General features: G+C 33.0%; 4 protein-coding genes and 1 long non-coding RNA gene across 8 annotated transcripts; 3 read left to right on the top strand and 2 right to left on the bottom strand.

The window, feature by feature from the left end:
• The first annotated feature begins 22219 nt into the window (after nucleotides 1-22219).
• Cox17 (Cytochrome c oxidase copper chaperone COX17) lies at nucleotides 22220-23021 on the top strand. The gene is made up of 2 exons (XM_076765135.1): nucleotides 22220-22451; nucleotides 22696-23021. Exons 1-2 carry the CDS (start codon nucleotides 22330-22332, stop codon nucleotides 22778-22780), a joined length of 207 nt encoding a protein of 68 aa, XP_076621250.1. The 5' UTR covers nucleotides 22220-22329; the 3' UTR covers nucleotides 22781-23021.
• Nucleotides 23022-24292: 1271 nt separating this feature from the next.
• On the bottom strand, nucleotides 24293-29401 carry LOC143341841 (zinc finger-containing ubiquitin peptidase 1). 3 transcript variants are annotated; one of them, XM_076765132.1, is made up of 9 exons: nucleotides 29208-29401; nucleotides 27977-28212; nucleotides 26648-26895; nucleotides 26272-26575; nucleotides 25749-26176; nucleotides 25270-25672; nucleotides 25075-25202; nucleotides 24761-24984; nucleotides 24293-24667 (listed from the first exon to the last, which is right to left on the bottom strand). In XM_076765132.1, exons 2-9 carry the CDS (start codon nucleotides 28180-28182, stop codon nucleotides 24623-24625), a joined length of 1986 nt encoding a protein of 661 aa, XP_076621247.1. In that variant the 5' UTR covers nucleotides 28183-28212; nucleotides 29208-29401; the 3' UTR covers nucleotides 24293-24622. The 3 variants fall into 3 exon arrangements, with proteins under 3 accessions (XP_076621247.1, XP_076621249.1, XP_076621248.1); XM_076765134.1 differs by lacking the exon at nucleotides 29208-29401 and adding an exon at nucleotides 28819-29162; XM_076765133.1 differs by lacking the exon at nucleotides 29208-29401 and adding an exon at nucleotides 28292-28764.
• A 1427-nt stretch (nucleotides 29402-30828) lies between these two features.
• Nucleotides 30829-34861, top strand: LOC143342021 (uncharacterized). The gene is made up of 6 exons (XR_013079713.1): nucleotides 30829-30894; nucleotides 32979-33055; nucleotides 33351-33476; nucleotides 33617-33642; nucleotides 33727-33871; nucleotides 34033-34861. It is a non-coding gene; the product is annotated as an uncharacterized LOC143342021 (long non-coding RNA).
• An 82-nt stretch (nucleotides 34862-34943) lies between these two features.
• Nucleotides 34944-136479, top strand: Reck (reversion-inducing-cysteine-rich protein with kazal motifs). Of its 2 annotated transcripts, none has more exons than XM_076765688.1 (8): nucleotides 34944-35007; nucleotides 107036-107088; nucleotides 119138-119221; nucleotides 119470-119506; nucleotides 119581-119928; nucleotides 129243-129675; nucleotides 134627-136004; nucleotides 136082-136479. In XM_076765688.1, the coding sequence occupies exons 2-8, from the start codon at nucleotides 107038-107040 to the stop codon at nucleotides 136463-136465; spliced, it is 2715 nt and encodes a 904-aa protein (XP_076621803.1). In that variant the 5' UTR covers nucleotides 34944-35007; nucleotides 107036-107037; the 3' UTR covers nucleotides 136466-136479. The 2 variants fall into 2 exon arrangements, with proteins under 2 accessions (XP_076621803.1, XP_076621802.1); XM_076765687.1 differs by lacking the exon at nucleotides 34944-35007 and adding an exon at nucleotides 65164-65431.
• A 572-nt stretch (nucleotides 136480-137051) lies between these two features.
• Prp5 (pre-mRNA processing factor 5) lies at nucleotides 137052-143711 on the bottom strand. The gene is made up of 7 exons (XM_076765677.1): nucleotides 143546-143711; nucleotides 143190-143402; nucleotides 142826-142973; nucleotides 142434-142751; nucleotides 142032-142359; nucleotides 140834-141956; nucleotides 137052-138102 (listed from the first exon to the last, which is right to left on the bottom strand). The coding sequence occupies exons 1-7, from the start codon at nucleotides 143563-143565 to the stop codon at nucleotides 137148-137150; spliced, it is 3105 nt and encodes a 1034-aa protein (XP_076621792.1). The 5' UTR covers nucleotides 143566-143711; the 3' UTR covers nucleotides 137052-137147.
• Between the last annotated feature and the right edge of the window lie 468 nt (nucleotides 143712-144179).

The raw sequence follows: 144179 nt of genomic DNA, 5'->3' as shown, positions 1-144179 counted from the left end.
AAATTATTTTCGTTTGCAGCGGTCAATTACAATCATTTTTGGTGAATACACATATCCCTGAAATCCTACCCACTTTCGAGAAAAAAATTCGAGTAGATACTGAAATTTTCAGACGAAATTAAAAAATTTCAAATCATGCTAAAAAAATTATATTTAGTTACAAGGGTTAATTACAATCATTTTTGGTCATTACACATACCCCCGAAATTCTACGCACTTTCGAGAAAAAAATTCTTTACCAAAAATCTAATTAAATGCCTAAATTTTTCGACGAAAAAAAAAAAATTTTAAATCGTTCTGGAAAAATTATTTTCGGTTGTGGAGATCAATTACAATCATTTTTGGTGAATAGATATACCCCCGAAATCCTACCCACTTTCTAGAAAAAAATTCGAGAAGGTGTGAAATTTTTCGACGGGAAAAAAAAATTTCAAATCGTTTTGGAAAAATTATTTTCAGTTGCAGGGCTCAATTACAATCATTTTTGGTGAATAGACATACCCCCGAAATCTTGCGCATTTTCGAGAAAAAAATTCAGTACGGACGGAACTTTAAAAGTTAATAACTTTTTAATGAAGCCTTCATCAACAAATTGTTATTTTTGATTTTTGTCTTATTTTGGCCTCTAGAATCCCCCATTAAAATTTTTCCCAGGGGTGGCCGAACACCCTGTATATAAATATTTTAAATAGATTTTCATTCTTATATAGTTGAAAATTGAAAAAATATATAATTAATAAAGTAAAAAAAAGATAATTGATTTAAACGGGGCGCGAACCAGAGTCAACAAGTTTGTAGCGTATCCACCGTCAAGTATCTTACTGCACCATCGCATTTCTTGGAAATACTGCTGATACTTCTGAATATAACGCTCATAGCATCTTTAATTTGGTGATCTATTTTTGTTTTTCTATCCTATACACCGTTCTATTCAACATAAAATTGTTTAAAACCATAGAATATAGTTATCCATTAAAGGGAATACAAAAATTCAAAGTATAAGTTGATTTTTCACGTGAAAAACGCCGAAAATATCTAAAAAAATTTAGGGATATAACCAATGACAATATGCATTTACAGTAATTATATAAATCTAGTGTCTCGAAAACTTCGATACGAAATCGGTATTTTTCTGCGTTTTTAATTTTTCACGCCTAGGATTTGGAATCGAAAAATGGGAAAAAATTCTCAAACACGTATCTCGATAACCACAATGCACCAGATTTTTTTCATAATTTTCGTACTCGATTAAATAGGGGAAATAGGCACTCATTCGCTAATCTGGATTGTCCCTATAACTACCCTTCCGAACAAGATAGAGGGTTGAAATTTGGCACAGAACGTTTTTTTCTAATGCTCTATCGATGGATCCATCGTATGTCAAATTTGATTCAAGGGCACATTTGACCCCCTTATTCGACTATACCCTTTATTGGAGTTTATTTTTCACATTCAATTACAAAATGGTGACATGACATACTGTGTAAAATTGCCGGCCAACAATGTGTTAATATTCGGCCAATTCTGTAGACAACAGATTTTTTTTTAATATTACCCACACATTCTCAAGTTTTGTATTTTTCATTTCTTTCAGTATTGTTTTGTAAATGCGAGTCCAGCGTGGGAGTTTCACCTGCTATCAATTTGGCACGCAAGCGTTCGAATACTTTCGTGCGCAACTGTACATGTTTAAATATGTTGAAATATTCCTAATTTATTTTTGTAGAATTAGATAAGATGAGAGCTTAAAAACAACAGATATGCCCTCGAACAGAGCATTAATAATGTTGATATTTGTTTAAATATCGCGTTAACCCGAGGATATAAGCCCAGCCGCGAATTCCGTTGTCTATTTGCGTACGTGATATTCCAGTGGTTACTCTGTGTAGAAGTGTCTTTAAATGCCTACCGAGTTATCTATAGCCGTCCGAGTCCCGTGCAGCGTGATCTCAGTCGATCCTCACAGTCTGTCGAAATAGCGCGCTTAACTTTTAAATATTTATGCAACAATACGTCTGATCACTTTGCTAGCCACATCGAAACAAGTGAAAACAAGCGTGAATCCGTTATTTGTTACCAGCAAACATAAATTCAGAGAAACGCTATTGCATGTGTCGACACAAAATAAGAAAAGTGTTATCTCGCGCCACTTGGCTCTATACGAAATAAGTTCAGACAAGCGCCATTGCGCTGTTCGGTATTTCTCGACAGTGTTTTTTCAATGACCCCTGTGACTCAAAACAGTTAATATTGTAATATTTCGTATATTTGGGTGAGTTTTTAATAGTTAATATTTATAATTAAATTGTATACAAAAAAATGGCAGCGTTCCGGGAACCCCCAAAAAAGGTGAAATATAGCTTTCGGTCTGTTTGGATGAACGATCCAAATTTAAAGTCATGGTTACGCGAAGTACCAGAGGACAATACTGTTTTTTATTGTTCTATTTGTAAAAAAACTTTCAAGTGTCGATCCTCGAACGTCAAGAGGCATTTAGAATCTGCGAGACATAAATTTTTATCTTCAAAACAAAATTTAATAAATAATAACACAGCGGAAAGTCCGAAACAGGCTGCCATGCCTCATTGGCTTAACATTAAAAAATTTAAACCGTGGTTGCGCGAAGTCGACGACGTTCCGACCTCTTGTTATTGTTCGGTATGCCAAATAAAATTAAAACCACGTTTGTACACTTTAAATCGCCATGCAGATTCTAAATACCACCTTGAGAACTGTGCAGAAAATGGAATAGACGCGAGTAAATCGAACGATTTCAATACGCGATCCGAAGGACCGGCTCTGTCGTTCGACGAACAGCGACAGATCGCGGAGATTCGATTTGCAGCTTTAATAGCTACACTGAATGTTCCGTTTCGAGTCGCGGGCCGGATCCTTAAGTACTTTCAAACCGTGCCAAAATCGATTTTGGACAGCATGACGATAGGTCGAACGAAGTGTTCCAATATCGTGACGAAGGTTCTGTACCCTTGTGAAACGGATCGCCTATCCAGTGTACTGCGGAACAATAAATTTTCAATTTTTATCGACGAGACTTCGGATTCGACGAATGAGAAGTGGATGACGTTACTAGCTCGTTACGTCGATCCCGCGACTCTGGATGTACGATCGGAATTGTTAAAATTAATTAATCTCGACGCGAAGGATTGCAGCTCCGAAAAGATATTTGCAGCGTTCAGACGCGAAATGTGGAAAAAAGAAATTCCGATCGAAAACATCCTTGCCTTATCGTGCGACAACGCGTCCGTCATGGTAGGGCAATATTGCTCGTTTAAGGCTGCTCTTGCGAAAATTCTCGGCGAAAAGTTTTTAACTTTGAGGTGTCCTTGCCATTCCTCTGCGTTGGTAGTGCGCGCAGCGTGCAATACCTTTCCAGACGAATGCGAGGAAGTCTTGCACCAGGTTGTAGGTTTTATATATTCCAGCCCTAAACGGTCCGCAATATTCCGCGAGTTCCAAGAATGTTACCAAATTAAGAGCCGAAAAATTTCGAAATTGTGCACTACGCGTTGGCTTTCCCACCACGCGGCTGTAGTTTCGTTATTAGATAATTGGGACTGTGTTATATCGTATCTTCGAGAATTGGACTTGAACGAGAAGACAAAGTTTGGGGAACGTATTCTTATCTTATTAGAAAATCCAGAAATAAAGGCATACCTCTATTTCTTGAAATATGCTCTTGGCTTTTTCATTAAATTTAACATATTCTTCCAGAGCCAAGAAACTAGGATCCATTTGCTTCAACAATCTTCAATGTCACTGTTGCACAGCATGCTGCAAAACTTTTTGAAACCAGAGTTGTTGAAGCAAACAGATACAGTAATTAATGTGGATTTTTCGAGTCACGGAAATCAAATCGAGCTTGATAGAATATGCGTTGGTGCGGAATGCGACAGCTTCCTCAATGAATTGATCGAGGAAGGCAAATCCGATATTGTTAAAATCGTTCGGGAACGTTGTTTGCATTTTTACGTTACGGCTGCAAATGAAATTCGCCATCGATTACCGATCAACGACAAATTCCTCAGCAGTCTGCGCATTTTCAGCCATTATTGGGCTTTAATGGATACAAACAGAAACAATTCCTTCAGAGCTGTTCTCTTTGTTGCAAACAAATTCGACGGTTTTGACGTAAAGGGTTTGCAAAAAGAATGGTTTAAATTACATCTGGATTTTGTTGATAAAGAAAAGGAGATGCTTTCCACTATGAAATTCGACGGCTTATGGAAAATGATTTTATCAACACGGAATGAACAAAATGAGTTTAAATACCCACATTTGGGTAAGTTAGTTAATTCAATTAGATCTTTGCCAAATTCCAATGCCGAGGCCGAAAGATTATTCTCAATGTTGACGGACGTAAAAACTAGAAAGCGTAACAGACTTTGTTCGACCTCCGTCAGTGCTGTTTGCGTGCTGAAGTCGTCGTTAAGGACGTCAGCGGGAAAATATCGAACCATAGAGGTAGATCAAAAACATCTATCTCTAATGAGTTCCGAAAAATTATATGCTACATCTGTTAAGAAAAAAAAAGGTGCGTCATACAACGACGATGATCTTCCTGTGTCATATGACGTTGATATTCAATCTAAGGAGGATCTCTACGTCAGACAGTCTGTTTGATAAGAGCGTGAACGCGATATGTTCGAAACTTGGTACCTAATAAGAAGGAAATTGTGTTAATTTAAACACTTGTAGTTTCCTTCGATACGCATTCACTCGAGACCTTCATTTTCAATCGTGTCAATACGATATACAGCTATTATCGAATATGACTGCCATATACAGGGTGTTCGACCACTCCTGGGAAAAATTTTAATGGCAGATTCTAGAGGCCAAAATAAGACGAAAATCAAGAATACCAATTTGTTGATTGAGGCTTCATTGAAAAGTTATTAAAGTTTAAAGTTCCACCAGTACTGAATTTTTTTCTCGAAAATGCGCAAGATTTCTGAGGTATGTCTATTCACAAAAAATGATTGTAATTTACCCGCGTAACCGAAAATAATTTTTCCAAAACGAATTGAAATTTTATTTTCGTCGTAAAATTTCACACATTATCGAATTTTTTTCTAGAAAGTGGGTAGGATTTCGGGGGTATGTCTATTGACCAAAAATTATTGTAATTGACCCCTGCAACCGAAAATAATTTTTCCAGAACGATTTGAAATCTTTTTTTTTCGCTAAAAATTTTGACACCTACCCTCGTCGATTTTTCTTAAAAATGAGTTTTTGATTTTTAGTAATTTCGTTTTACATCCTACAGAAAAGTTATTTAATACTTTTTTGTAGGTACCCATGGGCTCTGCTTCAGAAAAAAATTTCAATGAGACACATTTACTATTGTAGGAGTTATGGCCGTTTAAAAATTGGACCACTTTTATGGGGTTTTTCACATTTTACGGGATCAAGGAGCAACATTTCCAATATTTTCAAAATTTCTACATATTCTCTACTAAAATACACGTAGATTGTTTTTTTAAACATTAAAATCCTTCAATCCGTTCAGAAGTTATAACATTTTAAAGATAATCATGAAATTTCAGGGAAGCATTTCTGGCCTCACATTAGATTTTCGGCATAGAATTTTTTTCTAGAAAGGGGGTATGATTCCGGGAAAATGTCTATTGACCAAAAATGATTATAATTGACCCCTGCAACCGAAAACAATTTTTTTAGAACGATTTGAAATTTTTTAATTTTGCCGAAAAATTTCACACCTTCTCGACTTTTTTTCTAGAAAGTGGGTACGATTTCGTGGGTATGTCTATTGACCAAAAATGATTATAATTGACCCCCGCAACCGAAAATAATTTTTTTAGAACGATTTGAGAAAATTGTTTTTGCCAAAAAATTTCAGCACCTACCCCCTTGTCGATTTTTCTTAAAAATTCCTTTTTCATTTTTAGTAATTTTGTTTGACGCCCTACAGAAAAGTTGTCTAATACTTTTTTGTAGGTGCCCATGAGCTCTACTTCAGAAAAAAGTTTAACTGAAATATATTTACAATTGTAGGAGTTATGGCTGTTTGAAAATTGGACCATTTTTATGGGGTTTTTCTCATTTTGCGGGGTCAAGGACTAACTTTTCGAATATTTTTGCAATTTGTACATATTTTCCATCAAAATACGCGTAGTTTGCCTTTTTAAACATTAAAATCGTCCAATCCGTTCAGAAGTTATGACATTTTAAAGATTCGCATGAAATTTTCGAGTGACATTACTGGCTAGAAATTATATTTTCGGTAAGGAATTTTTTTCTCGAAACTGAGTAGGATTTCGGGGGTATGTCTGTTCACCAAAAATGATTGTAATTGACCCCTGCAACCGAAAATAATTTTTCCAGAACGATTTGAAATTTTTGAATTTAATTGTTAATAACTTTTTAACGAAGCCTCCATCAACAAATTGGTGTTCTTGATCTTCGTCTTATTTTGGCTTCTGGAATCCCCCATTAAAATTTTTCTCAGGGGTGGCCGAACATCCTGTATAAACGATTTGGAGCGATCTTTTTGTGCTGTCACCGACAAGAGCCAAAAATAAGTGTTAGAAATACATCAAAATATATGCACAAGTCTCGTGAATTTGTTAATAACTAGGTATAACAATATGAAGACATTAAGAATATCGATAACCTCTCTGATCGAGGATCAAAGAGGGCAACTACTGAAAAGGAAAACTAAGCGACCGTCCGTCTCTTTTCCAAGAATCTGTTGCTTTCTTTGTGTAAGGGGTAAATTGTTTATAAATCGTTTATAAACAAATAATGTTGCACAGCAAAGCACAATTGTCAAACCGTTGCTTGCAATAAAGCACGTCAAAAAACGACTAACGTGGACACACGAGAATCTTGACTGCGATTGGAGCGACGTCGTGTTGAACGATGAGTCCTTTTTCAGAAAATGTTTGGTCTTTAATGAAATATAAACTCGAAGGAGAACGCTGTTTGACACTCAAATCATTAAGTAGAAAAATTCGTAATATATGGAAATCTTACAGAGTAAAATAATGCCCTTATAAGGTATCAATTGTGAAATTGAAATAGTAGTCTTCGAGACTGTATGTCTGTGGTAACGATATAATCTGTTTGATAAGAGCGTGGACGCGATATTTGTAAACCTTGATACCTAATGAGAGGGAGATTATGTTAGTTTAAACACTTCCAGTGCGTTTCGATACGCGTTCACTCGAGTCCTTCAGTTTCAATCGTGTCAACGCGATATACAGCCGTTATCGAATATGAGTGCCGTAAATAAACGATTTGGAACGGTCTTCTTGTACTGTCATACACAAAAGCCAGAAATAAGTGATAGAAATGCAACAAAATACAGGGTGTTCGGCCACCCCCGGAGAAAATTTTAATGGGAGATTCTAGAGGCCAAAATAAGACGAAAATCAAAAATACCAATTTGTTGATGGAGGCTTCGTTGAAAAGTTATTAAAGTTTAAAGTTCCACCAGTACTGAATTTTTTTCTCGAAAATGCACAGGATTTTTGGGGTATGTCTATTCACCAAACATGATTGTAATTGATCCCCGCAACCGAAAATAATTTTTCCAGAACGATTTGAAATTTTTTTTTTCGAAGTAGAATATTCCTGATCAGACATATTTTCATTAACGAATTTTTTTCTCGAAACTGACTAGGATTTCGGGAGTGTGACTGTTGACCAAAAATGGTTGCAATTGACCCACGCAATCGAAAACAATTTTTTCGGGAATAGTTAGAAACTTTTCAATTTCGCCAAAAAATTTAGGCAACACTCCCCTGTCGATTTTTCTTAAAAATTCGTATTTCATTTTTAATAAAATTGTTTGACGCTGTACAGAAAAGTTGTCTAATACTTTTTTGTAAGTACCTATGAGCTCTACTTCAAAAAAAAGTTTAATTGAAATATATTCACTATTATAAGAGTTATGGCTGTTTGAAAATTGGACCATTTTTATGGGGTTTTTCTAACTTTACGGAGTTAAGAAACAACTTTTTCAATATTGTTAGAATTTCTACATATTCTTCACCAAACTACGCGCTGTTTGCCATTTGAAACATTAAAATTCTCCAATCCGTTAAGAAGTGATAATGGTTTAAAGATTCGCATGAAAATTCGGGCAGACATTTCTGGCCAGAAATTATATTTTCGATAAGGAATTTTTTTCTCTAAAGTGAGTAGGATTTCTGTGGTACGTCTGTTGACCAAAAATGCTTGTAATTGACTCCTGCAATTAACAATAATTTTTCCAAGACGATTCAAAATTCTTTCTTTCACCCAAAACTTTTAGCACTTACTCGAATTTTTTTCTCGAAACTGCGTAGGATTTCGGGGGTATGTCTGTTCATCAAAAATGATTGTAATTTAGCCCCACAACCAGAAATAATTTTTTCTGAATGATTTGAAATTTTCTTTTCACGGAAAAATTTAGGGACCTCGCTGTCGATGTTTCTTAAAAATTCGTATTTCATTTTTAATAAAATTGTTTGACGCTGTACAGAAAAGTTGTTTAATATTTTTTTGTAGGTAACCATGAGTTCTACTTCAGAAAAAAGTTTCATTGAAATATATTCACTATCGTGGAAGTTATGGCTGTTTGACAATTAGGCCATTTTTGTGGGGTTTTTTTAAGTTTACGGGGACAAGGAACAACTTTTTCAATATTTTTAGAATTTCTACATACGCGTTGATTGCTTTTTAAACATTAAAATCCTTCAATCCGTTCAGAAGTTATGACATTTTAATGATATTCATGAAATTTCAGGGAAGCATTTCTGGCCCCACATTAGATTTTCGGTAAAGAATTTTTTTCCCGAAACTGAGTAGGATTTCGGGGGTATGTTTATTCACCAAAAATGACTGTAATTGACCCCCGCAACTAAAAATAATTTTTTCAGAATGATTTGCAATCTTTTAATAACTTTTTAACAAAACCTCAGACAACAAATTAATATTCTTGATTTTCGTCTTATTTTGGCCTCTAGAATCTCCCATTAAAATTTTTCCCAGAGCTGGCCAAACACCCTGTATACTAAAATTGTCCGACCATGTGTTGATTATTCGACCACGTGTTGGTTGTTCGTGCACGAGTTGGTTGGTTTTTCGATCGGATCGTAAGCTGACGCTTACAATAGTGAACTTAGAACAATAGACAATATAAGACACAGATTATCTAGGCATTTGGTTTTATTTAATCGAGGTCGAATTCGCCGCTTCGGGAACTCGCAACGACGATGCTAAATACAACTCAACGTTCCTCGTCGTCTTGTTGAAGTCATATCTTGTCTAAGTCTAGTATTGTCGGCATGTTGATTGTATTGATACGTGAAAATATGTCAGCGGCTACGTTATCTTCACCTTTTACATAAACTATGTCTGTTGTAAACTGTGAAATGTAGTTAACGGAGTTGTCTAACCGGACTTTAAAATGAGAACATAAAATTCGAATGTAAAGTTTCATTAAAATTCATTTAGCACCTTATATGAAATCATATTAATAATATACATATCCATTGCTCATTCATACGAATAGTAAAAAAATTTCTTTTTTTCAACAGTTAAATAATAATCACGGGGTCTAAAAACGTGTATATCCACAACAAAAAATTGTAATAAAATAATTAATTTACGTAGAATATTGTCTTTGAAAAGTCTTGGAACTAATTATATTTCCAATCAATCCTAGGGACCTGCTAGAAAAAATGACTCAGAACTAGGGGAGGTAGACCTCTCACATAAAAACTTGATGTTTATAGTGTTCCACGACGCACATGAACTATTCCGCCTCAAAAATCTCTGAAACAAACCATAGGTCTCCGTGCAACAAGGTTTTCAACACGATTGTAAAGAATGGTTATTTCTTAGCTAGAATACAAGAATATTGGAGAGCAATATTTTTAGAATTTTTACCTTTTCTGCACTCGATTGCCAAATGACATAAACTCGGCAATTCCGAAGGATAATTTAGAGGCAGATATGACACATGGCTTTCTGACCTAAAGGAATACTATGATCCTCGAGAAAAACTGAAATCCTTATGTCGCTCAAGTACCGCCCCTATTTCTTCAAAGCGAAGGTGTGTCTAGGACATATATGAGAGTACTTACGGTACTCAGTGCTGGAGTTCAACGATGTGAACTGTGTCTTATGAACAACGCATTACTGCTAGTAACATTTATATACAGGGTGTTCGGCCACCCCTGGGAAAAATTTTAATGGGATATTCTAAAGACCAATATAAGACGAAAATCAAGAATACCAATTTGTTGAATGAGGCTTCTTTAAAAAATTATTAATATTTAAAGTTCCATCCGTAATGAATTTTTTTCTCGAAAATGCGGAAGATTTCGGGGGTATGTCTATTCACCAAAAATGATTGTAATTGACCTCCGCAACCGAAAATAATTTTTACAAAATGATTTGAAATTTTTTTTGTCCGTCGAAAAATTTCACAGATTTTCAAATTTTTTTCTAAAAAGTGGGTAAGATTTCGAGGGTATGTATAATGACCAAAAATGATTGTAATTAATCCCCGCAACCGAAAATAATTTTTACAAAACGATTTGAAATTTTTTTTTCCGTCGAAAAATTTCACAGATTTTCAAATTTTTTTCTAAAAAGTGGGTAGGATTTCGAGGGTATGTATAATGACCAAAAATGATTGTAATTAACCCCCGCAACCCAAAATAATTTTTTTAGAACGATTTAAAAAATTTTTTTTCGCCGAAAAATTTCAGCACCTAACCGATTTTTTTTCTTGAAATTGTGTAGGATTTCGGTGGTATGTGTATTCACCAAAAATGATTGTAATTGACCCTCGCAATCGAAAATAATTTTTCCAGAACGATTTGAAATTTTTGAATTTAATTGTTAATAACCTTTTAACGAAGTCTCCATCAACAAATTGGTATTCTTGATTTTCGTCTTATTTTGGCCTCTAGAATCCCCTGTATACAGGGTGTTCGGCCATCCCTGGGAAAAATTTTAATGGGATATTCTAAAAGCCAAAATAAGACGAAAATCAAGAATACCAATTTATTGACTGAGGCTTCGTTAAAAAGTTATTAACGTTTAAAGTTCCGCCTGAGGAATGGCAATCTGCGAACAGCTGCGTGCACGCGATAGTGGTTCTCACTCAGCATGAGAAACTCTACTCATTGACGTATCGACAGCCTTACAGTTTTCTGAGTGAGAACCACTAGCAGCTGTTCGCAGATTGCCGTTCTACAGGCGAAACTTGAAACGTTAATAACTTTTTAACGAAGCCTCAATCAACAAATTAGTATTCTTGATTTTCGTCTTATTTTGGTCTCTAGAATCTTTCACTAAAATTTTTCCCAGGGGTAGCCGAATACCCTGTATACATTTGTTGTATGTTCACTTACTTCCGTTTCCTTTCAAGAAAAATGACTAAAAAGCATAAGCACGTGTATCTTATTTTTCACCAAGTTTTCTGTATCATTTGCGCTAAAGTATAAGCCATTCTTACAATAGAATAAAGCGGTAAAATAAAGAAACTTGAAAATGAGTCACAGCGAGAGAAGAATAAATCTAAACTTCTTAGATAGATTACGACAAAAAATTTCTTCGAGCAATATTAATGATGTATGCCTGAAGAAAGCAATCGCACACAGAGGTTGTAATTTTATTTTTACATTTATTTTAATGTAATTATTTTCCTCGAGAACAACTTATACAAAGAAGGAACGTCGGTTGTGTTTAATAATGTTTAATAATTACACTTTGCCCTCGTTATATAATAAAATGCGCATTATTCTCAAGTTTCATCTTCCAAATTCGGTCACAATCATTTGTTGGTTCGGTAAAATCGACATTTGGCCTCAAATTTATCCAAATCTACTTAATGTTTTAGCGATTAAAATGGCCAACGACCTTTTGCTATTTGATGAAATAGCAATTAAAAAATGTTCTAGTTTCCACTCAAATAAACAAATCATTGCGGGTTTCGAAGATTTAGGTTTCTTGAGTAGAAGCGCAGCAATATGGACGTAATACTTGTTTTCATAGTAAAAAGTTTGTTCACTAATTGGAAACAACCGATTGCGTTCCTTGTTTCAAGAAATTAAGTCAAATGTATACGATTATTAGGTGTTCTATACAGTATTGATTTGATAGTCAAAGCTGTTATTTCTGATGAAACAGCAAACAACCAAAGCATAGCAAGAGAAAGAGTAAAAATAGAAAATCCTTATTTTAATCGAAATGGTCAAAATATTTATCTTTTATTTGATTATTTGAATTTATTTAAGAGCATCAAGTGTAATTCATTAGAACATAGTTTTTTAATTAATGGTAATATGTCATCTCACGTTTCTTCTCTTAATATAGTGAATAGACTTATGTCGCGTCCACAGTGGAGAGAACAGCAATGTGGACGCGGCATTATGATCGTATATCGTATAATAAAAATTGATACTGAAATGTATGTTACGAAAAAGGTTTTTCATTACAAATGTATCATACTATCAATAAATTAACAACACTTAGGATTCCGCTGATTGGAAAATTGAAATTTTTACTATGACCTGACCAATCAGTGGACACCTGAAATTTTCGAAAACGAAGCGAAAACTTTTCATCTACTTGGACAGTTATACAAATAATATATTCCGAGTGTTCAGCGAAGTAACAGAGCAGCGGCATATAAAACGAAAAGTGAAAATTCGATTCAAAAATGCAAACTGGAGAAGAAAAATTATTTCTACTCAATCATGACGAAAGTCAAATTATTGAAAAATTAAGAATGTTATTTTACAAGATCCGTAAAGTGAAATTAAGCGTCCATTCAAATGCTTCTTTAGTTGTAAAAGAAGTTGAAATTTTGGGGGGAAAAGCACGAATTCCAACAAGAAAAACATTGCGTTTCTGAAAAATTTGAATCTTTATATATTGAATGGAGGATGTTGCAAAAATCTTCTAAATGCCGAAATCAATTTCAAGAAAATCGAGAGCAAGGATTCCTTGATAAGTTAAATGATCTATTCGATATTGCACACGCCGATGCATTACAATTGATCAATATCGAAGATAAGTTATTTCTTCAGAATCAAAGAAAAAAAGAAGACTGGTTCTATGATTGGGGGAGGGGATCGCGAACTGTCTGAAAAAGAACACAAACAAACAATTCGAAAGAAGCAAAAAGAATTTGAAATGAGTGTTGCTGAAGGTATCTATTTTTTTCATATATTTAATTTATGTATAGTAAAATATTGTTTTTTTTATCATTTTTCTTAATATTTTTATATCTTTTCAAGCATCGTTCCAAGCATCATCAATATCATCATCCTTTACCGAAGATGAAAGCTAATTCAATGTCGATGAAGATATTGAATTCCAAAATCCAGTAGATATACCTGGTCCGAGTAATCTAGAAAGAAGACGGGCTCAGAAACAGGTTATAACAGCAAAACTACGAGGATGGTCCCAGAAGTACCCGACCTAACAAAAAAAACACAAGAAATTTGGGAACTAATATCTTTATTTTTCAACATAATCTCGTTTTAGCTGGGTGCACTTTTCCCAGTGGTGTTCAATAGCTTCGATACCCTATTTATAATGAGAACCATCGAGCTCCTCAAAATAGCCATTAATCGTAGACTCCACCTCTTCATTATTGGAAAATCTTTTACCACCAAGCCATTTTTTCAAGTTTAGAAAAAGAAAATAATCCGAGAGGGCTAAATCTGGCGAATAGGGTGCGTGAGGAAGCAATTCGAACTTTAATTCCTGGATTTTGGCCATCGCGATAACGGATGTGTGAACTGGTGCATTGTTTTGATGAAACAACACTTTCTTTTTCGCCAAATGCGGCATAATACTCGCCGTTGATCATTTTTCCTTTTTCAAGATAATCAATGAAAATTATACCACACGCATCTTAAAAAACTGACGCCATGACCGTGCCAGCAGATGAAACTGTCTTCGCATTCTTTGGAGCTGGTTCTCCTTTTATAGTCCACTGTTTCGACTGTTCCTTCGACTCACAAGGAACCTTCGCGAACGGTCCGGGCTTCGATTTTGATGAAACTTCGTACACTTATGAAGCAGCTAAAACTAATCGACACGTATTTTTTTTTAGCTGCGGTAACTCGAGTTTAAGGGGTGAAATCACCCCTTCAAGTTTTGGCTCGAAACGGCTATCTCGTTAAAAAGTTATTAACGTTTAAAGTTCCGCACGTACTGAATTTTTTTCTCGAAAATGCGCGGGATTTCGTGGGTATGTGTATTCACCAAAAATGATTGTCATTGATTCCCGCAACCGAAAATAATTTTTCCAAAACGATTTGAAATTTTTTAATTTTGTCGAAAAATTTCACACTTTCGATCATAGTCATTTTTTTTTAAACAATAACCGCCATCTATACCTCAGGTCGAGTACTTCTGGGACCACCCTTGTAGTAATGACGTTGGATAGATGTAAACTAACAATAAGTGATCGCGATATTGCTCATTTTATTGCTACTGTTGCAGAAGCTCCTGGCCATAACTTATAAAAATGATCTATCGATCAGAACTCCGAATAAAACTTGCACAGAAATTGCGTGCAACATTTAGTGACTACGACCACCATCGATTTTCAAATTCGATACGGCTTGTTTTCCCATTGTACGATTAATTTCACATTTTGCATAGGTTATTTTTTCATCCAATGGCATAATTCTGGGAGGCGCCTTGAAAATAATTCGATGGTCGAAAAATAAAGCTCACCCTAATGTACAGTTGCGAGGTGCGTAACGTTGAATCCATGAGTTTATTCTTTTTTTTTCTATTTTGTAGATTTCTTCTGCCAACTAGAAGTTCACTCAGAAGTTATCGCAAATATATTCATCCATACAGATTCGATATTCGTATGTTTATGATAGGGCAATCAGTGTAAAACACAAGTGAAGGATTTAAAAATCCTGTATCGGTCTTTAGAATCCCGTTTTCTTTTTAATTACAGTTTATTAAGATAATCTTACAAAAAAAAACGTTTCTAAAAAAAACAACAACGTGTCAGGAGACTGTCATAAACTGAATTATCAAATCTCTTTAAATTTCAACTGTTTATTATGCATTGCAACAGTTTAACAATACGTATCGTATTTTGGAGTTATTTTCAAATGATGTGGAGATAAGAAAATACTCCAACGCAAAAATCGCTTCAAAATTATTTCTACACATGTTTAAGATCAAAATATTTTTTAAATACTTTTAGAACATTTATAAGTAAATATAGATCATTATTTATAATTAACACTTGAAAAAAAATAGTTAAGTCCGAAAGAGAAACTCGAAACTATAGAAAAAAAGATTAAGCAATTCCACAGTCGGACACTTTAAAAAAATTTTAGAACAATTTTAATGGGAGATTCTACACGCCAAAATAAGACGAAAATCAAGAATAAAAATTTGTTGATGAAGGCTTCGTTAAAAAGTTATTAACAATTAAATTCAAAAATTTCAAATTGTAGGAATATACATATACATGTAAGCTTGTCACATGCACATGCGGTTAGAGTATGGGTCGTCCGAGAGGTGGTGCCACCAGTGGGGGACGATGAGCAGAGAGAGGGCAGAGTGATAGACTCTGAGGAATAAGAAGGAAGAACGTATGGTATATTACTAGTAGAATAATACAGTGAAGAAAATAAGCATAGTGCAAAATTAAGAATTGTTAAACGAGTCCGGCGTGTTAAAAGTAGAAGAATAAACATTTAATTGTTGATTCCCTTATTTTTAGACGAATCACGTTGTGTTTATTGCTTCGGTAACCTCCATATTATATACATATGTATTATTATATATTAATAGATGTAATATAAGTCAGAGGGCAGCACAGGAGTAAAGTGTAGACGTGCATCGGTACAACACACAGAAATCAACGGGCATTCAAAGTCGAACGGTCGTTGTGCCATACAGAGAACCATCATAAAGTTATTGTATATGTATACATATTCACCTAAAAGTGTTACCATTATCGTTTACCAAAAACATCATATCTACAGTTTATAATCATACATTTTTATATTACTTTTGTTCACTGTTTATTTCTAATACAGGGTGTTCGGCCACCCCTGGGAAAAATTTTAATGGACCATTCTAGAGACCAAAATAAGACGAAAATCAAGAATATCAATTTCTTGACTGAGGCTTCGTTAAAAAGTTATTAACGTTTCAAGTTTCACCAGTATTGAATTTTCTTCTCGAAAATGCGCAGGATTTCGGGGGTATGTCTATTCACCAAAAATGATTGTAATTGACCCTCACAACCGAACATAATTTTTCCAAAACGATTTGAAATTTTTTTTCCGTCGAAAAATTTAGGCACCTACCTCCCGTCGATTTTTCTTAAAAATTAGTTTTTCATTTTTGATAATTTTATTTGACGCCCTACAGAAAAGTTGTCTAATACTTTTTTGTAGGTACCCATGAGCTCTACTTCAGAAAAAAGTTTCATTGAATTATATTCACTATTGTAGAAGTTATGGCTGTTTGAAAATTGGACCATTTTTATGGGGTTTTTCTCATTTTAGGGGGTCAAGAAACAACTTTTCGTATATTTTTAGAATTTCTACATATTCTACACTAAAATGCGCGTCGTTTGCTTTTTTAAACATTAAAATCGTCCAATCCGTTCAGAAGTTATGGTGTTTTAAAGATTCGCATGAAATTTACGGGAAGCATTTCTGGTCTAAAATTATATTTTCGGTAAGGAATTTTGAATTCTTGGAATTCAAAAATGATTATAATTGGTCCCTGCAATCAAAAATAATTTTTTTAGAACGATTTAAAATTTTTTAATTTTGTTGAAAAATTTCACACCTTCTCCAATTTTTTTCTTGAAAGTGGGTAGGATTTCGTAGGTATGTGTATTCACCAAAAATGATTGTAATTGACCCCCGCAACCGAAAATAATTTTTCCAGAACGATTTGAAATTTTTGAATTTAATTGTTAATAACTTTTTAATGAAGCCTCCATCAACAAATAGTATTCTTGATTTTCGTCTTATTTTGGCCTCTAGAATCCGCTATTAAAATTTTTCCCAGGGGTGGTTGAACACCTTGTATACATAGTAGAGGAATAGAACAATAGTTACATTGAAATCAAACAGTCGAATTCCTTCGCTTTATTCGTCAACTATTTAGTATCGAAGTCACTGCTGGATGGATGTGGCTATGACTTCTTTGTTTGTGTAAAATATAGTCCGTTACATTTACCGAAGAATAGTCGAGGTAAATATGCCAGTTATTCGGACATTCCGGATAATCAAGTGCTGGATAATCGAAACTTAACTGTATACGCTCCTCGACCGATTAACCAATATCCCGGCACCTAAGTCAAGGCCTGCTAGGAAGCCTTACTGTTGAGTCCACTAGCAGGCCCCAGACAAAACGCTACCCTCTCATTTCCTTTTCTACCTTCCTACCATCTCCTACCATTCCGCGATTATCAAGAAAACGTCAATAATACAGTCCGCTAACCTACCTGCGCTGAACAAAAGCTGAGTTTCCCCCTCTGCAGTGCACGACTATCGTTGGCAGGAGCGTGAGGATATCAGCTGATCATCATCGTACTTTTTGTTACAGGAGACCACAAGGCCTCGTTCTGGCATCACTGATTCGATGGTGTCTTGATATCTTCTTGGTTAGTGGGCAACAGATTCGCATCATCCATCCATTTTCCACTTGGATCTACCACTATGAGACTAGTTATATCACTTCTGTTCCGTGTAGTTACCCTTTATTAAACGCTTAATTTAAATATCTTTGCCAAATTTGATTCCATTATTGAATTGTGGTATCTTTAACTTTTAAAAATGTTTCTGCACACAGTTACACAAAGGAGGGTGATAAAAAAATGGTTATTTTTGGCCCTGCCTGGAAATGAAAAATTCTTACAAGATCATTTATAATGACATTCAAGGGCTAAAAAACGTCCTTATCACTTTGCCAAGAAACAATGGGAAAGTTATCAAAACCAGATGCAAACATGTGAGTGTGACAATGATCAAACTGACCTAAATATTAGGCTTCGCTTTAATCTTTTTCAATTACTGAACAATCTTTAAAATAATTTATAAGGAAATTTGTAAATTAAGCGAGGATTGATATCAAGTATATGTAATGGAAAGAATGGTATCAAATTTTTTTCTTATTATTCAAATGGTTTTCTTATATAAAATTATCTAGGTCGTTATAAGATAAGTACTTAGGACACAACGCTGAAAGAAAAACAGGAGATTTCATTTCTTTTACTGTAATCTAAACAATAAGAATTCTCCATCGCAGCATTCTCTCTGTTATAGCTCTGATTATTATTATAAGATCCTCTGTTGCGAGTGGAGAAATATTTATTCATTGTGTCATATATCACAGTTTGTGGTAAGATCCTCTTTCTTTTCAAACATTGTTTAATAAAGAATTATTTTAGAACTGCCAAATATGGATGTTAATATAAAGTACATTTTTTTTAAATTCAGCAAATGAGAATGGTTATTTTGAACTATTAAACTGTTGAATTGTTCAACTTATTTCTTGCAAAAGCATTATTACACTTAATATAATATAAATGTAATGCAAGTGTGCACTTAATGTAAGTGTAGTACAAATGTAATACAAGTGAATTATAAGTGTAATATAACATAATTAGTGTAGTATAAATATGATAGTAATCAGACAGTAATCAAACAGAAAGATCAAGAAGATTTGCACAACCTCAGATAAACAAAAGTAAATTAGGTATAGAAGCAATTTATGCACACATGAATGCAAAGTTGGTCAACGCATGGTTGGTTACTGTTACCACATAGCAATTGTTGAACCTTATGGTACTTTGGTTTTGTTTGATATCAATTCTCACTCAATTTACCTGTTGATTTCCTCATGAACTACTTCGAAGATGGATCAACATCTGAAAATTTAAGTAAGCTCAATCATTGTCATACTCACATGATTGCATCCAGTTTCGACAATTTTTGACATCGTTTCTCAGCAAAGTGATAAGAACATTTTTTATTCCCTGGATATGACTATAAATGGTCCTGTAAGAACTTTTCTCTTCTTTCCAATAGGTACTAAGCAAAATTTAAACGATAACAGTTTTCCCCTTTTTATTTTCCGATCACGACTAACTTGCACAAAACTATTCTTTATTTCCTAATTCACGCGCATTACTTTTTCATTGCAACTACAGACACGTGGTTTCATTTTATACTGACTCTTACGCGGATTATTCCACTTGTCATATAATTTGAACAGGATAGTTATTAATTACGCGCACACAAATTAACGTAACAATTATTAACACCTTTATTAACCGAAATATATGACGCACGATTCTGACACGTGCCCGCGCTTTCTTTTCGTCGTTCGATCTGATGCCTCTTTTTTTACGCGCTCATTCTGTTTCCGCGTTCGTTCATCGTCGTCCATTTTCGGACATCCCCGTTCGTTTGTTTATATCCTACAATTCCTACACGTGGTTAATAAATTGCAGTTGTTAGACGATTAAGTGGAAATGATAAATACTGAATTTTAAAAAAGTTACGGTAAATTTTAGGTTTAGGAGAGGCAGCTTCATTGACCTTGACCTTGACATATGTTGTCAAGGTCGCCCTCCTGAGTAACATCCAAGAGGTGTTAGCCGTCGCTCGTTTTTTATTAAAAGGTTATTAGCATATAAAAATCATATAATATCTATTATATTATATAACATATTTATTTAAATAAAATGAGTATATTAAATTATATTTTATTAAAAATGGGTGTCGGTATTAGTGTAGTTTTTAGGGGGGTCTGGAGGGCGCAGTCTCTCAGTCAGCAAAACAAATTTAATATGATACTGTTCAATTTGTGGGGCATGTTTTATTTTGTGCTCCGCAGGGCTCATGAAACGAAATTCCATATTCTTGTTTTTTGTTTTCGGTAATTTTTATATACTAATAACTTTTTAATAAAAAACGAGAGGTAGCCATAACTTTTTGGGGGATGCTCAAGAGTGTGACCTTCATAAACTGTGTGAACGTCAAGGTCACATTGAGTATACGTATACGCAGATTCTAATGTAATACTAATAATACATTTTTATTAATAACTTTTCAATAAAAAACGAGCGACGGCTAAAACTTTCTGAGGGTCATTCAGCAGAGTGACCTTGATAACATATATCAAGGTCAAGGTCATCGGAGCTGCCTCCCCTAAACGTAAGGTTTATCAAAGTTACTATAATTATACTATAAAAGATAATAGTAATAATAATAACGAACCAGCCGTTTTATTCGAATAGGAAAGTATCATTCTTACAACGGAAGAAAGCGGTAAAATAAAGAAGCTTGAAAATGAGTCAAAATATTTATCTTTTATTTGATTATTTGCATTTATTTAAGAGCATCAAGTATAATTCATTAGAATATAGTTTTTTAATTAACGGTAATATGTCATCTTATGTTTCTTCTCCTCTTAACATAGAGAATAGACCCGTCTTAATGCTCGACTTATGTCGCGTCCACATTGGAGAGAACAGCAATGTGGACGCGGCATTATGATAGTATTTCATATAACGAAATTTGATAGTGAAATGTATGCTATGGAAAGAAGTAACATTTATTATGTTGCGACCCCGTGGTCGGTGGGTTAGGGAAATAAGGTCGTGGGACGGTGCCCGTGGAGCGCTGAACCGCTCTGCTCGGCGAGACGCGCGGAAATCAAACTACTCGATACGGTAAAAATACTTCAACAACTTTATTCAGTACTGTTCCTTAGATATTTCTAAATAGCGATTGGGAAACGTTCTCTAGTGCAGGACGATAGCTCGTATAGACAGAGAGAGCCGGCCAAGCGGGGCTCGGTCTTGTATATCCAGCGTCCCGATCGGCGTTTGTTCCTTTCTTTTGCCGGTTGCCAAGTTCTCGGCGCGTGCCATGGAATATTCCCGATCCTTCGAGCGAGAACCGGCGACATGGCCAACCGATCGATTCTTACACACACACACATATGCGCGCCACAAGCATACAGCCTACCTCTAACGGTCAAAACTACATTGTATACACAAAGTATCGGTAACGGTCTACAAATGCTCGGTTTTCGCCTAGATTTCCTCGCGTTGAATTTCCTACAATAATAATACGCATTACAATACGCGAGTTCGTTTGAATCTCGCTCGCTCAAATCGCAGCCTCGATGGTAATAAAACCAGTTCCAGTAAATTCCCGCCGCGCCGCTGTATGTACATCGACCCTACGTCACGCGAATGCGTAACAATTAATAAAGTTATATTCTGAAAAAATTGTTAAATAATAGTTAAATTCTATTGAAACTTTGTTACAGTTTTCTAAACAAACGAGTCATTTTTTCTCCTTGCAGTTTCTTCTCCTCGCAATAAGTAGAATATAATAAAACAGAAAAAAAGTTTGACCTTGAGAATCATACTCAAGGACAATTTTGCGGTTTTTTTTAACAAATCTCCATCGAACCGAAGACTTAGAATACGTCTATGACACTCAGGACGAAATATTTTTATATACTCTATACATTGGAACTTGTTTTTCTTTATTTATCCTAATTATAACGCATAAAATTAAGTGAATACCATATAAATTAACTGAAAAGAAGATAATAGAAAAATAAAATAAGAATTGTAGAGTATCTTTAGAATATAAATCATTTGTAGTTCAAGCAAAACTGTGTATATGTATGTATATTTCAAAAGATCAAAACATAACAGGCATTGTCAAACTATTTATACTTATTATTAATCCTGCAAGAGATCTTTATACTAATTCTGTGATCTATACTGCAAAAATGTACATATACATACATAGCTCACGATCAATTTGGTTCACTTTAATATATTTTCGATACAAATCGAAAGCCTAAAGGCTACCATACATGAGCAAGCCATCCAATTTACCAGAGTTGAGTTTTGAGAGATTGACAGTAGACAACGGTGAAATCGGATTGTCGTGTGACACCAACTTTTATCCTATATCTCGTATGTGCTATTATATTCTTTTAATAAAACATATTTTTCGAGGTTAAATCTCGATTTGCAATTTGTAAATAGATTGATGTTATAGATACCTTAATTATTAGACATAATCATAGATGTGTAAATGTATTAATTTGCATCCTAACTGTTCACGCCAACTGCAATAGATTAGTTTATGAATTATACATGTATATCATTATTTTGCCGGTACTTTGAATTTCGCAAAAATTCACCTCTTGGTGGCGCTCGAGTCAACCAGAAATATCTGTACACATGTGAGATTTTGAAGATATTATTACGCAATTTATAAAAATTTTAATTCTCATAAAATAATAATGGGAATCGTGAACGATAAACCAAGCCAAGTAAATGCAGAACCAATGGCAGAACAAAAAAGTGAGAAACCTCTTAAACCTTGCTGTGCTTGTCCTGAAACGAAAAAGATAAGGGACGAGTGGTACGTAGTTTATTCAAATTCTTTAGTGGCGTTTTTTATGTAAAATACTTTGGAAAGATTCATGGCATGCGATAGTAATAATGAAACAAATTTTGTAGTGAAGTTCTACGAAAAATTAAATACGTACATTGTTGATTCAATTGATTCTCATATATTTTAATATATAACCTCTTCTTTAAAAACATATATGTTGATTTGAATATTAATTGTTATTTCTAATTATATTAAACATTTAATTTTTCAGCATTATCTCTAAAGGCGAAGAAAACTGCCGTCATTTAATAGAAGCACATAAAACTTGTATGCGAACGTTAGGATTTAATATATAAATGTAAAGTATATCGTATTTTAAAGAATATTAATAAATGTTCAAATTGTAAAGATTTACGAAGGCATTTCAATTATATTGTTTACTACATTAATTTATTATTAAATGTAACTAATAGGTTAAGTATTTCTGCAACTTTACATACGAAGAAGTTATTAATTATGTATCAAATGTATTATTAATTTTAAATGTCCGATAAAAACATGTAGTATACAAAAATAAATATTTAATTTAAAGTTTAATCTTTGGAAGTAATATATATGACGTAAGTAGTACAAAACAACCACTCATGAATTGGGAATTCTAACAAAGCATATATTTTCATTTGATGTGTGGTTAATACGAAGTTCTTTTTACACTTGCGTAACAATTCCACAGCTTAATTTACCTGAACACTCCAAAATGATTAACATATTCTTAATTTGCATACAGCAAAAATTCAATACAAGTAATAAATTATCTTATATCTTCGCTGTCAGTCATAATTATTGCATCTGGTCCTAATGAGCAGAAAGACAATTTTCATCTGATTAGTGCATAAGTTATAAAAACTATAAAACAATAATACATCTTCATAATAATGAACATCGAATTTTTTAAATAATCTCAAATATTTTTAACTATAATAAATACATCCTATATATCAGTATAATTCATGATATAATAATAATAATAATAATAATAATAATAATAATAATAATTTGCTAAATCATGTAATGTTTTTAAGTGTATAATATAAATAACAAGTAAATGGACTGTAGTTACTTCCTTTTCTTCCTTTCGGTCACAGCGTTGCATTGAACTTACAAGCTAAGGTATGAGTAGCCTTAAATTAATTGAATAATTAAATAGAATATTTGTAATTAGTATGAAAGTAGTTGTACTTTATATATGAGTGAGTGAAATATAATGTAACAAAGAGTGCGCAAGTGTGTGTATACGTATATAGAATATATGGAAATACATCATTTATTCTTGTAGACACTCCAAAATTATGTAAATCAACAATAATGAAAATATATTAGAGAATAACTGATGTAATTGTATAGAAAATTTTATCATACTATATTTCGTATTATTATTGGTAGTTTTATTGACTAAAAATTGACAACATTTTGACAACAAAGTTTATTAAAAATGTAGATTACAGGTGAGACAAGGTAAGCGCAAACAATGTTGCTTTTCTGTATTGTTTCGACCGTATGGAGTGCCTTCAAAAATATTTATAATCGGTGATTGATTAGCGTTAAATCGATAACAGCATCACAGCTACGAAAGAGTCTTGCTTTCCAAGCTCTGCCATGGCTTTTTCGCTGATGCAACCGACCGGCATAGGACGATTGGTCGACTAAAAATTAGCACAGCCTGTTCGGTGCGACGAAAATTGAGCAGAACATTGTGGACAAGAAATGGCGATTGAATTAGTTCTATTCTTTAGATTCTTCATCTCTGAAACTTTCATTCCCAAGCACACATCGTAATATAGTATTTCGAGAGCTGATTATTGATTTAAAAAAAAAAAAAGATTAATACGCGCGACATATAGACACTTTTTAGAAATTACTTTTGTGATTTTTTATAAATTAATTTCAGCTCCAAAATGTTCAACTGCGACGCAGGCTTAGGATATACACGATTCGAAGAGCCAGTCAATTTATGACGGCTAAAAGATGCAAGAATATATTGTTAAATAATATTTTTGCAACTACTACGGTGGAGCAAATCTCCTAATGATAAAACCTAGAACATTGCGGTCAGGTAACTTTAAGGGTACTGACAAAATTGGTTTGAGGCAGTCTATCGTCTTTCCACAAGATTTGACTCCTTTATGGGTCAGCAAATCTCACCTATCTTGGGGTACACGTATCAAACGTAATACTTTGCTTTGCTGAAAAACGTCCAAGTTCGATTGTTTTACATTACGTGAAATGTCTTCATACGCATTTAGTTAATAAATAAGAAACGTGCAAAAGTTTCTTACTTGATACTCTAATTCGGTTTCCATGATACCGGTAACTGCAACAACTTGATACTGCCTTGCTTTCATTGCTGCGATCGATTTTCGTACCAAACGCATTGCTCCAAGTGCACTACTTGTGCTATTAAATTGTGCCATTTGTGCTGGACTATGACTTGGATCAAGTACTAACATAGTTATCGAACCATCTCTTAATTGTTCTACTCCTATTATTGTTCTACTATGACCTATAAATAAGAGTAGAATTTAATGCTTAAATTTTATTTCTACCTTTTTATTTTATTCTATCTTCCTATTTACAACTTCCAAATATTTACCTTGATGCTGTAGATAAAGGGGTGGCTTAAAATCGTCACATCGTTGAAAATATTGTAAAACCCAATTAAACATTTCGGGATGCCCGCCGTCGGAATTAGTTGGCCTATAAAAGTCTACCAGCTGACATCTGCAAAATAATAAAAATTACGTATAAGACGATTGTAAGAAACAAGCGTGAAAATTGTAGAACGTACTTTATTCTCAAACTAGACAATAGTATGACTACTTCTGTAGGGCCAATCCATTTTCTAGTATTCACCAATTTCCCACCTAACTGTTCTGCTCCTTGAGTATCAAAACCCTGAGCCCAAGCCCATTCTATCATTTTTTGAAGTCTAGAGATCGACGGTATAGAACTTCGAAGTGGATTTTTGGTAGAACTACCACTACCGAGGCCAGAACTCCACGCTTTATAAACTAACTCATTGTACCCTGTATGTTGCAAAAGCGATGAAATTAACATTTGTAAATTTCTATAGCCACATCCCCAGCCTTTGTCTCCGTAAGTAGTGGCATAATGATCTACAGTGGAACACATCCAGGTGCTCAACACATTACTACATGCTTGGCTGACAGCTCGTATCTTAGAAACGAGACCTGTAGAAAATTGTAACAGTAACATACAGCACTTTTTAATATCTCAGAGAGCGATTTACGAAAATAAAATTATTACCCCGTGTACAAGAGCTGCCATCATCTATGCCACTACTCTCTGCTACTCTGAGTTCACTTTGTCTTTCATAATAATCAGCAATTGTCATTTCACCAGAATACACAGCCCGCTGCATATTAGTGACACTCTGTTCTCTAAAATTGCCCTGATTGTCCATTCCATATTGTGCTCTTAGCATTTCAAATTCTCGTTGTTCACGCAATTTTCTAACTTCTTTCTCGCGCCTTTCCATATCCTTTGCCAACAATCTGTCGGTAGACAAATCTGGAGTTATCGGAGACAGAGTACCCTTTTTGCTGAAATGTTCTTCGATGTGTGCAGTTAAGTCATCATTGGTTTTAAACGAAGTACTAAAACAAACTGGACATACTGTAGTATCGCTGCCAATAGTTGCTAGATCAGACTGCGAAGCTGCGCCATTTGCAGGGCTATATGAAAAAGAGAAAGTAATATATAATAAAAACAATAATTTGTAATACAATTCATTATTACTAGTGCAATGTATTGATAAATTTAGTTTTACCTTAATATATCTTTGTGCTCTATATTAACATGTAGCTCAAGATCAGAAGAATTAGGGAAAGATGTAACGCACAAGGGGCAGTTAAAGATACCATCGCGCGATGGTGGAGATTCAGGTGGAAAGGACGGCGAAGTGAGATCAAAATGTTGTCTATTGATATGTTCTTCTAGCTTTAATGGACTGTCAGAACTATATGGGCACATAGGACACTCTTGTACTGGAAGTTTTGGCGAAGCATGGGAACGTAATTGTAGATTTAGGCCTGAACGCAGTGGAGAACCATGACCAGCTGCTCCTTCTATTACTGAAATAAAATGTTTGATCATTTCATGCATTCTAAATTATGAAATTAATGTTCTATTAAACTTCTCGATACCATTATTAACATTTCCAGTGTTGTTATTATTATTGTTATTATTCACATTAGAACTAGAATTCTGTGGCTCTGACTTTGGTAGTTCTTGTTGTTGTTTAACACGAAGACTAGATGAACTGCTCCATCCATTTTGTAGAAGAGGTGGGCGTAGAGACATAGATGGAGAAGGACCACGACATTCATCGTGCCTACGATCATCTGTCAATGAATCATCGTCGATGAATGCCATCATGTCATTTTCTGGGGTACTACAATAATTAGAAGAAATAAATATTATTATACGAAAAATGTTTGAAAAATCCAATATTTATTTGTAAATTCAAATAACATAAAGGTTTAATACTTTTCATTGAGAAGAGTTAATTCACATTTTGCTTTTCAGTTTCTTAACATTTATCATCTTTTATGTAATAAATTCGTGTTAAGTAAGCTACAAACAATTAATTATATTTAGCATATCCACGAGACATGTATGGTATATGAGATTTTTATCGATTTTCAATCCTTCATTCAATAAATAAAACGAAATTTCTTTAAATCTAGGAAATCTTTGACATTAACCCTCGCAGTCCGAATACTGAATCTCTTTGACTATTTACTATATACCCGTAGACTATTTGCCAGTCAGCTGACTAGCGACTTATTATTTGAGAGAACAAAACAATGCCGACTCTACCGCGACAATAAATATTCACTGAATCAATACATATTCGATATTCACTAGAGATATAGTGAGACACAGTCAGAAGTTTAGTGAATATAATTCATAATGTGTGCAGAAGCATAGTGGATACAAGCACGTGTATATGTACATTATACATATTTCTTTTTGTTACTGTTCACTAAGCAGTTAAAAAATTAAATAATGAAGGATATTAATAAAATAATCGCGCCAAAATTTATCACAAAATCATCCTTCAAAATGTATATACATGTATATCTGAATTTTCTTTATGGGGTAAAGTGACCCGGCATTCGGACTCCGCATTACTGCTTAACCATTTGGACTTTGAAGGGTTAATTGACAATAGCCTTCAAATAAGAAATACGAGAAACGTAAAGATAAAGAATATTTCTTTTTTATACTTGAATTTTCACTCATTACTGCACTTTCAATTGCACCCAGCCGATACATTCAGTCAAAAAGTGCTGTTATTACGGCAAATTACTTTTTAAGAATCACAAACTCTGTAACGTACAAAAATAGCGACATCTATGGCTATCCTTTGCCGCCATTTACCACGCGGTAGAAATTATTTAAACACCTTATGCTTCACTTGAAGGATACAAACACATCATACAATAAATTGAATGCACACTGAAATATACCTTGGCGTTAAGTAATCCAGGTGAGCACTGTTAACGTGGACTAACATTTCCGTTGGCGAAATTTCCCCTAAATCGCAAAACGGACAAGTTGCTGCTCCTTGAAGATGATAGAACACCATGTGAGATCTCATCTCCTCGTCGTTGAAGCCTTCCAGGCCGCAAATTTCGCACGTGTAATTCATTTCAGGTGGTTTGCTGGCCGCCATTTTTATTAGATACAATCAACACTTGCCCACCTTTAACCAAGACGGAAATGTACATTATTAAATTTACACATGTCACTAACCGAGATACGATAATGCAATTAAGACAAACCCAATATGTTTCACAAAGACAGAATTTTTTAAAATATAAAGAACAGAATGAAAATAGTGAACTTTTAGATGATGCAATTAATGCCTCGTGTGTCCGTAAGTATTGCAATTATATCCAGGCATCGTGTTATGTTTCCTCTGTTGGGGAGGACGCATAGAAAGAGCCAACTGGTCTGGGCGATGTGATTCGTGCAAATGCATCGAAAACGCACCGTCGAGTATTTTCTTCGGAAAATCGATAATTGAATTCAGGGTCGCGTACAAGTGTTTGCGATCACACCCGTTAGACTTCTCACGATTCGCATTTCGCGAGCGCGAGATCGTCTGGTAGCGCGTCTCGGATATATCAACACGAACGAAATAAACGCGTGAACGAATCGTTTCCGTATGCATTGTGCCGCGACTCGAGCGTTTGATTTATCGCACTTCTGGCTTGTCCGACCATTACCAGGAATGGAAGACGTCCCAACGCGGCTGGCCACGTTCGTGGCTTCGCGTGTACGAGGAAATGCAACCGCGACCTCTCACCTCCGTAACTTTGACGACCATGTTCCGATAAGCTACCGCGACTCGTGAGTCAATTAATGAATTCCCGTGGCCGACGACGGAGGATTTCGTTATTTGTTTTCTCGAACGGAGACGTCGATTGTAAAACCGCGACGACGATGGCGACGTCGGTCACGACGAACAGAGCCAGGAGGTGAACGCGTGTGCACTTCCGATATCGTTTTTGTCGAAAATAAGGCCGCGTGTCTTTTCACTCGGCCCTCGAGGAAACTAGGCCAACCAGTAATTCACAGAGTAAAAAGGAGTGCACACACATCAGGTTGCTGGGTTGGGTTGACCCATTTAAAAGGCCGTGCACTCTTGATTCGCGTTTGAAACTCGACCGTGAGTTCGGGTACCTCGACACTCACCGGATTAATCAGGATCTATCTATCGTGAGATGCGCCCTATTTGGCGACACTTTTATCCCGCGACACAGCAAGGCGTCCGTGCAGGCCGTAGTGCCTAACACGGCGCCTCGTTTGCCTCCATATGGACAGCGCCAATCCACCCCAACACTTTCGCGGAAAGAGTTTCTCGTCCCGCCACCCCACCGTGTCGATTCTCCACCACTCGTCTCTCCGGAGGGTTGCGCTTGTACATTGGACGTTACCGAAGGCGCTACCGTCGCAACTACCTTCGTAATCCTCGCTGCACGCAGTTGGTAAAGCTTTCAGAACTGTTGTATCACAGACGAGGAATACGAGTAGACCTTTCTCCTTATGGACTTTCGTGGCCCAATCTCACTGCCATACCGATCTGAAAATTCGGAGGTGATTTTAGCGTCCTCTTCTCATTGATGGCGGTCAGTTGAGAAACTATTCACTGAATTAGCATTTATGGACAGCAGCTGTAGTGTATGCGTAAATACACGTGAGTTGACTATGGAACGGATTAAAAAATGCAATTTTCAAACGACCATAACACCTACAATAGTGAATATATTTCAATGAAACGGTTTTCAGAAGTAGAGCTCATAGGTACCTACAAAAAAGTATTAGGTAATTTTTCTGTAGGGTGTCAAACAAAATTACTAAAAATCAAAAATGAATTTTTAAGACGAAATTGAAAAGTTTCAAATCACTCTGAAAAAATTATTTTCGGTTGCAGGGGTCAATTACAATAATTTTTGATGAATACACATACCCTCGAAATCCTACGCGTTTTCGAGAAAAAAATTCGAGAAAGTGTGAAATTTGTTGACAAAATTAAAAAATTTCAAATCGTCTGGTAAAATTATTTTCGGTTGCGGGGGTCAATTGCAATAATTTTTGGTGATTAGACATACCCCTAAAATCCTACCCACTTTCGAGAAAAAAATTCGAGTAGGTACTGAAATTTTTAGACGAAATTGAAAAGTTTCAAATCACTCTGAAAAAATTATATTCGGTTGCAGGGGTCAATTACAATAATTTTTGATGAATACACATACCCTCGAAATCCTATGCGTTTTCGAGAAAAAAAATTTTCGTTGAGGTTATCCTAGGTAGGAATCGCGATTGTAAAAGAAATACAATAAACATTCCAAGCTACCGGAAATTTATTTGAAAATCAAACGCGAAAAAATAATCGTAACACTAAAGACAATCGTGATCAAATTTATATTATTTACAACTTGTAACGCGATTAATATTCGTATTTCGCAACGCTACTGCAAATCGAAATTAATATTTACACGCAACTCTACTCTGGAAAAACAAATGCGAAAATTGTCATTATTCGCAACTCTAAATGGAACTATACAATTAATAAAACTTATTTTCAACTTTAACTAGACAAAGAAACGCGAATAATTTATACTTCGCGACGCTAATAACAAACCGCTATCTGTTCTTAAATGCAACACTACTTTGAAAAAAAATACGAAAAATATTAATTGTTTGCAACTCTAACAGTAATCATGATATATTGATATTAATCGCAACGCTATCCTACAAGCAAACGCGATTAATATTCATATTTCGCGACACTAATAAAATCGCGTATTAAATAATGCGCAACGCTAATTTTATTAATGAGGACAGCCGTTTCAGGCTGGATGAATTGATGCTGAAGCAGGTAAGTAAGTACCTGTGTTATACAGGGTGTTCGGCCACCCCTGGGAAAAATTTTAATGGGAGATTCTAGAGGCCAAAATAAGACGAAAATCAAGAATATCAATTTCTTCACTGAGGCCTCATTAAAAAGTTAACAATTAAATTAAAAAATTTCAAATCGTTCTAAAAATTAGTTTTGGTTGCAGAGGTCAATTACAATCATTTTTGGTGAATACATATACCTCCGAAATCCTATCCATTTTCGAGAAAAAAAATCGGGTAGGTGCTGAAATTTTTCGGCGAAAAAAAATTTTTCAAATCGTTCTAAAAAAATTATTTTCGATTGCAGAGGTCAATTACAATCATTTTTGGTCATTACACATACCCCTGAAATTCTACCCACTTTCTAAAGAAAAATTCGAGAAGGTGTGAAATTTTTCGATGGAAAAAAAAAAATTTCAAATTGTTCTGGAAAAATTATTTTCGGTTGCGGGGGTCAATTACAATCATTTTTGGTGAATAGACATACCCCCGAAATCCTGTGCATTTTCGAGAAAAAAATTCAGTACGGGTGAAACTTTAAACGTTAATAACTTTTTAACGAAGCCTCAGTCAACAAATTGCTGTTCTTGATTTTCGTCTTATTTTGGCTTCTAGAATCCCCCATTAAAATTTTTCCCAGGGGTGGCCGAACACCCTGTATTTGAGGCATTCTCTACATCACAACTCTACATTAAAACAAACGCGATCAGTGATTATTTGCAACGCTACACCAAAAGCAATCGCGAGGAATATAATCAATCGCAACTCTAAAAGTAATCAAAATCGGGATATTTGCAACGCGATAATAGCTATATTTTGCAGTACTAATGCAATCCGAGATCGGTTTTCGTACGCAACACTACTCTGTACGAAAACGCGAAAAATTCTCATCGTTCGCAACTCTAAAGTTAACTATAAAACTAATTGTTTGCAGAAATAACTATGGCTGTAAAATAAATATAAAAAGATATCAGAGAAACAATTAATTACTTCATGATGTATTATCGTTATTTTCTTGTGACGTCATAATGCAAGCTTCTCATTGGCTCTGCTTGAACATCGATACATTCGATAAATTCGATAGTGTCTCTTAAAAATTACATATCGATGTATTATACTATTCATGGGTAATTAAGTCGATCGAAATATCAACTTAATAACATGCAAATATATTAATGTTTGATCGAAAAATTAATCAATGCTTTTCATGTAAATTTTGTAGTTTATGTATAGAATACACAAAAACATTAATATTCACAATGTTTTACTAAATAAGTGTTCTAATCTATTAATCGTCTGTACCTATTTCTTGTGTATTCTAAAATATTTCTTAAAAGTAATTTTATTCCTACTATTGCTAGCATTCGTAAATCAGGGTCAGTGATTCGAGAAACTTGTGCTTTGGAAACTCGATCGGTTCGTGTTTATATCTTTAATCGCCGGCCTCTCGACTTCACCTTGGAGTTGGGCGCATGATTTCTTAGTCGCGTGGCACGGGAAACTGTTTTTTACACGTCTACACGATGCATTGCCTGTGTCGTTAATCCGTGTGTCGCGAAAAAATTATTGCTGCTGACATCTGCCTGCACAAAAGATTACCCAATGGTATCGTCACAGAATCACGATAGGCTTTTATGTAGATCTAGTGAAAATTGAGATAAATAACTTTAGAAAATATACTATACACAAAAGGAACATTTATATAAGAAACTGATTGAAATTTAGATTGAAAACTAATATTAACACATTATATGTTTCTATGATTAGAATTAATATATTTGAATCGATCTAGTAACTTGTGCATCCAATAACAGGTCGATATTCAATGTTCAAGCAGAGCCAATGAGCGGCTTGCATTCTGACGTCACAAGAGTATAACGTCAATTAAGTAATTAATTGTTTGTTTGGTATCTTTTTGTGTTTATTTTATTTATTTTTCATATCTACTTCATTTATTTTCAGTTATTTGAAATATAAGGTGTAACTTTTCCTTCGAAGTATATATCAAGAATCGAGACGGGGTACGTGACTCCCTCACCCCACTCCCCACTCCTCGCGCGGTAGACGTGTCCGATCCTGTTCGTCATTCTTCGTTTGGAAAGTGGGGTGATAAGTGCGTTGACAGTTTTGCGTCTAATTAGGTACGTAATTTTTAATTATTGTCATCTGAATGTCCTGAATCGTTCGTAGTACTCTCCGTTAATCTTTGTTGGTGCTTTCATGTAATATTAACACGTATTTACTAGAAATTCTGCGGAATCGCGAAAAAACTCGAGTCAATTTCTTGCATTTTCTTACATATCCAATCGACATCAATTGTGATATCTGCAAACGTAATTATCAATTCATTTTCGGGTTCAGTCGATCTTTAATTAAGGTGTGGATGCATTTATTTTAACGTATCGGATCGTAATTTTTGTTTTATTTCTGTTACAGACTTTGCTGCAATTCGGCTGGAAGGGACGCTACCGGCATGCAATGGATGGACGCCATGATGCTTGGAAATCGCAAATCCAGGGAATACGAAATTCAATATTGGTAAACTCAACTTCGTTATAACAAGTGAGTATGTACCTATATATGTTTACTAATTTTTGTGTTTTTAGCAATGAAATTTAATACTAAATCGATAGATAGACAGATTTGTGTGTTTACTAAATTATTTTTTATTTCTAATCCCAAATTTTCATTTTTTCTTTTAGAAGTTTTGATGACCGCGTGCAATGTGGTCAGTAAATTCAGTGCTTGCGTCGTTTAGTTTCTTGTTTCTCGAAGCAGAGTGGCTTCTAGTAAATTGTCGTTTCGATTTTAGGGACACGCGAAGTTCGAGTCAGTGTATATTGAGCTCTCGTGAATTTTAATCAGAGCATCGGGGCTCTCTTTGCTTCATGAATCGCGATAGTAGAGTCAGTACATTACTGATCAGGAGTATTTGGCGATGCCCACAAGCAAAAAATGTAAGTATCTTCGTACTTTGTTCCGAGTACGTTTAGAACAAAATTGTTTCTTTGAAATGTTGCTACATTAAATTTTCAATATTAGTAGACATTTTTTTATTAAAATTAAAATCTCTACAATTTAAGAAATAGAGTGTTATATTTGCTGTTTCTTTTTACAGGATCCTAACATCCCATCAACGTATACAGGGTGTTTGGCCACCCCTGGGAAAAATTTTAATGGGGGATTCTAGAGGCCAAAATAAGACGAAAATCAAGAATACCAATTTGTTGATGGAGGCTTCGTTAAACAGTTATTAATGTTTAAAGTTCCGACCGTACTGTATTTTTTTCTCGAAAATGCGCAGGATTTCGGCGATATGTCTATTCACCAAAAATGATTGTAATTGACCCCTGCAACTCAAAATAATTTTTCCAGAACGATTTGAAATTTTTTTTTTCCGTCGAAAAATTTCACACCTTCTCGAATTTTTCTCTAGAAAGTGGGTAGGATTTTGGGATATGTCTATTCACCAAAAATGATTATAATTGACCCTCGCAACCGAAAATATTTTTTTTAGAGCGAGTTAAAATTTTTTTTTTTTCGTCGAAAAATTTAGGCACCTAATTAGATTTTTGGTAAGGAATTTTTTTCTCGAAAGTGCGTAGAATTTCGGGGGTATGTGTAATGACCAAAAATGATTGTAATTAACCCTTGTGACTAAATATAATTTTTTTAGTATGATTTGAAATTTTTTCATTTCATCTAAAAATTTCAGTACTTTCTCGAATTTTTTTCTCGAAAGTGGGTGGGATTTCAGGGGTATGTGTATTCACCAAAAATGATTGTAATTGAGCTCCGTAACCGAAAATAATTTTTCCAGAACGATTTGAAAATTTTTAATTTAATTGTTAATAACTTTTTAACGAAGCCTCCATCAACAAATTGGTATTCTTGATTTTCGTCTTATTTTGGCCTCTAGAATCCCCTATTAAAATTTTCCCAGGGGTGGCCGAACACCCTTGTATACCTATTTACGGATCCAGAAACCTCTTGGATGACTTCACTGCTGACTACGTTGCTGATTTCGGTGATAACTTCGCTGATGATTCCTACTAGCTAACATCGTCGTGCGGGTGCTTGCATTCTACAATTGGTGAGTTGCATGCCAATTTTTATTCCTCTGGTCCCCAATCACGTCGTAGGACAAAAAGGTCCGAATCGACGCGGGTGACCAGTTGTATACGTGCAATCTTTGACGAATACAGTGACCACGGGTATGAAAGATACCCGTGAGTAGTAACATGCACTATTATATTTTTTTTAGTATAGGCTAAGATTTTCTTGTGCTCCGCGATTTCTAATTAGACAAATGAATTCTCCATAGTATTATAAATTATTTTATTAAATTAATTACATTAACTATAGAATGACTATTGAATATATGTATAATTTTGAATATTGATTGTTTTTTATATTGTTCATGTCTTTTCACGTTTGCTTTTCCAGTATAGAGTTACATATAAACATTAATCTCGAATTGCAATAGTGTTACGAAATACGAATATTAATCGTGTTGCAAGTTGCAAGTAATATGAATTTGAGCGCGATTGTCTTTAGTGTTGTGATTATTTTTTCGCATTTGATATTCTGGGTAGGGTCCAGGAATCAGCTGTAAATTTCTGCAGCCTAAGTTTTCTCTCACTCCGTTGAGAAACAAAGGAATTCTTGTAATTTCATTTTCTACCATATGAAGCGCTATTGTCGTTTTCTCTCGCCTGTTGGTAATGTTGTGAGCGTCGCCAAAATGATAACGGGACTCTAGAGCCCCATTACCATTTTTATGTCACTCGCAACATTATCAACAGGTTACACAAATGAACACAAGAGGAAATGAGACAGAAAATTAAATTACAGAACATTCAAGGCCACACATTATATTTTCGATTAGGAATTTTTTTCTCGAAAATGCGTAGAATTTCTGGGGTATGTCTATTCACCAAAAATGATTGTAATTGCCCCCAGCAACTAAAAATAATTTTTTTAGAATGATTTGAGATTTCTTCTTTCGCCGAAAAAATTAAGCACCTTCTGTCGATTTTTCTTAAAAATTTGTTTTTGATTTTTAATAAATTTGTTTGACGCTGTACGAAAATGTTGTCTAATACTTCTTCGTAGGTATCCATGATCTCTACTTCAGAAATAAATTTCAATGAATTACATTCACTATTGTAGGAGTTATGGCCGTTTGAAAATTGCGATTTTTTCCTTTCCTTAGTCAACTCACATGTATTTATCCACAGCCCACAACTATCTGCCAATCAATACTAACTCAGTGAATAGTTTGGTTTTCAGGTCGATATGGCAGTCAGATTGGGCCACGAAAGTCCATAAGGTGAGGGGTCTACATACTCGTATACCTCGTCTGTGGTATAGTTTCTGACCTTCTGTCACTAAAGGGACTCTAAGGGTCAAACGTGTTCGCATTTGACTCGAATTTTTCGCGTGACTTTCGGCGTTGTATTTTCCATTTGCGCGATTCGCAAAACTTGCTCGATCGACTAAATCGTAGCTCAAATTTAGTTAGAGTGTTTCGCAAAATTGTAGGTCGACAATAGTTTGGTTTCGCTTGAATCTCGAATCGCGTGAAGCGAGGCAAATTTTCAAGAGAACAAATACCACATATATCAGGCTGCTATGACAATGCGCTCAATGGAGGCGCCTTTAGTGCGCAGGCTCGAGATATTTGAATCTTATTTATGATAGCTGCGTATATTTCCGGGTTACGAAGGCCGCCTTTTCTGGCGTTTATGCGTTGCTAACTGGCTGACTGCATAAACACCAGGAGCATAGGGGAATGGTGAACGATTCAAGTGTGATCGTAGTTATCGATAATAATAATAACATTAATTTATTTACGTGTGTAAATTGTAGGTATTAAATATGTATACAATTACGATTAAATGATTATAGAGAGCATAATTGATAGTCTCTACAAACAAAGATAGATGGTTGGTGTCAATGAAAACGATGTTTAGATCTTAATCTCTCTAAGATTTTAATCTATACAAACAATGACTATCGTTCAAACTGGAATTACATACAAAAATAGAAAAGTAAGAAAATGACAGCTTTTGGATGGAAAATATTCGAACATTCCATCAAAATTTAACTAATTTTGCTTAATAAAACAAAAACAGTAATTGATATTTCAATAATTTTAATACTAACTATAAATAGACATATTTTACATGCATTGTAAAAGTCATTCTGACAAAAACGGCTGTTAAGTTTTAAAAGTTATATTTTTGTAGTATCATATTATCTTTCGAAGATTATACTGTTTTAAATTTTCGAATATCGTCATAAAATTTTAAAGGTATTATTTTAAGATTTCAGATTTTTAAAAAATGCTATTTAAAAATAGTCAATTATCATATTATCTTTCGAAGATTATACTGTTTTAAATTTTCGAATATCGTCATAAAATTTTAAGTGCATCATTTTAAGATCTCAGATTTTTAAAAAATGCTATTTAAAAATAGTCAATTCTCTATCCAAACAAACCAGAATTCTGCTTTGACCGTCATTTTGTAACTCTAAATCCTATTATCAATATGTAACAATTGTGGTTGTAAAGTAATAGTATGACTTAAAAATAATCTCTTTACAGTAGCTGTTTTATAATTTCTCACATCACAGAGGGTAAAGTTAAAAATTTTAAAAGGTTTAAATATAATTTGAATTACAGAGATTTACTATAATGGAATCTTTAAATACTACTGATGCCTCATAAAAAAAGTTTGTGGACATATTAAAATGACTTGCAGTTACCCATATTTTGATAATGCAATTTTTTTTTTTTTTAATGAGGTCTGGTATAGAGTAATGTAAAAAATACTATTGTTTCTAAAGACCGTTATCGAAACATTCGATGTTCTGATTTATGATTTTGTATAAGCGTAAGATCTACCAACAGTTCGATACTGCTTAAGAGTCGGCATCAATGAAGTATTTAGGATATTGTAATAAACATGATGATGTTTATTAAAGTTTATTATTATTTATGTTTATTAAAGAGTCAGCATCAATAAAATGTTTAGGATATTGTAATAAACATGATATGTATCCATATCAATTTTATAAAAGACGTATCTTAAGAATTTGCATTCAACTCTTTCAAGCAGCTTATTATTAGTATGACGTAGTTGTAAAGGGTTCCAAGTCTGAGATGAATATTTAAGATGCGGAAGAACTAATGAGGTACATAGTTTTGTATGTCCGAGGACGTTTAAAGTCAAGAGAGTGCCGGATAATAAAGTCTAGGGCTTTCAAGGCAGTATTTTTTACACGCTGGAAATGTGTTAGAAGGAAGAGAGTTGAGGTAAAGTTGATTCCTAGATCACGTACTTCCTGTCACAGATCAAATTCAGCATCATTAATGAAGCAAGAAAATTTAATTACGCTTTTCTTTCGATAGAAGCGAATAATATGACACGTGGAAATGTTGAACACTAGTATATTATTGATCTATTCATCAAAGCTGACTATGGCTTTGTGCAGGGATGAATTTTTAGACTGAAACCACCCTTTTGAAGACTTTTAGTTCGATCGCATATAATGCAAATTTGTAGTATTAAAAGATATAGAAAATGTTGTTAATAAAAAAATTAAATAAAATTCAACCTGCATGTAATTTTTGCTGTACACCAAAGAAGGTAGACACCGATTTGGATAAATGATCGTTATAATGATAGTTAAATAATGACGTTGCCTCCAAAGCCTAAGGCGTTTAACTTCGTAATAAGAAAATTATGATTGATGATATCAAAAGTCTTATGGAAGTCAATGTATTCACTTGGTGGCCATTGTATACCTCCTGCGACAAATAAGATTGATGTAGTCGAAGATTGGTCAACGTTGATCGCCCAAGGACAAATACTTGTTGCTCATTTATGATAAATTACTTACTAATGTATGATTTATTGTATAATTTACAATATTATTTTTAACGTTTAAAATTTAATAAATGACAGTAACAATACAAAAAATGATCGTAACAATGCCGGATTTCTAAATGTATAGAAAATACATTTAAAAATCCAGCATTGTTATTCTTATTTTCTATATTGTTTCTGTTATTTTTAATACCTGCTTTAACAAAAAAATTAGAAATAGTCCATAATATTCCTATCATTACGCGTTTGCACGATTTAACGAATATTGAAGGGATTAAATTAATACATAAAGATTTGTTAGTATTACAAGAATTGAGTTTGTTAAAGACTAATTATACTTACGGATTGAGTAGAGATATTAAAAAACAGATTCAAAGTAAATTGTGCACGAATCGAATAAAATATACCAATAGGTAAATTAGTAGTTAAATTATTATTTATTGATATTCACGGGTAACAGAGTGTTTGGCCACCCCTGGGAAAAATTTCAATGGGAGACTCTAAAGGCCAAAATAAGACGAAAATCAAGAATATCAATTTCTTGACTGAGGCTGTGTTAAAAAGTTATTAAAAAATTAAATTAAACAATTTCAAACTATTCTGAAAAAATTATAATCGGTTGCAAGGGTCCATTACAATCATTTTTATACATACCCTTGAAATCTTAACCATATTCGAGAAAAAAATTCGAGAAAGTGTGAAATTTTTTGACAAAATTAAAAAATTTAAAATCGTCTGGAAAAATTATTTTCGGTTGCGGGGGTCAATTGCAATAATTTTTGGTGATTAGACATATCCCTGAAATCCTACCCACTTTCGAGGAAAAAATTCGAGTAGGTACTGAAATTTTTAGACGAAATTAAGAAATTTCAAATCATACCAAAAAAATTATATTTAGTTACAGGTGTTAATTACAAGCATTTTAGGTGAATATACACGCCCCGAAATCCTAACGATTTTCGAGAAAAAAAATTCTTACCAAAAATATAATTCGGGCCAGAAATGTCACTCGAAAATTTCATGCGAATCTTTAGAATGTCATAACTTCTGGATGGATTGGAGGATTTTAATGTTTCAAACGGCAAACAACGCTTACTTTGGAGAAGAATATGTAGGAATTTTAACAATATTGAAAAAGTTGTTCCTTGACCCCGTAAATTGAGAAAAACCCTATAAAAATGGTCCAATTTTCGAACGGCCATAACTCCTATAATAGTAAATCTATGTCAATGAAACCTTTTTATGAAGTAAAGCTCATGGGTACCTACAAAAAAGTATTAGACAACTTTTCTATAGGGTGTCAAACAAAATTACTAAAAATCGGAGAAGAATTTTTAAGAAAAACAACAAGGGTAGCTGCTGAAATTTTTTGACGAAAAAAAAAATTTCAAATCGTTCTGGAAAAATTAGTTTTAGTTGCAGGAATCAATTATAGTCATTTTTAGTCAATAGACACACTCTCGAAATTCTTCGCACTTTCGAGAAAAAAATTCAGGAAGGTGGACAAAGTCGACAAAATTAAAAAATTTCAAATCGTTCTAGAAAAATTAGTTTTGATTGGGGAGGTCAATTACAATCATTTTTGGTCAATAGACATACCCCCGAAATCCTGCGCATTTTCGAGAAAAAAATTCAGTAAGGGCGGAAATTTAATCGTTAATAATTTCTTAACGAAGCCTCCATCAACAAATTGGTATTCTCGAACACCCTGTATATGGAATAATTCTAATAAAAGGGGGCGTATAACATTTTCATTAATAATTTTAAACAATATTGTTAAGTTTTCTATAATTCTATAATCTTCAATGATACTAAATCCAGAGTTTCCAGTAATGGTTCATAAGTATAGATAAGGACAGATGTGGGTTGACCTAGTTGACGAGCCACTACCCTTATAAACCAACGTTGCACTGTTTCCAAGAGTATAATATATTTCGATGCAGAGGACGACCAAATATATAACACATATTCCAAGTGAAGTCTTACAAAGCTGGTTTCTCAATGCACGATAGAATAATCTAAAGATATGTACTTCCTTGAAGCCAACTTTTACTCGAGTAAGAAAACCTTTATTATGTTATGATAATGGAATACATACGCCAAGGTCAGTCCTTTCATTTGTTTCGTAAGTAGCATGTTATTCAAATTATATAGAAGTACTGTTAGACTATTTCGATGAGACAATATCGTTAGAAAATTATTTGATAAACATAAACCTACTTTATTGCGACCATAATAATAATTGAATTTAATGAGATCAGCTTGCAGTTTTACAGTGTTGTTATAAATGTTTATTTTTTAATAAACCTTAAGATCATTTGCAAATAGTGAAAACTAAGGATCCTAGGTAATGTAATTAAAATAGAGGTTGGGTAAGAATTTCTGACCTTTACAATTTGATTTCTATTGGATAAATTTTCAATCGATAAAGCACATTTGACTGGTCAATCTTGTTAAATGTCTTCTTATGTTAGTGAAAATAGTTGTACATTCAATTCGAGTGCGGTAAATAGGGTAACATTAAATAATACATCCCACTTTTAAAGAAAAATCTATAAAAATAATATTATTCAGTAAATTTCTTTTTTACCTATCAAATCATATTAATTTTTTTATTATTATGAACAAAATATAACAAAGAGTGGCAAAAAATAATTGTTTCATTAATCTTAAGTGAAACATTTTGGTGTGTACTTTCGAAAAGGACATACTTTTTTTTTTACACTCTGGATTCTTGCGTATTTTGACGTGCTGATTACGAATATAAGAATGAAAATTGGCGCAAATTTTATTTTCACAGCGGGAATCATGAAAAAACCATAAAAATCATAGTTTCTTTTATTTACTTTCGTAAATAATGGGAGTTTTGAAAAATACTTCAGATAAAAATTGTAGACCTCATCAACGTTGAGGTTGAATGAACATTTAATCTTGTAAGTAGAAAAACCCCATAAAAATGGTCCAATTTTCAAACATCTATAACTCTTACAATAGTGAATATATTTCAATGAAATTTTTTTCTAAAGTAGAGCTCGTGGGTTCCTTCAAAAAAGTATTAGATAACTTTTCTTTAGGGCGTCAACCAAATTTATTAAAAATGAAAAACGAATTTTTAAGAAAAATCGATAGGGGGCAGTTGCTTAAATTTTTGGAAGAAATTAAAAAATTTCAAATCGTTTTTATTAATTAAGTTTTGAACATTTAATATCGTTTTTCTCAAAAACTATTACCTTTATGACAAAAATCAATACAACATAAAACGTGTATTTTGATGAGGTCTACAACCTTTATGCGAAGTATTTTTCAAAATTCCCATTATTTACGGAAGTAAATAAAAAATCTATTATTTTTATGTTTTTTTTTCATGGTTTTCGTTATGAAAATAAAATTTGCACCTATTTTCACTATCATACTCGTAATCAATACGCCAAAATACATAAGAATCCGGGGTATAAAAAAAATCGGAGGTATGTCCTTTTCAGAAGTTTATCCACATTTTGTAACACAGTATTCGAGTAAAATCTTTTGCCAATAATCTTATTTGATTGTCATACTGACCTTTCAAAACGGACGTTTTCTCCGTCCGTGACTTCGTGGAAAGTCTCTAACTAACGTCTAATTTTTCGAGAGGTACTTATTGCTGCCTCGGTGCGTTTCAATTTCTCTCATTGTATTCTATTGTCCCTCTACGTTGCAGTTTTCCATAATGACAAGTCGGCGAGCGTGAAGAGGATCGACATGCCGTATTATCCAAATTGCAGAACACAGCGAGCATTAATGCGAGTTCAGCTGTCCTCGTTGCGGTGACCGCGCACGCGTCATTCCACGTTGGTTGGTCCGTAATTCTCCGCTCGAATGGTCTAAACAAACCCAACGAGTCCTGATAATTATCGAAAATTTCTAGGAGTGATTTCGTAGATTCTGGTCAAAACTCTGTTTAGACAATACAGCACATTCACTTTGCAATTGCTATCATAAATGGTACTGTACAGGTAACTGCAAAACTTGTTAACACATTAACGACGGGGCATTTTTATTAAAACTTTACTATAGGATGATTTTAATGACATAGAATTCCTTCAACATGTGTATACTAAAAATGTGATAAGTGTTTTTGTAGTTAATATAGTTTATTAAAATTTTCAGAAGTTATACGTGGATAATAGAATTTTTTTATTCTATTGTCGGAGGAATTACTAGAAAAACACACATTTGTCAAAAAACGAGAATACTCGTTTCCCGTCGGCAATGTGTTAATTGTGTTTTATACTTTATTGAAAAAATGTCTCAGTAGAGTTTATGAACTTTAATAAGTGTTGTACCATCTTACGAAAAAGCTTATTTTACAGAGAAACATCCAAGGAATACGATAATATTTTTTCCAAAGTTTTAATATGATCTCGAACCTGTATTTAAAAAATGAAAATTTATTTATAATTTTCGGTGTTATAAAATTCACTTTTCATTCAGGGCAAAATTTATTTAGAAAAGTTAATCTTTTCCTAATACAATTCAAAAAATGCATTTCGATAAAAATAAATAAATTACGATAAATAGTTTCTGAGATAAAATATTCCCAAGTACAACTCATTTTTATAAAAGACGTAAATTTCAGAGGCCTGTATTTTTTAAACAAATTCGAAACTAGTAAAATAATGATTTAAAGTATTATGAATATCGTATAAACTAATTATATTCAATTTTGAACAAAATCCCAAACATTTAGAGAAAAAAGTGATCGATTTGGCGTGGAATGATGCACATATGTGTATTCATGACATAATATGGTAATTTTATATCATATTAAATATAATTGTCAGATTGTTCTTAGATCGGGATATGAATACATAATACTACCACTAACACACGCACAGAATAAGAATAGTTATATTTATAAACGACTCGCACACCGGACATGATGCAAGACAAGCGACAATCGACACGCTGCGTTATGTCGTCTTAACACTTAAAAGTCGGTTTTTATTTTTTTTCACTGCGGCGCACCAAAATGAAAAATCTGAAAAAAATTGAGAATAATAGTAATAGCAGTACGTGTTTACTGTAAAAGTATAAAAGTAGTTCTGGACCTCCTTCAATACGTAATTGGCATTTTTCGGCATTTTTTGCGGTTTTTTATTTTTTACTACCTGGTTTTTCAATCAAAAAATCTGAAAATCTCCCAAAATATGTGTCCCAATACCCGAAGTGCCTCCGAATTTTTTTACATTTTTTTACTCAATAGGTTAAGAGAAATTGTACAAAAACATGATTTTCGTTTTCACCCCATTACTACACCCACGGTCGAGATTTCAAGTTAAAAATTGGCAAATAGGGTTTTTTTTTTGATAAGCTATCGAATGACCCATCGTTCGTTCAATTCGGTTTGGGGGCACATTTGACCCCCTTATTCGGCTACACCCTTTACGGACATTGATCGCACATATTTTTATTGATAACTTTTATGTTGACGATTACCTTAAAATATGATTTTTCTTTTAATTAGAATATATATTCATGCCATTGCATCAATCAAATTCAACATAAGTTGTTAAAAAATAATATTTACGCGTTCTGCAATTTTAAATATGGGATCTGACATCCGTCAAATTGACGGTTTCCGTAAATCTAGTGTTAACCATGCCGTCATCGATACCTATTCACTAACAATAATAATTAAAAGTAAAAATTTTATTGCATTAATAGGTGTATTTAGTCGTGAATTTTATGTATTTCAAATATAATATCAGTTTTACTTTGCACGAATTATCAAAATAAATCAGTAGTCAGGAATAACACTATGTATCAATGGTACATATGCATACATATGTATATGTAAATTGTATGCCCATTTTTGAAAAAATTTGAATTTTTATATGCGTTTTGTATGAGTTTTGTATTATTTTTTATTTTAAAAAAATCTATCCTTTTCGGCTTTCTTGTAATTCCTGCTTGCAAAATGAAATATATAAAATTCATATCTTAACACATTAATGCAATAAAATGTTTATTTCTAATTATTGCGTTTTCTGTTAAATCTCGGAGGCTTCTTAATATTGAGATTACGTACCTTTGTTGCAGAAAATTCATGATGGTAGAGTTGATTAAATTGAACCGTACATTTTTGGTCAAATTAATTATGCTTTTGTATCATTCTTAACACGTTTCAAACAATTTGAATACATGTATATGTACATATGTTTTTGCGTTTAAAGTGGAAAAGAAAAGGCTTTCGAGAAGGAAGGAGCGGAGATTGCAAAATCAAATACATAACTGTATTTATTTAATAATAAGAGGGAGAAAAATATACAAGACATGATGGGACTTATGTATTTCTTATAACCCATGACCTCACAGTAAGTGCACAGGTGTATGTTGTGGAGTGAAAGTTTTTTACTGTCGTATATACATCATATTAACTTTGACGTTGTAATGTACGTTACGAAATGAGTAATACAAGGAAAAGAGTAGTGTTATGCAAAGATAGGCAAATTTTTTTCAAATAATAGATGATAATAATGAAAATACTGTTATCGTGAACAGTTATCGTGATAAGTTTTTATTCGTTCAACGTAAAATACAATTTCAATTTATTTATTTATTTAATACAGATTTTAATTTTTTTCGAGTAAATAATGGATCGAAACATGTTTATCTTTTATATGTTATTCGACATTTTCTACTAGCCTGGTGTCTAGTGTTATGGTTGGATGAAAAGGTGAAAATTATTAAACCTCTATCTGTCATTATCGTGTACAGTAGCGAGCACATAAATCAGGAAAAACTTTTGTTGAAATATAATACATTATTCTGAAGTTACTATTGAAGTTTCTTTTTTTATTTTTACATGCGTTGAAAGTATAATTCTTAATCCCTATTACGGTGTTAAGTTTTAACAAGAAATTTTGTTAAATTCCTGGCAAAACAATTAGAAGCTTAAAATGGTGGTAAATTTGATAAACAACTAAATAGGGAAACACAAATTTACTTGTAAAAGTATATTATTTTTATAATGTAAATAACATATTTACTATAGATAACTAATATTTCGTTGGATCATCTTTATTTTTATGACCTCAGCGCAACGATGAGGCATAGATTCAATAAGATGAATGCAGCAATCGATTTTATGTTGTTCCAAGGATCTTCCATTATTTTTTATAAATCATTCAAAGGGGGGTGTAAAAAGTGATCAAACATAAAGTAGATAGACATCATAAACATACAGTTCAGTCCGTTGTAGTTGTTGCAATAACCGTTCACAAGAAACACAATTCTTAACCCCTTAACGCTCATATTTTTCGGGTTAACCAAGAATGATTAGTTTTCTTTATTGGATTTGTTTCTAAAAATGCGGTTTTTGATACTTACAATGTTGTATCCAACGTATAATTTGAAAGAAAACAAATATTATCGTCTCTCAAACCATTAGATTAAACAAATATCGTTTTTCAAAGCAGTCAGACTCGGGCATGAACGTTAAGGGGTTAAAGTCGTTGCCATAAAGATTCTGATGCAAAGAAATATAGAACGAATAGAATTTACGACGTCGAAGTATTTGCCAAACCATTTGTCCTAGGAATATTAGAAGAATGTTTAATTTGTCGACAACTTATTCGAGGATTGCTTGCTACTGTAGCATAAAACAGCAATTTCTTATTGTTCTCTTGTAGAAATCCAACAAGGGGAGGCCATGACCTGTCAACCTGGGATTTGAACCAAATTTGGCAGAGTTGTAGTGGCTGATGTCTAAACGTAATCTGTAAAATACTAAACGTGCTTCTTTTTAAACGCATGAATGCAGTCGATCTCAAAAAATAATTGAGTAGTTATTCGAAAGAAGGAACTTTCTTGAGACTTTTTCCAAATCTTGTATTTATTATACACATTGTTCGGTCACCCTTGGGAAAAATTTTAATGGGGGATTCTAGAGGCCAAAATAAGACGAAAATCAAGAATACCAATTTGTTGATGGAGGCTTCGTTAAACAGTTATTAATGTTTAAAGTTCCGACCGTACTGAATTTTTTTCTCGAAAATGCGCAAGATTTCGGGGGTATGTCTATTCACTAAAAATGATTGTAATTGACCCCTGCAATCGAAAATAATTTTTCCAGAACGATTTGAAATTTTTTTTTTTCGTCGAAAAATCTAGGCACCTACCCCTGTCGATTGTTCTTAAAAATTCGTTTTTCATTTTTACTAAATTTATTTGACGCCCTACAGAAAAGTTGTCTAATACTTTTTTGTGGGTCCCCATAAGCTCTACTTCAGAAAAAAGTTTTATTGAAATATATTCACAATTGTAGGAGTTATGGCTGTTTGAAAATTGGACCATTTTTATGGGGTTTTTCTCATTTTACGAGGTCAAGGACCAACTTTTCGGATATTTTTGCAATTTGTACATATTCTTCACCAAAATACGCGTAGTTTGCTTTTTGAAACGTTAAAATCGTCCAATCCGTTCAGGAGTTATGGTGTTTCAAAGATTCGCATACAATTTCGGGGAACCATATCCCCTCAGATTAGATTTTCGGTAAGGAATTTTTTTCTTGAAAGTGCGTAGGATTTCGGAGGTATGTGTATTCACAAAATATGATTGTAATTGACCCCCGCAATCGAAAATAATTTTTCCAAAACGATTTGAAATTTTTGAATTTAATTGTTAATAACTTTTAAACAAAGCCTCCATCAACAAATTGTTATTCTTGATTTTCGTCTTATTTTGGCCTCTAGAATCCTCTATTAAAATTTTTCCCAAGGGTGGCCGAACACCCTGTATGTATAACGTTATATTATTAACTTCAATTTGCATTCAAAATCAATAACGCATTAGTTTTGTTTACATAACGTATCGTTGTGTAAACTTCAATTTGCGTTCAAAATCAATGAAGCATTAGTTTTGTTTACATAACGTATCGTTGTGTAATATCCAGAGTGTTAGGCCACTCCTGGGAAAAATTTTAATTGGAGATTCTAGAGACCAAAATAAGACGAAAAAGTTATTAACGTTTAAAGTTCCGCCCGTACTGAATTTTTTTCTAGAAAGTAGGTAGGATTTCGGGGGTAGGTTTATTCACCAAAAATTATTGTAATTGACCCTTGCAACCAAAAATCATTTTTTCATAATAATTTGAAATTTTTTAATAACTTTTTAACGAAGCCTCAGACAAGAAATTGATATTCCTGATTTTCGTCTTATTTTGGCCTCTAGAATCTCCCATTAAAATTTTTCCCAGAGTTGGCCGAACACCCTGTATATCTGTGAAGAATACACATTTATACTCTGTTTTCATTTTCTGTATATTCTCATCTTGTTAAAGTATTTCGTAGATACTATGTTATTATATTTCATATAAGCAACATGTCGTTCGTACCAATACTCGAAAAGAAAGAATACTTTATAGTGATGAAACGTGCTAAAAGATGATATATGTCTAAATCTAAAACTTCTACATATAAAATTAAATTATATGTATAAAAATGTGATCTACAAACCTCATTGCTTTTCTCATACTTCAAAAAAATATAAAATAATATGCGACGAAAGTTATACAAAAGAAAAACATCAAAATGTGTCATAAATTTTTACTAGGATTAACTTTAGCTGCTCAATTAAAAATTATTAGAATTAAAGATATCATAAGCTTATTACCTTTTTTGAAGAAAAAAACTGATAAATTACGAATAATTATTAGAAATTAAGTTTTTGTTTCGTTGTTGAGATAATGTTCTATGAATTAGAACTAAAAACGTTATTTTCTTTTCTATTTAATAATCGTTAAAAATCTTTTACATGTCGCACTATATTTTCATATCTACTGCAATGTATTACAAATAGAATGTTACGTGTGTATAATAATTTTTATAGAGTAATATCACATCAAAATCATTTTCTTCGAGTGCATTATTTTGTTCTACGTTAAAACAAAGTTTTTGCAATATTTATCAATATCTCAGCTCTATAAACAAAAAAAGGTTTCAAATTGGATTATTTATATGCTCATCACTGCATATAACTTCTTTTTCTTCTCCCACATAAAATAAGCAATCACTTTATACCTCTCTAAACATTTTCAAAGACAGAAAAGATTTAGTTACATTATCATGAAATTTCATATAATATAACGCAGAAACTTATTAAATAATATAAATACGAATTAATTTACCATCATGAATCACTTATCGATTATAAAAATTTGTTATTCTAATTAATTTATAAGTAAATAATTTTTTGTAAGTAAACGAATACTTTTGTCCAACATGCATCTTTCTTAGAACGGTTAATAATTCATTGTTTATGCGAATGTTACAGAAGTTCCGTAAAAAAAAAAGAAAAATAATAACTGTAATAAAAAAATTTAATGAAATTCAGCAGTGTATTTTGATATTAAGTACTCCAAATGTCGAAAGTTTGTCTTTATAGAATACCATGCTATAATATCTAAACTTCGGTTTAACTCTTTGGGGCACGCTGGGATTAACACCTTGACGTTCATGCCCCAGTCTGACTGCTTTGAAAAACGATATTTGTTTAATCCAACGGTTTAAGGGGTGATAATATTTGTTTTCCTTTAAATTATACGTTAGATACAACATTGTAATTAACAAAAACTGCATTTTTAGAAACAAATCCAATAAGGAAAACTGATCATTCTTGATTAACCCGAAAAATATGAGTGTTAAGGGGTTGAAAGTGTCCCACTTTTTTGATGCACCGTAATGCATGGTGGGACATTTTTAGTCCCGCCTCGAAATATTGCAATAGCTGCATGCGCCTAGGTTTATATTTCGTTTTATTTACGTAAAGCAGTTGGTAAAATCTTTAACAAATGTTACAAACGTATTCACTTGTGTTGGCAACATTCAACATGCCAATACAGGTTCATCAATTGTTGCAAGCGGAAGGTTTATTGCGACAATCTTTTTTTATCTATTTTTAAGATTTTACATTATGTAATACCTTCCTTAACACCAGATTTACGGGTATTGATCGCACATATATTTATTGATACTTTTCATGTTGACGATTACCTTAAAATATGATTTTTCTTTTAATTATAATATGTGTTCATGCCATTGCATCAATCAAGTTCAACATAAGTTGTTAAAAAATAATATTTATGCGTTCTGCAATTTTAGATATGGAATCTGACATCCGTCAAATTGACGGTTTCCGTAAATCTAGTGTTAATACAAATATACCAATTTTGTTTAATTTAAAACGCAATAAAATTTCTATGCAACATGGGTCCATTTTATTATCTGAAATCCTGTGCCGCAAAGAGTTAAGACGGCAAACCTATTGTCATTGTTGTGAAGCTAAACTTCTAAATCGAATAAACTTGAAAACTATGGCTCGTACAGTTCCCAGGGTGGAATGTAACGGGGAAGGCGACGGCTGGCATTGTTAATGCAGATCGTTGTTGACAAAGGACATTCCTTTGGCACGATGCAGACGGATTCCCGCAAGAAACTCGATTTCCCGCGATGCATGTGCCGTGAACGCGCTCTACGATCGTGGCCCTCAATTTCTGCCGCTGTTCGATACCAGTTCATTGACATGCAGCCGACGATTGACGGAGGATGCGACGTTCACAGAACTATTTGGTCTTTCCCCGTGGTCGCGTGTTCGCTCTCTCGCTCTTACCTTTCGCTCGCTCGAAGGGTGCGTGAGGCAAATACTTGAAGCGTGCATGCACGGAAAATAAATCGCCCGCGAATTTATATCAACGACAAACGCCTCTCCGCGTTTCCACGATAATCGATTCGTTTTGCATCGGTAGACAAATGGACTTACGAGGGACGTCTGAAAAATTTTAAGCCGCGACATGAAGGTAGCGTTTCTCGTCAAAACCATTCTGGTAGTACAATAGTATATGTTTTGACAAATGCCTGTGAAAAAGCAATTTTTGACACTCACAAGGAACCTTCGCGAACGGTCCGGCTTCGATTTTGATGAAATTTCGTACACTCATAAAGCAGCTAAACATAGTCGACACGTATTTTCTTTTAGCTGCGGTAACTCGAGTTTAAGGGGTGAAAACACCCCTTGAAGTTTTGGCTCGAAACGGCTATCTCGAAAACGGAAAGACATACGAAAAAAGTGTTAATGGGCGAGGTTAATGGTTTCTTATGTACAATAACATGGTGTTAAAAAATTTTACAAAATACAATTTGTTTATAACAGAAAAAAATTTATTAACTTAATTTTTCATTTTAATGAAATTTTCATAATGACAAGAAATGACGAGCATTTTATTCCAAATCCATTGGTATTGTAATATTTTAAAATTGCCTCCTACAGTTTTGCAGATTTTGATGATTTACATCTTGCGCGTACATTCACTATGGTAACAGCCGTTCTAACTTTGATTTTAATGAAGCACTGTAGGCTTGCACTAAATTATACAGTAACAAGTAACAAATTTCTTAACAGCAATGAAAAGATTAATTGTTTTTATTACCCACCTATGACATCGTGGCAAAGGTGGAGCGATTTATAAATTATAAATACATACAGTGTGTATAGCAATTACTCTGTGTAGTTTCGATAATAATGGTACTCGTAGAAAATATGTTTGAAACATAAAGATTTCTTACACCATGCGCATTTAATTATTGTCACATCACCGTACATATGGCATCTTGGTTCATTTTTAACAGAATAGCAGTACTCAACAGGATTCTGGAATGCATTTGGTTTTTCATCTATACAGGGTCTTCGGTCAACCCTGAGAAAAACTTTAATGGGAGATTCTAGAGGCCAAAATCAGACGAAAATCAAGAATACTAATTTATTGATGGAGGCTTCGTTAAAAAGTTATTAATGTTTGAAGCATCGCCCGTACTGAATTTTTTTTTAAAAAGTGGGTAGGATTTCGCGAGTAGGTCTATTCACCAAAAATTATCGTAATTGACCCCCACAACCGAAAATAATTTTTCCAGAACGATTTGAAATTTTTTAATTTTGTTGAAAAATTTCACACTTTCTTCAATTTTTTTCTCCAAAGTGGGTAGGAATTTGAGGGTATGTCTGTTCACCAAAAATGATTGTAATTGACCCCCGCAACCGAAAATAATTTTTCTAGAACGATTTGAAATCTTTTTTTTCCGTCGAAAAATTTAGGCACCATACCCCTCGTCGATTTTTCTTAAAAATCCGTTTTCAGTTTTCAATAATTTTGTTTGACACTCTACAGAAAAATGGTCTAATACTTTTTTGTAGGTGCCCATGGGCTCTGCTTCAGAAAAAAATTTCAGTGAGATATCTTTACTATTGTAGGAGTTATGGCCGTTTAAAAATTGGACCACTTTTATGGGGTTTTTCACATTTTACGGGATCAAGGAGCAACTTTTCCAATATTTTTAGAATTTCTACCTATTCTCTACTAAAATACGCGTCGATTCCTTTTTTAAACATTAAAATCCTTCAACCCGTTCAGAAGTTATGACGTTTTGAAGATATGCATGAAATTTCAGGGAAGCATTTCTGGCCTCAGATTAGATTTTCGATAAAGAATTTTTTTCTTGAAAGTGCGTAGGATTTCGGGGTATGTTTATTCACTAAAAATGCTTGTAATTGACCTCTGTGACTACATATAATTTTTTTAGTATGATTTGAAATTTTTTAATTTCATCTAAAAATTTCACTACCTACTCGAATTTTTTTCTCGAAAGTGGGTAGGATTTCGGGTGTATGTGTATCCACCAAAAATGATTGTAATTGAGCCCCGCAACCAAAAATAATTTTTCCAGAATGATTTGAAATTTTTTAATTTAATTTTGTTAACTTTTTAACGAACCCACCATCAACAAATTAGTATTCTTGATTTCCGTCTTATTTTGGCCTCTAGAATCTCCAATTAAAATTTTTCCCAGGGGTGGCCGAATACCCTGTATAGATGAAAAATCAAATGCATTCCAGAATCCTGTTGAGTACTGCTATTCTGTTGAAAATGAACCAAGATGCCATATTTACAGTGACGTGGCAATAATTAAATGTGCATGGTGTAAGAAATCTTTATGTTTCAAACATTTTTTCGACGAGTACCACTATTATCGAAATTACATAAAGTAATTGTTATACACACTGCATGTATTTATAATTTATAAATTGCTCCACCTTTGCCATGATGTCATAGTTGGGTAATGAAAACAATTAATCTTTTCATTGCTGTTAAGAAACTTGTCACTATTATTGTTACTTGTTACTTGTTACTGTATAATTTAGTGCAAGCCTTACAATGCTTCATTAAAATCAAAGTTAGAACGGCTGCTAACATAGTGGATGTGCGCGCAAAACGTAAATCATCAAAATCTGCAAAACTGTAGGAAGCAATTTTAAAATATTACATACCAATGGATTTGGAATAAAATGCTCGTCATTTTTTGTCATTATGAAAATTTCAATAAAATGAAAAATTAAGTTAAAAAATTTTTTTTGTTATAAACAAATTGTATTTTGTTAAATTTTTTAACACCATATTATTTTACATAAGAAACCATTAACCTCGCCCATTTACAATTTTTTCGTATGTCTTTCCGTTTTCGAGATAGCCGTTTCGAGCCAAAATTTCAAGGGGTGGTTTCACCCCTTAAACTCGAGTTACCGCAGCTAAAAAAATTACGTGTCGATTATTTTTGGCTGCTTTATGAGTGTACGAAGTTTCATCAAAATCGAATCCAGACCGTTCGCGATGTTCCTTGTTAGTCAGTGACATCAACCGTTCTAAAAAAATTGAATTCGCAAAAAAACGTGAAAACGAGAATATACAATTTTGGGAAAGAGTATTATTCACTGACGAAAGTATGTATAATATTTTTGGAGTGGATGAAAGAGGCAAAATATGGAAGAAAAGCGACACAATATTTGTAATCAAACGATCATTTTAGGGGGTGTACGAAGACTTTCGTGACTAACTGTATTTAACGTGGAAAGTTTGTGGAACTAGTCTTACACGGTCTGACAATTAACCTATAATTACTTGCATCGAATCATTGCAATTTCAGAGTTTCTATTATACATGTAAATCGTATTCGGCAATGTCATATTCCGGTATAGCTGCCTAAACTGATTTCCTTTCAGAGATTCAGTACTATTTGTGGAACAAAAGTAGAAAGTCATGTCTGTTTACTGGTAACCGCTGATTCCATCCACGCAGTTGCGAAATACGTAGTTTTTGCAACATTTCTCAATATACAGGGTGTCCAGCAACTAGTGGTACAAGCAGCAATATGGCGATTTTATATGAAAAAATGAATCGAAAAAAGAAAAAAGACTTCGGTAATTTATCGGATATGAGCGCACCAAACCGATTGATTTTGTCCTCATCAGAGCATATAACTCATTTCCAGTCATCTATGGTTCATTTTTTTATCAAAATTTAAGAATCATTTCATTAAGTTAATATATTTATTCGAAAGAGCTGGTTTCCGTTTCTTCTCTTTGTCTTTCAAACTCATTTTTTTATTTAAACTTATTTCACAGTTTTCAAAGTCTTTGAACGAATGATTTGTGCAATTTCATATGCTCCTTGATTAGAAATTAATTATAGTCTTCTATTTTTAACCGATGTTGCCGCACACCTATTCATTTGACACCTTTTTGCAACTATTGTATGACTAACTTAGCATTCTTCCGCAATTTTTCGCAGTGAATATTCTTTATTACACAGAGAAATAATAATTATCTCTTTATCTTTACTCTGTAGCTTCTATCTATGTTTCTATATCAAAATGCAATTATCGAACTGAAGAGATTTCTTTTATGTTTGATTTCTAGTAAAAACGGCAGCAATGATCGTCCAATCACGATTCCAGAAGTTCCCCACTGTTTACCTGATATTTCATTTATTTCTTATGTAACGTACAAAACTATAAACATTGTATTGCGTACCTGTTTTTCTCAAATACTTTGTAAGTGTTATGAATTTATCTACTTTCACCTTTTGGTTTTCTTGCAAGACCCACCGTTTTGAATTAATATCGTGAATAGTAATATTTATTGAAAGTATCAAACTAAAAATAAATATACGCATTTTCCATATTGGTCTATATTTACAAATTTATAAAGATTGGAAACAATAAGTTGTAAAAGAAAGTAGACAGAATTATTAGTTTTTAATGTTATTTAATCAAATCGATATTTTGCAAAATATCGGGGATAATGTGTTTTTCATTCCTAATTTTGTGTTTTCACCTTTTAGCTTTGCATTGTAGCATATAAAAAAAGTAGGTGTCAAATATTTTTCTAAGAACTGCGTTACATGTAAATTTCTTAAATGATATCTGATAAACACTCTAACAACTGCTACAGAAGTGAAAGTACAACTCAAAAGAGAGTAGCTTGCGAATCACGACTATAATGTACAGGGTGTTCGGCCACACCTGGGAAAAATTTTAATGGGGGATTCTAGAGGCCAAAATAAGACGAAAATAAAGAGTACCAATTTATTGATGGAGGCTTCGTTAAAAAGTTATTAACAATTAAATTCAAAAATTTCAAATAGTTCTGGAAAAATTATTTTTGGTTTCAGGGGTCAATTATAAGCATTTTTGGTGAATAGACATATCCCTGAAATCCTACCCACTTTCGAGAAAAAAAATCAAGTAGGTGTTGAAATTTCTTGACAAAAAAAAAATGTTCAAATCGATCTAAAAAAATTATTTTCGGTTGCAAGAGTCGATTACAATCATTTTTGGTCATTACACATACCCCCGAAATCCAACGCATTTTAGAGAAAAAAATTCCTTATCGAAAATCTAATTTCAGGCCAGAAACCGTTCCCCGAAATTTCATGCGTATCTTTAAAACACCATAACTCCTGAACGGATTGGACGATTTTAATGTTTAAGAAGACAAACGACGCGTATTTTGATGTTGAATATGTAGAAATTCCAAAAATATTCGATAAGTTGTTCTTTGACCCCGTAAAATGAGAAAAACCCCATAAAAATGGTCCAATTTTCAAACAGCCATAACTCTTACAATTGTGAATATATTTCAATGAAACTTTTTTCTAAAGTAGAGCTCATGGGTACCTACAAAAAAGTATTAGACAACTTTTCTGTAGGGCGTCAAACAAAATTACTAAAAATGAAAAACGAATTTTAAAAAAAAATCGACAGGGGTAGGTGCCTAGATTTTTCGATGAAAAAAAAAAATTTCAAATCGTTCTGGAAAAATTATTTTCGATTGCAGGGGTCAATTACAATCATTTTTAGTGAACGGTCATATCCCCGAAGTCCTACTCATTTCCTAGAAAAAAAAATCGAGGTGTGAAATTTTTCGACAAAATTAAAAAATTTCAAATCGATGTGGAAAAATTATTTTTAGTTGCAGGGGTCAATTACAATAATTTTTGGTGAATAGACCTACCCCCGAAATCCTACCCAGTTTCGAGAAAAAAATTCAGTACGGGCAGAACTTAAAACGTTAATAACTTTTTAACAAAGCCTCCATCAACAAATTGGTATTCTTGATTTTCGTCTTATTTTGGCCTTTAGAATCCCCCATTAAAATTTTTCTCAGGGGTGGCTGGACACCCTGTATGTCGATTACTTTATAATTATGATTCACGAAGTCTTCTTTTTTGAGTTGTGTCACTTTTGCAGCAAGGTTGCTATATGTTTATTTTTTGCACGACCATTCAAATGCAAAGGAAGAAGCGGTAGAAACACCCTCTGAATCGTCCTTGTGTGCACATCATGTTATGAATTTATTTCTAGTCAACGATAAATATGAAACTAAACAAGAATGAGACATTCCACGTCAAATTGATTACTTTTGTATCCGCTGTCAGAAATTTCGTTCTAATTGAAATATGCTACAACTTATATCGTACTAAGGAAGGTTTACGTCATCATTTGCTGTTTTTGAAATTGTTTAAAAAAATGCAGACCCTCAAAGTTGGCAGTTTTCACCGATTTTTATGAAAACTACCTTTCCAAAAGAATTTGTATCTATTTTTATCTATAAATTTCTTTAGTTTTAATCGTAAAGGACTACCTTTTTTAATTAATTTTTTTTTGTTCATAAAAATTTAATGAGAACATTTTTCCGCGATGATGTCACTACTAAAATAATGCCGGGCAAGAAAAAATTTAATTTTCCTTATGAAAGACTAACTTTAGAAAATTTATAAGAACTTTTTCAATACTGCAAACAACAGTTTCTGAATGAGAAAGTTGGTCTACCTGAATCACTAAACATCATGGCATCTTTCGCCTTGCCCTGACCGCAATTTTAGAGAGTCGGTTAATTTAAAAAGTGCAGTCGAACGAGGACAGAAGACAGAATATGAAGATATTTTTTTCAAATTCCTTGGGTCTTGACCTGAAGATCGAATTTGCTAAATAAAAATATTTTCGAGACTTTTGTATTGGAAAAATGACTTCACGAATAAAAGAAAAAATTAATTAAAAAGAGTACTCCTTTACGATTAAAACTAACAAAATTAAAATGTCGTATCTTGCATGATTACGAAGATAAAAATTCTTTTATGAAGATAGTTTATTACTACAGTAACCATATTTTTTTGAAGAACATAAAGGACAAAATTGAAATAGTTTCTATAATGACAGAAAAATAATTTACGTTTTTTATTTTATTTTACAAATCAATATACATGCACAAAATTAAGTAAAAATTAAGTAAAAATTTCGTAAAAATCGATGAAAATTGCCAACTTTGAGAACCTGTATTTTTTAAATAATTTTGAAGACAACAAACTGATGACTTAAACCTCCTCTAGTATCATGTCATTGTTTGACATGCATCTATTTCTTTTTACGTTTGAAACGAGCAGTAAAATACAAAGAACTTTATCCCTTCATGTGAAATGTGATTCTTCGGTCCAGAATAATGCATATTTAAAGCGGGAACATTGTACTACGTGTTGCTAAAACTCTGATCGTCAGAGAGCAGACGTCGCTGTCCGTTTAAACGATGCCCTCCTCCGGATAATTAATAACCATTGCGACTACTTAAATGAGTTAAGCCGGGTCGAGCGAAGTCCTCGTTGTAAAACTGTTTCTGAGCACGATCTTGTCGCGTTAGAAAGCAACGTGGCTGCGATTTCTGATACATTTGAGAGGACCTGACGAATTTAATCGTTATAATCTAGGTGCAAATTGAAATAGTAATTTATTAGACGCGATAGTATCTCCAGAGGGCGATTATAAAAGCGTAAATTATTCCTATAGTCAACGAGTCTACGTTAATGTCAAAAGTGCTACGATCGGATTATAGTAGTCGCAAGGTAATGTCATCACTCGTAAATTTTGCAGGCTAGTCATCAAGTGTTCTGTGTTATGTTAATAATAATATACAGTGGCGGACATATATTTACGAACACTTGTTAAGGTTAGATTCTGTTGTTAGTAATAAAACATAGGAGAAGTATAAATTAATTAGTACTACGTTTTCTTAATGACATACATACATATTTAAAAAATGCGAGATAACTATTAATTAACTTAAATTTTAATCAAGATAACAATAATTAGAGTCTTTCTTACGTTTCGTCTTAAGGATATACAGGGTGTTCGGCCAGCCCTGGGAAAAATTTTAATGGGGGATTCTAGAGGGCAAAATAAGACGAAAATCAAGAATACCAATTTGTTGATGGAGGCTTGGTTAAAAAGTTATTAACGTTTAAAGTTCCGCATGTACGCGTGAGGCCAAAAATGCTTCTCTGAAATTTCATGCGAATTTTTAAAATGTCATAACTCCTGAACGGATTGGAAGATTTTAATTTTTCAAAATCCAAACAACGCGTTTTTTAATGGAGGATATGTAGAAATTCTAATAATATTGAAAAAGTTATTTTTTGACACCGTACAGTGAGAAAAACTCCCTAAAACTGGACCAATTTTCAAACGGCCATAACTCCTACAATAGTAAAGGTATCTCATTGAAATTTTGTTCTGAAGCAGAACCCATGGATATCTACAAAAAAGTATTAGACAACTTTTCTGTAGAGCGTCAAACAAATTTATTAAAAATGAAGAACGAATTTTTAAGAAAAATCGGCAGGTGTCTAAATTTTTCGGTGAAAAAAAAAATTTCAAATCGTTCTGGAAAAATTATTTTCAGTTGCGGGAGTCAATTTCAATCAGTTTTGGTCATTAAACATAACCTCGAAATCCTACCCACTTTCTAGAAAAAAATTCAGTATGGGCGGAACTTTAAACGTTAATAAATTTTTAACCAAACCTCCATCAACAAATTAGTATTCTTGACTTTGGTTTTATTTTGGCCTCTAGAATCTCCCATTAAAATTCTTTACGGGTTGGTCGAACACCCTGTATATTTACAGGAACTCTAAACATATTTATCGACGTTTCCAATTTAATTGGAAACTGGTTCCATCCTTAGTTGTTCTCTGCTTTAACAACTCGACAAATTTTCTCGATATACTTTCGCATTTTCCCTTCGAGACTTCGGGAATCGTCTTTGGGGTAATAATTACACAACGTTTTGCGTTATGTGATTATCGACGGCGAAATCGTTGTCGCGAAGGACGATCGATGGTACCGATTGTACGTATCTACAACGAAATAACAAGGCTACTCTAAAAAAACGAACGAGAGGAAGAAAGTGGATAATGATGCAGAGGCAGACAGAGACTTAAGTATCATGCGTAACGTACGTGCGAACTGAGGAAGATTTATCGACGGAATAAATTAATAAATTACATGTTCATCGAGCCGATTGACAATAGCAATGGCGAGGACACGTCACAGCGTTCCCAGACACCGAATCAAAATTTCTAGAGAAGTCCTGAAACTGGAGTGCCGCGTAACTTTAGATTTCTCATTCTTGTTTCGTCGATGCTGGATATCGCGTTTCGCAAATTCGATTAGCTTTCACGCCTACGCTAAAGCAACCTGATCTGCTCATCTTGTACGGAGAGTTACATATATCTAGGCGCTGAAAAAGCACGGGATATCTTTTTATCGTGCGTAGAATGCATTGCTACATTCCTAATGATACCATGTATTAGGCCTTAAAAGTGTTGTAAATGATATTTTTAAGTGGTAGTTCAAAAGTTGACATATTTGTAGTATCCGTTGAAGTGAATAAAGAATACTTAATCAACGTAAGTTACCACTACAGTAATCATATTTTTTTGAAGAAAATAAAGGACAAAATTAAAATGGTTTTTATAGCGACAGAAAAATAGTTTACGTTTTTTATTTTATTTTACAAATCAATATATACGAACAAAATTAAGTAATTAATGTTAAAATGTATTTAAAGACGAACAAGCATCTTAAAACAACGTATTACTCAAAAGAGACAAAATGAAAATTAATAATAACGATCTTGAATATTTATATTTCTTACATGAACTTTTCTTCAAATTTTACTTCTACTTTTAAACTGTCTTAAAATGCAAGATTTGTTAGATATTTCTACTCGAAGTTTTTCCTTATTTAGAAATATTTACTATTCTTATATAAGTAGAATTAAGAAATATTTTATCAACTTTATCATTATACGTGTATAATATTTCGTTATCACAAAGATATATTTTTCTATATTTTTATAGTACCAATATATTGTTACAATTATTATATTAATCATCTGAATTGTATGTTTTTTTCTTAAAAATTTCAATCTCCAATTTGTTATTTTCCTTACAGTTTAATCAGTATTGTACGTATACAGAATTTCTAATCACCTTTGAAAAATATCTTATATGTCTTTTACATTAAATAGATCGAATATTTTACAAGTATTGACTTAATGTTCAAATTAATTTAAGTATATGGGGTCATACCTGGCCCAAAAATCCAACAAGCAAAACGAAATCGATTCTAGCAGGATCGAAAACTTTAAATCTTCTGAGAATACTCCATTTTCAGTTTTCATTACTTCCAACATCGAAACGCTATCAAAGGAAGTACAAACGCGGGTTATCAGTTTCCCCAATACGGGAATGTTGCTCCCTAACCCATGTGTCAATCAAGTGGAACGTAATTTCTTCAGACATATGAATTTCAGAGTGTCTCGTTGTGCTCTGATCATTGTCCAAAAAATCAGTGAATGAATTTTTACAGTTAGCTAATAATTAGGGCTGTTAGAATACTCTAATTATAATTCGTACGACCAAATACTCGCTTTAGTTCAGTGAACAGTTTATTTAATCTCCAAATAAATTATTTAGTACATCCACATCGCTTTTTCTGGGTAACAATTCTGACATATAATAGTATAGTTTATTAGAATTGTTGGTCACAACAAACAAATATTTTAAAGGCTTTCAACTCCTTCATTTAGATCATTTTCAAAATCGTATAAGATATGAAAATATGTAGGGATTTTCAGTGAATAGGGATGTTTTTTTTAAACAAGAGCATTTAATAATATATAACAAAAGATAACATGTAATATACATAAAGAACTCGCTCGTTCACTTTTTACCGATTTCCTCACGCACACATGCATTTTTATCGATAACACAGACACGCACTTAAGATCTATGGTTCGTCGAAATCACGGGGCAACGACCTTACAAATAAATAGTTTGAAAAATGTATAAATATACAGGCTGTTCGGCCACGCCTGGGAAAAATTTTAATGGAAGATTCTAGAGGCCAAAATAAGAAGAAAATCAAGAATATCAATTTCTTCACTGAGGCTTTGTTAAAAAGTTATTAAAAAATTAAATTAAAAAATTTCAAATTATTCTGAAAAAATTATTTTCGGTTGCAGAGGTCGATTACAATCACTTTTGATCATTACACATACCCCCGAAATCCTACGCATTTTCGAGAAAAAAATTTCTTACCAAAAATCTAATTTGAGGCCAAAAATGGTTCCCCGAAATTTCATGCAAATCTTTAAAACATCATAACTCCTGAACGCATCGGACGATTTTAATGTTTAAAAAAGCAAATTACGCGTCTTTTGGCGGAGAATATGTACAAATCGCAAAACTATTCGAAAGGTTGTTCCTTGGCCCTGTAATGTTAGAAAAACCCCATAAAAATGGTCCCATTTTCAAACAGCCATAACTCCTACAATAGTGAATATATTTCAATGTAACTTTTTTCTGAAGTAGAGCTCATGGGTACCTACAAAAAAGTATTAGACAACTTTTTTGTAGGGCGTCAAACAAAATTATTAAAAATCGAAAACGAATTTTTAAGAAAAATCGACAGGGGGTAGGTGCTGAAATTTTTCGGCAAAAAACAATTTTTTCAAATCGTTCTAAAAAAATTATTTTCGGTTGCGGGGGTCAATTATTATCATTTTTGGTCAATAGATATACACACGAAATCGTACCCACTTTCTAGAAAAAAAGTCGAGAAGGTGTGAAATTTTTCGACAAAATTAAAAAATTTCAAATTGTTCTAAAAAAATTATTTTCGGTTGCAGGGGTCAATTATAATCATTTTTGGTCAATAGACATACTCCCGAAATCCTGCGCATTCTCGAGAAAAAAATTCATTACGAGCGGAACTTTAAACGTTAATAACTTTTTAACGAAGTCTCCATCAACAAATTGGTATTCTTGATTTTCGTCCTATTTTGACCTCTAGAATCTCCTATCAAATTTTTCCCAGGGGTGGCCGAACACTCTGCATGTATAACGCATAAAATAAGCTATCAATTTAGAATTGATCGGTTAATTATTTCTTTAACTATTCTAGACTCCAATTCGAAGAATGTGGTTTGGAGAAAAACATGTTTAAAAATTTTAATAAAATTGCAAGATATACCTACTATATGTCGTGTCACGCTTTAACATGGCTTACAAAATAGCTCATAATTCTGTAATTTTTGCGAATTCGATAATTTTGAATTTCCATAAAATTGTTGGTAGCTTACTTTTGGGATGCTATATTTTTAGTTTACATAACGAGAAATCAATTTTTTGAATCAGCTACATGAAAATCCCCCCTTAATACTAAACTTACCGACACTTCATGTATACCTAAACTCCCAGCCAAAAAGATAGCACATGCGTGCTATCTTTAATTTCTCACTGACACACGTACAATTTTGGGTTTGTAACGCATAATATAGTAAGCTTATGAGCTCAGAACATGCGGATCGCTGCAAAATGGTCTCGGCATCACGGCGTTTTGTTTATAAAACAGAAACAGTGTTGTATTCTAGGAACGAAATGATAGCACACTCCGTCTACATGTTTATAAACTGCTCAGTATTTCGCGATCTCTTAGGTATTCAAGACGCGAAAGTATTGCCTAGTAATTTACAAGAATGGGACGGAGAAAAAAATTAACGATATCAGAAATAAAGCATATTCTTGAACTGAAAAGGCAAAATTTATCAGTATCCAAAATTTCGAAATAACTAGTAGAAGTCGAAAGGTAATCCATAATTTACTTAAAGACGTGGAAAATTATGGTAAAAAGAAGAGTAGTGGAAGACCATCATCGTTGTCACAACGGGATAAACGAACTGTTTTGCGTATAGCTTTCAATACCCAGTGTACAACAAAACAAATCATGCAAAAGGCTGGCGTGAATGCAAATATTTCAAGTGTTCGTCGTGTATTAAAATCATGCAAGCACATTAAAAGACTAAAAATAAAAAAGAAACCTGCATTAACTCCACGGCACAAACAAGAACGTTTACAACTTGCCAAAGATCGAATACACAGGAAGAAGAAGTGGCGAAAAGTGATATTTTCCGACGAGAAAAAATTTAATTTAGATGGACCTGATGGTTTAAACTATTATTTCCACGATCTAAGAAAAGAAAAATTGTCAAAAATTCGGCGAGCAATGGGCGGTGGTGGAGTAATGGTGTGGGCGGCAATCGGTTACTTCGGTAAGACGGAAATAAAATTTATTCATGGAAAAATGAACAGTAAATATTATTTGGATTTGATAAAGCAACAAATTACAAAGCATGCTCTACGCATATCTGGGTCTGGGTTCATATATCAGCATGGTAATGCAGCGGTACATACTGTAAAACTTGTAAAAACCTATTTTGAAAAAGAAAAGATACCTGTTTTATCATGGCCTGCGCGCTTACCGGATATTAATATCATCGAAAATTGTTGGAGTCAACTCAGTCAAACAGTTTACAAACATGGGAAACAATACGAGAATGTCCACGAACTAAAAGAAGCTATTGTCGCGGAATGGAGCAATTTAAATCAAGAAAATATTCAAAAATTACATAAGTCGTTACACAATAGAATGATTGAAATTATAGAAAATAAAGGAGGATGTACTCTTTATTAAACAATTAATGAATAACTATATAGATTGATAATAAATTAAATAAATGTTTATTATTTTATAAGTGTGCTATCATTTCATCCTTGGTATATAACATTGTTTCTGTTTTGTAAACAAAATGCCGTGATGCCGCGACATCTTTACAGCGATCCGCATGTTCTGAGCTCGTAAGTTTACTGTATTATGCGTTATAAACCCAAAATTGTACGTGTGTCAGTGAGAAATTAAAGATAGTGTGCACATATGCTATCTTTTTGGCTGGGAGTGTACCTATTTTTACCATGACCAATTTTTAAAGAAATATGTACTTCATAATATAGAATATACATAATAGCCAATTTGATTGTAAAAAAATATAGTTTCTTCAATTTAGAAGTAATATAAGTATTTTTATTCTTTCACTAATTTTAGAGTAACAAATTTCCCAAATGGAACTGAAGATTCTCTTCTTTCATCTTTGTTATATATTTACTATTTACATCGGAGGCTAACCAAAATTTAATACTTGAACAGTTTTTTGTAAAAACATAAATCGATGACCGGTCGTGTTGGTAAGGCAGACAACAATAAGAAAAGAAGTAAATATTGAGAAATATATTGTACGTATACCATTAGAAAAGTCATGAAGTTAAATGGCGCTGAGATAACGTCGTACGTAAGAAATTTTAATCGAAATTTGAAAAACAGTCATTTGACCGGTTGTGGTATGTTTACTGTTGTTTCTAAAATATTTAACGAAACATTTCTACAAAAATCTCGGCGATTTATGTTGAAGAAACTTGCACATAGTCACATTGCGGCAAACGAGAAATGTTTCATCAAGCACTTGAAATCATGCAGAAAAGTATGCTTGCAATGTTCCGTGCTGTACGGGATGATAAAGAGGGAACTACGGATGAAGAAGACAGAGACGGGAAAAAAGGCATACCGAGAAACGTGTGGGTACAGCTCGAAGATGTCACAATAGCAGTTGCACTGCGTGACAACGCGCCACGCGTCTTTTCCCTCCACCCACACGCAATCTCTTGGTCCCTGTCTTTCCCACCCTTCTCCTTCTCTCATGGTGCTCCGTCTCAGTCTTCCTCTCACCCACTCGGTCGAGTAAAAAGCTTAACGGAGGCTCGAGGCCGCAAGTGCCACGAAAAGCTCAGTCGCTCGCGGACCGCGCTCTACTGCGTTTCGTTTTCGCGCGAGTTCTCTTCCCGTCGACATGTCAACTCCGTCGTGTGCCTTACTCGTTAAATTGCTCGTGGAATTGGAGCGTCGATGCGAATAATCAGGATTTAACCGCGATCCGATAAAACCTGTGGGTGTTTAACCATGCTGTCTGTCGGCCTGCTGACGGCGATGTCCGCGATCGTCGTCGTCGCCAATCCTTTCCTCGACGCTGCGCAAGGTAACGTTCCCAATAAAACATAATTCAGTAAGCTGGGTCTGTAATTTATACATTCGTGTATTAAGTGGAAAGTAAGAGGATACTTGAGCCAATGCGTTAAGGAAAGTAATAATTCCTTACGACCGTGAGAGCAATACAGCAACGAAGATTTATTAGTCGACGTTCCGGTCTATGACAGAGGCATTCTTCAACACGTTATTCAAAGTTTAATATTGCTAAAATGTAATAAAGGTAAACTTAGCGAGATAAGTGTCTACGAAAAAGCAAATAATTTATTTTTCACAAAATTTATCGATGTCAAAAGTTTTTGTCTCATAGGTTTGCATTGCTCTCGTTTATGTAAATAGTTGTTATTTCCCTTAAGTTTTATATTATTGAGCAAAATAATTACTTAGATGTAGTTTGTAAGAAAATACTTCCTCTTCGAGTGATCTTTTTCCGAGTATTCTCGTTAACCCTTTAACCCTTTAATCGCCTCTGTAAATGGCACAGCATTAGATTTATGTTACTCTTTTGAGACTTGTAGTTACAAGCCGTTCGCTTGGCTTTCTTTGAAATTAAAGACCTAGATCTCTTTAATATGTTCAACGGTTTCTTCTACAGTTTCCTTTTAATCTGTAACCAAAAATAAGATAAGGCGTGACCTATAGATAGAAAATAATTAGTACTGACAGGAACATTTCGAAGCACGTGAATCTCCGTCCACGTGGTCAGACCAGTGACCGTTCCCCCGTCACCGGTGTTGATCTCACGAACGATTCTTTTCCTGTGATTTCATTTCGTCAATAATCTCATACGTTTTCTCTCTAGCGAGCAACGCTACTGTTCTAAGTCAAAAGTGCGTATTTAAAGTGTTTGTTTCTTTAGTTTCTGCGTCTAAATCGTCCAGATTTTCTTTCCATTTTTCGTATGATGTTTTAAATATCGGCACATTTTTGGATTATCGCCACTTTGAACGATAACAGAAACTTCTGAGTATTACTTACTTCCTACGTTACAATGTGAGAAAATAGAGTATTTTGTGGCATACAAAAAAAATATTACTTTTCCAAGTATTCGACAATAAGTGTTCCAATCATCTTCACATCAATTTACGAGTGTTGAACAGTGTAATAAAAAATATGAAGTTTAGTTTTAACATTTATTTATAAAATGAAATAACGTTATTTGGCAGTTTTTGAAAAGTCAATATGTACTTATGCATATATGTATAAAAGAATAACACGTTGTCATTAAGGATTATAGTTTGTACATTTTACATGATCCTAAGATTTACACTTTAAATATATGAAATCGTGTCACCTTTTTCGATGGTTATGTGCAATTCTCGATACCAACTTTTATTTTTATTTTAATTTCTTCTGGTTGGTTTTAACATTTTTGATTCTTTGTAAACTTTACACTTTCCTATTAGTCCAAAATTCTTTATTATTGACATAATAACAAAATTACTTATAGTTAAAATAATATTAATGAAGTACTTACTATAGTAATTCTGAAAATGAAGTTTATATAATTTACTATAGAAAGATCATGTATCACATTCAAGACAAAACTTACCATTTTAGAACCACGATAAAAATTATAGTTACAGAGCTCTTAATATGAAGAAATTTTTAGAAAGTACGTTACTAAAAATGAAAAACATAATTCTTTTACCAAACTGCTAATAATTATATTACCGAAATAAACAAAAAAATTGCAATTATGTGCATTTACGTAACATCTAATTTCATTAGAGCTTTACCATTTAGGTATGTTTATTTATGAATAATGAAATTTTGGATTAAGATGGCAAAATAAGTTAGTCCCTCGAGATTTTTCACGTGCAATAATTACGAATAGGTATAGTATTGCATTAACATGTGTACGTAGATGTCAATTAAATTTATTTTATTTTGTAGAACAGTGACTACATTTTTTCAATTTTTATACTATACTATACATCTTCGGAACTTTTTACAACAAACAGAACCAGAAATATAGCGTTTTAAAGTTTAAATACGGAAAATACGTTTGTCGAGGCAACATAGACAAATTTTTACGTAATTTTTACACTGTTTTAGTCAAATTTTACAACGCTGTTTATCGTAAAAAGTTCTACAAAGTCTCACCGTTCTTTATTGAGAAATAATGAAAAATGATTAGTTCATTTCTTTTGTGAAATTCTGCATAGTTTCAGAGGCGTAGCGTGAAAATTGCAAGCGTTTACATTCTCTCTTTTTGCACATGGTTTTCCCTCAGATTTAGTTTCTACAAAGTGAGATACATTAAATTCGCATCTAAATACAATTAATTTCTAATTTGACCGTTTGCTTTTGGCTTAGAAGTATATGTTTGAAAATACAAGCCGAGTCAAGTTTAGCTTGAATTGTTTAAATCAAATCAAGTATTTGATAGTTTAAGCAATCTCGATTATGTATTCTTACTTTATTATAGTATTATATTTGAATAAAAAAGTTCGTTTGAATAAGATTTGGATAAACTTAGATAAAGTCAAGAATAATCATGATAATTCTAGAACTCAAAAAAAAATATCTGTTCATTCAAATAACTTGGGATGGTTTGACACTAATAAAAGTTTGCTAGAAAAAAGGAAAAGTTAAACAATCATTTAAAATTTTAAACTTCTTTTTTAGAATAACATGATTCAATGATAAAAACCATAATACGTAATATAAATATAATTCTTATAATGAACATATAACTTTTTAATTTATTACATTATAGTAATTCTCACATTTTGTATAAACAATCAAGTTGTTCAAACATTTGGCCAGATTGAATTTTCTCAAGTTTTATTAAATATTCAAGCTACTGGGATGATCAAATACTTGACAGTTTGAAAAAATGAGTTTCGTCTTGGTTTGAATTTCAAGTAGCGTGAATATTTCAAGTGGTTGGACAACTCTAACGAAAAATGATGACATCGTCTGGAGACCCTGGTCCCTTATCGTAGCGGTCGACCGAATAGCGATTATTTTTAAAATACCCGATGTCAACCGATCGTTTTTCGCGACTGCGCCAAAATACAAGCTCGTGGAACGGATTCGTCACACCAGTCTCCACGAGTCTTTGTCATCCGACGAGAGAAGATATCGACGACAACTTCTCGGCCACATGTGCGCTCTGCCCTCTTCGTTCCGTCTCTGTCTTTCTCGTTCTGCATTAATTCCCGTCGCTTTTGTCAGTGTTCACTTTTTTCCACCTCTTCCGCCGTTCGATTCGCGCGGCGATCTTAATGCTTTCCCTTCTCAAGCGTTATCGTCGCACTCGAGAAGCGGGACGAGGCTTGGTTATCGAGCTTCCGCGCGAAGTATGCTCGACCGATGAGGACTTTGGTTCTCACGGAGTCTGCGCGACAAAAAGATTCATTTTCATCTGGAATTCTCGATCGAATAGTTATTTCTCGTAAGAAGGAATCGAGAATCGAGTTTATAAATCTAAACATTGAAATAAACAATTGCTTTAACGCTTTAACCGTCGGGTGTAGGGAAGACCGGGGGTTGTTGACCAATTTTTTCTTTGTCGTTATGGGAGTTGTGATGTCTGATAAAATATGCATTTGACTATACAAGGTGTTCGACCGTACTGAATTTTTTTCTCGAAAATGCACAAATTTTCGGGGGTATGTCTATTCACCAAAAATGATTGTAATTGACCCCCGCAACCGAAAATAATTTTTCCAAAACGATTTGAAATTTTTTTTTCCCGTCGAAAAATTTCACACCTTCTCGAATTTTTTTCTAGAAAGTGGGTAGGATTTCGGGGGTATGTCTATTCACCCAAAATGATTGTAATTGACCCCCGCAACCGAAAATAATTTTTCCAGAACGATTTGTAATTTTTGTATTTAATTGTTAATAACTTTTTAACGAAGCCTCCATCAATAAATTGGTATTCTTGATTTTCGTCTTATTTTGGCCTCTAGAATCTCCCATTAAAATTTTTCCCTGGGGTGGCCAAACACCCTGTATACTCATACAATTAAAGGTTAATGAATGTGATTAGAATCAAAGTATTTGAATTTTCCTAACACCTTCCATGTTAGTCAACTAACTCCATTGTTGGGTAGATAGACTTATAGTATGGGATGGATTGACCAATGTTATTAAAGCGGTATTCTAGTTTGACACCTTTGAAAAAAACGATTTTTTTTACATTTTCCTGAAGAATATAGTTTGGAAAATATATCTGCAAAATCTTACGCCTAAGCTTCTAAAATTAATGAAGTTATGGCTGTTTAAAAGATGCGATTGTCAACGTTATTGTCATAGGGATACACAACTTTGAAAGCATTTTTCTCGAAACTATATTTACTAGAATGGTGTCCATGATATTTTAAAATCTACTTTGACCAATTGGCTTAAAATTGTAGGTGTATATTCAGTACACGTATGACTATAGCCTGTACCAGAATGAACCACAAATTTTTATTTTTTATATTTCTTTAGGTCCCCAAAATTTAAAAACAACATGAAAGAATCGATAAACATACATCAAAGTGTTACCAGTTTTTAAATTATTGATTTTTTTCATTTGTTACACTACTGGATATAGCCAAAGTTATACTAATTATGAATTTTTCACGTTTTATCATTTCAAATAAACAGAATAGCCGGAATCATGGACACTGTGAGACTACCTTTTTTAAAAGCGACTATGTTTGAGAATATGCAGTGGCACTAATTTAAATACTTCTTTCCCCAAAAAATTTAAAAATATCACTGAAACATGTATAAATAAATCTTGTAAATTTGACTGCAAAAAGTGTAATAGTTTATTCGCAAAAAATTCCTTAAGAAAATCTAAAAAAATGCACTTCACACTAAAATACCCCCTTAACAATTTATTTTAATGCTAATACAATTACTCAATATTAAAGAACATGTTTCATTATTACAAAATATTAATTATTTTATAGTCTGTGTACGCGTTAATACTTTTTACCTAAATAATGACTACATGGTGCACCATTTTAATAATTTCTTTCGAAATCGATGCTGTATCTGATTTTTTTTTGCATGACTTCGCTATTCTATGCAAAATGTTATGATTTATTAACAAACTCAGTAGTAAACAAAAAATATACACTGAAATCATCAGGATTGAATAATTAGTTAACTAATTCTAAACATTATTTATCAACTAGCCCAGAACGACCATTTTTTCGTCACACTGTTTTAGTTTAATAAACAAGAAATCTTTACCTCATGTACTTGTTAATGTTAGTAAAATGATAATTGTCCATAATAAACAAAATACTCGTCCTCGATTATTATTTTTTCGAAAAATTCTTCTAACATTTTCTGGAGAAACTTTCTTGTTTAAATATTCTACGTTTGCAGCAATTTGCGGTTCATTTTCTTTTTTCTTTCATTATTTGACATAAAATATATCATTGTTTTGATCGCAATATGATTTTCATTTTCATATCTGTTAACAAGTGCACCGATGCACTTGGAAAAGGAATCGTATCATAGGCTAACAGAAGTTATTATCATATATCAAAATTTTCCTCTACGATTTTTTCATATTTTAAAACAGAACTATAATTCTGCCCAGTTATGAAACTCACCATGTATATACAAATTTATACCTTCTGTATATGACATTCACGTTTATAGACTTTCACTGTAGATATGTTCCAAGATAAGCATCACACTTTATGTCCATACTAATTCATATTTCCCGTATGCTGACATTTGTGCTTTATATTATTATGTAAATATACGTCTCACAATAATTACATACTTCATAGTACGGCCATTACATCACTTGAAGAACGTCACTAGATGTGCTTCATATATTCTAAATTTTTTGGGCAAATAACAATATATAACCAACATGTTGCCATCAAAAGAAGTATTAGTACATGGTCGTGATGTCTAACCAAAAAGTATATTTATTATATTTTATTTATTTGTATAAGAAAAAAAATTATGTTTAGTTTTTGTTTCACACGTAACTATAAAATTCTAAGTTGCAAATCTGATCCCCATAGATAATTTTCTGGAATCAGCTATCTTTTTCTTTTCTTTTTCCCTCTTTCACATATTATGTTTGGGATTCAAAACAGCCGAATTTTGTATAAATTATATTGACTATACTTACTTTTCTGAGAAAAACAGTGATAAGTAGTTATTTTAGGACAATTATACCTTTATACTTTTTATTCAGAATTTGCTTTTCTATAGAAATAGAACATAAAAAATTTATCATTCCATTTAAAAAAACAAATTTGACTTCTAAATTCTAAATTTCTGTAATTAACATTTTCGCATATATTTCAAAATAATGAACACACAATGTCTTCTTTTTTTCTTTCCCCTTCAGCTTCAACTTGTCGAAATTTGACTGTATATTTTTTTATTATTTGTTGCTAAATACCTGGTGTATCTGAAAATGGCGACATATCTAGTTATCAAAAACGTTAGATACATTTCATTTGCTAGGCAAAATCACAGTTTTCCAATTTAAATAATTTGTCTCGAATCAAAAGCAGCAATAATTTAATCGAGATGCTATAGTTTGCCGACCTTTGTTCTGTTTGGTTTTATTAGCAAGGTTATAAAATAGAACCTAACGTTTTCTCTGAAAATCCTAGCTAATAAAAAATCCTACTCACAAACAGCAGCTTTCTAGATTAACTTTTTTGACATTACTATAAAGGAAAGACTGTAGTTTTAATCACGGAAAAAAATTTTTTAAACTTTTTACAACCATTTGAATTATATTTAATTTTTGAAAGATTACCATTTTTCCGTTTAGTTATTATTGTACAAGTTTTTATGAGGAAGTTGAATTGAGGAGTGTGAAAGTAGAGGGTTTAGTCATTAAAATGATCGCAAAAAGATTGTTGTGCGGCTTATTTTTAATACTTTAATACTTGCATTACTATTAATAATTAGTCAAGTGTGCCAGTAGTAAACTTTTAATTTTACAATGTATTATATTGTATTTAATAATGACATTAATATATAAATTATATATTAACATTACATGTTATTTATCGTATTTGGTGGAATGTTCGTTTTATTCGAGAATTAAACTAAACTTATGCTCGTCTCTTTCACAATATAGTTTAAGTATTTTTTCTTCATTTTATTCTTTCTTATTCTCTTCAAAATATTCTTATCGCATTATACATTTAAAACAATTTTTAAAGGATAGAATCAAAATAATGAAAATACAAGGAAATATAAAGTTACATTTTATATCGAAATTATTAATTTTTGGGTCTACGTTGATGAAGCAATTTTTATTCCTCTTAATGAGACCTATATGCTACAAACATTTAAAACTAAATTATAAATGACCGCGAGCTATTCACGAACTTCAAAGGTTAATTTTGTAACAATAATATAACAAGCGCCTTTATTTTGGTAGGAATTGGAATGCATCTACAAGCAATTTTATGGATCTGGTTAGATTCGTTTACTTTTATTCCAAAAATCGATATACACTATCGTGTATAAGTATTTGGACATTTGCATATTATTATAAAATGGGTATTAAATCTTGAACCAAAGATTATTTTACATATGTATATTTGTATTGAGTAATGCATACATTTGTATTCTACAGGATAATGATACCATAATGATTCTTAAATTGAGCTTCAGGCGTGATTCGTAAGTTGAACATTTTTATCCCTCACAACTTAGAGGATCCTCCTTGGAGCTAGTGAAGCATGAAAGACGAAATTAAAAAACGATACGAGTTGCATAAATATCTGTTGCTATTGAATTTCGCATCCACTGTACGAAAGATGCACATGCCAACCTTGGAGCGATGTTCATCTTAAGAATCATTATTGTATTATTCAACGAAGCAGATACATAGATGAATATTTAATAATTTTCATTAATTTATTACGAATTTTTCAATCTACGACACATCGTACATTATCGACACTTCAATAGAATTCATAAATCTTCATTGTATGTGAATACATAGCAATAAAATAAAGTTATAAAATTTTTAATCGTATCTTGTTCAAATACTTGTGCACGGTAGTGTATATGTATGTGAAGTAAAAAGTTACATTTTTAGTTAAATTTCTGAAATAATTCATAGACAACCATTAAATGTTATTTTTAAAGTCAGCAGGGACTGTGGACTTCCGTACACATATTACTCCACTTAAAAAATGTTCATAGGTAAATGGCGTTTCACATCAAGATCTATAGAAATTTGGAGACTTAAATAAACCGAAAATTAAGTAATAAGAAATTATTAAATTATGAATTTTTATTAGTTAGAGTCGCGCTTGGCTCTATTGTGCATTGTTCTTTTTGAATCTCTTTCGAAACGTACGCGGTACATATGCGTGCGAACGAGGTGTCGCTAACGGTCCTTTGCCTCTGCCTGTTCGACTCAGTTCAAGCGTGGGTCCATGGGCCCCGCGCAATAAGAGGAAGGAGAGGTATGAGCAGAACCATTGGCAGCTACATATTCTCGTATAAGTATATTCGTGCGAGAGAGTCGAAGGTGATAACGTGTCGCGTTCTTCTGGCCGTTTCACCTCCATTCTGCTGTTCGCTCCTTCACCACTGTTCCTTCCTCCAAGATACATACTTGTTGCTGGTTACATGTGCTTGGAAATCGACACGTGAACGAGAAGCTTCGTGTTAATTGATCTCGTGTAAATTCCTCGTCCCTACACAACTTTCCTGTTTTCTGGCCCTCGCTGTAAATGCAAGACCAACGTTGTCACTGAACTCTGCAACACGGTGGCTAGCTCGACTAGTATGTCCATTCACGCACAGTGGAAAGCATCAGTAATCGTTTGCTTCAACAATTTACTTCACACATTTCCACCACTACTTTCGTATTTATGTTAACCATTATTTTTTTCTGTTATTTTAATTACGAAAATGTAAACCTAGCATACCAAACTCTTCTTAGCCTCAGGGGCCATTTTACACTTGGTTACTGTGTCGTGGGTCGTTAAAAATATTTTTAAGGTAATTCTTCCGTCATACCAATACTTGTCATTATGTTGACATATCACAAGTAAATATGTGTAAGTTTGAACAGAAGGAAATATATAAAAGCATATTTACAAAATATATAGTACCTACACATAGTATATTTATACAAATACACAGATACATTCAAAATAAGTCATTTTTTTCTAAGTAAAATTATTTAATTTTTTTCAGGGTATTAGTTTCATAATTTGATACAAAATTTTCAGCAGATGTTATTTTTGTTTATTTGCATTATTTTTGCAACGCCACTTCATAAGCAAATATGTATAAAATTGCAATGAATAAAATATATAAATGTATATTTATAAAATGTACGTACCTACATATTTATAAAAAAAGTATAGGTACATTTAAAACAAAATTTTAGAATTCTTTTCAATCACAGTTTTTCAGGCGCTAATGCATATGTATATCTAAACTTAGTATAAAATCTTCTGCAGTGTTAATCAGTTAATCTTTACGTTTTATATATTTAATTGTGATATGTACTCCAAAACGTAGATACTATGTAAGTGACAAAACTTTACATAGTAAAACAAAATTTTAAATAATAAAATGGTAAAGGGTAATTACTTACCAAAATTAAATCAAAGATAAGTTAAAGATATGTATTGCAATCTCAAAGCTTCAGTTATATACTTTTAACTTTATTTTACGAACTGGATAACCTCGATGAAAGTGTCGAACTTCGTGCATAATTGCTATAAACAAACGGAGACTGATCATCTAAAAAAGTATATTAGATAAGAAATTAGAAAATAGGAATAATTTTCCAAATTTTAAAAATGAGCTTATTCTACAAATCAGAATAATATTAGAATATTCCTATAATAATAATAAGAAAGGTTAGATATAAACGAAAACAGTAATAATAAACTTCTTAATTCATACAGTAGCAGCATTTCTATTAACGACTCTCTCTTTTGAAGTCAATCGAATAACTAGGTCTTGAGATATAATGGTATAATTGAGAAATAAGTTTTACATTATTGTGCAAAGTTCGTTATTTTTTCGAATCGAATAGTGTTCGTTGGTAAAAATATTTTCGAGGGCATATACTTTCCGAAAATGAAATTTAAAAAAATCAACTGCTTTAAGGTCCTAAGGTCGATGACCTCCTTAAGCAAAAAGAAAACTGATCATATAAAAAGCCGTATAAGAGTCATATTTCAGAGTTGAATTTTGCAAATAGATTCGAGAAAATGGTCCAGTTAAATCGGTCCGGAAGCTTCGATCTTCTGCCGTCTATCAATCTGGCGCGTATCGTTGCAAGACTCAAGAATGAATGTTAACGTTGTTCTCGCTGCCGCAGAACCAGCTCCGATATTTATGCCATACAATGCTAATGCGCTAGACAAGCAGCCTATCGGCTCTATCGGCGATCGAAAGGCGTCGATTCGGTGGAACGGCGTTTGTTTCGATGTATCTTGGTTCGCGCGCCGCTTATCTCTGTCAACGATACACACTTAGGCGCGCGATCGTGAAAGTTGTCGCTGCTAAGCTCGCCACGATAAATCACGGAAAAGCTTCGTGGACGTCGTTGGTAGCCGTTGTAAAGCATCGTTTATAGCAGTCATGGTAAACTCATTTTTACCCGAGAGTCAATTTGCACTCCGCAAATGTACAATTGAGGGGATTTATGAAAAAGGGGCCTATAAGGCAAAATGTTCAATTCGACACATTACATCGGAAGTTTTAGTCTCTTTGTTTAATATGCAGAGTATTTTTGGATTCAAATCAAACTTGAAATATGATTTAAAGGCCTCAAAGTAAACAAAACTTCTCTTTGGCAATATGCTTGTAAAAAGTTAGTTAAAAAATTATTGATTTGAATAATGATAAGACTATAAAAATGAATAACATCAAAATAATTAGGTTTAACTAGTTTTGGAAAAATGAGAATGTGATTATTAAATATTTAGTTAAAAATAATGGAGAAATATATGTCTGTAATTTCTTTACACATTTGCACTATTCTTCATTTTAATGATAAATTCTTGTAATACCTCCTAATAAAAGATAAAAAGATCGTATTAAAGAATTCTATTGTTAGATTTTTATATTCTTTATATTTTGATATTCAGTTTTTCTTACAATTAATTGTAAGGTGAGACATATACAAGCTTTTCTATAAATACAATTCTTTGTTTCACAAATTTAGGTATTATTAATGTAAGAAATAACAAATTTTGTAATACGTTTAGGTTATTGCAATCTTAGTGATATTCACAATAAAGTCGACTTTAAATAATAATTTAAAGTCAACAATATTTTTGTCTACTTCTTAAAAAATTAGATTCTTGGCACTTACATTATTTCTTACAAAGATTTTTCAATAGTACAATTAATTTAAGAACGTTATGGTTAGAAGTTTTCCGTCGATATAAAGTTCTACTTTCAAAACGTAAAATTAGTTATTTAGTATAACAACCCTAATTCTTCCGGGATGTGACGAAGTTTAAATAACTCTGAGATTTCTAAGTATCTTCCAATATTAACGACATTTTATGTACTAGTAACCTAGAAAATTTCATTTTATTATTAACCTATAAAATACATAAAGTGTCATTACTACATAAATTAATTTACGGACTTTATAGTTGCTCAAACTTGGTTCGTGATAAAGAGTTATATCCAGGTAGGATTAATGTTAAGAGTTAAATGATATTATTTTATTTTGTTAATGTACTCGATACCGTTTTGTAAGTAGCAAAACATTAAAACCTGATATACAATGTGAAAAGAGATCTGGCTGAGTTCATCTTCATTTTCTAGGTATTTTATTGTTCTTCGTTATTGAAAGAAGCTGTTCATATAAATATATGCTTCTAAATATAGATACAGTAATATTGATTTGACTCATAAGTAAAAAGGTGTCGACAAATGAGATGATTCATTACCCAAAAAGTTTGTGATCCACTACCTGAACCTAACAGTATGTGAGTGATAAAACTCATCAAAATAAAAAAAGCTGTTAATGTTGTATTAGAACTTACCCGGTATTATTTTTAAACATTTCAAACTATATTGTTTCTAATGGTTAAACTTTATAACGGAAAATATTGAGACTAAACGAAAACTTACTTTTTTTTTTAATTTAATGACAATAACTCATGCATAAAAGCCAGTAGACCAAAATTTCATAATTTTCTGATGAATCGCTCTTCAGATATAAACCAAACATCAATACGATTCTACACGTGCAAAATATATAAATATTCTATACCACTTTTTTTACGGTTGTTATTTAAACTAAAAAATACATAGATATGTGTCTTTGATTTAAAACTAAAACCGAAACAAAAATACTCCGTTAAAAAATGCATAATGTCTTTAGTAATTTAAATAAAATAAATTATTTCCATTAAATTGATATGAAAATTTGTTTCTTAAAAAATACAAGAAATAATAAAAACCAACCAGTTAGAAGTAGTCAATGTGTGACACAAAAACCGGGGTTTCTCGTCATTTGTACGATGTTATTCGATTGCAATAATTTCGAGGTTGATGAATCATCATCGTGGACTACGAAATAATTTGTGAAGGACGAAGGGAGTGGGAGAAAAGGACATTGTTCTGTGCATGCTGGCATTTGACCGCGTTAATAAGCGAAACTACGCCGATCATAGTAATTTTAACACCCGTTCCATGCGCGTAAATCCTTTCTACGTCACGCGCATGTAATTTCGCCTGTCTTTCAGCTGGAAATCGGAACGCGAGCGGATTGCGTAAGCGATTTATGGCAACACTTTGAATACACATCGATAGAGATTGATCTTGTTAATTAATCGCGTGCATTTCACTGGTCGCTCGCCGGAGGAAAAAAACCCCGGATTATTAATCGACGACGTTGCACAGTGGGATATTTGCACCTAAAAAACGACAAAAACATCTAACGACTAAAATCCTATATAGTCTTTTATTTTAACGATATAATAAATTCTTGTTATCTTATACAGGGTGTTCCGCCATTCATGGGAAAAATTTTAACAGAGGATTTTAGAGGCCAAAATAAGACGAAAATCAAGAATATCAATTTGTTGATGGAGGCTTCGTTAAAAAGTTATTAACAATTAAATTCAAAAATTTCAAATCGTTCTGGAAAAATTATTTTCGATTGCGGGGGTCAATTACAATCATTTTTAGTGAATACACATACTTCCGAAATTCTATCCACTTTCGAGAAAAAAATTCGAGTAAGTGCTGAAAGTTTTGGGTGAAAAAAAAAAACTTTCGAATCGTCTTGGAAAAATTATTTTTAGTTGCAGGGGTCAATTGCAAGCATATTTGGTCAATAGATATACCCCCGAAATCCTACTCAGTTTCGAGAAAAAAATTCCTTACCGAAAATATAATTTCTGGCCAGAAATGTCTGCCCGAATTTTCATGAGAATCTTTAAAACGTCATAACTTCTGAACGGATTGGAGGATTTTAATGTTTAAAAAAGCAAACTACGCGTATTTTGGCGAAGAATATGTAAAAATTCTAAAAATATTGGAAAAGTTGCTCCTTGATCCCGTAAAATGTAAAAAACCCCATAAAAGTGGTCCAATTTTTAAACGGCCATAACTCCTACAATAGTAAAGGTACTTCATTGAAATTTTTTTCTAAAGCAGAGCCCATGGGTATCTACAAAAAAAGTATTAGACAACTTTTCTGTAAGGCGTCAAATAAAATTACTAAAAATCAAAAACGAATTTTTAAGAAAAATCGAGGGGGTGTAGGTGCCTAAATTTTTCGACAAAAAAAAAATTTTTAATTAATTCTGAAAAAATTATTTTCGGTTGCGGGGGTCAATTATAATCATTTTTGGTGAATAGATATACCCCCGAAATCCTACCCAATTTCTAGAAAAAAATTCAAGAAGGTGTGAAATTTTTCGACGGAAAAAAAAAATGTCAAATCGTTTTGGAAAAATTATTTTCGGTTGCGGGGGTCAATTACAATCATTTTTGGTGAATAGACATTCCCCCGAAATCTTGCGCATTTTCGAGAAAAAAATTCAGTACGGTCGGAACTTTAAACTTTAATAACTGTTTAACGAAGCCGTCATTAACAAATTGGTATTCTTGATTTTCGTCTTATTTTGATATCTAGAATCCCCCATTAAAATTTTTCCCAGGGGTGGCCGAACACCCTGTATTGTCAATATATACGTATATGATGTACAATAATAAAAAATACCATTTAAAAGACATTTTTTAACAAAAAAAATTAAACAAAATTAAAAACTTACAATATTATTTATAACAATCAAAGTAATCCTTTATATTCTTCCAACTGTTCATCTGTTTCAAAGATGAAACTGGATTCCATCTGGTTTTCCTTCATTTCCTTCAAATTAAACTTAAAATAATATTTAATTGTTTTAATTAGTAACAATATAATACGTATTTATATTTTATGTTACCAAAACATCTGAATTGTACATTTCTCTGGAACATTTTCTCCCGTGTTGGAGACAAAATTACTTTATTTCAAGCTTCAGCTGTTTTCTCATTTAATTATCCAATTAGGACAATGGCGTTTTGAATTATCACTGAACCATGTATTAATATCTTATGGACCGTTGGAGTCTTAAGATTTCATGGATACAGCTCCAGCATAATTTAACTGTACTCAGGCTATACGCTTCGAATCTTCTCCATTGATTTTGTATTTACTTGATATATAATAGTCTCTTATATAACTTTAAACCTTTTTAAAATTACAGAATAAGTTTTTTAGAAAAAGTAAAAGATTAAAAGATTTTTAAAATTCAAGATATCACTAATCAATTCCACCAAAGTATACGGTTGCGATCGTGAGCATAAAAAACGTTTATTCTATAAATACTTTTGCAGTAGCAATTAATAGCAGCCAGATTTTTTTAGTATACTCAAAGTAATAGTAACAGTATGCTTTACTATTTATAATTGAATCAAAAGGAACATTGAATTGCACTAAATTCGTAATTGAAAAATGCAATGAAAATTAAACATATTAAAGTAGGTATAAATCAATAAATATGAACAATATAAAAATGTGCTTTTGCATAATTTAAGTATACAGGGCGAGTCTCCTAACATGACGACCTTAAATAACTCGTAAGGCATTCGTTGTACGAAAAAATGTTTCAAACAAAAGTTGCATGCTATCTAGGGGAACATACAGTGCTCTAATCTGTTTTTTATTACTTTACTCTTTTATTGAGATATTAGGGTCACCTTCAGTTTTTTAAATGGAATGTCTAATATTTTTTTTCGAATTCAGATAAATCATCGAACTTTGCGTAAAAAAGTATTACACAAAGTGGAACTTCAAATGAATAATTACTGAGATATTTTTTAAACAAATTTCATTTCAAGTAGGGTTCGAAGTGCTATCCATTACAGTCAAAAATTTTTAATGAGAGATTCTAGAGGCCAAAATAAGACGAAAATCAAGAATGCCAATTTATTGATTGAAGCCTCGTTAAAAAGTTATTAACAAACTTATTGTTAAAAATTGTTAATAAAATTTGTCTACCTACACGAATTTTTTTCTCGAAAGTGCGTAAGATTTCGTGGATATGTCTATTCACCAAAAATGATTGAAATTGACCTCCACAACTAAAAATAATTTTTTTAGAACGATATAAAATTTTTTTTTTCGTCGACAAATTTAGATATCTAACCCCAGGCGATTTTTTAATTAAATTCGTTTTTCATTTTCAATAATTTTGCTTGACGCCCTACAGAAAAGTTGTCTAATACTTTTTTGTAGCTACCCATGAGCATTACTTCAGAAAAAAATTTCATTGAAATATATTCACTATTGTAGGAGTTAGGGACGTTTGAAAGTTGGAGCATTTTTGTGGGATTTTTCTCATTTTGCGTAGTTAAGGAACAACTTTTCGAATATTTTTGGAGTTTGTACATATTCTACACCAAAATACGCGTTGTTTGCCTTTTTAAAAATTAAAATCCTCTAGTCCGTTCAGGAATTATGTGTTAAAAATTTGCATGAAATTTCGGGGAACCATTTGAGGCCTCAGATTATATTTTCGGTAATGAATTTTTTTCTCGAAACTGCGTAGGATTTCGGGGCTATGTCTATTCACCAAAAATGATTGTAATTGACCTTCGCAGCCAAAAATATTTTTTCCAGAGTGATTTGAAATTTCTTTTTTCGCCGAAAATTTTCCGGTCGGTATGGAACTTTAAACGTTAATAACATTTTAACGAAGCCTCAATTAACAAATTGGAATTCTTGATTTTCGTCTTGTTTTGGTCTGTAGAATCTCTCATTCAAATTTTTGACTGTAATGGACAGCACTTCGAACACCGCTTGAAACAAAATTTGTTTAAATAATATCTCAGTAATTATTCATTTGAAGTCCCATTTTGTGTAATACTTTTTTACGCAAAGCTTGATGATTTATTCGAATTCGAAGAAAAATATTAAATATTCCATTTAAAAAACTGAAGGTGACCCTAATATCTCAATAAAAGAGTAAAGTAATAAAAAACAGATTAGAGTACTGTATGTCCCCCTAGATGCCATACAACTTGTGTTTGAAACATTTTTTCGTACAATGAATGCCTTACGAGTTATTTGAGGTCGTCATGTTAAGAAACTCACCCTGTATATTAGGTACACACAATTTCATCACTTCACATTTAATGTAAAAAACAAAACAATTATAAACAATTATAAATTCCTGATGATTTGGAGATAGACCATTTTAAAGCTGTGCAGTCATGATCATAGTAAACAAATAGTAAAAAAATCGTAGAAAATAATGAAAATTTTTCATTTTAGAGAAACATTGAAAAGAATGATTTTTTTTCTGCTTTTTGAATGCAAATACACCACTGTGTGTCGTCCTTTCGTCTTGCTTCCTTTTAACCCCATTCTCTGCTTCCAATTGGGTTCGGTGTGGAATTCTCAGAAGCTCGTTAAAACGTCCAATCTCTCCGACTCCGAACGTAATGTCACTTGAAAGCACAATGGTTCCTCAAGGTATACGAAGATTGAGGTTAGGTCAAACCTATTAACAGCTGACAAGTTTTATTTATTTATTTATTGTTATTTTACGTCCGTATTGCATGGAATCGCAATGATACAATTAAGAAAAGATATAAATATGAAACAGCAAAATATAGATACGAAAACATTGAAAAAAGTTCACATAAATATATGACCTGCTTGACCTTCTTCCCAACTTATACCAATTTTTAATCATAAACTGGGCTAGTATGATTGCATTAAACTATTTGTCTACAATGTTCGATAACTCCTTCTTTTCCTTAATATAAGATTAACTCGTCAATGTTATATTTATTACTCGAGTGATTAATTGTACGAATTATTGTAAGAAGTTATAACCATTTTTATATTCCAGTAATTCTTAATTGCAGACTCTGTTAGTAAGATTTTACTAAGTTGTTTGTATACAACATTTAACAATTACTTTATATATTATAATAACACATCAATCTCGAGAAAATTTTTTGATCATTCAATTATATAAATTGTTAATAGAATTTCTATTAGATGTAGGTCCACTGTTTACATATGACAGTGCATCGAAACATTTCAGCCAAGTAGCCAGGCAATTCTTGAATGAGTGATTTTCTAATACATGGATAAAAACAATTTCTTTAAAAAAATTCAACATCCATTGCCACTGTTGAAATACTTCGGTTGCGTATGCGAGAAGACTGTCAATAAGTATAATAAATACGTGTGACAATTTTGAAATATTGAAAAATTCTATAACACGATGTCCGCTGGCTTGAATTTGAATCAAACTTGATCATTTTGAGTGCGTCCTGTGAAGGTAAATAGCTATTCGTTCATTGGTAGAATACAAAAATGGTTACAACTCAGGAAGAAGGTCAAATGGCACATATTATTTAAGCAGTTAACACGTACATATTAGGATACATTCTGTGCGTACGGTAATAAGGAGAAAAGCAATATAAAAAGTGGCATATATCTAAAATATGTTATACAACTTAATCTCACAGAAATACTTATAACTCAAAATTAAGAATCAAATAGTACATATAATAGGATAGAAAAGAATAACACATGACAAATAACAAATTTTAAATGCATAATAATTAATTGTACCATGCTTTCCGATATTTTTTCAACATTTTATTTATTCACTTAAAGTAATCCCTGACTCTTTAATTATATCATGATATTTGTACTAGTATAAATTATGCCATATTCGTATTTACTATGAACCAAGACACAATAAATCGTCTTTATTCATTTTTAACTACGCATGCATAGGCATTTATGATCGAAAGTCAACGGCAACGTCCGTGTTACGCTCGATTCAATGACGACGGTATAATTACTCCAATCGACAATTAGCAGTCCCTGAAATATTATTTTCCAGTCATTTACGAGCAGAGTTTCAGTTTAACGATCCAGACTTGTTCTTCCATATATCGTAATATTTTTGTCGTATCGTTTAGTATGGCAACGATAATCATAATGAGTCGGTGTCGCACGGAAACGATGCGAAGTAGGCATCGATTAAGGGAGTCTTCTGGTCTAGAAGGTCATTTTTTTTACCTTCTTTGGAAATTTTTTTTTTAAATCAGTAGTTTGTATGGTTCTAGGTTTTTGTACATACAGGGTGTTCAACCACCCCTGGGAAAAATTTTAATGGAGATTCTAGAGGTCAAATTAAGACGAAAATTAAGAATATCAATTTCTTGACTGAGGTTTTGTTAAAAAGTTATTAAAAAATTTCAAATCATTCTGAAAAAATTATTTTTGGTTGCGGGGGTCAATTACAATCATTTTTGGTGAATACACATACCCCCGAAATCCTACGTATTTTCGAGAAAAAAATTCTTTATCGAAAATATACTATGTGGCCGGAAATGTTTCTATAACTTTTTAACGAACCCTCAATCAACAAATTAGTATCCTTGATTTTCGTCTTATTTTGGTCTCTAGAATCTCTCATTAAATTTTTCCCCGATAGTGATTGAATGCCCTGTATTTGGTAACCTTTCATGACCACAAGATAAATTTTTCATACAAAACTAATGATTATTATAGGAGCTATGTGATCTTATATAATATCCTTACAAAAAAGTGTAGCTTTATGACTGTCACGATTTCGACCAGTCTGATTTTCTGAAACAAATGAATCAGAATCATTTTAATTAGTATGGATACCGTTATGGTGTGAACTAGGGAGAAGTAAAAATTTTATTTATAATACTTATTGAAAACATTGTTTTTGATTTATTAATATTTTTCCAACGAATTAAACTTCTCAAATTTTTTTATTTCTTCCTTTTGTATTTTTGAATAATTTTAATATAACCAAAGTAAACTGAATTTTGTAGAAAATTTTCAGTTAAACCAAGAAGTGCAGTTTAAACGTAAATACAGTTAGTTTGATATCGTTGTTATTAAGTATTGATTTTTTTTTGTGTCAACGATGTCAGAGATTGTTTCGAAAATTATCAGAATATTTAATAATGTTGTTTAACACGTTTACTACCACGCGTCACATATGTGCTACAGTAATTTTTTATTTAATGATTATACAAACAAACGAAGTACGATCTATGGACCATTATTTAGAATAATCAATTAGTTTATTTAACATATTTAATTTCTACATAGTCAAAAGCATGCTCTATATTAAATAAAATTACTGCAAATGTAGAGATTGACTGAATGGTGGTACTGAACGTGTTAATTTAAAAAAAAATAGTATATCTATAATCTTTATTGACTTTATGAAAAGCATTTATAGTTAAATATTTCTTACTTCAATATTAATAAGAAGAAATTTTATGCGACGATTTTTTTCTGAAATGACTTACAAAAATTATCAAAAATTAAAATTTTTTTTTAACTGAACTAAAATATTGAAAAAGTTGTGATGAACATAATCCTTTCCTTTTTAAAAATATTTACAATTCGTGATATCGTCTACTTTCATTATCAAGAGGGCCTCTAATCGTTTTTTGAAAATTGTAATTCGTCTCTAGTCTGAAGACTTTATCACAATATATGTTCCAAAAATATACTTATATCACGTGAAGAAACGAATGTGGACATACAGTAAGTCCCAGAAATATTCATATACTTTCCCATTTTGAATACATACTAGGTAGAATAACTTATCTTACGTTCAAGATAACGTAATATGCTTAAGCACACATACATGTACATATAAGACTAGTCGAATACGTTATAGTATGTTCTTAAAAACTTCCACATTTAAATCGATTGAATTTATTAATAAACGTTTTATTTCCAGCAACATGAATATTGTTATCCATTTCTTTTAAAATATATTTTTTGTTCATCAATTACTATAGAGTTTCACATAGTTTATGCTTATACAGTATAAGATAATGGTTTGTTTGTCTCTTTCTCAATCGAATGAATCATATCAACGACCGACTTCAGCGTTAGATTATTTTATAATTGTAAATATTTTTTTTTTAATCTTTGAAAGCAGTATACGTTGTATCGTAAGAGGTTAGGATAGAATTTTGAGAAAGTATAGTAACAAAATTATTCCAAAAGATATCTTGATTATATTGGACAACTGTAGTACTTGGTTATTGATATACGCGTTAATACTAGTAAATTTCAGAATAACGTCATTGACATGAAAACTATTAAAAAATAACAAATTCTCCATTGAATTGTTGAATATTTCTATTTGTTATACTATGATTTGAAAAAATGTCGAGGATATTTCTAGGGCGGGAAAACTGGTGTAGTCAACATGTTAACATACATTAGTTTATTCTCAAAACAGTGTTAGTGTATGTAACAAATGTATGTTGTACACTTTATAGGAACAATGAAGTTCATTGCAATCCACTTAGCCACCAATTCAATCATTCCTATTTATATATTGAAAAATGTAAAATTAAAACATCTGATGCGATTTAGTAAATTTCACTTACAGGTTCTTTTCCCGGAAATGTTCTCAATTACTAAACGATATATCACAGTGTCATAAAACGACTAAGCTTTTGTTTCGTAAATTACAAAATTACGAGCAACCGAAATTTGTTTCCGGTGAAATAGATCTGAGGAAAACAGAAAGGCTAAGAGAACGTCCAAGCTTCCTGAAAGATTCTATCGTGGTGGAGATCCTAGGGCAACGGTAAAGTTTTACATTATTATTCAAACTATACTAATGGTATATAGGTATGGTTTATAACTTAAATTGTTTATATCCTTAAAGTTATTGAGTATCTACTCCTAATATTTTACATATACAGGGTGTTCAGCCACACACCGGAAAAATTGTAATGGGGGATTCTGGAGGTCAAAATAAGACGAAAATCAAGAATACTAATTTGTTGATGGAGGCTTCGTTAAAAAGTTATTAACGTTTACAATTCCACCCGAAATGAATTTTTTTCCAGAAAGTGGGTAGGATTTCGAGGGTAGGTCTATTCACAAAAAATTATTATAATATATCACTGAAACTAAAAATAATTTTTTTAAACGATTTGAATTTTTTTTTTGCCGAAAAGTTTAGGAACCCTGTTGATTTTTCTTAAAAATTCGTTTTTGATTTTTAGTAATTATGTTTGACACCCTACAGGAAAGTTGTCTAATACTTTTTTGTAGGTACTCATGAACTCTCCTCCAGAAAAAAATTTCATTGAAATATATTCACTATTGTAGAAGTTATGGCTGTTTGAAAATTGGACTATTTTTGGGGATTTTTCTCACTTTACGAGATTAAGCAACAACTTTTCGAATATTTTTAGAACTTCTACATATTCTTCATTAAAATACGCGTCGTTTGTCTTTTGAAACATTAAAATCCTTCAATCCGTTCAGAAGTTGACGTTTTAATGATAAGCACGAAATTTTGGAGTGACATTTCTGATCTACGATTATATTTTCGGTAAGGAATTTTTTCCTCGAAAATGCGTAGGATTTCGGGAGTATGTCTAATAACAAGAAATGATTGTAATTGATCCCTGCAAACAAAAATAATTTTTGTAGAACGATCTAAAATTTTTTAATTTTGTTGAGAAATTTATCCATCCACTCGAATTTTCTTTTCGAAAGTGGGTAGGATTTCGGGGGTGCGTGTATTCACCAAAAATGATTGTAATTGACCCCCGCAACCAAAGAAAACAGAATGGCTAAAAGAACGTCCCAAGCTTCCTGAAAGATTCTATCGCGGCGGAGATCCTAGATCAACGATACTCTCGTCGCCGTAAATCGGGAGAAAGAGGACACGTAAAAAGGGGGTTACGGGTGAAGGGGTTAAAGGAGAACGTAACTTTTAATCGACAGTGTCCTGACGCGGTCCACCACGTGCGTGAAAATACGTGTAGAATCTGGCTCTGGACACATGTTCTCGACGTGTGGAGAGAGTCGAGCAATAAATAAACACATAAAACGCCGTGACAGCTTCACACCGGATAAAAACATGTCGAGAGACACGTATCTCGATTCCCTCCTTCCCTCTGTATCGCCCCTTTCTATAATCGTCGATCCTTTTCCAATGCCCTCTATTCCGCGGTTCCTTCCCTGTCACTCGCGTGCACCATGAAATACACCGGCTTCCGATGCAGCACCGGTCGCTTGTAAGTTTGATGACTGTATTAATTAGGTGTAATACAGTATCCTTGCCGGCTTCCTTCCACCGTTTTTCGTGCTGAGTACTGTGTAATTACGTTCTCATCAACCTACGCTACGCGTGCTTTTTTGCGAGGAGCATACAACGGAAACATTCTTGGACCGATGTTATCCAGCGTGGTGTGACGAAAGCCGGTTGGTGCTGCGCGATAAGTGTGACGTAACGAGGTATCGACCACGAGGATCGTTGCTTCGAAGAAAAACGTGCGCGACGATCCAAGCGAACCAGTTAATTGGGCCAGCAGGTTCGAGCGAATAGAAAGCAGTAATTGATCAATTTGATTCGAGGATTGTTCAAGGCGTTTGTGTATCGGTACATTAATGGAAAAGTTCAGTGTAATTATTGGAATAACTTTATACAGAGTTCCTTTTACCTATAGTCTAGTGTATATTTATACAATATACAGTGACTGTCACTTAACACTAGATTTACGGGCATTGATTGCACGTATATTTATTGATACCTTTCATGTTGACGATTAGCTTAAAATACGATTTTTCTTTTAATTAGAATATGTACTCATGCCATTGTATCAAATAAATTCAACATAAAGTTGTTAAAAAGTAATATTTACGCGTTCTGAAATTTTAAATATGGAATCTGACATCCGTCAAATTGACGGCTTCCGTAAATCTAGTGTTAAAATTGTACACCTAGCGGTTCAGACGATATTTTTTCAATAAAACATGAAAATTGTACTAAATGATTGAAACTCGTATAGAGGTATATAGTGTAATATTTATTTATTTGATACATAACATCAATATAAAGAAACCTTTAGTAGTACTCAGTAAATTAAATCAAAATTGAGGTTTGCGTATGAAACTTAGCTGTCAGTAAAAATCGTACGCTGTTGGTAACATTGGAAATCCGGTGAATTCCCAATTCTAATTGATCAATTTGATTCGAGGATTGTTCAAGGCGTTTGTGTGTCGGTACATCGAGGGAAGAGTCCAGTGTAATTATTGGAATAACTTTATACAGAATTCCTTTTAACTATAGTCTTTATTCTATACAATATACAGTAACTGTCACTTAAAATCGTACACCTAGCGGTTCAGCCGATATTTTCTCAATAAAACATGAAAATTGTACTAAATTATTGAAACTCGTATAGAGGTATATAGTGTAATGTTTCTTTATTTGATACATAACAACAAGGCAAAGAAAACTTTAATAGTACTCAGTAAATTAAATAAAATTTGAGGTTGCGAGGTGCCAAAATTATAGTTTCGAATCTGATTTTTTTTTATTATTTACTAATTTCTTTTTTGTCGAATAAGATATTTCATAATAATTTCATTTTACTTACAAATTTATAAATATACTAAAATTTTTATATAAAATATTAATAAAATGAATTTACTATTAAAAATCAATTAAAATTTATTATTATTAAATATTATTCTTTAATAAAATAATAAAAATTAAGTTATGGGTATGAACCTAATAACTTTATTTAGTTTATATATTTAGTTTATATATTAAAATTATAATTTTATATCTACATTATACTTAATCATAAACTAATAATTCCAATTAATTTTCATTGGCCAATTGAAAATTAATCAAAATCATAGTTTCACCTAGATGGGTATAGTGATACATACGGTGACTGTCACTTAAAATCGTACACCTAGCGGTTAAGCCGATATTTTTTCAATAAAACATGAAAATTGTACTAAATTATTGAAACTCGTATAGAGGTATATAGTGTAATATTTATTTATTTGATACATAACATCAATATAAAGAAACCTTTAGTAGTACTCAGTAAATTAAATCAAAATTGAGGTTTGCGTATGAAACTTAGCTGTCAGTAAAAATCGTACACTATTGGTAACACTGGAAATCCGGTGAATCCCCAATTGTTTTTTGATTGAATCTAGCTGATTTAGCAGTATTCTGATTGTAAATGCGTTGTTCTGCCAAAAAATCAGTAAAAAAGACTTAAAATGCAACAAACTATAGGAGCGGAGCGTGAATTAGTTATTTATCACTATAAAATCAAAAAAGATTATATATTAGTAAAATTATTAATCGAAGTAGAAGTATCTTATTTCCTCTGTACGATTTTTATTGACAGCTAAGTTTCATACGCAACCTCAAATGTTATTTAATTTACTGAGTACTACTAAAAGTTTTTTATATTGTCATGTATCAAATAAAGAGACATTATACTATATGCCTCTATACGAGTTTCAATAATTTAGTACAATTTTCATGTTTTATTGAAAAAATATCGGCTGAACTGCTAGGTGTACGATTTTAAGTTACAGTCACTACGTAATTTGCTATTTACTCTGCAGTGTCTTGTGAGCGACTCACTGACAGAAAGTACATAAGACTGTGTGTTTCGTAAATATTAGAAACAGGACGATTTTCGCATTTCATGTCACATAACGTTGTTAACTGTATTAGTACCTAAATGTATATTTCATTAATAATTAATTCAAAATAAATGTTATGTGAATGATAGGCTCATTTTTAGAGTTGTCGTAAGTAGATCCAAAAAGGCTAGGAAGAGGGATTTGTAGAAGTATATGTTTAAACCTTCTTTGATATGATTTGGAATTTGTTTATAATTTATTTATTAATATTTAAATTATTTAAACACGTTATTTATTTATTTGTGCAACTGCATGCTCAAAGTCATTTATAACAGAATCTAATGTAAAATGAATAATAAATGTGTTTTTTAAGATTTCATAATTCCTGGATTAGCTCCTCGTAATTTCATAGAGAATGCGTGCATCATTTTCTGCGACAAGGTTTTACCTAATCTGACAGTTATTAATTTTACAATTTCTGTTTCACTTTTAACACTCAAAAAAATATCATACAAATTGTTTTCTCTTTATTATCAATTTTAATGATATAAACCAATCTGCATATTTTTGTAAACGTTTGTTTTGCTCTGAGTATTAAAGGTGAATACATTTGTTGTATTATGAAACAACGCAATGATGTTATATTATAAAATAACAGAAGTGAAATCTCTATTATGTATCAAAAGTTCTTTACAGGCGTAAGGCTCATACATATGCAGCAGCTGACTGCACGCGTAGAAACAAAAACAAAAACCAGTTAAAATTCTTGTTTTGTTGATAATTAATTATAAATTTAATAGATGGTGACATTATTACTACCGTCAATGATGGATTTCTTATTTCTTATAACAAAATTATTATTTCTAAAATTGAATGGAATCGTCAAAATAAGCAAAAATTAATGAATTCCTACTCTACAGGGTGTTTGGCCACTCCTGGGAAAAATTTTAATGGGGGATTCTAAAGGCCAAAATAAGATGAAAATCAAGAATACTAATTTGTTAATAGAGATTTCGTTAAAAAGTTATTAACGTTTAAAGTTCCGCCCGTACTGAATTTTTTTCTAGAAAGTGGGTAGGATTTCGGGGGTAGGTCTATTCATAAAAAATTATTGTAATTGACCCCCACAACCGAAAATAATTTTTCCAGAACGATCTGAAATTTTTTAATTTTGTCTAAAAATTTCACACCTCGAATTTTTTTCTAGAAAGTAGCTACGATTTCGTGGGTATGTCTATTGACCAAAAATGATTGTAATTGACCCCTACAGCCAAAAATATTTTTTTTAGAACGATTTGAAATTTTTTTTTCGTCGAAAAATTTAGGTACTACCCCCCGTCGATTTTTCTTAAAAATTCGTTTTTGATTTTTAGTAATTTTATTTGACGCCCTACGGAAATGTTGTATAATACTTTTTTGTAGGTACTCATGGGCTCTACTTCAGAAAAAAGTTTCATAGAAATATATTCACTATTGTAGGAGTTATGGTTGTTTGAAAATTAGACCATTTATATTGGGTTTTTCTCAGTTTACGGGGTCAAGGATCAACTTTTCGAATATTTTTGCAATTTCTACACATTCTTCATCTAAATACGCGTCGTTTGCGTTTCTGAAAATTAAAATCGTCCGATCCGTTCAGGAGTTATGATGTCTTAAAGATTCGCATGAAAGGCGAACAATTTCTGGCCTGAAATTAGACTTTCGGTAAGGAATTTTTTTTTCGAAAACGCGTAGGACTTTGGGGGTATGTGTAATGACCAAAAATGATTGCGATCGACTCTTGCAATCGAAAATAATTTTTCTAAAACGATTTGAAAAATTTTTTTTCTGCCAAAAAATTTCAACACCTACCCGATTTTTTTTCTCTAAAGTGGGTAGGATTTCAGGGATATGTCTATTCACCAAAAATGCTTATAATTGACCCCTGCAACCAAAAATAATTTTTCCAGAACGATTTGAAATTTTTGAATTTAATTGTTAATAACTTTTTGACGGAGCCTCCATCAACAAATTGGTATTCTTGATTTTCGTCTTATTTTGGCCTCTAGAATCCCCCATTAAAATTTTTCCCAGGGGTGGCCGAACACCCTGTATAATAAATACAAGATTTGGAAAAAATCTCAAGAAGGTTCCTTCTTTCGAATAACTACTCAATTATTTTTTGTGATCGGCTGCATTCATGCGTTTAAAAAGAAGCACGTCTAGTATTGCCTGTATAAACTCATATTCTTCTTGTTTTGGGAATGTATCTTTCAATTTTCTTCTCCCCAAGACCTTCTCGTCCTTGTTTTGTGATCATTTTTTGACCAAATTTGAATAGGTGAATTAATTTGATAAATCGAGAACAACTCTTGCTCAAATCACCAATATCTCCAACTACATGTAAGATTTTATATTGTTGTCCGATATTACGATCTTAATTTTTTTGATGTCCGACCCTGGATAGCTTTTTTTATTTCTTTGAATGTTCATACCATACTAAAAAAGAATGGTTTATTAATATGGTTAAAAACATTATTAATACTATTTTTAGTTTATTTTTATGTTTATGATTGTTACCCTTTAATTAATATTAATAAAAAGTTTCTGCTTGTGCAATCGCCTAATTCATTTAGCAAAAATCTTAAATATTCGATAATGAGGATAATATACGTATGTCGGAAAATATATACGTGATATATTTTCGTCTTGAATGTACAGTAATGTATAGAATACTACAGCAACTATTTTGTGTAATTGTTATAACTAGAAGCATAAGTTCTGACAATTTAAGTCCGCGTGACATTCTTTTGTCTTGTGCTGTCAATTGTAATTCCTAACGTAACCAATGATTCACTTATTACTACATTCATAATTTTCTTCAATTGGCAATAGTTCTGCTTGTTTATAAGTTTTAATAAACACTAAAGTTTGGTCATACGAGCAAGTGAATATACATTCACAAATGAATATAATTATTTGTATACACAAAGGCTTTCGATTATAAAATTGATCAGGATGTATAATATGATGTAAATTGCATTGAAATTTCTAAAAAAGCATTGACTTCGTATTGTATCATCATAACACGCGGTCATAAAAATATATAGTTGTTGATGGTATAGTTTAGTTTCAGCTTTTAGTTTGTTTGGACAAGCTCTGGTGTAAATATGTATGTTCTAAGAAAAAGGAACAGGTTATGGTTATCGTTAAGGCTACGTGCCCATTAATAACACGTTTTAAGTTGCTATCTACTTTTAAAACTTGTTCACTTGATTATATACTAGTTTCACTTAAAAAATTATGTTTTTTCCTCTTTTTCTAGAAAGGAAAAAGAAATGTTATATCTTTTTAGACGTTTAAATATGTATTTGTATTATATTATGCATCTCAATGTGACCAATTTAATGGTTAAAAACATTAATGTTTAGAAATAATAATATTTATTTGTCTAAATGAAACTACAGTATGACTTTTAATGTCGTTTGCTCTTTAATTTTACTTATTTATTTGTAGAAATAAACGATTAGTACGTAGATTTTTGTTTACTTTTATTACGCCCAATTATTACTGCAATTTGTAGTTTAGGAGTTCAAGGTTTCAAAGATTACTGGGTTATATCAATATTTCTTAATTAAAATAATTTCGTCCCTGTAGAAGGATATTAGAGCTATTTAAATCAATTAAATGTAAAAATCAGGTTTTGCAAATAGGAAAATAAACAAATTTAAAGATAAAAACGATTGTTTTAATTAATTTTTGAGACAGTTACCCTGCATGAACAGTGCTCGACAAGTTTAAACAGTTTTGGTCATTTTTTATATTTTTTGTTCCGTAGTTTACATTTTAGCCGTTGAGGCGTTCGTTTAAATTTCAGTGATTTGAATGCTTACTCGATGCACGTGGTCCGTACGCAAATTCGTGGAACGTTTTCCAACTTCCTGACTTATCTTGCATCTGGTAGAAGGATTACTATCGCGAGGCGTGGGACAATCGCGCGAGTTTTACGAGTGCAGCGACGTGGATGTCACCATTCGCGCACGATATGCCATTGCAAGGCACAGCTGCGACCCGCAGTCATGGTCCTTTTATAAGCAACTATACTGCACTCCCTCGCTTATACGTCTCGACACTGTTGCACGATATGTGTGGTATACAGGGTGTTCGGCCACCGCTGGGAAAAATTTTAATGGGAGATTCTAGAGGCCAAAATAAGACGAAAATTAAGAATATCAATTTCTTGACTCAGGCTTCGTAAAAAAGTTATTAAAAAATTAAATTAAAAAATTTTAAATCATTCTGAAAAAATTAATTTTGGTTGCGGAGGTCAGTTACAATCATCTTTGGTGAAAACACGCACCCCTGAAATCCTACCCACTTCCGAGAAGAAAATTCGAGTAGATGGACAAATTTTTCAACAAAATTAAAAAATTTTAGATCATTCTAGAAAAATTATTTTTATTTGCAGGGGTCAATTACAATCATTTCTTGTCATTACACATACTCCCGAAATCCTACGCATTTTGGAGAAAAAAATTCCTTTCCGAAAATATAATCGTAGATCAGAAATGTCACTCCAAAATTTCGTGCGTATCTTTAAACCGTCATAACTTCTGAACGGATTGAAGGATTTTAATGTTTCAAAATGCAAACAACGCGTACTTTGGTGAAGAATATGTAGAAATTCCAAGAATGATCGAAACATTGTTCCTTAACCCCGTAAAGTAAGAAAAACCCTATAAAAATGGTGCAATTTTCAAACGACCATAACTACTACAATAGTCCATGGATTTCATTGAAATTTGGTATGGAAGTAGAGCTCATGGATACCTACAAAAAAGTGTTAGACAACATTTCCGTACAGCTTCAAACAAATTTATTAAAAATGAAAAACGAATTTTTAAGAAAAATCGACAGGGGTAGGTGTCTAAATTTTTCGACAAAATTGAAAAGTTTCAAATCATTCTGGAAAAATTGTTTTCGGTTGTGGAGGTCAGTTACAATCATTTTTGGTGAAAACACGCACCCCCGAAATCCTACCCACTTTTGAGAAGAAAATTCGAGTAGATGGACAAATTTTTCAACAAAATTAAAAAATTTTAGATCGTTCTAGAAAAATTATTTTTGTTTGCAGGGGTCAATTACAATCATTTCTTGTCATTAGACATACTCCCGAAATCCTACGCACTTTCGAGCAAAAAATTCATTACTGAAAATATCATTTCTGATCAGAAATGTCACTCCAAAATTTCGTGCTTATCATTAAAACGTCAACTTCTGAACGGATTGAAGGATTTTAATGTTTCAAAAGACAAACGACGCGTATTTTAATGAAGAATATGTAGAAGTTCTAAGAATATTCGAAAAGTTGTTGCTTAATCTCGTAAAGTGAGAAAAATCCCCAAAAATGGTCCAATTTTCAAACAGCCATAATTTCTACAATAGTGAATATATTTCACTGAAATTACTTTCTGAGGTAATGCTCATGGGTAGCTACAAAATAGTATTATACAACTTTTCCGTAAGGCGTCAAATAAAATTACTAAAAATCAAAAACGAATTTTTAAGAAAAATCGGTGCCTAAATTTTTCGACGAAAAAAAAAATTTCAAATCGTTCTAAAAAAAATATTTTTGGCTTGTAGGGGTCAATTACAATCATTTTTGGTGAATAGACATACACTCGAAATCCTGCGCATTTTCGAGAACAAAATTCAGTACGGCCGGAACTTTAAACGTTAATAACTTTTTAACGAAGCCTCCATCAACAAATTGATATTCTTGATTGTCGTCTTATTTTGACATCTAGAATCTCTCATTAAAATTTTTCCCAGGGGTGGCCGAACACCCTGTATAATGTTAATATATCTATATTTATTACGTATTAATATAAACACAAATGAATTTTCCTGAGCTTTAAAAAAAATAAAATTGCTACGATTCAATCTGGAAAGTGTCTGATAGTTAAAATTGTAAATTATTAATATCTGCATTATTTTTCGAGGAGAATTCCTGGAAACAAAGGAAAATTCTGAAACATATAGACGATTATATTGTTTAGCTCGTTGACAAGCAATAAAGTTGCGTTGCAAAGTCGGAAATCGAAATTACATTAGAGAAGTACTAAAACTGAGGTAAACTACAATAGAAGAGCTATTAATTCTTGTAAAAAATGTTACAAAATTGCGATGATTATTAAAAGAAATGTTAATACTGTTCGGTATATTGTGAAACAATACCAAAGTGAAAATAAACTAAGTCATAAGTTAAGGAAAGCCCCAAAGAAGGAGTTGAGCGCGTATGGTGGAAGGTGGATAGTGGAAAAAGTTCAAATCAATCCGGGGATTAGTAGTTTTAAACTTACAAACGAAGTTGAAAACAATAAGAAGAGTGTTGGGAAAACAAAGTTTTCATGGTCGTACGGCTCGGAATAAATTTTTTGTGAGTGAGAAAAATAGATAAAAAAAGGTTTTTCTCAGGAGATTATGAGTTTTGGAAAAGGACTATTTTTAGTAATGAAAGTAAATTCAATATCTGTCATTTGGTTGGTAAAATTACAGTGTGGCAACGTCACAATAAAAAGTTAAGTTAAGAACTGTGATGGTCTGAAGGTGTGTGTTTTTTGTAATAGGTAGTTTAGAATTTATCATAGACCTATCAAAAAAAAGAAGAACTTAGGAAAAAAGAATAAAAACTGTCGGAATTATTAAATTTTTCTAATAAAGTGTTAAAAAGTAATACAATATAATACGATTAATGAAAGAAAAAATATAAAAAGGTAAATAATACACGTTATGGGATTCAAACCCGGGAGAAAATATTACTTATTAAAGGGATTTTTTCAAACTTTACACTTATTTATGTCATAATTAACTGGTTATTTACGGCTATAACTTCGATTACGATTGTTGTACATGTGAATCTACCTGCAAAATATCATTAAAATCGATGAGGATCGGATCTGATATTCTCCTTGTAAAACATACACAGTTCTCGATATTTAATTTTTTCTTTAATTATTTTTTTTATATTTCGGAGCCATAAACTATTTATGTACCGAGAACAAAGATGTCCTTGTAGTATTTACAGGCGCAAAAAACTTTTACGTTCTTTTTTTAATTAGGTTCTAAGTAATATACTCATTATGAATTTATCGTGAACTGGAGTGTCCTTTGTTTCTCAGAAGCGATTAAACCGATATAAAATAGTGATTTGCAAAATGGTACGTTTAAAGTATTCCGGTTTTAAAATTATATTTAAAAATTTTGAAGAACTGATAAATCATATGTATACAAATCTTAACACATAACTAAAAATAGAAAAATATAAAAGCATGATTTTATTTGTATGAAAATTAATATATTAGGGTTTTCAAGGTCGTTGGTTACGAATCTGATGGCAAATTAAAAATTTAATTAACCGTTCATTGATGTTTTCATTCATAAAATAGTAAAGTTTTGAATATGTTATTAAATTTCTATACATATATTAACTGCCTCCATATTGACTTTATTCACTAACAAATCCAAGGATATTGTCTAATTACAACATCAATTATATTAAAAATTAATTTGTTTTTATTGTAATTTTGTGAAATTATAAGGAACATGTAAAACATGTGTTTATTTATGCATATGAATATAGTTTTAGTTTCTATATGTTAACAATAATAGAAATACATAAAAAATGAAATATAAAATACAAGTAGGGTAAGTGTTCATATTACTGCCTCTTTAAGCTTATAGCATAACGTAATTTAAATAGTTGAAGGTTTTTTAAGTAAAAAAATTGTATAATTTAAAGTGTATATTATTAATAAAAGCTCGTTTTATTCGAATATTATTGGAAACAATATATTAGTATACAATGCATTTCTTTGTTTGTCAGATTCAGAGTAGTCTTTGGTGGCACCAATTTTCAGAAAAAATATTTTCATGAAAATATACAGGATGTTCCGCCACCCCTGGGAAAAATTTTAACGGGAGATTCTAGAGGCCAAAATAAGACGAAAATCAAAAATACCAATTTGTTGATGGAGGCTTCGTTAAAAAGTTATTAACGTTTAATGTTCCGCTCGTACTGAATTTTTTTCTCGAAAATGCGTAAGATTTCGGGTGTATGTCTATTCATCAAAAATGATTGTAATTGACCCCCGCAACCAAAAATAATTTTTCCAGACCGATTTGAAATTTTTTAATTTTGTCGAAAAATTTGTCCACCTTCCTGAATTTATTTCTCGAAAGTGTGAAGGAATTCGAAGGAATATGTATTCACCAAAAATAATTGTAATTGACCGCCGCAACCGAAAATAATTTTTCCAGAACGATTTGAAATTTTTGAATTTAATTGTTAATAACTTTTTAACGAAGCCTCAATCAACAAATTGGTATTCTTGATTTTCGTCGTATTTTGGTCTCTAGAATCCCTCATTAAAATTTTTCCCAGGGGTGGCCGAACACCCTGTATAATTATTGAATGGTCATTTTACCTACATATGATGGATGAAACTGCAACCGCGAGGATACGTCTCTTATACTTAAAACACAGTTTTTTTTATGTTATGCAAATGCAAGCAAGATTTTCTGTTTAGATATTATTGTAAACATATTCAGAAATACATTCCACGCAAAACTAGTATATGATCGCGTGTATTATTTTTGTATTAGAAATAAAAGTTGATGGAAATGATTTTTTGTCTTAAAATCGTATATTTTACGCTTTGTACATATTCATACAGGATCATAAAAGTAAAAAATACGCTATTATCTTATTATCGAATAGCAGAAGTATCATTTTCATTAAAAACAATTGTTTCAAAGTGTAAAGATTAACAAAAATATCAACTTCATACTTTTTACTCATAATCAGTAAAAATCCAACTGAAATTTTGATTCAACCTTTTCTTATACAGTTTTCCTCACTAAATTCTGTTTTTGTTACAGTTTGAAGTATTATCAAATGGTATTACAACTCATATAATTCAAAAGATTCGATTTAGCTGCATTTTGTTCACGTTTTTCACGTTTTTGCACACTGTGCGACGAAGTTGAAAATTAGATTTTTAATCGAGTTTTTACAATTTAAGACCATTGTAGAGTACCTATTACTAGTTATAGTTTTACGTCGATTCTCCGTAAAAGCTTTCTTCTTTCCTCCGTTCTGACGACAAACAGTTTCGACCTATTGACAAAGATTTTCAGAAATGTATTTGAAGTGCATATGCAAAGATTCGTCTGGAAACGTTTGAACTGCTTTTAATACCGCGTTCAAAGAGACGAAGGAGGTCCTGGTCGTTTCATTTCATCCGGACGGATAAAATTAAGGGGACTTCACCGCTTAGATCGGGGTAAAAGTCTAATGGCCGCAAACGACGTCGGCTATTTTTGTGTCGTTCACGAGAGAAGTCACAAACCCGTTACGTTTTAAGGCATCGCACTTGCCACTGCGAATTTCACGACTCCACGAGCTTTTACAGTAGCTTCGAAAATGAAATAAATTGAATATCAGAATTTTGTAAGTACCAAGTACCTGAGTAAAGAATAAAATAACCAAACGTGATCCTTTAAAAGAATTTTTAATTATTGAAAATTGATATCTTTAAATTTGCAATTTAATTCAAAAATTAATTCAAAACATTTTTATTAATTTTAATGAAATGCGAGGAAAGGGGAATATTAATTTATAGAATATTTATTATTAATTTTAACATTTTTTAATTATTTTTAGTAATATACACGACGTTTCCGTGGGCCTCTTGAAATTGATACACATCCAAAGAGATTTCGTTTCTCCGAAAACACAAGAAGCATCGTCCAACTGTACAAATTTAACATGTTTAGTGGTCTAAACGAGCAAAAAATATACACATCCGATCTTCAAGTTTGGTTCCTCTTCGTAAATATTATCTAGAAAAACATTCAATTTTTCAGTATAACCAAAATAAGACAAAAATTAATAACATATTTTCGCAGTAGAAAAGAACGAAAGATTGTACAATATTTCGTAACACATAAATAACAAAATAAAATGTGTTGGATAGTGTTGAATTATTACAAGAAATAGTATTTACAGAGTAACCTATGAAGAACAACTAAGGCTATTTAGACTTTTATTTCCCAACATTTCCCCTTTCATGCGTGGGAGTAAAGATAAATTAAAGTTGGAAAACATTTTTATATTTACTTTATTACAAAATTAATCGTTATTTTAGATAAGCTTTATGACATTTAAAGCGAAACAAAATTTTAAAAGTTGTTATGTATATATGTATGTGTGTATATTTACGAAATAATATAATTTATTTTTTCTTTACTTTTCCAATATACAGGGTGATCAGCTACCCCTGGGAAAAATTTTAACAGGGGATTCTAAAGGCGAAAATAAGACGAATTCAAGAATACCAATTTGTTGATGGAGGCATTGTTAAAAAATTATTAACAATTAAATTCAAAAATTTCAAATCGTTCTGGAATAATTATTTTCGGTTACGGGGCTCAATTACAATCATTTTTGATGAATACATATACCCCTGAAATCCTACCCACTTTCGAGAAAAAAATTCGAGAAAGTACTGAAATTTTTAGACGAAATTAAAAAATTTCAAATCATACTAAAAAAATTATTTTCGGTTGCAGGGGTCAATACAATCATTTTTTGTCATTATACATACCTCCGAATTCCCACGCACTTTCGAGAAAAACATTCCTTACCGAAAATCTAATTAAGTGCCTAAATTTTTCAGTGAAAAAAAAGAATTTCAAACTTTTCTGGAAAAATTGTTTTCGGTTGTGGGAGTCAATTACAATCATTTTTGGTGAATAGACATGGCCCCGAAATCTTGTGCATTTTCGAGAAAAAAATTCAGTACGAGCGGAACGTTAAACGTTAATAACTCTTTAACGAAGCCTCCATCAACAAATTGGTATTCTTGATTTTCGTCTTATTTTGGCCTCTAGAATCCTGCATTAAAATTTTTCCCAGGGGTGGCCGAACACCCTGTATTTTATATAGTACATGTATAATTTGTCAAAAAGTGTTAAAAAGACAAATTATCAATTAATAAAACTCAATCGAAAATAGTATTCAAATATTAAGTCCAAATGATTTAAAGCTAATAAACTAATTTTTGAAATTAAAACAGATAAGGAACCGTATTATTATTATTTTTAAAATGTAACTGTACAAATGTTTGCTCTACAAAGTCAGAAAAAATTTTTGTGTCATCTGAATATTACGATTCCAATCATAACATTGTAAGAAATAAAAATAAAAATAAGAAACGCGTCTTTTATACTATTCACGTTTCATATCAACTCAATTAGTTTTAATAATTAGTTTTAGTTAGCACCGAAATATTTATTCTCTCTCGAAACGTTTATCAAACATAATAAAATAATAAGAATAAAAATAAAATATTCAAAATTTTCAAAATATTCAAAATAAAATATTTTTTACAATTTACAATTACAATTGATTTATTAAAGAATCAAATGTTTATAATTATTGATGTTTGCAAAGTGTTTCGAAAACATTTTGAAAAAGAATATACAATATGTATTTTCATGTTCGCTAAGACTACTTATTAAAACCAAATAAGATAATGTAAATTATACTTTTAAATTATAAAATGATCACAGCGTCAGGCTGCGATGGAAAACCATGATATACGAACCGAGTCACGCAGAGAAACATAGTCAGCCGCAATTTGTGTCTGAATTGTATCTATTAACTTAATTGTAACACGCTTCGAACCCTCTTGTCTCCGGTTTCTCTTTCTCTCTGTGCCTTGTATGCATCGTTCATTGTGGCCAGCATTCACAATTTCTGTCCCCGTTGAAAAGCCAGTTTGACTGGACCCGCATATCATGCCCGTGAAGTCGTAAAAGATCACTTATTCGAAGCTGCCGGGACAAAAATATGACGCCGCCGCGTGTTTACGTCTCCGTCATGCGACTGTTTGATAAAAATGTTTTTTCACGACCCGAAAACACAGCTGACCAAAATTCACGAATAATAAATAATTAACACAGACGAATGCATTACAATACTTTTTAAAGTTTTACAATATAGTTCAAACACACGAATGCGTATAACTTTGTTATTTTTTTAAATCGGGTAGTATTCGTTGACAAAAATATTTTTGAGAACATATACTTTCAGAAAATGAGAGTAAAAAACATCGATAACGATGCTACTGCAAAATCACAAATTTTCAATCAAATAAATCGCTAGTTTCAGAAATATCTAATCTTTTCGATGTAAACATTTAAAAATTTAATTATTATTAAAATATTAGTTATTGGTTATTGCAGTTTATAATAGTAAGAACATAAATGTAGAATTGTGTACAATATTAACCAATTTTGTACTTTGTTATATTTGTACTTTTTGTCAGTATTATCCTTAAAAATATTGTTTCTTTAACATTGTAAAAATGTTGTAGAAATTTTAATTACAGCTAATGAAATGAATTATTTGAATAATTTACTTGACAGTAATATTACTGTAAAACATTATCAACATATTTTCGATTCTACTTGGTAAACATTTGATTCTTACAAAATACAAATCTATTCTTGTATTTTTATTTCTACAGAAGTGATGAATATTAGTTTTCAAATTCGGGGGCAATAATGGTCTATCTTCCCGAAAGATGTGAATTTAGACCTACATTTTAGCAATGTTAATTATGACTAATTCAAATTTTAAAGTAACTAGAAAATTCTAACATTTGCTTTGCTTTCAACGATATAAAACATTTTTTTAATTATTTAATTGCAAATTTTATTATATGATATTATTTTCCTTCGATTTCTGAAAAACCACTTTTTGCGGTTATTGTGGCACTGGACTGACGATACACACATGAAAACAAATAACTATTGTTAATAGTCAAAATGTGGCCAGAGAATCCTAAAATGTGATTTTATGAAAAAGAAAATTTTCTAAATTCTTTTCTATTACAAAATTTCTTTATAAGTTGAAAATTCAAAATTTTTAATTTATCCGTAAACCATCCTTAATTATTTAATTATAAATTAGAATTAAACATAACATAATTTCGAATAAATAATAATTCATAATAAAAAAAGTAAACACGTAATTTGTAAGCTTATATTTAATTAAATGAAAAATTAAATCTATCTATTACACTGTTTCTTTTCCGTTATTAATTATTATTTATTGCAGCTTATGCTATGTTAGATTACAATATCACATTTAAACGTGGCATTCTATAAATAAATTTTCTCTCCTTTTAAGATTTATCTATTGAGAAGGACAATAATCAATGACCGAAACGTGGAGATTAAAGGTTCAGAAATAAAGTTCAATCTTATTATACAGTCATGTTCCACATGATTAATCAATTGCTCTCATACGGATTAAAAAATTGAAAATAATCTATTGTGATAAGTGTGATTAAATTGTTGGAAATTAAGTAAATCAGAATAATAATGACAAGTTATGATAATTTAAATATACCCTTGATCTTTAAAAATAAAAATAATTTTTAATAGTCATCACAAGCAATATTTTCATAACGATTACCTTCTCGGTTAATTACTAATTATCATCGTAAGTTCGTGACTTTTTATGTTCTGTGTAAAGTTTTTTCATTTTATTTTCACCTCAACATTTACATAGGTATTCATAAGAAAAAGTCATACAATAATCTTCGTAGAGTTATTATAAAGATTGAACTGTCTTCTTTAACAAGTTAGATTTAATAAGTTAAGTCATTCTAATTACACATTACTCGTTATATCATCATAATAATAAAATATATGTTCTTCATTTTCAATTATTTGATTCTGTTTTCCTTTTAGCATAGATTGTTTGTAATTGTACCGAATGAAGTAAACCTGAATGAAAAGGTCGGAAGCGATATGAATTTGTCGCTTGTAAATACGATTATGTCTGAAAGTTACTGTGAAATAAAATTATAAATTTAAGCTTTCTAAATGATAGAAATCATTTGTTTATGCTAGTATCTTCGAAAAGAAAACAATTTTTGAAGGAAAGGAATAATCTTCAACGCTTATCAAAGTTGACTTATTTATTTGGGTATACAGGGTGTTTGGTCACTCCTAGGAAAAATTTTAATGGGAGATTCTAGAGGCCAAAACAAGAGGAAAATCAAGAATACTAATTTGTTAATGGAGATTTCGTTAAAAAGTTATTAACGTTTAAAGTTCCGCCTGTACTGAATTTTTTTCTAGAAAGTGGGTAGGTCTATTCATACAAAATTATTGTAATTGACTCCCGCAATCGAAAATAATTTTTCCAGAACGATTTAAAATTTTTTAATTTTGTCGAAAAATTTCACACCTCGAATTCTTTTCTAGGAAATGAGAAAGATTTCGGGGATATGACTCTTCACCAAAAATGATTGTAATTGACCCCACAGCCAAAAATATTATTTTTAGAACGATTTGAAATTTTTTTTTTCGTCCAAAAATTTAAGCACCTACCCCCCTTCGATTTTTCTTAAAAATTCGTTTTTGATTTTTAGTAATTTTGTTTGACGCCTTACAGAAAAGTTGTGTAATACTTTTTTGTAGGTACTCATGAGCTCTACTTCATAAAAAAGTTTCATTGAAATATATTCACTATTGTAGGAGTTATGGCTGTTTGAAAAATGGACCATTTTTGTTGAGTTTTTCTCAGTTTACGGGGTCAAGAACCAACTTTTCGAATATTTTTGCAATTTCTACATATTCTTCATCTAAATACGCGTCGTTTGCGTTTTTGAAAATTAAAATCGTCCAATCCGGTCAGGAGTTATGATGTCTTAAAGATTCGCATGAAATTTCGGAGAACGATTTCTGGCCTGAAATTAGATTTTCGGTAAGGAATTTTTTTCTCGAAAACGTGGAGGATTTTGGGGGTATGTATAATGACCAAAAATGATTGCGTTCGACTCTTGCAACCGAAAATAATTTTTCTAAAACGATTTGAAAAATTTTTTTTCTGCCAAGAAATTTCAACACCTACTTGATTTTTTTTCTCGAAAGTGGGTAGGATTTCAGGGATATGTCTATTCACCAAAAATGCTTATAATTGACTCCTGCAACCAAAAATAATTTTTCCAGAACGATTTGAAATTTTTGAATTTAATTGTTAATAACTTTTTAACGGAGCCTCCATCAACAAATTGGTATTCTTGATTTTCGTCTTATTTTGGTCTCTAGAATCCCCCATTAAAATTTTTCCCAGGGGTGGCCGAACACCCTGTATATATCATAATTAATTTTCAGTTTTAATCTATAAATTATTCCAAAATTAACTAGTTCTTATGTTTATTTTTTTCATACTTGAACTATCTCGCACCAGTTTGTACCAGAACTCACTAATATATCTCTAATACTTTTTCATCTAATTTTCTTATATGTAAGCTACAAATTGATACGTTTATCATAATTTTATTCATAACGATTAACAACAGTTTTCTATATTTATAAAAAGAGTCTTTTGAGAGAGTTAAAACCTCTGTCGAAAAACAAAAAAACGCTATTTAATAAACATTATCTACATCCTGTTTATTCCATTCTTTTTCATTGAACTGTGGATATTTATAGAGTAGTCTATAGACATACTAATGCAGTAATCTAGCGTTAGTTCTTTTCAACAAATTTTAATGTGTCTTTTTTGCTGATTAACAGTTTTTTAATATTTACTTGGACAAAAAATTCAACTTCATATAGCTTCAATAGTGTATAGTAACTAACATTGACAATATTTTCTTCTTATAAATCACATACAATATTTACAGCAATCTATTTTGGGTCTGCAATTGAATTATGCTTAATAAGGCGATCTTTTCTTTGTCTTCCGGAGCCGTTCATTTTACACTAAATGTTTTAATCATATCATTTACTGTAAATTTGACATAGATAGTATGGCAGTAATTTTGCGAGAAAATTTACCGACTGCTAACAGCTTCATTATACTTTATATTTCGTAATATCAATTAATTGTAGTAATTCTGTGTGACATTATTCGTATATAGACATTATCTAATGATTTCAGATAGAAACTGGCTGAAAAAGTTTTGAAAATCCAGTAATATTTCAATTAAACACCTACTTCCACATATTATTTCTTTGTATCCTACAGTGATAAAAACTTTATTGGAAGAAAAAGTGAAAGAAAACAATCTGGCTAGATACTTTTGCACGTCACTGTATATTAGTACCAAGTTTTTTTTACAGAATGATGACAACTTCATAAAATAAGCTACTTTTTATTTGTTTATAGAGAAAATTATGCTGGGCCATAAAAGACCGTAATGTGTCATTCCAGGATTAATTTATTGTCTATAAATGTTGCATAATTGGCTACTACGAGTTTTCTTTGAGTTGGACTTTCCAAGACTTTTAGTATATTTCCCATTCGTCTTATACGAAAAGGGGACTGAAAAAAAATGGTTGGAGGGGGTCCTTCAGTTTTGACGTGTCCCACGTACCCTCATCCGGCACCATAAAGGCGGTTCATTTCTTTTCCTACGTAACTGATGTAACACAGGACACGCGTCTGTTTCGTGTCTAGAGAAAATCGGAGAAAGGATCCTCCCGCAATGTGCGTCCTGTCTACGGGGGTTTCTAGTTGCCATATGTTTTTGCACGCACCGAAAGACCTCTAAAGTATCTGTGTTTTATTTGTTCCAGAGATGTCCTGCTGTTCTTTGGCGGCCGGATCTTGTCGCAGTCTCTGCTCCAAGGTATGCTCCGCTAAGAATTCGACCTACGACACCAAATGAGGTACAATTAGAACGACATGCGATTCCCAGGCAAATAAAATAAAATAAAATTAACCGTTTTAAATTTAGTAAAAATGTTCACCGTATGGCGAAGACCTTTGTTTTGAATGTAGTGGAAACATTCGCTAGAAAATAAAATACCTTGCTCTAAATTTAGTAATAAAGATCCATCATTTAATGACGACGTTCAACTTAAAACAAAGAAGTTTGATTTAAGCTTGTATAAATTAATATATTACTATTATACAGGGTGTTCGGCCACCCCTGTGAAAAATTTTGATGGGGGATTCTAGAGGCCAAAATAAGACGAAAATCAAGAATACCAATTTGTTGATGGAGGCTTTGTTAAAAAGTTATTAACATTTAAATTTCCGCCCGTACAGAATTTTTTTCTCGAAAAAGCGCAAGATTTCGGGGGTATGTCTATTCACCAAAAATAATTGTAAGTGACCTCCGCAACCGAAAATAATTTTTCCAAAACGATTTGAAATTTTTTTTTTCCGTTGAAAAATTTCACACCATTTCGAATTTTTTTCTCGAAGTACTAACTTCGAGGGTATGTGTAATGACCAAAAATGATTGTAATTAACCTCTGCAACCGAAAATAATTTTTTTAGGACGATTTGAAATATTTTTCTTTCGCCAAAAAATTTCAGCACCTATCCGATTTTTTTTCTAGAAAGTGGGTAGGATTTCAGGGTTATGTGTACCCACGAAAAATGATTGTAATTGAGCCCCGCAACCGAAAATAATTTTTCCAGAACGATTTGAAATCTTTTTTTTTCGCTGAAAAATTTAAGCACCTACCCCCCGTCGATTTTTCTTAAAAATCCGTTCTCAATTTTTAATAATTTTGTTTAACACCCTAGAGAAAAATTGTCTAATACTTTTTTGTAGGTGCCCATGGGTTCTGCTTCAGAAAAAAATTTCAATGAGATATCTTTACTATTGTAGGAGTTATGGTCGTTTAAAAATTGGACCACTCTTATGGGGTTTTTCATATTTTACGGGATCAAGGAGCAACTTTTCCAATATTTTTAGAATTTCTGCATATTCTCTATTAAAATACGCGTTGATTGCTTTTTTAAACATTAAAATTCTTCAATCCGTTCAAAAGTTATGACGTTTTAAAGATATGCACAAAATTTCAGGAAAGCATTTCTGGCCTCACATTAGATTTTCGGTAAAGAATTTTTTTCTTGAAAGTGCGTAGGATTTCGGGGTTTGTCTATTCACCAAAAATGCTTGTAATTGACCCCTGTAACTAAATATAATTTTTTTAATATGATTTGAAATTTTTTAATTTCATCTAAAAATTTCAATACCTACTCTAATTTTTTTCTTGAAAGTGGGTAGGATTTCGGAGGTATGTATATTCACCAAAAATGATTGCAATTGACCCCCGCAACCGAAAATAATTTTTCCAGAACGATTTGAAATTTTTGAATTTAATTGTTAATAACTTTTTAATGAAGCCTCCATCAACAAATTGGTATTCTTGATTTTCGTGTTATGTTGACCTCTAGAATTCCTCATTAAAATTTTTCCCAGGCGTGGTTGAACACCCTGTATATGTATTAGAAACGAGAATGGCATACGGGTCGTTTTACACCAAATCTATCACTTTCGTACGAAAATCAAGAATATCAATTTCTTGACTGAGGCTTCGTTAAAAAGTTATTAAAAATTAAATTAAAAAATTTCAAATGGTTCTAAAAAAATTTTTTAATTTAATTTTTTAGTAACTTTTTAACGAAGCCCCAGTCAACAAATTGGTATTCTTGATTTTCGTGTTATGTTGGCCTCTAGAATTCCTCATTAAAATTTTTCCCAGGCGTGGTTGAACACCCTGTATATGTATTAGAAACGAGAATGGCATACGGGTCGTTTTACACCAAATCTATCACTTTCGTACGAAAATCAAGAATATCAATTTCTTGACTGAGGCTTCGTTAAAAAGTTATTAAAAATTAAATTAAAAAATTTCAAATGGTTCTAAAAAAATTTTTTAATTTAATTTTTTAGTAACTTTTTAACGAAGCCCCAGTCAACAAATTTATATTTTTAATTTTCGTCCAATTTTGGCCCCTAGAATCTCCCATTACAATTTTTTCCAAGGCTTGGCCGAACACCCTGTATATTGTAGTCCATATGATACTAGGAGGAGTTTAAGTTATTATTTTGCTATTTTCGAAATTGTTTAAAGAATACAAACTCACAAATTTGGCAATTTACACCGATTTTTACAAAGATTACTTTTACAAAAAAATTTTTATCTTCTTAGCCATTCGAGATACGAAGTTTTCATTTGTTTAATTTTAATTGCAAAAGATTGCCCTTTTTAATTAATGTTTTCTTTTATTTGTGAACTCATTTTCGTAATACAAAGATATAGAAAATACAAATTTCATCCGTCAGGTCGAGCCTCAACAAATTAGAAATATATGAAACTCTTACAAAGCAAATATGGAATAATGGTTCTACCAAATCCAAAACAGATCGTACTTTCGCAGAAAAAGTAAACAAAAGAAAAACATTTTTCCGTGATTACAATAGTAATAAAATAAAAAGGATTGTACGTCTCTGGTAAAAAACAAAAAACGTAAGACCGTTCAAAAACGTTTAATTTTATGAAAAAAAGAACTTTTTCAATACTTCGAACAACAATTTCTGAATTAGAAGGTTGGTTTACCTGAATCGTTATACACCACGGCATTTGTCGCCCTACCCTGACCACAATTTTGGAGAGTCAGTCATTTTAAAAATTGTAATCGAAAGAGGAAAGAACACAAAATATGGAGATATTTTTTCAAATTTGAACTGAGAGTCAAATTTACGAAATAAAAATATTTTTAATAGCTTTGTATTGCAGAAATAACTACGAATAAAAGAAGAAATGAATTTAAAGGGGCAATGCTTTACAATTAAAACTAAATATATGAAAAGATCCTATGTTAAACGGTTACGGAGATAAAAAATATTTTTAATAGCTTTGTATTGCAAAAATGATTACGAATAAAAGAAGAAATTAATTAAAAGGGGCAATGCTTTATAATTAATACTAAATATATGAAAAGATCCTATGTTAAACGGTTACGGAGATAAAAATTTTTTTGTGAATGTAGGTTTTATAAAATCATTGAAAACTAGGAACTGTGAGACATCTGTGTTTTTTTAACAATAACAAGAACATCAAAATGATTTAAATCCTCCCTAGTATCACATGGACTACAACGTATTTTAATTTGAACGCAATTCCTGAGCGAATACGAAGGTGAGCGATTTGGCGTGAAATGACTCATACTTGGTCCCTGTTTTCAAGCATATTTAGCACTGACAATATAAATGCCTGATTTTAAAACGTATTATTTTAAACGAAAAGTGATTTTAATTATTAGTGAAAAAATTTAATATTGTTTGCCCTTTAATTTGACTTATTTCTTAGATTAAAATGTAAATATAAATGATTATTATGAGTCTTTTTGTTTTCCAATTTTTTAAAATAGATGAATGTTAGATTCCTGTTTGATAATTAAACTTTATTTCGTACAGATATCAGCTGAATAGCAAAAAAAAACTTAACCCATTACGGCGCTACCTAACGACATTACTTAATAACAAAAAGAAAGGCGCGAAATTAAAACTGAATAATCTAACAATTCATTTAGTTTAACTTAATGAATGTAGAAATTAGATGCTGCAGAAATAAATATAAAACGATCGATGATAAAAATGATCGTTTTAATTAATTTCTAGAGAACGCAATATTTCAGGTTTCCCTAACCGTCCGATTAGGTACCGGGGCCCTACATACGACACGTGGTAGTGGACGTGTTAAAAAGCTGGCCGTCGTTGCGTATTATTATCGATTTATCGAGTCAAGTTGTCCTCCCCCAATTGCCTGGATAACAATCGTTCTACTATATCTATTAATTATACGCGCGAGGATCTTCGTGGGAATTTTAAAAAGACAATTTCGAGGGAATATAATTTCGCTGGACGAGCGCGATATCGCACGGCTGATAAATATCGGTGGCCCGACCCCGGGAACGATAAAGGGTACAAAATATGCCGTGTCCACGGATATATTAGGATCTCTCGGAGGATAAAAAGGAAACTGCGAAGTCGAGGATGGAACGAGGGGAAAAGGTGAAAGGAGAGAAAGAGAAGAAAAAGGAAAAGAAACGAGAGGAAGCACATTGGTTTTTCGACAGGCCCTCGGCCACGGAGCGACCTGGGGTGCACGCGTGGTTGTAGCTTCTTTAAAAGTGGCTGCAGGGCCCCTTTGGAGATAATATCGGAGACACTGGGACCCGCTGAGAGATTTACGCGGGACCCCCTCGGGGGGCCCCCGGTAAGCTCATTCATACGCAAATGTTACGAATTGACGCACTCGACTCCGAGAAGCGAACACCGTATCAATGATATCGTGTTTCCTTGCAATTTGTAGCTGCGAATACGAACCTCCGGACGACTTCTACTTTTCATCTAAGAGGTTGTAGATCGAAGCCACCTTCTCTATGAAATTCCATTGAAATCGTCGACGAATCGCTTGAAACAGGGTGGTCCACCGAGGTCTTTAACGCTCGAATTGATGGGCCTCATCAGTATCAATTTCCTTGGAAGTTGCTGGCGTTACTATCGATGAACTACTATCAGGGACCATTAGCGATGGGACTTGGATACTTTTGCTTGCAAATTTTCAAATAAATCAAGAATATATATAGCTTTGAATTGCTTTCAATTCTTATGTCTATAACCAAAATACTCACGGTTATCGTGATATCGATTTCGATTACGAAACAATTATGAGAACCGAAATGATAGTGTAACAATTATGAATAAAAACTGTTCTGGTGTACATCGGTTATGATTACGATTCTACAACTATTATTATATCGGCTCTGAAATAGTTCTATGTCGATTCTAAAATGATTTTAAAATATTCTTATGCCAATTACGTGTGTATTGTTTCTGCATTCTGCACGCTCTTAAAAATATATCAATTTTTTCAAAATTTTGTAAAAAATCAGCATCCATTGGATATATATTTTTATTTCACATTTGTTTTATTAATATTAGTACTTCGTTACTGTATCTTATACAATAATAAATAAATAAATTATACATAACTTTACACTTATGTAATAAATACAAATGAACTTTATTCATTTATTTATTAATACAAGATAAAGTGATAGGAATAATATATGTTTAACAAAATCATTTCATAATTGATATCGAAACTTGAACCGTTTCAAGACTAATATAGAATAGCTTTAGAATCGATATAATAACGGTTCTGTACAACCATGACAAATTCATTATCAAAGAATCGATCATAGTATTAAACAAATGCAAACTATGCAATGAAACGAAACAGTGGACCATATTACAAGCAGATGTAAAACACTAGCACCGTCGCAATACACCCGTAAATATGACACATATATACAATCATTCACCAAAAAAAGCAGCCAAATATATACCAAATATTCATTAATAAATACATACACTATATTACAAATACAAACCATCTTACAGTATACAGGAATGTTCGATCACCCCTGGGAAAAATTTTCATAAGAGATTCTAGAGTTGAAATAGGGCGAAAGTCAAGAATACCAATTTGTTGATGGAGGCTTCGTTAAAAAGTTATTAACGTTTAAAGTTTCACCCGTACTGAATTTTTTTCTCGAAAATGCGTAGGATTTCGGGGGCATGTCTGTTCAACAAAAATGATTGTACTTGACCCACGCAGCTAAAAATATTTTTTCGAGAACGATTTGAAATTTTTTAATTTTGTTGAAAAATTTAGTACCCTGCGGATTTTTCTTAAAAATTCGTTTTTGATTTTTAGTAATTTTGTTTGACCCCCTACAGAAAAGTTGTCTAGTACTTTTTTGTAGGTACCCATGGGCTCTACTTCAGAAAAAAATTTCATTGAAATATATTTACTATTGTAGGAGTTATGAACATTTGAAAATTGGACCATTTTTATGGGGTTTTTCTAACTTTACGGGATCAAGGAACAACTTTTTCAATAGTGTTGGAATTTCTACATATTCTTCACCAAAATACGTGTTGTTTGCCGCTAGAAACATTAAAATCGTCCAATCCGTTCAGAAGTTATGACGTTTTAAAAATACGCAAGAAATTTTCAAGTGACATTTCTGGCCTGAAATTATATTTTCGGTAAGGAATTTTTTTCTCGAAAATGATTAGGATTTCGAGGGTATGTCCATTGACCAAAAATGATTGTAATTAACCCCCGCAGCTAAAACTATTTTTTCGAAAACGATTTGAAATTTTTTTTTTCACCGAAAAATTTTCCGGTCAGTATGGAACTTTAAACGTTAATAACTTTTTAACGAAGCTTAAATCAACCAATTGGTATTCTTGATTGTCGTCTTATTTTGGCCTCTAGAATCTCCCATTAAAATTTTTCCGAGGGGTGGCCGAACACCCTATATAATTGCTCAATATAGAATTTCTTTTCATTGCAATAGACCAAAAGTGCTACCAGCAAAGTATGCTACTGATTATAGCGCTCAATTTTTTATTTAATAACTACATCAAGATATAAACCATTACCTTCAAAACTAACTCAACTTCCAAAGTTAAAAATATATCATTGATCTCTTCAAAACTATAATAATATTAATAGTAGTATAGTAGTATTATAGTAATGTTTGATTATTTTATGACTGCCCTTATTACCCTAATCCTTGTTTTGCTTACTGGTTGATGCAATCCTGCTTAGAAGCTTTTAACAATCTTCATCTTTAATTTGTTATAAATCGAAAAATCCTTTTTTGCAATCCGAGACTTCAGTATTCACTATTCGAACGTTTAGTGATTAAAAAAGTGAAATTATTGGAAGATTTTTAAATATTTTAATACCAGTACATTTGGAATCAAGGAATTTCTATGGCTCAAAATAAGATGGAACTAAAGAATAATCAATATTGCATTCGAGGCTTCATTCACGAGAACTGCAGCTAATTGATGACTGGTGTTATGGATTTCACTACAGATAACTATTATGATTGTAATTATATAAGATACAATGTAAGCACTGTTTATTATCAAGTTTTTGTTTTACGTTACCTATATTAACTGTCAGTTACTATCGAACAAGCGACATGATACATGTCTACTGCAAACTTCCAATACAAAAATCATATCTGTATACTCCTCGTTTGCATATACTATCATGTCACTTCTTTAATAGACAGTCACAGTTAATGTCAATAGCATAACTGATAGAACTGATAGTAAACAGTGACTGACATTGTAATTTACGCAATAACAGTCACAGTAGTAGTTTGTAGTGACAGTTGTACGCCAGTCATCGGTTAAGTGCACGCGTACGAGATTGATTTAGAAGTGCACTTTTATCATAAATGAAACCTTCAATGCAATTTTGTTATTCGTTATTTTTGTTTTATTTTGAGCTATAGATTTTTCCAGATAACATTTGTATCATAAATTTTGGCCACACTCTATGCATATGCAGGGTATCCAATGTAAGTTGAGATTGTAAAAACTCTCGTAGGCACGCGATTTGAAAAAAACAAGATGGCACGTATCTTGTAGTATTTTTAGTACGGATTCAAAAGGCACTACTACTTTTTTTTAATACGTATGCGTTTTCAAGGTTATTTGAAGGTCATCTTGTTTACTTTCATCGTAAATCTATATTTTGTATTTCGGAATCATATTCTGTGTAAACAAATACACAAGTTTTGTTTGAAATATTTTTCTTCAAGTTTATTATTTTTTAAAAATAATTAGTTGAATTTTCAAGTTTATTTCAAGGTTAATTTTGTTTTCCTGTTAAAGCAACAACGTTATTTTCTCCTGAAAGATTTCATTTAAGAACATCATAATAAATGCTTAATGTTTAGATCCTCAGTTTCTAAATATTTATTAATAATTGAACGAATACTCACATAATTATAATTATATAACACTATGGAGATCTAAGTCTAGCAGATAGATGAAACATATAATACCAGCATAAATTTAAAAAGATGTTTCTTTAAATATCTAAAAGAATATTGAATTTACAAAAAAAAGTTTCAATACTTGTGTCTTTTTTGCGCAAAATGAAAAATTCCGAAATAAAAAATATAGATTTACAATAAAAAAAACAAGATGAAATTAAAAAAACTAGTGGTGCCGTTTGAATCCCCACTCAAAATACTAAGTTTTGTTTCAAAATACGTGTTTATGGAATTTTTTATAATCTCAACTTAAATGGGACACTAAAAATGCTACGTGTATGTTACTGTTGTAATAAAACTATTTCAAATATCTTACTATAACTTCACCTTTTTAACCACTAAACGTTTATTTTCGTACTACAATTTTTTCGCTTATTGCTTACTTGAAATTAATGGTAAAGTTACTTAATCTTCTGTTAATTGTGTTGTATAATTACATACATATATTTCTGGAACCTTTCTATTTTACGGTAACAACAAGAAAGAATAATTGTCTTCTCTTATCATTGATATATTTAATAATAAGTTGTTTCAAAATTTCAAGTATTCGTGGTAGTCAAAATTTTTGCAAAACATTTAATTTTATTGATCTTGTATAATGTTTTGAGTCCTCTTGAGTTTCGAAATAATCTTGACACGGTCAGAAAACCTTTGCTACGGACCATCTTGTGTATTTCTGTGCACAAAGGAGTTTCTGATGGTAAATGAAAGGAAATCACGTAGAAATGCTCTTTACCTAATATTTCACGTGTCGAAGCGACAGCGTCAATGGAATGTGACGTACAACTTCGAGGTGCAGAAACAGCTCGAAAAAGGCTGTCTGGCCGTCTTGACTACCGATGAGCTCCTTTGTGAATTTAGAAGCAAAGTCACCGGAAACGTTATGTGAAATCCTATGTTTAACACGCGGTGCCAAGAGTATTTTCTACGACCGAATGTATTCTCAGTTTTTTAAAGTTGCTAAATCGGTAGATCGTTATTTTGATTTGAACCAGTTGTTTTTGCAACAAGAATTTCTCGATGTTAACCGCGGAAAATTTTCGCGAGAAAAATGCAACCCCTTCAAGATGGCGACGGGTCTCGGCCACGCATACCTCCCAGAATATACCGCAACAGAAATACATGCGTCGTCTCCTCGGTTCGGTATCGTTTTCTCCCTTAAAGTTTACGACAATTCAACTGAAAAGTATTATCTTCGATTATTATTATTATTATTTCCTTCTTTATAACATTTATTCAAACTCAAACAGATGCAAAAATACGTTACATCGATAATTCTTATAAATTAAACATTTTTTACATTTTTTAAATCTTTAACCATATACTACTATGTTTTCATTTTGAAATTTGAAGAAATGACGAGATAATGTACCCTATAGCAGAATTTAACACGCGTGCCATGAAACCATGTTTTGCGAATTATCGAGATTCTTTTTCTCAAATCTGCTATATATCATCCAATCGTGGCTACTTTTATTTGTTTTCATTTTATGTAAAAAGAATGGAATGTTTAACTTTACATAGCAATCATTTTGTCATGAATCTTTATTTTGCAAGAAGTTATGATGCTATAAATAATTTTCGCTATAAATAAATGATATGCTATAAATAACAGTCAAGAACTTTTGATTTGACAAGAAATACCTGGCGACAAATTTAAAATTTTTTATTCATTCTTTTTCTTTATTTTATTTTCCAAAGAATGTAATTTTACCAAACTTAAAAATAAATTGCAAAGATGATCCCTCTTTAGAGGGTAGTTTGATGAGGAAAGCCCAAATTTAGATTTTTTTTCTGTGTTAATTAATAAAAGAAAAACAATAGTCTGTCTCAAAATTGTATACACATATAGGGTGTTCAGCCACCCCTTCGAAAGATTTTAATGGGAGATTCTAGAGGCCAAAATAAGACGAAAATCAAGAATACTAATTTGTTGATTGAGGCTTCGTTAAAAAGTTATAGAAACATCTTCGGCCACACAGTATATTTTCCGTAAAGAATTTTTTTCACGAAAGTGGGTAGGAATTCGACGATATGTCCAATGACTAAAAATAATTGTAATTGACCCCCACAGCCAAAAATAATTTTTCCAGGACGATTTGAAGATTTTTTTTTTCACCGAAAAATTTAGGCACTTACCCCCTGTCGATTTTTCTTAAAAATTCGTTTTTTATTTTTAGTAATTTTGTTTGACGCCCTATAGAAAAGTTGTCTAATACTTTTTTGTAGCCGCCTATGGGCTCTACTTCAGAAAAAAGTTTCATTGAAATATATTCACTATTGTAGGAGTTATGGCTGTTTGAAAATTGGACCATTTTTATGGGGTTTTTCTAACATTACAGGGCCAAGGAACAACCTTTCGAATATTTTTATAATTGCTACATATTCTACACTAAAATACGCGGCGTTTGGCTTTTTGAACATTAAAATCGTCCAATCCGTTCAGAAGTTATGGTGTTTTAAAGATTCGCATGAAATTTACGTGAAGCATTTTTGGTCTGAAATTATATTTTCGGTAAGGAATTTTTTTCTCGAAAATGGTTAGGATTTCGAGGATATGTCTATTGACCAAAAATGATTATAATTGGTCCCTGCAATCAAAAATAATTTTTTTAGAACGATTTGAAATTTTTTAATTTTGTCGAAAAATTTTACACCTTCTCGAATTTTTTTCTCGAAACTGGGTAGGATTTCGGGGGTGTAGCTATTCATCAAAAATAATTATAATCGACCCTTGCAATCGGAAATAATTTTTTTAGAACGATTTGAAAAATTTTTTTTTCGCCGAAAAATTTCAGCACCTACCCGATTTTTTTTCTCTAAAGTGGATAGGATTTCGGAGGTATGTGTAATGACCAAAAATGATTGTAATTGACTCCCGCAACTGAAAATAATTTTTCCAGAACGATTTGAAATTTTGGAATTTAATTGTTAATAACTTTTTTACGAAGCCTCCATCAACAAATTGGTATTCTTGATTTTCGTCTTATTTTGGGCTCTAGAATCCCCCATTAAAATTGTTCCCAGGGGTGGCCGAACACCCCGTATACAATTTGTAACAGTGCTGCCAAAATTGACACTCTTACAAGTGGTACCAACATTGTATTCCAATATAACAAGTTCATTATTCCTTCGCGTCATTACTTTGAGGTAATTTAGTTTTTAAATGTGTTAAGCAAAAATCATATTATCCAGTGCTGTAGAAGTACAGTGTTGTACAAAGGTTCTCGCAATTTATAAATCGTATTATAGCGAAACCGTGTTATAGGATGCCGTGTTGTAGGAGGGCTACCTATACTATTTTCAAAAAATAGTACATGCTGTAGAAGTATCGTGTTATATAAAAGTTCTGGCAATTTATGAATCGTGTTATAGCGAAACCGTGTTATAGGATGCCGTGTTGTAGGAGGGCTACCTGTACTATTTTCAAAAATTACTGCGTCAAATAAAATATTTTATTCGTAAAGTTGTACTCATACTTTAAAATAAATAGGATTATTTACTATTTACTATTTAAAATACTATTTTACCCAGCTCTGCACATTATTCAGTTAAAACGAAAGCTACCTCTGACCCAGCCAACAACGTTGAAGACCTAACAGGACCCACCGCACACAGGCCGATGGATGGTCGTAACTCGCAACCGTGACGAGAGTACGCAATGGATCTGTTCGTCCTCGTGGACGCTGATTGAATCGAAAATGAAGTCCTAAATGGCCGACCAGTCGATATCCGTGCAGTCTATTGTCATTCAGTGACGAACAACAGGAAATCGTGACGGCCGGTGGCATACTCGCGTCCTTGATTCTTAATAACTTCGAACGCGATGCGCCACGCATTCAAAATCGTGGAAATTCCCATCGGTGGAGATACAGCTGTGTCGCTGTATACCTTACGCGTCTTTCTCTTTTTTTTTTGTACCAGTGCAACGGCTTTTCTTACACCAGATCGACGTTCGAGCAAAAATGAAAAGAGAAAAAAAAATTACGCGTTGCTTTCAGATCTCTCTGGTCGCGCTGGGCGCAGAGGCGGAGGCGAGGGAAAACGCGACACGACGCTTGCTGGAGTTCTGTTCCCTCGAACTGGTAAGCCGCCTTTAATCGATCCTTTTAATCCATATTCGAGCCTCCAATACGTTCGTTCGCGCCTGACAGCGAACCGTCAGTGATCCGCCGACAATACTTTTAAGCGGTTCGAAGAAAGGAATGAAGTTCAATGGGTTCGTGTTACAAGAGACTCTTGACGATACCCACGTTCTTACGTTCCGCCTCAGTTTTCACTTTTTATCTGGATATTCCTTGCCTTCAACCTCGCCTCTGTTCTTTTTTTTCAGACAGAATTCTGGGCCTGCGCCAACTCTACTTTAAACGGTGAGAGCCCGAACGATGCGTTACCCGATTTTAGTCCAATGAAGTATTTTTAATCGACGTTCCCTCTCTTGCAGAGATAAGGAAACATGGAAATTGGACAGGAAGGGGTTGCTGTTACTTGGCGCTAAATCCAATATGTCGATCCACGTGCGCTATATCAGGATCTAGAAGACACCTGAGCGAATCTTGCCGGCCAAGCGACGAGCCCGAATTCTTCTCATGTTTGGAGAGGCGCGCGGAAGCGGAACATTGCTGCAATAATGTGTCCAACGACACCTGCAGGTCCATATGTCGGGATTTGTTCTATAAACCCGGGAAAATCTCGAATCTGAAGATGTACAGCAGCAAAGGTTGCTTTCATCAGGTTCCAAAATGTTTGAAAACCGTCGCCGAGGTAAAACACGCTGAAGATCCTAAACAACGTAAGTGAAACCAGAGATAGATGAAATTTTTATTAAATAATAAATGCATTAGTAGTTTACCATTTAAGGGAACATTATTGTTATTATAAAAACATGTATACTATTGCTCGTAAGTATTTTCTTACTCAGCATTTTTGTCATATGTCAAAGTAGCAACATGTATCTTCTATTCGTACAAATATTTGCAAATTGTTTAGTTCAGTTTGGCGGTGCCTCGTTCCATATGATCAATACTCTTCTACTGGGGGCAATTGTTGCTGATTTATTACCTTATTTTATTACTATTTGACCTTTTTCCGTATCGTGAATATCGAAAACACTTCATTATTGACCAAATTGTAGTCGTGATCACATAGGAAAGCAAAGTATTTTTTTCTCTTACTTTTTCTGATAAAATAACAATATCCAGGGTGTTCGCATTTTTTCTACACACTTCTACAAGTAAAAATAACACTAAAGTGTTATACACAAAAAGTTCATAAATGCTTTGTTAAGAAGTTATGACAAAAATATGAAATGTGATGTTTTCTTATTTACTAAACAAACAAATCTACTAAAATTTTGTTTAAAGAGAGCAACTGGTAGTTGAGGCACGAAAAAGTATTTTTAATGTAGAATTATGAGAACGACTTAAACATTTCTTTATCAGAGTTTAGTTTCTATCGTTTATCTTGGGTGCTGAAGTATTCTTTCTTCGATGATAACTTTTTGTTGTCATACAATTTTGAACTATTGTTCAAGTTTATGTTGAGTAAATTGCAAAAAAACTCACGATATCGAATACTTGCAAAAGATTGATTTTATTTTATTATACATTTTTTTTCTTATTTTAATATTTTGAATCTCAACTGAGTTTCACAGTTATATTTTTGTTATAATTTCTTAACACAGCATTTATGGATTTTTTGTTATACAGGATGCTCGATCACCCCTGGGAAAAATTTTAATGGGAGATTCTAGAGGTCAAAATAAGACGAAAATCAAGAACACCAATTTGTTGATGGAGGCTTCGTTAAAAAGTTATTAACAATTAAATTCAAAAATTTCAAATCGTTCTGGAAAAATTATTTTCGGTTACGAGGCTCAATTACAATCATTCAAAATTATTTTCGGTTGCAAGGGTCAATTACAATCATTTTTGGTCATTACACATACTCTCGAAATCCTACGCACTTTCGAGAAAAAAATTCCTTATCGAAAATCTAATTAGGTGCCTAAATTCGGCAAAAAAAAAAGAATTTCAAATCGTTCTGGAAAAATTATTTTCGGTTGTGGGGGTCAATTACAATCATTTTTGGTGAATAGACGTACCCCCGAAATTTTGCGCATTTTTGAGAAAAAAATTCAGTACGAGCGGAACTTTAAACGTTAATAACTTTTTAACGAAGCCTCCATCAACAAATTGGTATTCTTGATTTTCGTCTTATTTTGCCCTCTAGAATCCCCCATTAAAATATTTCCCAGAGATGGCCGAACACCCTGTATAACATTTTAGTCCGAGTTTTATTTGTGGAACACACTGCTGAAGTGTGTATGGAAAAATGCGGAACACCCTGTATATGACAAAAATCAAAGGATTATCAGTGGAAATGTATGTATTTTTTAATTCTTATGGAACAATTAAATCGTATTTATAGGATAACTTACAATTAGTAACAGTTCCTAGATCATTTTATAAGGTTAAAACTTATGCAATGTACAATGGGGCAAGTGTTACTAGTCGTAGACATTTATGGTTTCCTTTAAATACAATACCAGCCTAACAAACTATACAGAACAAACTAATTTTACAATGCAATTTCTACTATTCTACTAACTACTATTATATTAATTAATTAATGTATAGAGGGATGACGTACATTCCAGAATATGATATTATAATAAAATTAATAAACCGTTACAACAGATATATATTTTTAAAATTAAACAAAATTAAATGTAATACAAGTATTAGAACATAAAAAAACAAACAAATTTCTCAGTAATTTTATAAGGTATATGGAATTAAATGATCAATATTTTGTAGTGTATTTATTGGAATCGATGACTGCTTACATCGTTTTTGGCATAGATTCCAAAAGTTTTTTCTTTCTGCTGCAGTACTTCAAATAATTTTTCGACTATCAAGCTCTGTCTTAGATAATTTTAATGGTGTTAAATTAGATTTACCTCTGCACTTTGAGGTGAACATTCCAATACCAGAATTTTCTTTTATATTAGCCAATTTTTGGCAAAACGGGAATCAATTATATAATATTTTTCCTAAAGCGTACATCTCGATCAAACTGAACTCGCGCCTTTCTGTTTTGTTCCATACTAATGGTTTTTTAACACCATGTCATGAAGATTAAATGTTGCTAAACGACGACTCGTATCTTGCTCACCATCTTGTACCATTTCTGCCCGAATATCAACAGCAATTTTTCTTGGTTCTGCAACCGATAAACAACGAATATACCTATCTTATCCAATTGTTGATATTTTTAGGTTGATTATTTTTTCTAAATTTTCTAAATGTCTTCATTAAAGAAATTGTCTTTTTTTTTATCGAATGAACAGTTTATTTCTAGATGTTCAAATGTTAAACAATTTTGGATATTCATTCATCATTTTTTAAGCTATCAATGAATTTTTTTCTTTCTAATTTTTGGTAAATTTTTGCTTTGTATCATAGTAAAATATTTAAAAAAGTATGTAATATATTTCGACCAAAATCATGTTTCAGATTGTAATTTATACTCATAAATAAATCGTTCGAATACTTTTGTTCATTTATATTACATAAACAAATTTACTTTGCGTATCATAATACGTAGGTATTTTCATTTGATTTTCACGACAGTCATCATGGAATTTATATTAAAAATTTTAGGAAATAAAAAGTTCATAAGAGCATAAAAAGAAAAACAAATATCAACAGAATCGTTCGCATTCGAATAAAATCCATTGCCATTAAGAGTGTAAAATAATAGAAGATATATTGTTAAATGGCTAATACAATAAGGAACTCAATTTTGACCTCTAAGAATGTACTAAAAAAACCTTGTCACTTTTAAGGAATGTATAATGCTTAGACCTAAAATGATAGACAAAATTATATTGTTGCGCCGGGGAGGGGTATTTCGCACAGACTCATTGAAAAACGAAAATTAACAAGGAACGATAACTCAAAACTTTATTTATAAAGATTTAATACGTCTGTTCTCTTCAAGATCTCTCGTAATTCTCCTATTCAAATAGTTGCCGGTTCCTCTTAGCAACCGGAAGGAACGGGTCCTCGCCTTCGCTCGTTTGAAGAAGTAGCTTCACATCGTTGCGGAACAACCTTCACGTTGTTGCAACGATGCATCTTCAAAGCATCGTAACACTGCTCCTTCTCTTCAAAGCACGGACGTTCCAATCACAGCAAATTCAACTTCAGTAGAAGCTTCTAACCTCCGAATTCGCCTCGAGTTTAAACACCTCTGTCTGTAAAGAAGATAAACCAATAGACCGATACATCTACCTAAATGGCCTTTAACAGACAGTTAGCGCCTTGACATTTGTCCACCGTCTCAAGGAAAACCACCCAAAAACCTTGAGCAAGGCGCCGGTGTATATCCTTCGAATATTTCGTCTGATCGAAAAATTCCTCTAGATGAACCTGATCTCAGAGACATCTTCGAGGATGAGGAAATTCCGACTGCTCCTCGCCCCTCCCCTTGATTTCTTGCGACTTGCACGCTTCTTTCTTGAGGACTTCTCGGGTGGGAATTCTCCCAGCTAAACGGAACAACCCCTCTAAGGATGTTCCCCACTCATCGAGGAGAATTTCCCCAATGAAATGGTTGTTCGGAACATACCACAAATTTGCAGTCCGGCCACAGAAGAGAATTACACTTCCACAACCGTTTAGACATGCAAAGAAGGAAAGCTTACCGCAGCCAACAAGTAATCCCCACCCTAGCCTTCTGCGACGAGGCATCCTCTTCTTGGGCGAAGATGTCGGACATTTTCCTCGATCCTCACATTGCAGCTTCTTCACAGGAAGCCTCTCGTGAATCATAACGAGCAAGTCGATTCTTCATTTCGTAGGGCCCTTCCCAGTCGAATTGGAGTTTTGGACATTTTCCCTTCGTCCTCCGAGGATTGTACAACCACACCTTCTCTCCAGGAGCAAAGAAAACTGACCTTGAGAAAGAATCATACTCCGATTTCGTCCTCTCTGAATAACTTCGCATGCGTTGTCGAGCGAATTTGTATACTTCTCTGATTCTCTTCCTAGTTTCTTCGATGTAACCATCTTCTTCCTTTTGTTCTGAAGAGACGGTTCCCCTTAACAAATCCAGAGAAAGACGCATCTCTATTCTGGGTTACTTCATTTTGTGAAGAACGATAAACCAACAAAAATATCGGAATCCACTTGTCCCAGTTCTTCTGATGATCTGCAACAAACTGGGGCAAATATTACAATAAAGTCCTTATCATCCGCTCTACAAGCCTGTCCGACTGAGGGTGCAATGGAGTTGTTCTTGTTTTCTTAATTCCTAGTAGCTTCATCAGCTCCCTGAAGACGTTGGATTCGAAACTCCGACTCTGATCAGAGTATAGCTCTGAAATGTCGTTGCCTGCTGGTTAGGAAGTGGAATCACCTCCGGTCATCTTGAAAAATAATCAACCACAACCAGCGCAAATCTATTTCCAGCAAAAGACCTTGGCAGGGGACCCACAACATTAAGCGCTATCCTTTCAAAAGGTGCTCCTACGTTGTAAACCTTCATGGTTCCTCTTTTCTTCTCCACAGGTCCTTTCTTCGCTGAACAGCCATGACAACGACGACACCAATCTTCCACATCTCTTCGATGATTCAGCCAAATGAAGTGTTGTCGAATCTTCGCCAATATTTTCCTTATTCCGAAATGTCCTCCAGAAGGTGCATCTTGACACTCCTAAAGTGACTCTGTGATCTTGCTCTTTGGCACTACCAGTAACCGACTCCTCTCCGTCAACAAATTCCCATCTTTGGAACAATAATCCACGATGCATTTCTAATCCCAAATCTTCTAAAAGTACTTTGTTTCAGGGGAAAGTGCAGAAGCCTTCTGCCAAGTAGGTTTATTTCCTTCGATTTTTGATTGCCAGATAAATCGTAGATCCTCATCCTCATTGGTTTATTATTGGCCCAAGTAGCAATAAACTGAGAGGCCGCAAGCTTATCTCTAACTTCAATCGGACAATCACCAAAAGCAACCTGTGCAAGCTTCTCAATTTCCGCAGCCAATTTCGAAATAGACTCTCCTCTCCGTTGTTTGTAATTCTGAAATATGACATAATTCAAAATTTTTCATTCCATATTGGGATTCCAAAGCCGAAATCAAGGCGTCATAATCAAAACGTTTCTCACCGGGAAGCGACGTCAAAATGCTCCGAGCCGGCCCCTCTAACGATGAAACCAAGGCCAAAGTCATGGTCTATCCCATTGATTCGCTTCAGTAATAGTTTCAAATTGAACCTTGTACTCTTTCCAGCGTGTCTTTCCATCAAAAACTGAGGGCTTCAGAGTGTAGCCCAAGTCGGAAACACTCTGATTTACCCTACTCACACTTCGAGACACCGGCTGCAAAGCCGAAAGGTCCGCGAGCCTGAATAACAAACGAATTTCCCGATAATTGTTCAAGTATTTGCACAACATTAGAAGATCGAACCTGATATTGACTTTCGACAGCTCCAATCTTCTCTTCAAAAGCAGCATCCTCTCTGCAACCTGCCTTTCTTCGGTCCGCGCCCGGTCCTGCTTGAACATTCGTTGCTGCTCTTGAAACTGCGTTCAAATGCTTCGCTGCAGATTCTCGAAAAGCATTTCCAACGACGAAGGAGCTTCCTCCGCGGTGGTAGAACGTGTCATCATCTCACTTCTGACACCAATGTTGCGCCGGGGAGGGGTGTTTCGCACAGAACTCATTGAAAACGAAAGTTAACAAAGAACTATACAACTCAGAACTTTATTTATACAGGTTTAATAACGCGTCCGTTCTCTTCGAGGTCTGTCGTAATTCTCTTATTCAAATAGTTGCCGGTTCCCCTTAGCAACCGGAAGGAACGGATCCTCGTCTCCGCTCGTTTGAAGAAGCAGCTTCACATCGTTGCGGAACAACCTTCACGTTGCTGCAACGATGCATCTTCAAACCGTCGCAACAACATTATAAACTATGATATTTGAAAGTAATAACGTAGTTATTAAATTTTAAAAAAGTAAATTGTAATAAAATGATGCTAATTTTGTTTAAAAAGACTGACATATTCCAACAACTAGATTCTTTTTGTTAGAAGAAGAAACGTGGTAATCGTTAGTAACAGTCAAAGTAATATTAAATCAATGAAAAAAATATTATTACATTGTACTAACCTGGGAGAAAAATTTTATTCAGTTTACTGTAATTTAGCAATATCACATGAACTCATAATTATGCATGACAATATTTTTACAACAAATATCTTATTTATAGTACAGAATTTTATGTGCTGATAAGTTGTAATTAAGATTGCAATATATGTTAGTTATTTTTTCTAAATTTTGAAAAGTGTAGAACGCGTTACTGGAAGCAAAAAGAAGCTCTAATAGATTTCCATTCAGATTTTGACGAATTTCTATATTAACGATATTAACAAAGTATACAATATAGTAGTACATATAACATTTACCAGAAATATGCAAAATATAAGCATTATAAAAAATATGCAAAATAAAACATTCTTTTAATTTTACATTGTTAGACTACCTTAATGATGAAAAAAATTTTAATCTAAGTTTCAGTTGTTTGTCTTCTTTTTGTAAAAATATACATTTGCATGAGCATCCTGAGTTTATTGATAAAGTTAAAACAAAAATTGAAGAAACCGTTCATGTGTTTTCATATTATGATAACAAATAAAAATGACGAAAAGATAAATAAAAATTTTCTTCTTCAAAACTACGAAAAAAATAAAATTGTACGTTAGGTTGTGAAAAAATATAAAGTTGCTGTTGATTTTAATTACTTTTTATTTAGCATTTAGTGGATTTTTTTTAGTTTCAATTACTTATAATATTTGGCAGGAATACAAGCAATTAAGTGATTTATGGCTCCATTTAAAATATCTGTCTAAGAGAACTCTATTCACTTTTTAAGTTTAAAAGTATTGTTAATTGGTGCCTTCCCCAGATTATAAAAATATTTGATTTAGATAGGATCCAAATAACTTTTGAATCTACTTTTTTGTAAAGAAAACTGTATAAATAGTAGCATTATTTTGCTAAAAAATAGTCCTGTCATCTACTATTAATGTAATAAAAGTCAAATAATAGTTGTTTAATATCTGTTGATAACTAATAACTTTCAATCTACGAAAACTATTTTATATAATATCAAATATATAAAATATATCAAAACATATAAAATATTGTTTATCTCTTATTCATGGTACGATATTTTTATTTAGATAAGTGGATTATTCATCCTGGTTATTACATATACAGGGTGTTCGGCCACCCCTGGAAAAAATTTTAATGGGGGATTCTAGAGGCCAAAATAAGACGAAAATCAAAAATACCAATTTGTTGTTGAAGGCTTCGTTAAAAAGTTATTAACAATTAAATTCAAAAATTTCAAATCGTTCTGGAAAAATTATTTTCGGTTGCAGGGGTCAATTACCATCATTTTTGGTCATTACACATACCCCCGAAATCCTACGCATTTTCGAGAAAAAAATTCCTTACCGAAAATGTAATGTCTGACCATGCTACCCGTAAAATTCATGCGAATCTTTGAAACGTCATAATTTCTGAACGGATTGGACGATTATCATTTTTAAAAAAGCAAACTACGCGTATTTTAGTGTAGAATATGTAGAAATACTAAAAATATTCAAAAAGTAGGTCCTTGACCCCGCAAAATGAGAAAAACCCCATAAAAATGGTCCAATTTTCAAACAGCCATAACTCCTACAATTGTGAATATATTTCAATGAAACTTTTTTCTGACGTAGAGCTCGTGGGTACCTACAAAAAAGTATTATACAACTTTTTTGTACGGCGTCAAATAAAATTACTAAAAATCAAAAATGAATTTTTAAGAAAAATCGACAGGGGGGTATAGGTGCGATTTTTCGACGAAAAAAAAAAATTTCAAATCCTTTTGGAAAAATTATTTTCGGTTGCGGGGGTCAATTACAATCATTTTTGGTGAACAGACATACCCCCGAAATCTTGCGCATTTTCGAGAACAAAATTCAGTACAGTCGGAACTTTAAACGTTAATAACTTTTTAACGAAGCCTCCATCAACAAATTGGTATTTTTGATTTTCGTCTTATTTTGGCCTCTAGAATCCCCCATTAAAATTTTTTCCAGGGGTGGCCGAACACCCTGTATACATTTTGAACATGCGCAGAATGTCGGGGGTATGTCAATTCACTAAAAATGATTGTAATTGATCCCCGTAATCGAAAACAATTTTTTAGGACGATTTGAACAATTAATAAATAAAAATAAAAGGCAACGATATGCTATCAATGTAAAGAAGGAAAAAATCGAAAAAGAAATACACTTATGAGTAGTTTTAGGTAGTAGTTAAATTTTTTTAGCTACAGCTTGTATGTACTCTCGATGTAATATCGCATTAATAGTTGAAATAAACATCAATTGAAGAAACTAAAACTACGTTACAAGATACATGTAATAATTTTGAAGAAGATGAATTTAAAAATACAGTAGACTTTCTAAAAGAACCGCTATTAAAATCATTAACTGATATTTTATTACACTGGAATGATAGTAAAAATTTAATTCCAGAATTATATAAAATATCACAAATAGTTTTGGCAATCTCACTAACGTAAGTGAGTGTGGAGCGTTTATTCTCAGCGTTGAAATTTATTTTACCTCCACAACGCTGGAAAATGACAGGAAAAATCATTAGCGACATATTAATTATAACAAAATTATGAATAACTAAGAATTCATTTTTAAGAATAAATTCTTTTAAAACATTTAATATCATACTTAAAACATTTTATGTATACACATTAACATTTTCACAAATTCAACAAAAATCAAGAACCGTTACGAAATAAAACTGAAAAATAACAATTACAAAACCGAAATTGAACCCAATATAGGCTAGAACCAATATATTCATAACAATTATAACATTTTTAACTGTTCAAATCCTGCAAGTAAGATACCACCCTGTAAATTAGATTAAAATCGAAATTGGGCAATTCTGGTTCTTCCCTTGTAAATAGAAATTAAGCAACATCTTCATCGTTTCAAATACTGTAAGTTCCTTTTCACGACAGATTTGCATTGCTGCAACGAAGCTATGACACCGGCATGCCTGGAAACTTGCAAAAGGGTCCTCCACACTGCGACGACCGAGCAGGAGATCATGGATGCTCTGTCGGAGAAGTGTAGACCAGTTTTGCCACAGACGCCGATTTGGAGTTGTCTGTTGAAGTCGGGATCCTCGAAACCGGCGCGTTTGCCTTTGGACGCGGGCAAGTTATCATGCTGCACGAAGGCCACCAAACCGTCGTGCCAGAATTTGTGCTGGAGAGCGTTCCAGGCCGATTGGGAGTTCGCGTGGGTACAGCTGGACGCGGAATGTCTGTCCTCCAATATGGAGGGAGAGTTGAGGAGGTGTCTTGAGGATGCCGAGGACCCCTGCGAAATGGGCTGCTCTGGACTCTCTTACTGCGCTCGATTCAACGACAGATCGACAACACTATTTAGGTAAAGTCTCTCCGAATAAAATTCAAATTCAATTCTAAATGTTCATTCCTTGCTCCGCTTTAAGTTTGCCTGTACGGACACTTTCATCGTGTTTAAACCATGCCCTCAGCGGCCAAAGCAATTGTGATGGATTACCAAAATTTGGCAAACTTTATTAACACTAGGTTTACGGACACTCGTTGTGCATATTTTTATTGTAATTCGCTCTGTTAATAGTTACATTAAGATGCAATTTTTCTTTTAATTAGAATGTATATTTATATCATTATATCAATTAAATCCAATATAAATTGCTAACAAATAATATTTATGAGTTCTGTAACGTTAGGTTTAGAATCTTAATGCGTCAAATTGTCGTATTCCGTAAACCTAGTGTTAAGAATACAAACGCGGTGTTTGACACAGTCTGACATTTTGAATCGGATACCCTTACACCCTTATACTAATTGATCAAAATAATTGACAACTATTAGGTATACAATTTTGCTTCCGCTGTTTTTCAATAGCTGGCTTTAGTGGCAAGTGGCGATTGAAATAAGTAGATCATAAGTGTCATTAATTAACTTGGGCATCTGTCAACATACTCCCATAGAAACATTAATCGATTTGTATTTGTATCATAAAGTTATTCTCGATTGAAAATGCCAATTTACGAGTCAAATTCTCGTCATTTGCGGGAGGTTTTAATTTTCTGCTTCAATATGAAGAAATCTTAGTGAAAGAACGTGTCGTGAGTGGTTTCAACGTTTCAAGAATGGTGATTTTGACGTTGAGGACTGGCATAACGGTGGAAGAGAGAAGGTATTCGAAGATGCAGAATTAGAGGTATATTACTTGATCACGACTCGTGTCTCGTGTTGCACGATAGCGTTTTACGTGAGAGTACTGGTCGACTGTAGGGGAACCCCCAAGTGAAGCTCGCGGTTGCGAAGAATCTCGTACGTGTATTAATATCGAAATAGTTTTATCAATTTCGCTGTATGATTTATTGACTTGAATAAATTACATTCTATATTATTATCGGACCACAGTGTCAAACTTAAGAAGAATTGGCACAATCATTGGGAGTAACTCAACAAGCCATTTCAAAACGCCTCAAAGTCATGGGAAAAAATGGCGAAAGCAAAGTTGCACACCTAATATAACAGTGAAACTAAGGAAAGCATAGCGAATAAATTAATAAAAATATTAGGTCGAGTCATAAGTAACTTCCGTTTTTTTATCAGACATTTATTTTGCTCTCATTAAATAACAAAATTATATGAATTTATTATGTATTAACCACTATTATCTATAACCTTCTCCCATCTTCCTGGCAGTTTATCAATTCCTTCCGTGCAAAATGTGGTTGGTTTGGACTGGAAGAAGTTTTCGACAGCCTGCCTGACTTGCTCTTCAGAATTGAAGGTTTTTCCATTCAAAAAGTTTTGTAAAGAACAGAAAAGGTGGTAGTCTGTTGGGGCGAGATCTGGGGAGTAAGGTGGATGTGGTAAAACAGACCAACCAAGCTCAAAAATTTTTTCTTGAGTCACTCTTGCTCTATGTGGTCGCGCATTGTCGTGTAAAAGTATGACATTTTTGCGATTGACGAGTGCAGGACGCTTTTCATGGAGTTTCTCTTACACTCTTTGCAACTGCTGAACGTATCTATCCGCAGTAGTCGTTAAATTTAACTTGACAATCCCACCATACACACAATAAAATCTTTTTGCCATGGATGTTTGCTTTCGGATCTGGTAGGGGTGATTGATCCTTATCAAGCCACTGTCTTTTGCGGACTATATTGTCATAGGTAACCCATTTTTCATCGCCTGTTACAATCCTGTTTAAAAAAGGCTCAATTTTTACCCGTGAGAGCAGACTTGTGGCGATTGGCATGCGATCTTCTTTATTCCGTTCACTGAGATTGTGAGGTACCCATACTCCTAACTTGCTGACTTTCCCTAATTTCTCCAGGTGGCGGTTAACAGTTGATTGTGATGTATTCAACCTTCCTGCTATACCTCTTGTTGATTGACGTGGATTTTGATCCAATATTGCCTTTAAAAGGTTGTCGTCAAAGTCGGAAGGTCGTCTTTTAAGGTCGTATCTCCAGAACGGAATTTTATAAACCAATTTCTAACTGCCCAATCAGTTATTAGTCCTTCACCATATACACTGCATATTTTTTCAACTGTCGTCTTAGCACTATTGCCTTGTTTGAATTTCCAAAGCATTACATGACGAATATGTACTTTTTGACTCTCCATTTCAAAGCTTAAAAAAAACAGTATAACGTAACGTGTATCACACAAAACAGTTGCCAAAAGACTAACTGAAGCCTCGTCTATACTAAAAACTTGTCACGGTAACTCATAGCGGGTAGATACGAACAATAGATTCTACTTAGCTGCATTGGAAGTTACTTATGACCCGACCTAATAGTTACAAACGTAACTATTTATCATATAAAAAGTCGATACAACGAGATGCAATGATAGTTGTACAACTAATTGTACAATAAATTTTTACGTCTGTCTAAAATATGAAAGAACCAAATATGTTTCAAATTTGGTTTAAAATTTTACAAAAAATTCCTAAAGTATCGTAATGTAAAGTTATAAATCACACAAACATTAACATTGACCTAATGAAAGCAGTGGATAATAATTTAAAATAATTAATTGCAATAAACAGTAATGTATGATTTTTGAAATGAAAATATCATTGAACCATTTAAAACGATTTTACGTCCTGTATAAAATTAAGAATTAAAACAATTTGTTTTTCACAATTAACGTTTAGTCTTATATTTCTGATGGCTTATTATTATAACACTGGATTGATCAAACATACGAGATATGAAACTAATACCAAACACAAACATATTTTCATAATTTTTAGTTAAACGTGTAATACGTGTCTAATGAAGGATCAGGAAAAAGTATGACACAGTTATTATAATATCTACAGGTTGTTCGGACACCCCTGGGAAAAATTTTAATGAGGGATTCTAGAGGCCAAAATAAGACGAAAATAAAGAATAAAGAATTTGTTGATGGAGGTATTGTTAAAAAGTTATTAACGTTTAAAGTTCCGCCCATACTGAATTTTTTTCTCGAAAATGCGCAGGATTTCGGGGGTATGTCTATTCACCAAAAATGATTGTAATTGACCCCCGCAACCGAAAATAATTTTTTTAGAATGATTTGAAATTTTTTTTTTCGGTCGAAAAATTTCACACTCTCGCTTTTTTTTCTAGAAAGTAGGTAGGATTTCGAGGGTATGTCTATCGATCAAAAATGATTGTAATTGACCCCCACAACCGAAAATAATTTTTCCAAAACGATTTGAAATTCTTTTTTTTCGTCGAAATAATTTAGGCATCTAATTAGATTTTCAGTAATTAATTTTTTTCTCGAAAATGCGTAGGATTTCGAGGGTATGTGTAATGACCAAAAATGCTTGTAATTGGCCCCTGTAATTAAATATAATTTTTTTAGAATGATTTGAAAATTTTTTTTTCCGTCAAAAAATTTCAGTACTTTCTCGAATTTTTTTCTCGAAAGTGGGTAGGATTTCAGGGGTATGTGCATTCATCAAAAATGATTGTAATTGAGCCCCGTAACCGAAAATAATTTTTCCAAAACGATTTGAAATTTTTTAATTTAATTGTTAATAACTTTTTAACGAAGCCTCAGTCAAGAAATTGATATTCTTGATTTTCGTCTTATTTTGGTCTCTAAAATCTCCCATTGGAATTTTTCCTAGGGATGGCCGAACACCCTATATATAACCGAACAACAAATTCAACTATTTGTTTAACCCATTCAGTACGGATTTCATACATTTGTATTGGTTTTAAGAGTTTTTTCAAGGCTGTGATAGGTTGTTATTATCAAAAATAATATTATTCATAGTTAGTATTTATTAGTTGGTATTTTTCATTTTACTTATATTACTATCGTAAAAAGTATATAATTTATTTTCCATTCCATTTCTAATTCTTACCCGTGAAAACAAATATGGCTTTGTTTGGTGTCATTCCATTGGAAAAAGCTCAGCTATGCGATTAAATTAATTTTATAGTTATAAGTTGGAAAGTATAACAATTTTATTTTTGTTCTTTTGGTGATTTATTCGTAGTTGGATCATTAATAATCGCGAGTTCTAGATAATATGACACGCTCGCCTCGTCGAATTTTACGAATTGGTGGAGGTGATCCAGCAAATAATATCGATGAAAAAAATAGCAAACATTAACGAGGGACCACTGTACGTACTTCCTTTATTTATGTCGATTATTCCAAAACCTATTAAGATGTAAATATATGACTGTATTTCAATAATATATGTATATGAAAAGGTTGCTCCAAATCTGATAAAATACCTGGAATATTTGAAGATTAATAAACTATGTGACAGGACATCTATAAACATTTGGCTACATTTTAGAGCACCACCTGTGGAGATAAATAATAGTACATTATCGGGCTACAAAACTGACTTAACTCGGGAACAAGGTTAAATAAAAGAATTTATACAAACTTCTTTCATTGTTTCCCTGTCTTCAAATGACCATTAATGTGAGTCCCACAATATACACCTTGTATATGCCCCGTATCGTATGTTATTTCATATGGGCCATAGTTCATCGAATCGTCGATATTTACTTAGACAATGTCTCCATAATTGTTCTACCATTTTTATTGAAATTTACAGAGTCCACGTATTTATTTCCACCATATCGCCAAACATAAAATAATCGAGTACAAAGTCTGGGTTAGGCCAAATCCCGTACTAACAACTATGAAAACTCACAAAAAAATCACCGACAAATTCTCCATTACTACAATCGATCCCCACCCGTAATTTCTTGCTTCAACATAAAATGCCCAGACTTATTCCGCGGATAACGGTGCAACCATGTCTACTTTTTTAATCGTATTTCTCATTTTGCGTTCTCTGCCAGGACTTGTTCAGCCGCGGCCGACGAAGCAGCCAAATGGGAAGCCGATCACTGGTCTAGAGGCGGAATCGTTCGAGGCTTGGGTGTACCTGTTCGCGCGGCTGCTTCTTGCCCGCCGGAAACGTTGCGCGTAGCGGCTTGTCTGCTGCAGCTGAGACCTTGCGAGACCAGGATTCACGAGACGAGACTCTGTCGAGAAGACTGTCTAGAGTTAATGGCCAGCTGCGTGGACTGGTCCGCCATCACAGGTCCTCATACAGCCAGTACGCTGTGCGCGAAGTTGTCGCCGGGTAGATCGGACGCTCCATGCGTTTCCTTAAGGCCATTCTTGGAAGATCCTCAAGAGAACGAGTCAGTACCTATACGCCTCGAGGAGGACATCATGACACCCTGCAGAAGCAATCCCTGCGCCCAAGGCGAGGTCTGCGAACTGCTTCCCTACGGGCGTGAAATTTACCGCTGCGTGCCAGGCTGTTCCCTGGGAGAAATGTCGAAACAGTTGGTACCGGTGGGATCCTGGGTACAGATACCGCGATTCGATCAGCAGGGCTGTCTCAGAATCTGCCAGTGCTCGCTGCGTGGGATGGTGGGATGCAAGACACTTAACTGCTTTAAATTTCACTCCTGCTGGGTGCACGATCGCTTCATCGCTCACAAGGCCAATTTCTACCTAGAATGCAATCCCTGTCATTGTTTCGAGGGAGAATTCACATGTGCTAAAAGGAGCTGCGGGGAAATACGGGTTCCCTCGCTGCCCTGCGATTGTCCTGCTCACTACGTGCCTGTCTGCGGACGACTGGGCTTCACTTTTGCTTCAGGCTGTTTAGCGAAGTGTGCAGACTTGTCCGCGAACGAAGTGGAGTTTGGCAGCTGTTCTTCCCGAGACCCCTGCGCATCCAATCCTTGCGACAGTACGGAGAAGTGCGTTCGGAAGACAAGAGTCTGCTTGTCCAGGCTTCACAAGCCCTGTCGCCAATACGAATGCGTTCCTCTAGACTGTGATCCTCGGGAGGAGTCTAGCAGGCCAGTTTGCGACAGAGAGAATCGTCAGCATCGCTCAGTGTGCGCTATGATCCGCGCTGGAGCTACATTAGGTTACAGAGGACGTTGTTTGGAGGGATGTACCTTGCGGGGTCCTGTATGTGGTGCGAACGGCGAAGTCTACGCGAACGAATGCGCTGCCTGGGCAGAGAGGACTGTCGTTGATTACTTTGGTCCTTGCGTCGCTGTCGGATTGATCGACGAGCAAGCCAAACCTCGTTGCGGTGATCTCGTACAGTGTCCCCAGCTGATAAAGCCCTACTGCGTTGCAGTAACACCACCAGGTGCCTGTTGTCCGGTGTGTGGAGGCGCGGCAAAGCTGTTCTACTCCAAGAAACAGGTACGCGATCTTCCTCCTATATGGAACGCTATTTTGTCAACATTATAACATTACAAATACTATCTTTTGGTTTACAGCTGGATAGAATATACTACACGATGGATGAGGAGGTGGACAAGGATTCTGTCACGTTGGAAGCTCTACTGACCGCTCTAGGACGACAAATTCAGGTGGCACAATGTGCCCTTCGTGGAATGATGACTCCAGACCGTGACATATTCATCATCGTTCAGCCTACGTCGAAGAGACCTTCGACTTTGCAGCTACGGGCCTGCGTAACGGAGACTGAGAAGCTAGTTACCAGAATTTTGGAGAGAAGCCCTAAAATCGCGATCGAGGTGCCCTTAGGCGCGCTCACAGGAGCAGAAATTGCTCATAGTTACGTATCCAGTGCCATCACGATTGGGGGATGTCTCGCAAAGATCTTCCTTGGAACCGTTGTCCGTACACTTATCTTGTGAGAACTGTAATGGAGAAAAGGGAAGGTAGATACGCGGCTCAAATATGAGGCTACCGCAACGAGTGAAAACAGACATCCTCGATCGCGCGTATTTTCAAAGGTGCTGAGCATTTCATTTACCTAAAGGCGCGCGCTGTCCGTGGCGCCGCCAATTTCATGACTGTGATTCTTCTAGTGCCTACGTAATATACAGGAAAGTAGAATGTATTTTCGTCGATCTTTTAATATTGCCAAAGAAAAGGGAGTACGTGGAACGTGTACAAAAACGCATAATCACTCGTAAATGATTATGCAAGTTGTAAATAAAGTCTCCTAACTTAAGTTACCAAACAACGTGTCCGCCGAATCTCCCGTTGTATTCTTCGCAGATACAATAGTCGATAGAAAATACTCTGTCGAACGATCCAAATTTTGCGCTGTGCCGTAAGATCGTTGTTGGTTCCAGTTTCAAATTACAAAGGTACACACGTCGCTGAATTTGGATCGCTTGCGGACGAATTACTGACAGGATCGATACTTCCATAAGTGTTAAGTATACTTCGTTATTGTATCGTTAAATACAAAGTGTTTGTATAGTCATTTGTAAGTTTAATAATAAATCTCTAATTTTACTCAAACGCAGTTCAGTGAAATCAATGTACCGTAGTGCGTAAGATTGCATGTACAACGGAAACGGAGCTTCTTTACAAAACTTTGTATCGACCACGAGACGCGGTATGAGTTCCTGACGCTTGTAACTTGATCAATTCTTCCTTGATGAGTCGCGAGACCTCTGCCTTGGCCTTGCTGACTGCCAATTCGCTAGTAGACTCAATAGCTAAATACAACTTCCTTTCCCCTTCCGGTGGAGCTTTACCAGGAGCAATGTAAGTTCCTCTAACGGTAAGACCAGCTTCAGAGTACTCTGAGATTTGTGCGAGAGCTTCCTTGCTGGTGACTCGCCACCTGGCCTGCTGCGGAAAGTCGTTAATCTCTAATTCTTCCTCGTATTTGCGGAACGTCTGTTCACCAGCCTCTGCATCGCTCTCTACAAGATCCTCTTCGCGAGGCTGGTAGTTTAGCTTAGTATTCAACTTCGCAGCTAGTTGTTCGGCGACCGTCTTCGCTGTGATGAGATTAGTAGGTCCAGCTCCTTTGAGAATAGCTTCAGCAGCTTGTTGAGTTGCGCCCTTCGCTTCAGCTCCCAAGTTCTTGGCTATATTGATCTTGGATGCCAATCGTCTAGCCAGTTCCAATTTGTCGGTTGCACTGGGTACTGGTTGACCAGGAACAGCAATATTTGTGGTAGAAGGTCTGGCGATCTCGCGAACAGTTCTCTTTGGTGCCAACATACTTTCTATCTGTTGATCTATATCATTTTCTATATCCTCGTCATCGGAGTCTTGCAGTCCCAGAGCTGCTTTTTGGAACTTCTTCTTTTCGTTTGCCAAGGCTGCCTCTGATTCGTCGAATTTAAATCCTTTGCCACTAAAACCACCTCCGGTGTGCACTTTTTTGCCATCAGCTGCTTGTCGGGCTTTGTACCCTTCCCAAAGTTGGCGCAGAGGTTCTGGAACGGGAACTCCAGCCAATTCGTGAGCACGAAGAATATCACCAGCATATCGTTCCTGTTCTGATGTGATGAATGTGTATGCATAGCTGTAAAAGAATTATACCCATTTTATAGTTGTCAAACAATGGTTTTTAAATTTTTTCAAAGATGTCACGCTAAAAAAAGACAGAATTTCTGCACTCAACAATTATAAACACAAAAGGTTTGTTACATTTGTTTCAATTGATTCTGATACATTTAATTTTTGCTCATTGAATGTAAAAGATTACTTAAAGAAAACCTCTGGTCAAATTAAATTTTGCAAAACACTCATATTATATTCTTTACATTATTATATATAACATGAATAACGTGATTACAAAAAAGTCACAAAAATCCAAATAATATATTTGTATAATCTTCTCATATAAAAAATTGGTAATGGATTTACTAACTTTTTCATTGGTGAATTAATCAGTGTTATGAAATACTTTTGTGCTGAATTGCCTTTAAAATTTATTTATAAATATACGTAAATAGTAAATTAAAAAAGTGAAACATCTTACACAACCATCCTACAAAAAAGTTACCTGATGTTCTCTTTCATTTGAGTATCTAGAATAATATGTCATACTCACTCAAGTATACTTGAGTATGGCAAGTTAAAAGGTTAACAAAGATAAGTGATATACAAGGTATGTCATAACATGTCAAAGTTATTTCAGTTATGGATTGGAGATTTAAATGTGTTGAAAAAGATTTATGCATGTAAATATCTATTTGACTGTGTTTTTGAGTTATAACCATTTTTGTATTCGAATAATTGTTAATGAAAAATTAATCTAGCACAACTGATACTGTTAAAGTGTTTATGTACAATGTTTAATAACTGATTAACCGATTATAAAAATTAATAATCATACTTATAATTAATTGACCAATATATTTAAAAAGAAAACTACTTGATATTGTATGTCGTACATGGTTTTATACATGATTGTCACGATTTAGTAGAGTGACCAGATAGTTCTTAAAGTAATGGGTTCCTAATAAATGAATAGATTGTGCTAGAACTTGCTAAACCTGTCGTTTTCCTGAACTAAATTCTATGGATTTTTATTTTTGTAATCTATGAAAGACTAAGAAGATCCACAACATGATAATTACAGACTTGCTTATGGACCAAAAGTTGTATTTTAAGTACTTTCTATAAAGATAAGTAGTTGCACGTTACTAAGAGTACAAAAATGGTAATAACTTGGAAATAAGATCAAATAGAATACATGTTTTTATTAGACTACACCCTGTATATACCCTCTTGATGCATGCTGGTATATACATTACAGATCATAAATATTCAAACGCTTAACTGAAAAGCTCACAATTTTTAAACTGCTATAACTTCGTACAAGATGGTCATACAGCAACCTTTATAGTCATTTTAAAGGTTGAATTTTACACATTCATATTCTTAAATTCAATTTTTTTAAGTGACTTTTTACACTTGGAGAAATGTGAGAAAATAAAAATGGTTTTTTTTCCAAAAATATGAAATACATTCAAACAGCTCCTAAATCTTCAAAAAAAATTTTCACGATTAAAACTCATAATAAGTTTTAAGATTGAAGCCTCCTCTCTCTAATAAACTCTTTAAAAGTCAGTATGCGATTCTTTTTCACGATGTTATTCCATTTTGGACGAAAGGCGTCATAGGCATTAAGGAGGTATTGCTGTCTAGACTGTCAATTTCACGGCCCTTTGTGTAATTTTTTTTTAATGATAGATAGGCTGTTTTGTGCTGAGACTTTTTAGATATATTTATTCATCTTATAAGCATGTACAATATTTTTTTCATGGAAAAATATTAAAAATCGTGGGAATTATAACTTCTTATTTAATAGCTCTTTTGGAAAAGGTGCTCCAATGGCTTCCAGGATTCCAGATAATTTGAAACAGAGGGGGTTAAAGTATCTTCATAAGGAAGGTTGTGGTTATAGCAGGAACTAGGGAAAAGTCAAAATCCTAATAAATAAAGAAATGGCAACACTTCAAGTTTCGAATTTCTATTTGTTAATTGTTCTTTTGTGTTTAGCATATCAAAAAAAATAGTAAAACTCAATATTTTTTTAAATCTCTAATTCCAGCTATAAAAGCGCGTCTGCTAAATATTCTCTCCAAATTTGAAGTCAATCGGTCTCCTAGATCTTGAAATATCATATAAGCCAGTTTAAATGCGTTTTTTTAAACAAGAAGCTATAACTCTCGCAATTTTTAATATTTTTTGATGAAAAAAATACTATAGATATCTATAAGACAAATAAATATATCTGCAAAATGTCACTACAAAACAACCTACCTGTCGTAAAAAAAAAATCACAAAAAAAGACCGAAGAAATAACAGCCTAGACAGCAATACTCCCTTAAGAATAAAAGTAAATATTGAATCTAATAAACATCACGAATAAATCGTTTTCCTTTCTTTTTTATTCGTCATCTATTCGAATAAAATATCACTTACCTACCATTCTTCCACGAGAAGAAGGCCCAGCATGTTTACATTTCCACTCCTGTTGCAGTCCGCTGACTCACAGGTATTGGTCGAAAACGGTGAGGAAGATCGGTGACAGCCAATCAGCAGACTGCAGCAGGAGTGGGGATGTAAACACGCTGTGTCTTCTCGTGGGAGGACGATATGTCCTACAATTACTAAACTTTAAGAACAATTTATAGTTTTTTTGCGCCTCCCTTGGATTGTAAACCTCTCTACAAGGTGTATTTACTTTGGAAAACACTGCCATCAGGTTCCAAATTATGTCCCTTGATTATATGAAAACTTACCCTTTGTTACCAGCTCTTCCCGTTCTTCCGCATCTGTGTACGTAATCCTCATAATGATTCGGACAGTCGTAATTCACCACGAGAACGAGGTGTTTCACATCCAAACCTCTCGCGGCAACAGACGTTGCAACCAATAATTTCGTTCGGCCAGCTTTAAAGTCTAATATGGTTGAATCTCTATCGCATTGATCGATACCACCATGAAGGGACATACACGAATAGGAAGCTTTCATAAGGTCTTTTAGAAGAGTGTCAGCGTTCTCTTGTTTGTCGACAAATATTATAGTGGAACCTTTGTCTTGGTAATGGCCAAGAATCTCGAGCAACTTGTAGAACTTCTGATCCTCCTCAAGTACTACTACGTGCTGTTCGACATCCTTACAAACGATGGATCGTCCTCCAACTTGAACTTCCACGGGTCTGGTCAAGATTCTTCTGGCCAGTGCTTCCATTTGTCGGGGAAATGTTGCGCTGAACAGAACAGTTTGTCGATCGGGTCTAACATTTTCCATGATACGCATCACTTGGGGCTCGAAACCCATATCGAACATTCTGTCCGCCTCGTCAAGTACTACATAGGTTACTCTACGTAGGTTTGTCACTCTTCCACTGTTAGCAGCAAGCATGTCAATCATTCTTCCTGGTGTACAGACAATTATTTCAGCGCCTCTCTTCAGTTCCGCTATTTGTTCAGATATACCGGTTCCACCGTAGACACAGACGTGGGACAATCCCAATGACTTTGTAAACTTTTTCGAATCCCTTCCAATCTGCATGCATAGTTCCCTGGTCGGCGTCATAATTAACGCAATTGGACCGTCGCCGTCTGCCAGGGGAGGTTGATCGAGAATGTGCCTGAACATCGGTAATAGGAATGCTAACGTTTTTCCACTGCCTGTCTTCGCTATACCTATCAGATCACGACCAGACATAATCGCTGGAATAGCTTGGCACTGAATAGGAGTTGGTTTCTCATAGCCAAGCTTCTTCAATACTTCCAACTCCTTCTTCGTTACACCACACTGTGCCCATGACTTGATAGGTTTGGGACAACCCTTTCCTTTCACGCGAATACCTTCTAATTCTTCTTTGTACGCTTCTACTTCTTCCGATGTCATTCTCGCTGTAAATATAAACAAACATGAGAACTAGAAATACTGTGCCTGAATTTTAGTAAGAATTTGAGTGAGTATCTTACCGATTTCAGGTACTTCGACATAAAATGATTTTCTAAATGGTTGGTATTCGGTGGTCGCGTGATCAACTTTGGCTAGTTCTCGTTTTTGTTTGTTTGCTATACCGGCGGCTGTTTCATGTAAATTTTCACCTTCTTCTTCGCTGGAATATTCTAAACCGTCTTGGTTCTGTTCGATCAATTCTCCTTTTTGTTTTTGAACTTTCTTTTTGGCTACGCCGGTTACGATAACGACACCTCCACTTTGAGTACCTCCCGTGCCTGTACCATTGTTTGCATTCTTTGCACCTTTGCTATCTAATTTGTTTACTTTTCGGACTTCTTCCTGAACCTGTAATAACAAATTTTCAATCAACTGATTGCAATAACATACAAAGTAAAGTATAATAGAATGTGCATACACACCTCTGCCATAAAAGCATCCAGTGGATCGACTTCTTCTTCTTCCTCGCCCTTAGTTTCTTCCTTAACTTCCTCGACTTCTTCTTTCACATCTCCTTCTTCTTTGATTTCTTTGTTGCTATTCTGAACAACAGGAGTCTCTTCGTCACTGTCATCTTCTAGGGACCACTTTTTCATAGGCAGCTGAAGGTTTGCTAAGATGGATGCTTTACCATCTTTCTTGGTTGCCTCCATCTCTTTCTTTTTCCTTTCTGCACGCCACCGCTCAATTCTTTCTCTTCGCTTTTGCATTTCCAATTCCAATCTTTTTTGTTCCTCCTCCTGTAAAAATTATATTACGAAATTGAAAAACTTTATCTAAATAGTTCACATGAAATACTTTACAAATAAATTACCTTGTCCAACTTAGTATGGTCGAATGGCAATTCATCGCTGTCGCCCTTTTCCTTTTCCTTGCGTTCTCTCGATCGTGATCTGTTCGACCGATCTTTGCCTGAACGCGAAGATTTTGATCCTGTAAGACGCTTTTCTTTACTGTCTCCACTAGTATACCGAGAACAATCAATGTTAACATATTACTTAATTATAGCACACATATTGATAATGTCTTAAAAAGAAAGGAGGTAACCGACGATATCCTTTTACAAGCTGAAAATTTTCTTAAATCTATAAAAACAATATCAAGATGGTACGCTGTAATCTGCCTCCTAAAATGCACGCACCTAGAAAATAATCATGACTATTTTAATTATAATGTACCGTTTCCTGTCACGATCTCTGTCCCTTTCAGAACGGTCCCTTCTGTCACTCCTTTCTCTATCCCTTTCCCTAGAACGACTTCTTCTTTCTCTATGACGTCCCTTATCCCTTTCCCTATCTCTATCTCTACTCCTAGATCGGCGACGTTTTTTCTCCGGCGTGGCCGACCGTGATCTCGACCTGGATCTGGAACGCCTCCTGTGATGCCTATCCCTACAAAACAAACGAATTACATTGCATACATGTCGCTGATACGATAGCACACTGAATAATTAGCAGGAGTAAATATAGCAATAGCAAGAGTAAACGTAATAAAGTTAACCTAGAATAATTATTAACTACGGTATTACACTTACTTGTCGCTACTTCGAACCATGACTAGCGGTACTACTTAATCGCAAGCGATTATCGTTAACACTTAACAGTCTATATTAAAGGAACATGTATCTCTGTTTCCTTTCTAATTTTATCACGAAATACACGATGCAACTGCTTTCGTTTACAAACGCAAAGCCAATTTACTATCGCTTTACTCGTGCTGCCACCAATTACATACTAGTTCCCACATTCAATTTCCAAGCATGATATTACAGTTTTCATGCTTATCCACCACGGTTTGCTTCTGGAATAAGTTCAGACACAGATGAGGTATACGAGTAGACTTTTCACATAATGTATTTTTTCGGCCCACTTTTCTGGGACTCTAGAGCCCCATTACCATTTCCGTGTCACTCGCAACGTTACCAACAGATTTAGGAATAAACACAAGAGCAAGTGAGAGAGAAAATGAAATTACATTTTTAGTATTTTTTAACGGAATGAAAGCTGTACGGTCCAGAATTGAGTATTAATCGATTAATTTCATTGGAGTAACCAATCAATTAACACTATTTAAAGATTTCAAGATTGGGGGTAGACACGGGTAATGCAGCGCGTTGTATACCGACACAATTTGGTCTGAAATATGGATTTACGGGATAAGAGATTTTG

Source organism: Colletes latitarsis, chromosome 5 (genome assembly GCF_051014445.1).
Source record: "Colletes latitarsis isolate SP2378_abdomen chromosome 5, iyColLati1, whole genome shotgun sequence".
Classification (NCBI taxonomy): domain Eukaryota; kingdom Metazoa; phylum Arthropoda; class Insecta; order Hymenoptera; family Colletidae; genus Colletes; species Colletes latitarsis.
This window is presented reverse-complemented; position numbering and strand designations above follow the sequence as displayed.

What these genes read in the sequence shown, in the direction of transcription:
- Prp5 (XM_076765677.1), bottom strand. Translation starts at nt 143,565, where the DNA reads ATGGTTCGAAGTAGCGACAA. An exon ending in TGGATGCTTTTATGGCAGAG is followed by an intron (nt 142,360 to 142,433) that starts GTGTGTATGCAC and finishes TTGTTATTACAG; the next exon opens with GTTCAGGAAGAAGTCCGAAA. An exon ending in GGAAGAGCTGGTAACAAAGG is followed by an intron (nt 138,103 to 140,833) that starts GTAAGTTTTCAT and finishes ATTCTTTTACAG; the next exon opens with CTATGCATACACATTCATCA.
- Cox17 (XM_076765135.1), top strand. Translation starts at nt 22,330, where the DNA reads ATGGGAATCGTGAACGATAAACCAAGCCAAGTAAATGCAGAACCAATG. An exon ending in AAAAAGATAAGGGACGAGTG is followed by an intron (nt 22,452 to 22,695) that starts GTACGTAGTTTA and finishes TTAATTTTTCAG; the next exon opens with CATTATCTCTAAAGGCGAAG.
- Reck (XM_076765687.1), top strand. Translation starts at nt 65,356, where the DNA reads ATGCTGTCTGTCGGCCTGCTGACGGCGATGTCCGCGATCGTCGTCGTC. An exon ending in TTTCCTCGACGCTGCGCAAG is followed by an intron (nt 65,432 to 107,035) that starts GTAACGTTCCCA and finishes TATTTGTTCCAG; the next exon opens with AGATGTCCTGCTGTTCTTTG. An exon ending in GTCGCAGTCTCTGCTCCAAG is followed by an intron (nt 107,089 to 119,137) that starts GTATGCTCCGCT and finishes CGTTGCTTTCAG; the next exon opens with ATCTCTCTGGTCGCGCTGGG.
- LOC143341841 (XM_076765132.1), bottom strand. Translation starts at nt 28,182, where the DNA reads ATGGCGGCCAGCAAACCACCTGAAATGAATTACACGTGCGAAATTTGC. An exon ending in CACTGGAAATGTTAATAATG is followed by an intron (nt 26,576 to 26,647) that starts GTATCGAGAAGT and finishes ATTTTATTTCAG; the next exon opens with TAATAGAAGGAGCAGCTGGT. An exon ending in AAACCGAATTAGAGTATCAA is followed by an intron (nt 24,668 to 24,760) that starts GTAAGAAACTTT and finishes GACGTTTTTCAG; the next exon opens with CAAAGCAAAGTATTACGTTT.